We start from the raw sequence: 116,379 nt of genomic DNA, 5'->3' as shown, positions 1-116,379 counted from the left end.
ATGGATACTGGTCCCGCGGATACAAGGGCCATACTGTATATGCAAAATTCATGTGCCACCTTTTGTAGCACATACTGTTAAGACAATTGATGCTTCTTGACAAATGAATTAATGAGGCTGATCCTATTGTAATTTAAGTTTTGTAGAGCAGTGGTTCTAAAACTTTAGTCCTCTGGGTGCTTTGATTTTCATTGCCCAAAAGATCCAGCCAGCTTGACTAATACTCAGGGATTTTTGGAAAATAAAATTCATAACATCTGGAGAGCAAAGTAGAACTCTTCTCAGCCACAGTTGTCAAGAAAAGTTTTACTAGGCCTTCAGCAAGAGACAAGCTTGTTACTGTAGATGCTTAGAATTAGGATGCAAAACATTGCTGTTATGGCAACTAGCTTTACCAATTTTTGGACTTCCACCTAGTCTTAGAATGAGGTTTCTTTGAAGTTACATGATTAAAATCAAGAAAATAGAAATTTTAATCACATTCCCTATTTTGATAGGAACAGAAATGCATAATCACTTGTTGCATGCTAACATATTTGCATGCTAACATGGAAATCATACTGCTTCTTGCTTGCTAACATGGAAATCATATTGGTTTCCAACTATGCTTGTCCCTCCCCATTCATGGACTTGACACTCATGGTTTCGATCATTCCCAAGGTGAAGGCTGAGGCTCCCTCTCTCCCTTCATCTTCCCCCTGGCGCCAGGGCCTATATTCAGCCCCAGCAGTGCTCAGGGCCTGACATGCGCATGCCCCATCCATTGGCTGTGGCAGAAGGGGGCAAGATGTTCACACACCAGGCCCCGAGCACTGCTGGGAAAGCAAGTCCTGATGCCTGCCAGGGCCAATTACAGTCCCCAGTGCTTGGGGGGGATGCCAGTGAGGGAGGGAATTTAGCAAATAGTCAGGTTTGCAAAATTTCGTCTCTGTGGGGGCCCCTGGAACACATCCCCTGCAAATCCGAAGGGAGGAACGTAAATTGAACCTTCATGTAACTTTAGAAGCGTAATATAAAACGTTCAATCCTGCAGCCCATATATTTCATGCTCTTCTGAATTATGTCCACCCAGGCATGAGGCATTTGCAAGGATACAGAACATGGTCACTTAGGTGGAGGCGAAGGTTGTAATTATTACTAGAACTGCCTGTTTACTAGGAATGGAATCATTTTTAGAAAGTGAGTCTTACTTCCAGATAAGGATCAAGTTGTACCAAGTTTCTTTTTTTTAAAATAAAATTTATTTTAAAAATAAAACAATACATAAATCCTTACTTACTTTAATACATACAAAACAAACATACATTCAATTTACACTAAGCTTATATACAACATTAAAAAAAAACTTAAAATGACTTCCTCTCCTGTAATTTGGGGATTAAAATGAAATGCCTTTGACTTTCTGGTATTTATTAAATTCATATTTGTTCACATTTTATAATTTTAACATCCTATCTTAAACTTAATATCCTTGAGTCTTCTTTGTCTTTCCTTTTCCCTTTCCTAGTCTTCATTCCATAAAGGTTATACTAGACAAATATCATTTATATCTCAGACATTATATAAATATTTTGATCTTCTATTTGTACAATTATTAATGTACATTGTCTATTATTATAACACTAATGCTATCACACCATTTTCTCCCCATCTTTGTGAGAGGTAATTAATTATTGGGTTCCAGTCCTTTACAATCTATTCATCAACCATCCCTAATAAAAATGTAGTAGGTTCTTTTTCCAATTTGATTCCTAAACTTTTTTCTATTTCTTTATGAATCTGGGTCTTATTACAGTCCCACCACATGTGCCTTTGCCTTCCAAACAGTTCCAGCATTCAACTTTGCTATTTTTATTTGTCCTTGATAGTTTCTCCGGTGTTAAATACCACCTAAATTGACTTTTGAAATAGTTTTCTTTTAAGTCATAGCTTAATGTTTAATTGAATCTTCTTTTCCAGTCCCCCCCCCCCCAATCGTTTAAAAGTATAGGTTTACCAATATCTTGTGCCCGATTGATCCTACACTGTGTTATTGTTTTCTCTTCCATATCCAAACTTAACAGTAATCTATAAATCTTTGAGTTAAGAGATTGCATATCATAGTACATCAATTTTCCAAATTCCGAATCTTTTTCAATTTGATATAATTTTTTTGTCCATCTTGAATCTTTCTAGTATCTGTCTGTAGAGAAACCAATTGCAATTTAGTCCATCCCATGTTAATTCTTCCATTGTTTTCATTTTGTATTTTCCACTTTCTGTTGTCAATACATCATAATATGTGACCCAGTCTCCTTGTTTCATTCTTGCCTTTCTATAGAAAGCTTCATTTACAGACGTCCATTTTGGAATTTTTGATATTAATCTTGGTTTATATTTTAACCATACTCTCAGAAGGTATTGAATTCATTATTAATTTTAACTTTATCATATATCAGTTACTCATGCCAGCCAAAGGGGACATCTTGACCTTCTTATTTTAATAACTTTTCATCTCTAATTTTAACCCAGTCCTTGATCCAATCCAGACTGCAGGCATGATAATATATTTTTAAAATTGGTAAATCTAGGCTTCCTCTTTCCCGTTTGTCCTGCATTATATTCATTTTTATTCTCAGTTTCCTTTTGTTCCAAATAAATGTTGCCAAATCTTTTTCCCATTCCTTGAAGGTTTGTCGTTGATAAGTATTGGAATAGGAATAACATTTTCAACGTCACGTTCATTTTTATGGTAGAGATTCTTCCTAGCCAAGATAAATTCTTCTTTGACCATCTTTGCAAATCCTTCTTTACTTCCTGCCGAATTTTTGGTTGTGATATATATCCCCAGATATTTCATTTTCTTTTTTATTTCAAATCCTGATAATTGTTGTAACTTCTCTTTTTCAGTCTTAGTTAAATTCATTGTCGACATATTGGTTTTTTTCGTATTTATTTTGAAGCCTGCATAAATACCAAATTCATTAATAGTTTTTAATAATGGTATAATGCAAAGATTGGACAAGATACCATCATATCATCTGCATATGCTTTAACTTTATATTCAAATTGTTTAACCTTTATTCCAAAAATTGCATTTTCTGTTCTAATTTTGTTATTCAATACCTCTAATACATTTATGAATAATAAAGGGGAAAGGGGGCAAACCCTGTCTAGTGCCTTTCTAGATAAGACAAGAGGATCCCAACAATTATCGTCCAGTTAGTCTGACATCAATACAAGGAAAGATTCGAGAGCAGAACATTAAAGAGAGAGTCTGTAAACATTGAGAAGGCAATTCCATAATCACAAAAAGTCAACATGGGTTTCAGAGAAACAAAATGGCAAAACAAAAAAGTCTAGGGAAAAGTGGCAATAGAAAAATGCATACAAATATTATCTAAAGTGTTCATAAGGTAGTATATTACCAATAATTCCCTGACATTCAGGCAAACTGTATTTATTCAAGGTTGTGTGCTTTGCCTGTAGATGAAAACAATCAATCAATGGATATTCCCTTTGCATACAGAATATAAAGTACAGATTTTGTCAGTATATATAAAAGGATGAAAACTATATATCCCAAATGACATACAAAAATGTCAACAATCAAAGTGCATATATTGTCATAAATGTATGTACTTCCAGGGGTCATATGATAAAGGTTCAAGTACAAAACCAATAAAACCAAACACGTTTCGACGACACGTCTTCCTTCGTGGAAACAATGAGCTGTTGTAACAGCACAATGATTTCTCTATTAGCATGGAACCATCCAGTGTAAATAAGGAGTGAGTTAGGCAATCAAAACTAAATCCTGGATGACCCACTGGATGAAGAGTTAAAGATCAAAAATCAACATCAATAAATTCACTTTTCTAATCGATTGTCAGTATTATATAAAACATGAGTTGTTTTTTTCTAAAGTTTAAAGTAATTGACTCAGTTATATTTTATCATAAAATCAATACTTGCTTTATCAAATTGTTTTTAGCTTAGTGTTTTAGTTCATGCAACATATATTAATATATATGTTTACTGTTTACTAGGAATGAAATCATTTTTTAAAAAGTGGGTCTTATTTCCAGATAAGGATCAAGTTGTACAAAGTTTCCAAAACCAAAGGAATAGTGAGTACTAAGCAAAATAGTGTTTCTGACTGAGATGGAAGATAGATGTCCAAGTTGTTTGTCTGCTAAATATAAATATAAAGGTCCTTTTTAAGCCCGGTTGTTTTTAAAAGGTGCTTAGTATAATTGTTTTTAAGTGATACTCTTTTTCCAAGCCCCACACTCTTAGCCATGGTGGCTGTGCTGGTCTTTGACCTCAAACTGTGTTGTGGTCCCTGCTAGTCACCCAAGGCTTTTATTTCAGGTTTTTTAAGCTGCCACCCATGAACACAGTAAATAAAAATATATTTTAAAAAAACTCCCATACGCTACAAGTCTGCATTTGCTTCACTAACCTACTCTAAGCTTTTTTTCTGTGTGGCACAGAAGGAGAAGTCTCTTTCTCCACAGGTGGTATGAAACAAAGACTACTAGGTGTTAACAAAACAACAACAACAACAACAAAATTACGGGTGGAGAGAGTTTCTTCCAAGCAAACTGGAGGGGGAGGGATGAAGTGATTTGTTTTGCCTCTAAGGCTGTCAAACAAGAGTGTAAATACAGGACTGTATATCATGTAAAAAGGTGTGCATGCAAGACAGCTCATACTCCTGTAAAAGAAGTAAAATATTGTCCAGCTATGATATGGAAGATCTTATTCAATAATACTCATGTATTTGAGGTAGGGGAAATAAATCCAGAGTACTTATTTTGCATGAGATTTGTTCATATTTTTCAGCATTTTGCTTTTTGCCTACTTTCTGGCCATAGGATTTGTGCAATGACTTTAGGAAGATTTTTTGAGCAAAAAGTAGTGTTTTGATGTATCTTGTGTTAATAGGAGTCCATGCCTTTGCTGCTCTTAACCAAGTTCATAGTTCACCTTTCTTTCTGATAGGTTCTGTAGTATCCTGTGATTCAGTCAATAATACTGCAGCTGAGAAAAAGCCTGCAAGTGTGGAAGCTAATGGTGAGAGTCAGCAGCCCCTGTCATCCGGATTCACTCAAAGTAAAACATGCAGCTCTGATGTTTATCATAAACAGTTAGCTGCTCTAAATTGTTCTGTGCGTGACTGGATAGTAAAACACGTAAATGCCAATCCACTTTGTGACCTGACACCGATATTCCGAGACTATGAGAAATATTTAGCTGAGATAGAACAGCATGGAATCAGTAGTGACAGCAGCTCTGGAAATGACAGTAACAAAGCAACTGGAACTCAGTCTGGCTCTGCCTTTGGGAATTCACATCTTCAGCAAGGCTCTGGATTTTTATTTAACAACAACAAATCTGAAGATATGGCTGGAAAGAAAACAGAATTGGAAAAGAAAACAGCACCAATCCTAGGGTCTTCATCAGCCGTCTCATTTACATTTAGCAAGAGTGTTGACAACTCTAGTCTGAATTCTGGTCCAGTGTCTAGTTTTTCATTCTCCTCTGGAAGTACAGGCTTATTCGGAAAAGATGCAAACCAGAGCAAGATTCTTCCTTCATTTTCCGGCAGTGCAATAAATACTCAGGCAGAAAGTGGTGGCAATGAAGATAAAGGTAAACATCAATTATTTCAGAAGTTGAAAAAGTGGATACCAATAATCTTGCTCTGAAATCTTCATTGAGAACTATTGGTTATAGCCATTAACAGTTCTTGAACATTTGCTGTCTGCAGTTTATAAGTAGTCTATTGCTGGACAGCAGATGTGGCCATGACAGCCACCTATATCTCTTAGTTACCTGCTTGTGTCTAGATGTTCTGCACATGAGACTCCACTCCTGTGTTGACTACTCTTACATGTGTGGACATTTTACAAGAGGGACCAGCTCTGCATCAAACTTGAGAAGCAGCAAAATCTCTTGCTGCTTTTATGTTTCCAAAGCCTGGCATGAAGTAAGAGAGTGACATGGCCCATTCCTATAATGCTCTTTGCATACTAGAGGCCTTGGATGCCAAAATTGGCTACTAGTGATAACTGCTGCTTTCCTGAGCCAACAAAAACACTGCTGTGATCTAGCTGGCTTTCCGTTTAGCTTACAGTGGTGCCTCGGGTTACGAAATTAATTCGTTCCGCGGCCGCTTTTGTAACCCGAAAAGCCTTCATAAGCTGAATTGCCATAGGCGCTAATGGGGAAAAGCCGCGTTTCGTGCGAAAAAGCCGGAAAAAGCACCAAAAATTTTCTTCGTATCCCGAAAAAACATTCGTAACCCGGAACAATGATTTCCTATGGGATTTTTTCGTATCCCGAAAATTTCGTAACCTGGGTATTTCGTATCCCGAGGTACCACTGTACTTTGTAATATTATACATGGACTCTGTGAAGGGAAGGACAGGCAATCCCTCAATCTGATTTATACTCCTTTAATCTGTGTGGGAACAATCTAGTGTGCATTATTTTACAGAACATCTTAGTTTGATTTAAAATGTCTGTTTTACTTTTGTGTAGTGATAAACCATTAAAACAATTTTTACAGTTGCTGTCAAGTAGAGTGTAGCTAAGTATGTTGGTACTATATTTCAAATTGATTTTTATAAAGTTTTGGGATGGGAAGTACAGAAAAGTTAGCACTGTTAATCAGTGCATATGAAAATAGATCCCAAAATGTTGAATTTTACTTTTACCTCCCTACCCACTACTACTTTCTTTGATGCTTATCTAGAAACCTACATTATCAGACCTTCCTACTAATACCCATATGGTTCACATGAAAATATCTGTGCTATTGAAGTATCTTTCCACATATCTGATATAGTGATGATATATGAAAACAATAAGGTTTCTTGATATGTGTAGCAATTGGTCAAATCTTTCTTCCTCCAGGAGATGAGGAAGATGAGGAGGAGCCACCTAAAGTAGTCGTTAATGAAGTAAAGGAAGAGGGTGCCTTCTATTCAAAGAAGTAAGTTCCATCCTTTAATGTTGAAACTAAGATTATACCCTTTACTGCTAAATAAAGGGTTAGGTGTGGATTTCTATACTTTTGTGTATGCAAGTGAAAATCAGTAATTTGTGATGCATACAGCTTCAGAAGAAGAAAAACTGTTGCCTTAAATATTGTTTCCTCTTTTTTATACTTTGCATAGTTTCACTAATCCATTATCACTGAATGTGTTGGTATTTGCTGTGGAAAGGTGTGACAGGCTGGGCTCAGAAGAATCCTTTAGACTTCCCTGTGGTTTTTAATTTCCTGTATTTTAATTTTATGGTATGTAGCTGGTGTTAGCTCCCCTAGTTACAAAGACATACAACATGGAGGCTGCCTTTCCCCCAAACAGCCCTGAAACCCACTTGTACTAGTTCCATGGCCATTACTTGAATTCTGTTTTGAAACATTTTGACAGGTCCTCTGATCATGGTCAAAGATTATTGATGTTTATCTGGTCTTTTTTATCATGTGCTTAAATGGTGTAAACAGTAGGCAAGCTATTTCGAAGATTTAATTAACCTGTCCCTATGAATGCCCATTCTGTGAATTATACCTTCATCCTATTTGCCTATTCATGTTCTATAATATGCATAATTTCAGATGTAAAATCTTTTACAAGAAAGATAATGAGTTTAAAGAAAAAGGAGTTGGAACACTACACTTAAAAACTGCAGGAAATGAGAAGACTCAGCTCTTAGTACGGGCGGATACTAATTTAGGTATGTAACTTCTTATAAGTAGTTTTAAGAAAAACTGGTCAGCTGGAGACTGCTAAGTATATGGCACAATTCAAATATGTGCTCTCGAATCTGTGGTTAGTTAGCCACCAGAATTATTCCCAATGGAATAATCTTTAAGCATTGATTATAGTTTGTGTCTCCAGTAGGATGGATACATTGGATAGTACATAATTTTTAGAGGATTTCTGTGTCTGTCATCTTGATGAATTGACAAGTGTTCTTGCCATTCTGGCTTTTCTTCCATCTAATACTTGGTCACTACATTTCAAAACTTCATCTTCCTTTGTGTGTTTTAATGAAGAATGGAAACAATATGAACAAAATGCTTTTCAGTGGCAACTTAACCCCTTTTCAGAAATAGTAGCTGATGTAATAAGAGCATTATATTAACGTGAGAAGCTATAAGTGTAGAAGAACATACTCCCATATAAAAGCATTTCTATTGGTTAGTATTGTAATGGAACCTTAGAGTACTACTGTCATATGGAAAGGTATCATCCCTATCCCATGCCACTATACTTCTGTAATACGTGTGTTTTATCATTCAAAGACATTGCGAAACTGGTCTGTATTAGTATGCAGAGGGCTCTTATAGCAACTTTCTGAGAGGAAAGTTGGTAGCATAAGCTTTCATATACTGGACGTTTTTCATCAGCTGTATTATAAGTGTCATTATTTTGCTATACTGAATAGTTGTACAGTGTAACTTGCTGTGTTGTCAATTTCCTTGCAATTCCCTTTCCCTTGCAGGCAATATACTGCTGAACATTTTGGTGCCCCATAAGATGCCATGCTCAAGAACAGGAAAGAACAACGTTCTCATTGTCTGCGTTCCAAATCCTCCCATTGATGAGAAGAATGCCACAATCCCTGTACCTATATTGATAAGAGTGAAAACAAGCGAGGATGCAGATGAGTTGCACAAAATTTTACTGGAGAAAAAAGAGATCTAAAATTTGGCCTGTTGAATGTTACGAGGGAAACTTGCCAAACTGCTGCTGCTCATTTTTTTCCCCTCCTCTTGACTATATTATTAACTTTTAAACTACTTCTTGACATTCTAAGGACTGTTTTAGGAATTCTGAAGGTTTGGCTGAGGGAAAGAAACTAAGATGGCCAATAAAAGCTTTAACTTAAACACAAGTGTCCATCTTTCCTCCCTTTTAATTTGAAATGTCTAATGCATGAATCATATTTGAGTTAGACTTACATATCAGAAAAGAAAACATATATAATAGAAGTTTCTGGAAGCACACAAAAATTTGTAAAATTCTGCATCAGAAATGTGTAGAAGGAAATTGTAAAGGTAGGAAGAAAGGAATGACAGAAGCTCCTGGGACTCATTTCCAAGTCTGAACTAAGATTTCTCTACTCAGGTGAAACTGCTCTTTGGATTTTGTTGAAAGAACAAATATTTCAGATTGAACAGTTATAACTTTGTGGCTGAATAACACAGATGCTGTAGGACACTCGATTTTTATTATTACATTTGGGCTGGGACTTGCCTGTAGAGTTCTTCTGGAAATAATTGTTGCTTCATTGTGCTTATATTCCAATTACACACCTGTTTATGTGACATGTACTGTATGTTGAAGTCCTCTGAGAGGCTAAGAAGCCAAACTTAGAGAGACTCTAATGTGTGTCTTATTCAGTTGATAAGCAGTTGATGGGAGATGAGCGAGACAATATTCTTATTTACATGATTTGGCCTATCTCTTGGATTTTGTCACAACAGAAGCAACTCATGTTGTGACCCTTCAGTGTCTCTTATTCACTGTATCTTTCAGTCAAAATCCTGCTGCAGTGTTCATGTTTGATATCCCACTCCCCATTAACTTCAGGGGGGTTGTGTAGAAGAGCTGTGAATTGTGTCCACACCATTTTTGTGTGTATATGTATTGTTGCATGTACAAATGCACACATTTTGTATTGTACTAATGTAGTAGTAAATAGCATAACCATACATAGTCCAAAAGATACTGATTGCCACATGTTCTGAAATGTCTGCATCTTTAGTGTATCTAGTGCTTTGAACTGGAAGGGATTTGAAATGCTGTAGAAGGAGAACCCATTTTAAATATGAATTGGGGCCTTTCTGCATCAGGTTAAAATATTGAACTTCCTAAGCAGTATGTGCTTGTTTCAAAAGCCCACCAACATATATTGAAATACCTTGGGGGACAGTTCAGTGAATTGTCTTGAATAAGTCTTACAGAAATCAAAATGAGTTCCCATTATATTAATGAGGTTTGTGGTGGTAAACCTGCCACTGGGTTGTAATATTCAACTGGACGAGGGACCAGATGTACAAACATGCATGTTGTTGGCTATAAATGGAAACATGGATATTGACTTCATTTTATAATTAGAAGTGCAGGCTGAATAGCCAAGAACTTCAGTAATGCTGCTTGTTCTTATCTTTGAAAAATAGTGTCTTAAAAACCTCTGGGAGTCTGGGTACGGCAGGTATCTGGAGCAAATTGTTTGTTTAGTAAGCTGATAATGAGTTCTATTCCCACACATATGACACACATTTTTTTATATTGAGACTGTTAGTACTGTGTATTTTGCACTTGTCTGATTCTGAAGTGCAACTGTGTATGTTTAACAATTCTCAAATTACTGAGTGGAATAAGAAACCAGCAATGCAAGATGCAGTTTATTTTCATATCCTTTTCTATGTCATATGTGTGATGCTGTTTCTATAAGAATTCAAGTGTGCACACATGGCTTTTTAAAAGTCTTGCTTTTTGAAGTTTCAAACTGAGTGGATGAGTAAGTCTTAACTTCCATTAAATGTTTGCCAAAGGTGCTCAGAGTTCGAGATGGAGTGTGCTAAAGGTCAGTTAACACTTGACAAGTAAGATTTGATGGAACTACTAAACTGCATCATGCACAGTATAGCAAAACTAATACAGCAGTGGCATTTTGGGAAATTAGTTTCAACCCCAAAGCTATTAAAAATACAGGGTGTCTGAAAATTATACAGGTATTTATAATTTCAGTTGTGCTTTGTGAAAGAGTCTGTTGGGATAAAGGGAGTATCCAATGAGTTCAGTCTGGACACATGCATGCCAAAACATGCATGTTTTCAGCATCCTGGAGATCCCAGAATAGTTTTCTGATGTTGTGTGAATAACTGGTTTATAACATCATAGAATAGAAGAACACCAAAAAGTATACTGTAGATAGAAAAAGAGACGTTTGAATAAGTGCACGCAACAGGTTGGGACTTCTGTATGTTTCTCTTATACTACCTTAGTATCTAAATGGCTTTCCTCTGCTAATCTGTCTGGCTTCTGCAGTGTATAACAATGAAAATCAAACCTCCACATCATATAAGTATGAACTTGGCCAGGTATGGAAATGCAAAGGAGTCGAGCAAATAACAAACTTTTGTGAGCGGCATGGCTATTTTCTCAGAGCAAGCATTAAAAATTATTTTGCGTTGCTTAGGAGGAAGGCACTCTCTTGAAAAAGATTTGGAGCTGTGTGGGACATGTTGAAATTTCCTATACCTTTTGAAATGTATAATAATGTCAGGATTACTGTATAATAATGTCAGGAACACTACTTCCTGTGCCTCAGGCAGCCTATGCTGTGTATGTGGATCATGGCAGGATGCACCAGTTTAAGCAAAAACGTAATAAGCATCCATCCTCTTCCCTCCCCCAGAAGACTGATTTCCTTTACACTTGTGAATTAAATGTATATGGTAATTGATTTTAAAGTATAAATGTAAAATTTAACTTTGTGATTGGCCCTTCAATTTAATTTACGGACATCACAATTTTATTTGCAAACCAAATCACTTGCTATAATTTGTTAAGAAAGGCCACTTTCCTAGACATCAATTGTAAAATTTAGATGTGGGTCAGGCTGGCTTGTTCCCACTAATATGATGATTCACAAGATCTGTTCAGAACAGGTTTAAAAGTCTACAAAACTGGATAAGCATTTTTCTTTCTGCACAGAAATGTAGTTTTAAATTTTTTAATAATCTTGATTGAGATTAACATAAGTGCTACATTATGAAGGGACATTGTCTTAATTTGCAGTCTAACCAATTGTCGCCTTGTAGACAGTGTTTATATTTTTAATTGTATTGCTGTGGGATTAACTTGTTATTTTGTCTGTTTGCAAGATTTCCATCTAAATTTACAAAATGACTTGTTTTGTGATGGTAGTGCACTTAAACGTCATCCTTCAAATTTGCTAAGTGTTGCTCTTTTGTACATGTAATTTGAAACATTCAAATTAAGGTCTGGTTCTCACTCAAGTGTTAAAGTTGTATCTAGGTGCTTTATCACTTGACAAGGGGTGGGCATGCTCTGGAGCAGTGGTTCTCAACATCCTTCAGATGTTTTGGACTTCAGCTTCCAGAAGCTGTAGCTAGCATGACCAATGGTAAGGGGTTCTGAAAGCTGAAAGTTCAAAATATCTGGCAGACCAAAGGTTGAGAATTACTGCTCTAGCAGATCAGAGGTCAATTTCCAGTCCCCATGACCACTGTGTTTCCACCACAAAAACAGAGTTACCGTACATATTCAACTATTAGTTGAGAAATTTATGCCCCATAATTGATCCTAAAGTCCTTGTCAACTTATATACGGGTCAGTACAGTAATACTATTTAGAAAGGTCCTGAAAGAAGCGTTACCCCTGTGCCTTGGCAGTGATTTCTGAAAGAACTGCCAGGCAGGAGTATGTGTGTGAAAGAGGTGATTCCCTTCCCGATCCGATGTTAAAGGCTTCTTCCCCACTAAACCCCACATTTAAATCTGCCTCTTCCCCATCTGATGTTAAAACCTTCTCCTCCATCACCTAGGAAGGGGCGTTAAGTGATTGGGAGAGGTCCAGGGAAGGAAAAGAAGGGATGGAAGTGTTTTCTCCTTTCCACCCTTTGTTATAGCCCCCTAAATTTTACCCTCGATTTATCCATGGGTCATATCAAAATCCATGATTTTGACCTTAAAACCTTTTGACATATACATGAGTATATACGGTAGTCCATGGAGTAAATGGGGCCCAGTCTTGTGTTCTTCAGGAGAGTTGATTAGATCACCATGCTGGCTGGGAATGATGGAAGTTGTTGCCTTTGCTGAACATCTGCTGGGGGAGGCTGATTTTCCAGCAGTGGAGGGAAGGCATCCTGTAATGGGTTGGTCCCTTTGACCTGCTCTGATCAGGCAGGAAGTGAAAACTCTTTACAGGAAACCACCAGTCGAGGGTTGGGGATTTGTCAACGTCAGACAAATGGGTCCTCTCCATCATCAAACATGGTTACTTGATAGACTTTCACCGGATTCCTCATGACCACTCTTTGCCATTACCCAAGTCGCATCGCCAGAAAAAAACACCAGCTGGTGATACAGGCCATAAACCATCTATTGGAAATTGGAGTGATAGAGCCAGTTCCATCTTTAGAGACCTTCAGAGGCTGCTATTCCATCCTTTTCATTGTCCCAAAAAAGGATGGCTCATGCAAGGTGGTACTAGTTCTAAAATGGGTGAACAAGTTTGTCAGAAAGCACCACTTTTGCATGGAAACTCTCAGATCTATTTTGGAAGCCACAAGGCATTCACCCGCTGGTGTAAACTTCACAAAATATCTACACTCAAAACTTTTGTGAGTTCCCTTCTATCTTTAAGACAGATTGGACGAGGGCCTCAAACTCAACACACTTAAAAGACAGGTCTCAGCTATCGCATCTGATCTCCCTCAAAGACAAGCTTAAAAATTCTCTTACAACTATTATGTGAGGAGGTTTTTTAGGGCAGCTACTCTCAGCCCATTGTTATCCCAGCTGGGACCTTCACACCATTCTTTCTGCACTTACCAAAGGGCCCTTTGAACCACTTAAGTCAATAGGCATAAAACACCTCACCTGGAAAGCTCAATTCTTAACTGTAATTACTTCAGCCAAGAGAGCTCTTTCTATCTGTGACAAACTGCGTGTTCAGGGAAAATTCTGTTCTGTTACGATTGGATCTCAATGTTAATTCTACTTTCCATAGAACACAGAATATAATATTTCCTTTGTTCTGCCCTCATCCAAAGAAAGAGAAAAAACCTGGCATACACTAGACGTTCGTCACGCTCTATACACATACATAAAAAGAACTCGACACTTCCGCATATCCAATATCTTTATATCCTTCCATGGGAAAGAAGGTGTCATCATCTATTCCCCTAAAATGGATTAGAGATTGCAGTCTATCTTTTTATTTATTATAAGGATCCTCACCATCTGGTACAGTCTATGTACATTCTATGTGCAGCGCCTCTACTTCAGCAGCGTTATCCACAAACACTTCCTTAGCTGAAATCTGCAGAGTGGCCCCATGATCATTGGTGTCTACTTTTGTTCAACATTACAGATTAGACACTCTCTAATCTTCCGAAGCTGCATTCAGAAGATAGGTACTACAGATCGTAGTACCAAAATAGCTAGACTCTAGATTTCCCACGTATTATGAGAGAGCTTTAACACATCCCACTACAGGATGCTTTCCCTCCAACGCTGGAAAAATGAACATTGGCTTACCTAGTGAGATGTTTGTTTTCAGCAATAGAGGCAAAAGCATCCTCCCCTCCTAGGTGGACATTGATCTCCTAGCATTTGTTAAAGACTTTTTTGTTTCTCTTCTCTTATACAGTGGTGCCTCGGGTTACGAAATTAATTCGTTCCGTGGCTAATTTCGTAACCCGAAAAACCTTCGTAACCTGAATTGCCATAGGCGCTAATGGGGAAAAAGCCGCGGCTCTGCCGCGGCTCCATTTAAAACAGCGCCGGAGTTTTTTCGTAACCCGAAAAAACTTTCGTAACCCGAAACAATAAATCCCTATGGGATTTTTTCGTATCCCGAAAAATTCGTAACCTGGGTATTTCGTATCCCGAGGTACCACTGTAGTTATATACTTAAGAGCTGAGCTGTTTGGGCCAGGTTTGTTGTTGCCCACAATGTTTTTTCCCAAGTTTTCAGACACGTTGGTTTTCCATCATCGGCTGTTTCATCACCTGAAGCTACTAAGAGGGGTTGGCTCCCTTTACTGGTGGCGTCCTGTAAAGAGTTTTCACTTCCAGCCTAATCAGAGCAAGTCAAAGGGACCAACCCAGTACAGGATGCTTTCGCCTCCATCGCTGAAAACAAACATCTCATAAGGTAAGCCAATGTTCATTTTAGACTATAGGTTGAGTGTAAGTTACAGAGGTGAATGATTGATTGCTTAGAATGGTTTTAGCCTAACCTTCCCCGGGGACACAAAATGGGAAGTTTGTAGGGAGCAGCATTCAGTCAATTTAATCCCACACTTGCAGTCTAGCTAGACAGAGGCTTATCACCACAGTGAGAAGTAGGGCAAAACTGCATGTTTCAGAGCAGTACAGTGTGGGCAGAATCCTGTTAGTGCCTCACATTGGAGTAGCAGACAATTACACCTATGTAAGCCACTTACAGCAGTGTGTAGTGGCAGTAGGAGAAAGTTAAGTGTAAAGTCTTGTTTTAACACCCTGTGCAACATCATGTAACCTATTAAAAAAAACATTGAAGACTGTTCTGTTTTAATGCCTTAAGTTATTTTTAGCAGAAGTGGCTGAGTTGTGTACCTTGCCCAAAACATGGGATATACCGCACAGAAATTGCAAACCCTTAAAGAGCAGTTGTCTGAACAATCAGTATGAATTTTTCCTTCCACTTATTGTCAAAATAAGCTTTGTTTTGTGGCAACCATCTTAAGAAATGAACCTGCCTAACATTTTTTTTTCATTTGTTGGTTGTGCTTTCTTAAGAAATGTACAAAAATCCATGGAAATGTGAATAAAAAATGGGAGACATTAATTTTGATCTGTGCATTTTTGCATCCTACCTGCCTTGTTGTGTTTGTAAAGATGGGAAGAAGTTGGGGGCGGTAAGGACAAATGCAGTGGGCTCAAACTCAGTAGCACAATAATACTTGTGTTGCCTGCAGAAGGGCCCACATTCAGTCTGCAGTACTGTCAGTTTAGAAAGGATGTTGAGAATTTATAGAAAGAGTTAACTGATCAAGTCTTAATTCCCTTGGGGCATTCTGATTTGAAAAAGTCTTTTCTCTCTGATCAGGGTAATCTGTTATCAAAATAGGGTGGTATTGCGTTTTAATTTACTGGTTAGATCCATTTACTAGTATGTCGGTATTGATTTCAGTGCCCTTCTAATTTGTAATGTAGTAGTAAAATATTACTTGATATTGTAGCTGTATTCAAGATGTTTAGTGTCCTCCCACTGTCATGTCACAGATGTTAAGGCGACTCTGGCCAGCTAGAGCCTTTCATTAGTCCATGGTCTAACATCCTAACTAAAAAGCAATTAACATAAAGCTTCTGAACAGAAATCATTTCAAAATGGTAGTTCCCACATAAGCATACACAAACAGAACATATAAGACTTAAGATTCCTTTATTGGTAATAGAATCTACTGTCCATCATAACCTTATGAAAGATTAGGGTGTTGTTGTTTTTAAACCATATACAAAATTTTCCCATTATATTTTCCTTGCTCAGTAGGCTCAACTACACACTTGTAAGAAATTCATGGTAATACAAAGAAGGCTGAGGAAAAACCATGCAACACATATCGTATGGAGCACACAGAGGTATGTGTAGCATGAGGACCACAGTGTTTATAATGTCTCTTTATCTTGGCCCCTCAGCATAATAACCTTGCATAAATAATCTTGAAAAGGTTTAGGTACAGGCACCTTCAGTGCACCATACATACATTTCCAGCCACTGGTGCACGTACTAACATACTGCTGGCTTGAGCATAGTAAAATTCAAAGATGAATATTAACTATGGGCAACTATGTTCTAGGATATATACCTGTGGTCCCAAAGTTGCATTCAAACTGAACTTCAAAAGCTTTAATGCATTCTGTTTGGGCAAGGAAAATTAGGTACTTCAGAATACAACTAAGGTTTAAAACAAGCCCCATATTATGTGGTGAGCATTATGGAAAAGCCAGTTCTCATCATATTTCATGGCAATCTGCGTAACTGAGTAAATGTTAGAACTAACTAGATTAAGGCTTATCCTTGCTTAAGTTTGCTGACCCATTTTACAGTCAATAACAAGCAAAAACAAGTACCAGTGGCCCTTCCAACTCATTGTTGTAGTATCTTCAATCAGTCTTGTGCATGGAATATTCTCTGGGTGTTCAATTGGGCTTACTCTCTAGTAGAGTGATGGGAATCATGCAACCATCCAAATAATGTGAAACTTCAGGCTTCCTTACCATTGATTATGCTAGCTAGGACTGATGGGAGTTGCATTCCAACAACATCTGAAGAGCTGCATGATTTCCATCCCTGTGTATGTGTGTGTCTATGACTGCAATCTGAAAGAGATAGCAAGACCTAGTCAAACAAAAACCACCACCAGATGGGTGAAATTTGAAGATCTCAGTGTAATTATGCAGAACTGGGACTGGAAGATACCAAATGTTTGCTGGCAAAGCAGCAGAACAGGTTGTATTTGCTTTGGCTGTTTGTGTAAGACTTAAACGTGCATTTTGTTTTCGATATTGTGAATCATTTTGTGACTTAATTTCTGCCTAGCCATAAACTAAAAAAAAGACAAATTAACAAAATAATATTTAGCTTTCCTGTTTTCCAATGGGAGTGTTTCCGTATTAACCAGCTACTTGAGTATTTCTCTGCATTGATGCCAATTGCGGTGTCCAGCCATTACTAAGACAGGCGATAGCAGTACAAATCACATGGGGAGTTACTGGAACCAGTGGAAAAGAGGAAACTTGCCATAATCCACCACCACCACCACCTTTATAGCAGCCTCAAGTATATCCCTTCACGTTCTCCCAAATAAATAACAGTTGTTTGCTGATATAAAAGAAAAGTAGTGCACATTTGGGGACACTTGTGGTTAAGCCATGATGTATGGCACAGCCTTTATGGAAGAGATAGCACTGCAGTAGACTACACTGGGTCAGTACACAAATACACAATTAGGGTCATGTCTATGATTGACTTCCTAATAACGTTTGGGAAGTGGACCTTTTCAGACATAGTGTTTTTGATCCACTACAATAGCAGTCAAAAATACTTATTGATTCACATACCTATTTCCTTATACAATGAGTAAAGAGGAAAATGGGGATATTGGAATTATGTATGAAGTTTTAATCAGTAAACCACCCTGATTGGTCTTTGACAGAGGGGCGGGGTATAGATGAATAAAGTTTTATTATTTTATTATTATCTTGGGCCTGTTACAGACTGCCAAAATAAAGCTGCTTCGGGTCTCTTTGGAGGTATGCTATTTAAATGATGCATGGGTCCTAAGAGTCCGGAGGTTGCGCCAAAGCCACACTCCATTCCTAAGCACTGGAGTGCAGCTTTGGTGCAGCTTCCGGATGCTTAGGATGCATGCATCACTTAAATAGCATGCCCAAAGAGACCCGAAGCAGCTTTATTTTGCGCAGTCTTAACAGGCCTTAGTGTCTGTATACTTTACATTGCATAAACTTCTATTTTATGAGTTCTCCAATATCTTCCTTCCCTCCCTCCCTTCATCGTATTAATTTTAGAAGGAAAATTAAGTTGAAACTGGGATATATCAACACAGGTATACAAGTCACTACTTGACACTGCAGTTAGCAGGTAAAAATGTGCATGGATGAATCAGTCCCTATATGCAGTGTGAGAGCTAAATACAGGCAAAGATCTTGCATGGGGAGACAGAGTTTAACATTCTGCATGGGCCCTCTCTTCCCTCTCACCTCCATTAGAACTCACCTGTCTCTTGTGGGCCCACAAAAGAAATGGTGGAGAGTAGGGTTGGCCAAGGATCATCTGGCTGTATCCTTGTAATAGGACATACCATGACAAAGGTAGCCTTTGGGACCTCCCACAGGAAAACATGGCTCATGTGTCCAGCTGTACAGACATAGCCACATGCTCCTCTGTTGCCCCCAACTTTCCACTGCCCAAGAAATGACCAGGTCAGGGGAGGCACAAGAGACAAGTGGATTTTGAGGGGCTGCAAGTTATTATGTGATGGAAGTGCTGAATTCCTCCTTCTGAAAGGACAAAAGGAAAACACACTCGCATATGTCATTAACAGGATCCCAACCATAGTTTATCAAACATTTTGTTACTAACGTTAATATTACATTAACCACAGAAACAGTTAAGGCAGAAACCAGCAGACTAGGAGAAGACGAGGATCAAGTACATATGGAGATGGGATGGAGGGAAGGAGAATCTTCGAATTACCCAGAGACCTATTTTGGCAGAAAAAGGGAACTTTTTAATTAAAAGAAAGAAAGAAAGAAAGAAAGAAAGAAAGAAAGAAAGAAAAGGGGGGGGGGAATGATTAAACTGGTCTCCTGTTTATTCTTTCTCCTTTTCAAGTAGGGAAATGCACAGTCATGTCTGCCTCAGTCTTGGGAAAATTCCAGCAAACTTTGTGTGACACTACTTAATGGTGGACTATAGCTGTAGAAACAATTATCCTATTCATTTAATAACAAGAGAGGGAACGCTGGATTACTTGGTGCTGGACTTCAACTCTCATCACTGATTATGCTGATGGGAATTGTAGTGCAACTGTGAAGTCCATAAGATCTCAACCAATGATATTCAGTCAGCCATCTATATCCATGGATTTTTTTTATATAGATTCAACCATCCACAGCTTTAAAGTATTTTTAAAAATAGCAAATCCAAAAAGCAAACCTTGATTTTGCCATGTTAAATAAGGAACACCATATTATTATACCAGTTGTATTTAATGGGACTTGAACAGTCACAGATTGTGTTATCCAGGAGGGTATTGGAACCAAACCCAAAGATACCAAGGGCTTACTGTACTGTATAATAAAATTCCTGAAGAAAGCTAACCTAGTATTTTTGACATCTGGAGGGTAAAACTTTCCACACCCTGACATGACAGAGCTTTTCAAAAAATTCATGTTTAAACAATTAGAAATCCAACTCCTGTTGACTTACTGCCAACCACCCAGAAATTTATTGTAACAGTCAGATTTACAGTACACTGGTACCCCGGGATACGAATGCGCCGCCTTACGAAATTTCCGGGTTACGAAAAAAATCCATTCAAAAAAACTGTTCCGGGTTACGAAGGTTATTTCGGGTTACGAAAATTTTTTTGGTGCTTTTCGGCGCTATTTCACACGAAATCGCGGCTTTTCCCCATTAGCGCCTATGGCTTTTTCGGCTTACGAAGTATTCCGGGTTACGAAAGCGGCGGCGGAACGAATTAATTTCGTAACCCGGGGTACCCCTGTATTTTTCCCCACTGCTCTAAAGAGATCATGAATTGATTTGTAGCTCCAGCTGTGCTCCTAAGTGGAAGTGAGGTTCTCGTTGGCTGGGAAACCAGGTGTAGTTACCCACGGCTGTATCCTGAAAGTAAACTGTTATCTTCTAGGAAAGAGTTAAAGCACTGCTTTCTGGGGATACAACTCCAAGGAAAGGCAAAATTTGCTTCTCAAATCCTGGTCTAGTGACTACACCAGTCCACATGGACACATATTTCTCAGGCGGATTCCTACATCCAGATGTGCTCACAACATTGCAGCCCTTTGCCCACTCAAAACATACAGCTCTCAAACTGACTGCTATGTTTTACCATTAAGAGGCAAGTTTTTAAAAGCACAGAGCTATAGATGATCATACACCCACAAAATGTGTCCCTTTAAAATAAACAGAAGTATTGTTGTTCTATAGCACCTGAGCCACCGAAGGAACTGATCCTACAGGAAAGCTTGTGTGGCAGCCACAGAAGCTCTGTGCATTGCAGAGATTTGAAGGTAACTGTACAGTGCACATTTAGTTCAAAAGAGACTTTGGACAGAACTGTTTCATTCTCTTATTAACCTATCTGAACTGAACATATGACAGATTCTAGAACATCAGCATGTTACACGTCTGCCCATCCTTACTGAGGAATTGTATTAGGCTGACTCAAGCACACAGTGCAAATGATAGCATATGCTCTTCTCAGTAAGATGTTTACTTTTCTACATAACATATCCAACTCAAACTGATGCAGATGTCTTCAGTATGTGAGGGCTATCTTGCCCAGTTTAGATGTCCTGAGGTAGTAGGCAAAACAGAAAATGGAAAATGGCAGAAGAGTAAGTTACCTAAACCCAATGGTTAAATGATGACACTTATTAATATACCAAATTCAGAAAAAGTAAACTGTTGGCTTTAGTAGTGACATTATTTCTCCTCCTTTCATTCTTTAGGTGGCTTAAATTAAAAGTTGTTTGTATTTAAAAAAAAAGATGCTCGTCTTGATGAAAAACACATGAACACTGCCAGCCTCTTAAGAATATGCTGAATTTGTCTGCAATCAATTTAATAAGGAAAACTAATAAAATATTAAGATTTCATTGAAAACACTTTCTCAAGAGTGTGCATTAGTTCCTTCAAATGCATTTATTGGCACTTGCATTGAAATGAATATTGTCTCTAATAATGTCTTTACTAGTCTAAAAGCAGGCCCCACTGAACACAATGGGGCTTATCTTTGGGGTCACACACATAGGACTGCACTGTAAATTTAGCAATAAGTAAGGCGCTAGACCTACTATTTCTCCCTCATATTCCCTGCAGCATTCGTCTGTAGCATGATATAATAAGATTGGCCAATTCATATTGTTTCCTTCAGATATTCAGTTTCACTTGATGAATGGCATGGAAATATACAATATGCAGGGTCACACTAGGGGCAAGTAAAATAAGATGTTGCAAAGAAAATGTGACACTGGGAGGCAAATCCTGGCAGCAGTGCCTCTCTGATCTTACATACAGTTTGCTTTTTAAAAATAAGATAACAACCCCCCCCCCAATATTGCATGTTGGGTCTATACCATTTCAAACAGCAGATGGGAAACTGAATACCACCACAAGAGTGTCAATACCTCTGGATCGTGAAGAGTTTGTTTCCCCTGTATGTACTAAATAAGTATGTCAAAAAGCTAGCCGAGCCTTCTGTAAAACACATTGGCTTTCTCCATAAGGGGAAAGTTTCATTCTCTTTAAAAAAATGAAACAGAGAATTCAGACACCCACTGCTTTACTTACAGTAAACCAGTCTAGTCACTTACACAACTGCCTACAGTTAAAATTACAGTCGGCCCTTATACACAGTTTTTTTATTCACGGATTCAAGCATCCACGGTTTGAAAAGTTTCAAAAAAAGTATAAATTTCAAATATCAAATCTTGATTTTCCATAAGGGACACCATTTTGCTGCGTCATTATATTTAATGGGACTTGAGCATCCATGGATTTTGTTATCCACGGGGGATCTTGGAACCAAACCCCAGTGGACAAGGGACCACTCTAATAGGATTTCAGTTAACTAACAATTTCCATTCATTTCAGAATGACTAACGCTGAATTTAGTCCTATGTGAGGATATTAAAAATGAGCTCCACCTTTATTTCCATTAGGACAAGAATGTGATTAAGAGAAACTATACTTTCTTTAAATAAAAAAGCCAAGGTCTGGGGAGGGAGTGTGAATCGTATGGACCACCAGATGTTGTCTGACTTCAACCTCCAACATTCGTCATTATTGGCTGCACTGGCTAAAATGTGGGACATGTATCCAAGCACATCTGGAGGGCCGTATGACACATAATCCTGGCCTACAGTCTGTTTGCAACCTTGAAAATGAACCCCTAATTATGACTCTGGTTAGAGAAAAGTAAATAATTATTTACACACGATACAAAGAAATCAAATTGCATGGTAGACATTAACAACATCATTTGTAACCGTACAATTTTTAAAAAATTACTCCATTGTTTTAATGGTTGGTTATGATGGCAATCTCAGTGCACAGTGCAATTTCCAAAGAACTGGAGGAGCACTTGCTTGTTTGTGTTCCTGACATGCAATCTTTCTGCCAAGGGATAAGCTTCAGTCATTTTGTTCTAGTGCTCTAGAATAAAAACAATCTACCTCTCTTTGTTTTGTTAAATAAGAAGAACCCACACACAAACATATAACATACTTATTTTCCCCACACATTAAAACTGTCAACAAGATTTGATCAATCAGGTTCTCACAGGATGTGCTGCTAAAAAAGCATGAGATTTATCATTCATGGAGCAGGTTTCAAGAGTAAAGCTATTACTGAAACCACACTTACTGGGGGTTTTCTTCAGTCGTGGAAAGAATCTGGCTTGTCCCCAGCACCACAATCTGCAGGATAACTACAGAGGGCAGGAAACACTGTTGGATCAACCAACACACTCATCTTCCCCCCTTCTCCTTCTGACTCAAGCCAGGACTATCTGCCTTCTCCTTTCTTTTCAAAAATACACATTTGGGCTGGGTGACTCTGAAGAAAGAAACATCCCCAGGCTCTGCGCCTTTGTTGATCCTGCTTTGTGACAAAGCAAAAAACACGGAAATATTTAATGTACAGTTGCAAAACTGCTGGTGGTGGGGAAGAGAATCTGTAACATTGCAAGCACCAATTAGCCACAGGCAAAATTTAAATTGAAATCTTAAAAATCATTTTAAAAAAAAGCTCACCTCCTTAACAGATGTGTTCACAGAACAGTGAAACTATCTCCACTACACTCCAAATTGTATTTTATGCATCCTCTGTTATAAATACAGCAGATCTGATCTACAGTCCACAGGTCACAAACAAATATTACTCATCATCCACCTCCAAGATTTAGTTGCTGTTGTTAATTATCGAGGTACTTCTTTGCAGAACCTAACAATTAGGCTTCTGTATACCAAAGTATGGCAAATCACAGAACTAATACAACCAAGATCTATGGAAACTGGTTGAATTCATAAATTATACACAACTGATTTTTAAAAATGAAGTATAATGCTTTTCAGCAGCCCATGTTAGTTGGTTCCTGTTTCCTGTAAGTAGGATAGAGTGACTATTGGAGGTCTGCTGAGGGTGTGTGTGTGTGTGTGTGTGTTTAGTTTTTTGTTGTTGTTGCTGCTGGCTTGGGTTTTTTCCCCCTGTACTAGTTCTTGTATCAATGTTTTCCTGCTTCTTAGTATTAGAGACACCTACACTACTGGAGACGAATTTACTCACCAAACGGAATTCAAATCAATCATACCCAGCAAGTAAATTTCTTGTACATTGATTCCACTCTTTCAGAAATTCAGCTGGGCTTTTCAATGATCTTTGGTAGATGAAGAAAATATAATTGTAGACTCATGTTTGTGCTGCAATCTTTAAAATTATACCACTCACAGAAGTAGAAAAACCAAGCTACTTAGCTCCAGTTGGACTACGACATGTAGCCAGTTAGCATTCAGTTTAAATCCTTAACTTTCCTTTGCTTTTATACTAGTCTGCTATCCTAATCAAGGTTTTAAACATATACACAGTTATTTTTAATGCAACACAGAGGGTTCTCAACAGTCTATTAAACAAAGTTCATTGGTACATCAGTATGAAATCCTGTGGACTTTTCTTTCAAAGTATATAAAGATTAATACATTCTGTACAGGTTGGTTTCCAGTTATGAAGTAAACACTGTTACAAATTGTTCATAAAGCATTGTTTTTAAACACAGACCCTACTGTTGTGGTGATGCGTCTGTTTATTTGAAGTCTTCTGCCAGTCATCTCTATAAAGAGATGTAGTTTTTATTTTGAAAGTGAGAATACAGTATTCTAGCAGAGGAAGGAAGAGGCACTTTTGATTGGCTGGCTGGTAATCCTAGACATCCCTTTTTCAGTGTAACGTTACGTTCCTGACACTAGATGGTGGTGCTGTGACAGAAGAGCACTGTAGTTAGTTTTTTAGGCACTTGGCTGCAAGTTTTCCAAGGCAGTGCCCAGTTCTCTGCTATGTCATCAAAATCGGTTTCTGCCGCACCTCCAGAATATCTGAAAAACAAAAATGAAGGCAAGTATAATGGTTAAGATTCTAGCTGTCAGTTTCCTCTGCTACCAAGACATGTAAATAAACATTTACACTTAAAAAGGGGGGTGAAGAATATGTAGTCCTCCAGAGGTTTTTCTCCAGTTTCCATCAGACTTTATTAGCCCAGATAGCAAATGGATAATGAGAGCTGCAGCCCATTAATATCTATAGTCCAACTATATATTTCACTTCTCTTTGATGTGCATATTATAAAATATAAATAATACATAACACGAGAAGATATATTATTCATTCACAGATGTATTATTACTGTACTTCCATGTGCACTGAAGCCCTGCGCAACATATAGACTTCAAAATGATTGATTACTCTTTTTAAAAGCCTGCGAATAAAGCATTGGGTGATATCATGAACCAGAGGTCCATGAGCAGCACTCCCAAAATAGCTGAAGTTCAATGATTAACAGTAAAGGTTGGAAATGAGGTAGTCCTACTCTTAATGGTTAAAACATCTAACACTGTGGGTTGTATCCAGACAAAGTTATTTATGCTTAAATCTCTTATTTCAATGGGAACTATATCATGAGTAACTTTTCATATTGATTTCCTAATTGCAGCTAATATGTCCATACAACATGGTATTTCTAAAAACTTGCAATAAGCACAAAGAGTCCCAGACCAGACCACTATGCTTGGGAAAGAGAGGATGCAATGAATACAGGAGGGCATTTATCAAGTAGTGCCTGATGCCTGATCAGAAATCTTATCTAGGTGGGCAGGAATAACTGTGACTCCACTCCTTTCCATCACTGGGTTAATGGAAGAAGCAAGGAGAACCGGCTGCATCATAGGGTATCCAAGAAATGTAAGTCTTCACTGAAGACTTACCTATGCCTCTTTTTTTGTATTTTTTTAAAAATAATAATACTGAAACATTTAAGTTGACTCATTTTTGGATAACTGTAAGTTGCAGACTCCACTGGAAGTTTCCCCTGCACAAACCCCCTTTATACAGAATGGCAGGCATCCTTCCACACCTGCCATCCATTTTACTGAAGTGTGTGCAGGAGAAGTTCCCAATTAACCTTAGGTTTCTCCAGTTAGGTTTCACCTGTTAAGATTCGATGCAATGGCAATGTGACGTAGGTTAAGTGTGCATAGAGTAGGAAGTTTTCATCTGTCCTGTTCAGCTTCAGCCATGAGCCCACAAGAGACCTTCCTGTTCCAGACAGAGACCGTGACCGGAGGTTGCTTGCATTCTGCAAATCTGTCAAAACAGAACAAGGATTTGGGGGGGGGTGGTGGTGGTGATAACATTACTATACATAAGCATGTCCACAGACTCACTGAATGAGATTATGGGGCCTGTTCTGGACTGCACAGTGTTTCCTAATGGCCAGGCAAATGCTTCTGCAAACCACAAGTAAGATATTTATTTATTATTATTTATTTATATGGGAGTCTTCTCCATGCTTTCGGTCACCAGCAAGGGGATATGAACACCTCTTCCCAAGGTGACTATTATCCCACCCCCTTTTTTCTGATTGGGAAGGGGGCTGAGAGAATCTAAGTCCTATTCAAACCACCAGTGTATATTAGCACCTAAGTTATCTCCCAAATTCTTCCACATTCATCCTGCTCAAATATTTAGTTGTCCAGTGGACACCCTTCTACAGTGGGAGAAATGCATTATGCAATTACAACAGCGAGGGCCTTTTTTGTGAGGAATGTCCTGATAATAGAAAACCTTCCTGGAAGAAGTGCAGTGGTGCTGACTTTTTATTTTTTGTTGCAAATTAAAATATTCCTGTTTTTAAACTTATAAATAAGTTATTTTATTTGCTTGATGATTGATAGTTTTTACACTTTGTCATATTATTTTAGTTATTATGAAATCACATAACCTGCCCTTGAGATGAAGTGGTTCAAACCAGTACCACTCAAAGTGATGGTCTATGAGCTGCCAGTCTCCCATAGGATTCCAGAAAAGAAAGAAACATTGTAGCCAATGGACACAAATTTGGTGCTGATCCCAGGTATGGGGGACTAGTCTTCTACATAAGATAACTGAAGACACACTGGCTTAAACATTTTTAAAATAAGATAAATTCAATATATCTCTTCTCTCACCTCCACAATCATCATCCCTGAAGAACTCCTCACTATCATTGGCAGAATGGGATTTCTTCATTTCAGCAATTCGATTCCGGGGTACTTTCCTTTTGAGGGATGGGGAGAAAAAGGAAGGGCGGTTGTTGCGTTCTGGAGTCGGAGGAGTGCTAAAAGATGTCACCTGAAGGCAAAACAAACAAACAAAAAAAGCCCCGTGATAGTGTAAAAGACAGCTAAGGGGTTTACACTGATTGTTCTCTATCACTCACTAGCATCATATTGAATTGCCATCTGATCTGACCTGCAGTCTAATACTGTTTCCTGCCTAGAGGCTATATTTTTAAAAAATCATACGTGTCTGCAGTCAGAACAAACCTGGGCAAGCACATTGTCAGACATTTAAAAGTAAGTAAAACCAGCATTCCAAATTTTAGTGCAGGGATATCTATGAGCCATATCTAGTCTGCTGTTATTTTATCTGGCTGTTGGCAATACTACAGAGTTAAAACAGCAGTGAAGGCAGCATTAAAAGAAGCTGATAGCTTCATTCATTAAATCAAACAATTAATTTCCATAGTTGTTTGGAAGAGCATTCTACTCTTACATTCTCTTTTCTCACTCTTAGCCCCTGCAACTGTTTTGATCTGATACCTTCCATAATGCCCAACAGAGAAGTCAACTAGCTGCAAAAAGGTCAATTTGTACTCTAAAATGCACTTTCATGACCATGGTGCACTGAAGTCTTAGGGACCTTGATTTCAGGGAGCATTCTGGAGGGGAAAAGCCTTGATATATCAGCAAATATTTAAAGATAAGGACAACCAACATTTTATATTTTAATGCAGGAGTGTCTATAAGGCATGTCTAGCAATCCTACAGGATTATAACAGGGGTGAAGGCAGTGTTAAAAGGACACTTTTAATGTAATGTATCATTAACTTACTCTCTCATGCAGAGGGGAATCTGGGTTTGAACCGTCTTCTGTACCATAGGGAGAAGTGTCACCTGTTGAAACACGACTCACAGCCATTTCTGCATGTCCTTTTCCCTGTGGCCCCTTCATTCGCACAAATTCCATATTATTGTATTTATAAAATCCAAAGGACATCCTCTGTGCCATTTTTGCTGCAACACTGACCTATGGCAGAAAAAAACTGTAAGCAACTTATAATTTTGACACACTCCTACTGGACCATTTTCAGTGCTGCATCTATCCTACTTTGGTTATCACTATAGATTATGTAAAATAGGAGACAGATTAAGAGTAGGAGTGCAACCTCAGGGGCATAACTACAGGTGTGTGTGGAGTGTGGATTGCACTTGTTGACACCATGGGGGGGGGGTTGAACACCTATGGGGTGGTTGCTTGTCTGTCCCAAAAGCCTCCTGGCCACCACTCCCCTCCACCAGCCATGACACCTCTGCTGTCCATCGGCTGCAGCCATTGGTGGGGACAGGTTACTGCTGCTGCCCAGGAGCTCCTTCTGGGTCTTGTGGGGCTGCTGGGAAAATGGTGGTCAAGCAGAAAAAAGGCTGCCAGGCAGAAGCAGCACCCCATGCCCAGCATCAACTGCTGGTGAGAAGCAGCTGTCTTCTGGGTCTGGGGAGTCTTCTGATCAGGCAGGAGAGTAAGGTGCCTCCCATTCCTGCTTGGCCAACAGGTCCACCAGACCTGGAAAAGGCTGTTGAAGAAAGGAGGGGGGTATATTAAAAATGCACTGCCTCATTGTCAAATGTACTAGGTATGCCATTGTGCAACCCTATGGATTTTTCTAGACCGTGCAGCAGCTTTTGATACCATGAACCACTGTATATTTGTAGACTGTGTAGTTTGGGATTTAGAGGCACTACATTCTGATGGTTTTACACTTACAGATTCCAGAAAGTGGTGCTAAGGGGTTTTTAATTCAGTATCTTGGTTTTTACGATATAGAATTCCACAGTAGTTTTGTTCCCTATAATTTAAATACAGCAAAAGAACTTTTCACTAGTTTAAGTCAGTGCACCAAGTTCAGTATTCTTCTTTGGACAGAGAGAACCTTGCTTTCATCATCCATGGTCTGGTAGTCACTAACAAATTGAACATAGGCTGGCTCTGAAAAAACTCAAGTGATTCAGAATAGCGATAGGACGTTTCTATACAGCTTACTGATGTACTTAGCAGTTTACAAAGTATAAGCTAATTGCCCCCAACAAGCTGGGTACTCATTTTAGCAACCTACAGAAGGATGCCAGGCTGAGTTGACCCAGAGCCCCTGGCTGGTATTCAATTTACAACCTTGTGGTTTGTGAGTGAGTGGCTGCAGTATAGGCATTTAACCACTGTGCCACCAGGGCTCCATACTGCAGGATTTGACTACCTAAACACCCTTAACTATTGTTAGAAAATCTGAACAATATGGAACCAGTATAGAATGGATGTAAAGTGCACCCGTGTCATAGGCAGGCGCACCATACGTGGCTTTCAGCATATGTTGAAAGCCACCAGGGAGCGTGCGGGGTGCAAGCAGCAGCGCGTCCCATTAAGAGTATTGGGGTGTGTGCCCATGGCGCATGCGGGGCCGCCGCACACCGTACCATGCACGAGCCCCATTATTTTCAATAGGACTCAAGCATACACTTTTTTTACATGGGGGGGGGCGGAACAGATGCCCCGCATAAAAAAGGGGTGCACTGTAGTAGCAAAAACAGATGCTCTAACAATTAAATTGTCTTGAGTGTGTATAGGTGTAGAAAGAGACTACTACTCATTCCTAAGTTTCCCTAGTATTTTCATATTATATTATAAAACATTCATGAAGCAGATAACAAAATATGTTACAGTATAATTTTTAGATATATGATAGTAATAATACAGAATAATAAGATCTTTTGCACTTTGTCTCTGGACACAATTCAGAATGTGGATTTTGATCCATAAAACCCAAAGCTGAATTTTAATTATCCTATCTCCTGAAGGGCCCATCTTCAGAAGTCAGGTCGAAAGCAACTAATAGTACAGCTCTAAACAGATAAAACCCTCCAAAGACACATGAGTGTGACCAACTCTGTTGGGATTTTTTTTGTATCAAGTTTTATTCTTATTGGCTTCCAATGATTAAATGATACTTTTTTTGCTGCTGTTATTTTAATCATTGTTGACCAATGTGTGACCACAGTAAATCTGTATGGATCACATCTAGGCTCAAATTCTCTTTTAGTCCTGATTAGCTTAAATTCATTGAATCCATTAGATTTATCTATTCACCATTCAACAATTGATTGAATGGGCCTGCGCTATCTGGGATAAACCAACTGGATGTCAACCCTAGTATGTTATTTTAAACTGATGTTTAGACATTTTGAATATTATTTTCCAGTAGCTGAGGAGTAACCATGTTTGGCTGTTGAAGCAAGAACAACTACGTCTGTAGCATGTTAAAAATTACTATGTTTTATTGGGCATAAACTCTTTATGAACTGCATCTCATTCCATCTTAATTTTTCACTTACGTGCCACATTCTTTACTGTTTTATTGTTCTTAATGCTTTCATTATCAAGCTACCTACCAATACATGGGACAAAGTATTTTAAGACACATCAATAACTCTGAATGGAAGGGGTTTTGCAAGGAAAAAGATGCTAAAAGTTCAACCTGACAGATCAGATTTGAAGGAAGAATACACAAAATATCTGTGGCTTATGCCAAAACAAATAGGCATTTTACTGCAATAGGCACCTGATATGGGAGCCTCAATGGGCAGGAAAATGTCAGTCATGTTTGTTAGAGGAAAATCTTTTGAAGCAGAAGAATATCTACAGTTACAGGAAAAAGATACTATCTAGTGTAGGGACTGTCTAATATACAGACAGCTGGTGTAAAGGATGGTGCTGAGTTTGGCTATAAGAAGTGCTCAATCATCCTGTTCAATCTCACTGTGAGACTTCAGGCAAATATATATTCTCCCAGTTTAACCTCTCTCAGACAGCTATTGTTGAAGGTAACTTTGATAACTGCATGACTCTGAGCTCTTTGGAGGAATGCACAATGTAACAAACCTAGATAGTTTGTGTTGTTCATTTAAGAATATGGTGAAACACTAAAAATTATCCTCACTGTTTTTGAAGTGGACAGAATCCAGCTTTTTACTTTTTGCAAGGTAAGAGTAAGGATATGGTCTCCTTACTGATACCATTTGGTTGTAAAAATAGATTCCCCCATCTCCTCTTCTGTCCAGGAATTAAGCAGATACATGAACAACAAATGCTGCTTCTTCCCCCATAACTGCATCACATGTTGTATGTCTTGGGGACACCAAGGACAGATAACTACAGCTAAGGGAACTCTTACTCTATTATCATAGACCTTCTTCAAGGCCTCATAGCGGATGGATCCCTGAAAGATGACACCTTGGAAGGTGTTACTCTTGTCACTGGCCACCAGCTCCACACAGACCATCTCGCCTTCCCCCACAGTCATGTCACTGAATACCTAAAATGACAACAAATCAAACTGAATATTTACAAGAAGAAAAAAGGAGTAATCATAGACCTCAACCCCATTTGCCACTGCACACTGTGAGTCACACACTGCCAGATACAAATTGAGTTTTCAAGGCAAATTATACAAGATTTTGTTCCAGAAAAATTAGTTCCCTACAATACAGTAGTCCTTAACCTTTGGCCCTCTGTATATGATACAATTCAATTTCCAAAAAGTGCAGCCAGCATGGATAGTGGTAACAGCACCAATACATCTGAAGAGCCAAAAGTTTGGGTTAAAAAGTTATTTAAGAAAGAAAAGAGCATTCAAGATAAACTTGTCTCAAAATGCCCTACACATGTGTAGCCCTCGGGGTCATTTTTGTGTTTCAGAGAAGTCATTTTTTCTCCTTCCTAAAATGATTCCAAATGCTCCTTAGGGGACATGGTAGAAATTTTTGTGTTTTTGCTCTCCTCAGACCAACTAAAGCCCAGGAAACAAACAAACAAATAAAAATGAGCATGAAGTGTCTACGGTTCATGTTGTTAAAAAAGACCCAGGAGGCCCTAAAACATGGTGAAAATGGCCCCATGCCCTCTAAGAGGGCATTTAGGGGCAAACATTAGTACCTTTCGGCAGGGGTGTGGTCCCCTAACATTCGGCAGCTCTGCACAATAAAGCTTACTAAAACATGAACTAACCATGAAGGCCATTTGAGAAACAGAAAAGCAAGTTCAGACAATCAAAACAGGTACCAGGAATGGGAAGTGTACTTAACATAGATTGAATAATAACTATCCTAACCAATGCTTTTTGATGTCATACAACATAATTTAAGGTATGCAGTTTATTTAGCCAAGTGAAGAAGAATTAGATCTTTCTAGTCACACCTTCTCTTCAAGTGCTGAGTCTGCTTTCCAGCACTCTGTATGTATTAGTGTCCCAGAAATTAACACACATAAGCAAAGCTTCCAGTACAGGCCCTGTGGCAGAAACATGGCTATTGTGGCTGGAAACCTACAGGGAGCCCTGCATGAACTACTCTTTCCAAAGAAAGGTAGATTATAAGCATTTAACACACAAAGAAACATTTCCAGAGGCTGGGATGGTACCAGATTGCACCATTTAAAGATGCAAGGGTGTTTGCTGGAATCCGATTTGATGAATGAGCTCCAAACCAATGGGAATTAAAGAGATACACAAGAAGTGACACCCACCACTCTGATGAAGGACTTACCTCTTCAAAGTTGTCAATCATAAAAAATATGTTTGGATAGCTGATCTTTGATTCCTCCCCTTTGCTGTCCATAGGATGTTTACTCGGAGAGGCAAAGACTTGCTGGAAGAAATCATTTGAAAGATATTAAGTACCTTTCAGCTTCTAATGCTCTGAATACCAGCAGGAAAGAGAGACTTTAAGATGCCTGGTCAGTCATGGGGGGAAGAGTTTTCCTATTCCTCCACTGGTGGAGGAGCAAAGAAGCAAGTGTGTGGATGTTGGGAAGCAAGAGCACAGTGAAGGCTTGCACTCCCCTTTGGGCCAGATTTTAATCCAAGCTGAACTTCTGGAAATGTAGCATGAGCTTTATATTGGGGCAAGCCCTACAAATCCACCTGATTCCATTCATCTTTCAAGTAATGTTTGCATATCTTTAAGCCATCACCAGTTGCAAATGATTTAAGGTCTAGATTTCCCTGATGAAATGAAAGTGACAAGGAACTCTTCTTAGTCCTTCTAATTTTATTTTGAGTGTAAAGAGAAGGGGGAGGGTCTGAAGCAAAGGAGCTTGCCATTCAAGCCTCCCTATGTGTGGCATGCATCTCACCTGGGATTTCTTTTTGTGAATATGGATATCCCCTCCATCGGAACGGGTACACACTGCACATGTCACTATGTAATCCAGCTGAAACAAAACCAGGCATTTTGAGAAAGAAGCATTATTCATCACTGTCACAATGAGACTCACCCACCCAACTATTTCCTTGAATGGTAGCCCAATGGGTCTTTTTGATCCCACCACTGCCACCATTTATGTGAAGGTAGGTGATGGCCACTATCCCTCCAATTCTTCACTATGAGATTCAAACCTGGGACCCTCTGAAGTGTCTCCTGCACTATAACTCTCTTTAGATTCCAGCACTCTGGGTGTCAAATTTTTCTCCAGACTGGAACAACTATTCTTTGACAACCACACACCTACTATCTAATGTGTCCCAAACCTGAAAGACTTTTCTCAATGTTGGTAAGGTTAATAATAATAATAATAATAATAATAATAATAATAATAATAATGTGTTTCTGAAATCACTTCAGACAGCTGCTTCTTGAAACAAAGTAATAAACTTATTTACAATTCAGGCTGAATACAGTATCTCTTTTAGTGGATGGTGCTCACATGGATACAGTGTATAAATGCTTCATTAGTTACATAGTTTAACAGTTTCTTTAGCTTGTCTTTGTACTTGTTTCTTTATAGCTTTATATATCTTTCCTTACCAACTAAGTTCTCACAGAACCTTTATTCAACTTTTGTATCATATAACCCTTCTGGTTACCTGTGAATCTAAAACGCTTTCTAACTGGCCTCATAGCATGGGTTTGAAGCAAAAATCATCCCAAATGAGACCTATTTTTTTAAATATTAGGAATCTAAAGATTCTGGGAACTGGTATGTGGTTTTGGAGTACAGAAAAGTGGGGTCTGGGAGCTGCACTTTCCTCAATCCTGCCTTCGTGTACTATAATATTGCTAACTAATGAAAGTACAGCCAAAAGTAAGGAGTTGCACAATGTGGCTCCTTTTAAAAAACACAAACACAAGGGAAACAAAATCACGTCCACATGGAAGAAGACAATCTGCCAAAATAAAGCTGCTTTGGGTCTCTTTGGAGGTATGCTATTTAAATGATGCATGGGTCCTAAGAGTCCGGAGGTCGCGCCAAAGCCACACTCCATTCCTAAGCACTGGAGGGCAGCTTTGGTGCAGCTTCCGGATTCTTAGGATGCATGCATCATTTAAACAGCATACCTCCAAAGAGACCCCAAGCAGCTTTATTTGGGCAGTCTGTAACAGGCCATTGTCATTTTAAAATGCGCAAATTCAAGGCTTCTTAGCTGAATGATAACCTGTTTTTAACAGATAAACTGACATTCTACCAAACTCTCAGTATAGAAACCCTTCTGAGATGACCCTTTTGTGATATAGATAGAAAGATAAGAAAACCTGTATCAATGAAACCATAAAATCATATTTAACTTATTTAGTACAATACTATAGTAGCATATCAGAAGAAAAACCTTCACAAACAAACAAGTGCTGGTCCTTAACTTTCAAGCCTTACCAGTTAACATTTATTTTCACATATTACAGCTTGGACATTACTGGTTTAGGTACTTTGTCTTCATAACTAAAGACTATTGGCCTAGCATACCTCACAAGATATTCCTGAAACTCTTTTATAACAACTAGTCATGCATTTATTTTACTTACTTATTTTCACATTTGAAATCTGCTTTTCCACTACAACTGTGTAATGCTCAAGTTAGCTAAAACATAAATGAAGCCAGAATCTAAATCAATGATATAACTGCTTCAATAACAAAAGCACACTATTCACTAAAATATCATTTTAGCAACTGAGACCATCCCCCTTTTTAAAAGGTCAAGAATCACACCTCTAGAAAGAAAAACAAAGCCCCAAAGCAATACGTGATGTCTGGCACCTGAAACCTGTAAGACTATGGATATGTCTAGACTGACAATTAGAAGGAAGGAAAAAAACAATCTTCCTGCACTCTAGCCTAAGGAGCAAAAACTATGGCAATGTTTGCACAGGCAGAAGCTGTTAGTCTGACACAACAGGAAACTCAGAGACACTTAGCAATTAGCTTCTAGATCAGATATGGAAGGTGGTGGTGCAACTTAGGAACATGAATATTCTGACAGAGCAATATCACCAACAACTATCCTCATCCACAAGTATGCATACAGCATGAATGTTCTGTAGTGCAAAGCCAATGCGTCAGCAAGTTAATACAGCCTGAGCAGACTGCTTGAACATGAGTATTTAAAGGGGGAAGGAGGTATGAGGACCATTCCCACTTGTAAAACTGTGAGACTTCACATTTATTAATGCTGCAGAATGAAACCAGAGACAAACACTTCCTGCAAAGTTAGCCATGAAATAGTGTAGCATAATGATTTCAGTGTAGTACTAGAACTTTGAGAGACAATGGTTCAAATCCACACTCAGCCACAGAAATCCACTAGGTGACCTTGGGCAAGTCATACTTTCTCAGCCTCAGGGGAATCAATGGCAAACCTCATCGGAATAAACTGTATATAGTCAGGGCTTCCTGGTGTGGGTAGGAAGTTGGAGACTACAGGACCAATTTGCTGTGGGGCTGAAAATCAACCCCCACCTCTGTCCTCCACTCCCATGCAGACCATTGTCTAGAGACTGAAAACTCTCAATAGGTCTTTCTCAGCATAGCCAGTTATGGGAACTGTAGTCTAGTTTGGGAATTGTGATCCAAAAAATAATTTTTCCAAACTTTGTCAGTGTGTCCCTGCTCTGGTTCTGCTGTATCAACTGCCTTATTACTGGGTAGCAGAGTAAAAGCCTTCCTTTTCCATTTCAGTCTCTGGCATACAATGGAGTTGGGCCTTCTTCCCTACTTAGAAAAAGAATTTTCACATCCAAAATTAAATTCTGAAACACAACCACTTTCCTCTTCAAAATGGAGTGGAATTCTGCACATTACAAGGTGCACTATTCAAGCATTTACCGTAAGAGTTAAATCCATTCACAAGGAGGGTAAGCAAAGTAGCTCCAACCTTTGATCATCAATCAGCCCATGTGAAAAGCAGCAGCTCTAAAGAGAAGGCTCCTCATAGGTAAAGGAGGTAAGAACTGTTGAGTTTCTTGCTCTTCACACATGAGGAGCAACAAGTGGGGTTGTGTGTTTTCCTCCTAAGGTGTTTATTCTAACTACATTACAGAATGCCTGAAAAGTGCTTAAGTTGTCCTCCCAATTGTGCTCAGTGGCTAGCTTGAGATACAATACACAAACTCTGGCTTGCTGAATATCAGGCTAGGTTGTAACTGGGAATGCCTGGGCACTATTGGCTTTTGCCTGATCCCTCAAACTCCACTCCAGTACAACAAGTCACCAGAGCATTCAGTGAGCCTCAACAGGAGAAACAGTGAATGCACAAGTGATTGCCAGGTAAACTGACAAGCAGATAATGTGGCAGCCAAATACAGGACACCCAAAACTAGATTTTTTTTTAGAACTACAGCTTTCAGGCCCCACTGCCCACCAGCATGGTATGCCACCTTCCCTTTCCTGAGTGTCCAACTAATGTCCAGGACCCATTCTATCAATGAAAGAAAACAATGAAAGATCAAAATGTTTTATGTCACCTTTTGAAGAATGAGATTCAAGCAGACACTCTCCTCCCAGTCAATATCTGGATCTCCCAGGCCAGGCAGCTTCTTGGAATCCCTGCGGTACACTTCAACCTCAACCTGCTAAGAGAAAACCCAAGAGATAAATGCTGAGCAATGACAGGGAAGGAATTACTTTAGGGCCTCCATGTTTACTAACATGAGAACAGCAGACACAACCCATTCATCCACAGACACACGGTGTAGTTAGGCTAGAAACAGTAGAGTTAAAGAAGGAGATCAGTTGGAGAAACAAGCATTCAAGGCGCTCACATTCAAGCATTAGTTTGAGTCTCAGCTAATAAACAGACCTTTTGCAGGCATACAGTTCTCCTATGACTGGAAGGAAAGGGTTTGGGAAGAGTGATACCACCAAACACAAAAGTACTGTCACTGGATCAGAGAGTACTAGCCATACTTGCTGCTACCACCAGCATTGCAACTCAGATTGCGGAATGGAAGGGAAGAGGGTTCAGTGCTTAAGGAGAGGATGGGATAACTCGGGGGGGGGGGGGGGGGATATCTAAGCAATCATTAGGGACATCAACATATGTCTCCCATCTCCTATCTGTTGTTCAGTGCACACTAAGCCAGGAAACAACACTTTCAAGTAGCCCTTATTGAAAGTGGAGAATGACATTGAAAGTAACTTTTCCTAAAGGCTACCTACAGGCCTGGGATGGGACCCTTTCTCTTTCCCGGAACAGCTGATTTGTAGTAGAAGGGAAGGGAGAAGTGGGTTTGAGATCTGATCAGATTAAAATCTGAGGGGAGAACCTGGGCATTATAGTGTTCCCCTTGTGTTTGGTGGCCTCACTGCTACTGATCAATTGTTTTGGATTATAGTTCAATTTATTTCTGAGCCAAGCCAATGCAAGAGATTCATCCATCACTTCAGGAGAGAGCTCAAAGTTAATTGTAACTGACAAGATTGCCAACACATTGCTATGTGTAAAACCATTTTTAACACACTGTTTATCTCAAAGACGAAAAAATCCAAAACAAAATTTGTAAAGGTGGCAAAAACCTCCCTGCTTTATTATTTGTCACAGCTACTAAGATGGTGTTTACAAGTTTGAATTAAGAATGCCTGTCAAGTTGAACTGACGTCAAATCTTCACAACAGGCTTCCAACACAAGCCAAAGCCTGGACAGATGGAGAGAACATACGTGGCTGGCATGGATCAGTGCAAGATACTGAAGCAGCAACAGTTTCTAACATGATGAGTGCTGGGTTTCTCATATGGCAAGAACTCTCACACACCTCTGCAACCTTTTCTTCTAACTGGAGACACAAGGTGACCCATTGTTTAGTAATCATGAACACAAGACTCCCTCCTTTACTATTACAGATGGTTTTTAACTGTCCTGACAAAGGGCGAGGAATATTTTAAAACCATTCACAGGGTCAGCCCAAGACATTTTGCTCAGAGAGACAAAACAGCAAATGTTGTCACTACCATGACCTTGGAAGTTAACATGGTATACTGGTATACAAGAACTCTGCAAGGTTCAAATCCCTTGTCAGACATAGAAACCCACTCCATGACATTAGGCATGTCATACCTTCAGCATCAGAAGAAGGAAATGGCAAACCTTCTCTGAATAACTCTTACCAATACCCTTTGATAGAGACTCCATAAGTTGGAGTCAATCTGAAGGCACATAATAACAACAACAAACCATCATGTCAAAACACACAGTGAGACCTGGGGCAGAAAATCCCACAAAAAGAGATTCAGTTGTCTGAAGCAAAAGATGCTGGATACTGTGAAAAGGTAAGGAATTGTTAATTTATTATTGTTATTGTGTTTTTACTGTCATTTATTATGGTTCTGTTTTTACCAATAGGGAGATGTAGTGCTTATGGAATTTTCTATCTCAAGTGCCTTAGCAACTAGGTATTGTGACTTCAAGGGGAGGGGTGCCATTTTCTACTCCATCACAGGCAGCATAATCTCTTACAACAGCCCTACACAAGCACCTCTCCTGTACAGTACTAAATTTGGTAGTGGAATATGGTGTCATCAAGTGGTGGTGTCATCAAGAAAAGGCCATATAAAATTATGAGGAGTGAGCAGATAATGAGAAACGTTTTTCCTTCTCTTGTGAACTCAGGGCATGCTATGAAACTGAATGCCAGGAGGAAGGAAACTGAATAGAATCCAGATAAAAGGAAATACTTCTCTGCACAGTACATAGTTATACTGTGCAATGTGCTACCACAAAACATAGTGATGGGCTGCAACTTGGGTGGCTTTCAAAGGGGGTTCAGACAAATTCCGGTGTCAAGGCTATGATAGCCATGTTACCATCAATATCAGAGACAGCGTGCTTCTCAATACCAGTTGCTATGGAATACAAACAGAACAGTACTACTGTGTTTATGCCGTATTTGTGGGCATCATCACATAGACCTCTGATTGGCTACTATGGGAACAGATGGCTGAGACAGGTCTTTGAACCAATCCTGCATAACTCTACTTTATGTTCTTTATCAATCTTCCTGAATTTAGGCCTTAAGTGTTTTGGAATAACTCCCATTATTACTTACCATTGACCATATTGGCTATGACTGTTAAAAATTGTCATGCAAAACACATGGAGGGTATCAGGGTGGGAAAAGCTGTTCTAGCTACTAACATGAGGATTGCCATGTTACACAGCACTTCTCCTCCAAGTTACACATACAGACAATTGCTGAGTGCCTGGTGCCCTGGCACCTCTTTGTCTATAAACTGAAGAAAAGCAAGTGATTCTGTATTATTCGAAGTGAAATATGACACCATATTTCTGATTCTTCAACCATGTTAGTGGCACTACAACTGCCATCCTTGTTATAACAAAAATAAAGGCAAAAACCCATGAGAACACAAACTACACAAGTGCGTGGCCCCACAACACAGATTTGCATGTATTTTTAGTTATTACTGTACCACCACAAGTGCACAGGGCATTTTACAGACCAACAAGACAAGTTCCTACCATAAGAGGATGGCAATCTAGAACAGGGGAAGGTCTACCAGCTGTTGAACTACAGCTTCCATAAGCCCTCCCCAATGACTTATGCTGCTTAATGTCACTGTGAGCTGGAGTCCAATAAAAGCAAAGGTTGCCCACCCCTGATTGTGGCTTTGGTAGAAGTGTGTGAATGAGGAAGTCCCACAAGTTGAATCTAATCTGTGAAAGGAATTGATAATTGATGCTAGGAGCTGCAATTGAACAGATGGCTGCACATTCTGCCAACGTAATGTAGGGAGACTGAGGAAAACCCATCAAGTGTTGATGAGATGTATGAATTGAGGGTGACAAGCGAACAGCCTACACAGTAAACAGGCCACTGGACCAATGGACTGGAAGCCATAGAAGAAACAGGAGGCAGAGCGCAGGAGGGTGGACGATACACAATGTCAACAGTGATCAGGATGATGATCAGAAAGAATGAATTTCCCTTAAGAACACTGAGGAAGAGAATATTTCTTCCTGAAAGCAAACTAAGAGAGTGCCCCAGGCAGTGTGTGGGAGGGCCAGTACAAAGGCAAAGAGTGAATGCAGGGGAAAGAAGCATCTGGGCCAGAGGAGGGATTATCAACTGGAATATTGACATCTCCAACTTTATGAGGTGGGGGGCACTGCAGGAGAGAAAGCATGGCAGCCAGGCAGCAAAGTCTGGGAGTACAGCAGCTGCCTGGTGGATGACACTGAAAGGCAACAAAGAGAAGAGAGTGTCACACAATTTATTTAAGCAAGAAAGCAATGGGATAGGACATTCCAGAAGTGGAAACGAGGCCAGCATCATCATCACAATCAGGGCAAGGAGAGGGAAACAACAGTGGCAGCACCACCAGGGATAGGTGAATTTTGAGAAAGGCAAGAGCATCTGTCAAGATCAAGAACCTTTCAGATGGAGAAGCAGTCACAGATGGAATGTCAGAGTAGAAATAGGCAATTTAGTACACAAAAAATGGAATCAGGCAGAAGGTGGGTGTGTGCCACAATGGTGAAAAGGAGGTACAAGAAAGACGTGGAAAAGTATAGAACAGGATAGAGCACTGGAAAAGATGGACACAATTGTCTGAAAAGAAAGATAATTATGGCCAAGGAAAATTCTCCTATGTACCCATATCTTACACAGACTGCAATTTCTTGTTCTCTGTCCCAACTCTGAAAACATAAATTGAGAATACATCATCTTATATACAAAACCTTTTAAAAAATAGTTCACATAGTTGGGTTAATGCTTGTGCCTCTCACCTCACGTTCTTTGCACACAAAATAGTTACTCCTATGTATGCAAAAGTTAGCATGCACAGACACATCCAGATTTGCACCACAACAGAGGAAACACTGACTTTGTGTCTCCCTAACAGAACCATCTCTGCGTAAGATTTTTTAAAAACCTACTGTATATTGATAAAGTACTTCCAGCTTTGGGGTCACATTCATGTCAAATCAATAGACATATGGAAGCATTTGGTCTTCAGAGACACTCATAAAAAGGAAGAGACATTTCATCAACCTGTAATCCATCACTGTCAAGGTTTTAAATGAGAAATAAAAGGAAACATGGCTGTGGGAGGTGGCTGTAGTGATGATACCTTCATGGCCCAAATGGCTGGGCCTTGCACATAAGTTAAAAGTGGATTTTCCATGTTGACTCATTTGCCATCATCCCAACATTTTATCTTCCCAGCCCACTCCAACAGTGCTTCTGTCTACCCCGTCCCCCTACTCTTACTATCACATTTATTTTATCACTCTTACTATCCCATTTATTTGATCACTTATTTTATCTGTGATTGTTACAATAACACTGCCACAGGAACCTAACTTCCCCTTCATCTGGGTGGAAGGGACAGATGCCCAGTTCTGCTTCCTGCAGTGCAGTTTTATAGAAGCCAAAGCAATGCAATAATGATATCTCAGCATATAATTGAGGAAGAGTGTTGTTTTAGAACAGAGAAGCCTATAATAATATGGAAATTTTTCAAACTTTCTACCTTCAGCAAACTCTCTTCACATAGAGAGTTGAGTCCTGGTTTTGAGGAAAGAATATAAATAAAGGTAAGAGAAGGAAGAGGAGAAGGAGCAGGAAAATGAAGAAGAAAAAGACCACAAAGACAACAGCAACAAGAGAAGATGCACCTGCAGAGGAAGCTCTGGGCACTTACTCACTTCTTATACATCCTTGTCCTAGCTAGAACTTGGACAAGTTATTTTTATAGGCTACTACTCTCAGAATCATCCATTATTAGCTGTACTGGCTGGGGGATGGTGAGAAATATAGTCCAACCCTCCCCTCCCAAAAAACCCCCCACCTTTTCCAAATTCAAATCCTACCCCCACACAAACATTCATGGCAGCTGCACACTACAGAGGAAGATGGGTAGTGTTGAGCAATAACTTTGCCAGAGTACCTTGCCCACACTTAGCAAACTCTTCATGAGAGACACCCCCAAAACATTCCAAGAAACCAAAATTGATTCCTGGAACATGGCTTTAAAGCCACTGCTGCATATTGGTTTGTGTAGGCAGGTTCTCTAGTGCCTAAACACTGGGGAAACAATTCACTGGAGAACAGATTATTTTTTAATAATGTGCCCTATTATAATTGGGATGATTTATAAGACGGTTTGCAGTCACACGACTAAAAAGGCAGCAGCCTGGTACAGTTATTAGCCTCAATATTGGAAAAAATATATGAAGTGATGGTTATGATTTCAGATAAGATAGTGAGGAAAATGGGGGGCAAGAGTGAAATGTTAGGCAACATTTATAGCATAGAAGGAGCTAAAAGCTACATTGTAAAGTTTTCAATGGACATCTTGCTTCAAACTGAGAAACAGATGGACAGATGTTGTGAGAGGGGAGTATTATGAACAGGTTCCCAAACAATTTGTTTTTGAAGGCTAACAGTTTAATTCATTCTCATTCTCTCACTCACTTGCTCTCTTTTTCCATATAAAGACAGACAGACAGAGGCATGATCTGTTTCAATTTATACCTTGGCTATTAACTCACTAGATAACTTCTTCACAGGCCAGTGATCCTTCAGGGTGATGACAAACTACAAAGAGATTGCCCACTATTCTCTGAGCCCACCTGCCTACCCAACTGTGTCACACTGGCATCCCTCCTCCACAGTACTTGCTCAAGCCTCATATCATTTTTCAACTCTTTGTGACAAATTCCACATTTTTTTCTCTCCATTCCTTTCCCTTCACTGCTATTCAGATGATCTCTTGCTGTGTAAGAATCACAGAATCACAAAGTTGGAGGAGACCACAAGAGCCATCCAGTCCAATCTCTTCCATGCAGGAACACACCATCAAAACAATAGTGTTCATGTCAGAATTCCTTGGCACTCTATACCTTCTTTTTTAGTGTAATGATCTAGGAGCAAATGGCCTCCTTAGAAGGCTGAATGGGTTGGCCGCCAGTTTTTTTGTGGAGGGAGGGGGAGATTTGCTTGGCTGGTACTGTTAATCTAGAATCATAGAATTGTAGAGTTGGAAGAGACCACAAGGGCCATCCAGTCCAACCTCCTGCCACGCAGGAAATCACAATCAAAGCATCCCCGACAGATGGCCATCCAGCCTCTGTTTGAGGACCTCTAAGGAAGGAGACTCCACTACACTTCGAGGGAGTTATTCCACTGTCGAACAGCCCTTACTGTCAGGAAGTTCCTCCTAATGTTGAGGTGGAATCTCTTTTCCTGCAGCTTGCATCCATTGCTCCAGGTCCTAGTCTCTGGAGCAGCAGAAAACAAGCTTGCTCCCTCCTCAATATGACATCCCTTCAAATACTGTATTTAAACAGGGCTATCATATCACCTCTTAACCTTCTCTTCTCCAGGCTAAACATCCCCAGCTCCCTAAGTCGTTCCTCACAGGGCATGGTTTCCAGATCTAAGTAAGAATTAGCCCCGACACCCAAACATCATTGGTGGTGTCACCGCACTGGTAGTTACAAAAGGGTTATATATAGAAACACCATAAGAGAAAGGTTCACTTTCACAGAGTTTCTAGACCTTAATGAATCTATGTAGAACTTTCAGCATATTGCGATTACCATACTTTTAAAGACATCATTCTCTATTTCTAGAAAAATTGGGAGGGAGAGGCACAAGCATTAACCCAACTATGTGAACTATTTTTTAAAAGGTTTTGTATATAAATCAATGTTGTCAACTTGTGGCTTTAAAAAAAAAGAGTACTCTCTTTTTAAGAGCACTGTCTTCTTTTTGTAAAAAGAAAAAAGCCCCAAATGCGATGTGCGATATTTAAACTTCTCTTTTAAAATGCTTAGTGAAGTGTTAATTAGCTGATTGATGCAAGTAATGCTTTGAGCAGTAAAGTTTTAGGATTCTTGGATTTTAAAGAATATCTCGGTCTGAGGCTGGTTCTTATTCTATTCAGATGGCTAGGAAGGATGCACTTAGGCACAGAATGAAAAAGTGCTGTACACCCTGGATGCAGAAAGATGCAAACAGTGTGAAACCTCTGGATTAGCCAAGCCTATAATAAATATCCTACCCCTGCTCTTGCCTGGTCAGTCTACTGCTGGCTGCACTTTCAACCTCCTAAACAGCTGAAGCGGCTGACCTCAAGAACTCTGCTATGGAGAATTCACGCTGCAGGTCTGTACATATCAAACAGTCACTTCCTTCTTTCCTTCCTTCTTCTTTATATCATATGCACATTGCAAGTTTTGAAGACATGTTCATATATTACAAAATAGCTGTCCCCTTCAATCAAATCAGCATATGAACTTTTGCAGCTAACAATGTTTATATTCAGAAAAGATGATGATCCGTTGAGAAGTGGGTAGTTCCTAGGAATGTAAATCTGGACTATTTTGCTCTTGCATGAGATAATGAAAAATTTAAAATGTTTTCTTCCCCTCTTAGTGAGCTTGTGACAATGTTTGTGTATTATGCACTTTTCAATTATATTTCCAAAAAGATTTGGCTTGCATTTGGGGCCTTTTCCCTACACCCATCGGCTTTCAAAAAATTATGCCACTGTTTCCTTTTCTGCAATACTCAAAACAGGGATGGCGGCAGAGGAATAAAATTATGGATACTGTTTTTAACCTTTATTGAGATAAAGCTTTTAACACTGAAATGTAATATAAACATATATGTTACTGTATGTTGAAGTGCCTTATGCTGAAATACTTGGAGCTTTAACATAAACATAACTTTAAAATGTTAATGTTAATTAAAAATAAGTTAATTGTTAAAAATATCTCTCTAGTAATGTAAACGCAATTGAATTAGATTTTTTAGCTTAATGATTAGTTCAGCATGCTAACCCTTTCCCACTAATGTCCTCATCTCTGTACCCAACATACCTTCTTCCCATCTGTATTATCTCCGCCAACATAGGAGAGTTTCCTCCGGACATAGAAAAGCATGTCATCCTGCCGCGAGGCCAATTTCTCCATAAAATAGGTGGAAAACATCCACGTCCAAAATACAATGCGGTCATCTTTGAAACACCCTAAAAGAAAAAAAGGAAGCAAATTAGGGAGAATGCATTTGTTGTTTCAGTGCCAATACATTAAATTGCAGCCTTTGCCAATTTATTTCCTAATCTGAACCTGTTTGGCCAAGTTGGATTAACACTACTGTTATTCAGCTGCTTCCTATGATGTAACTGAAAGATGAAAAACTTATACTTAACATGGGACAGAACCATAACTCATAAAAGGTCTGTGCTGTATGTGGCAGTGGAGCAAGCCATTACAGACAAGTAAAATCCACGGAAAACACACACTGCTTTCCAATTACACCTTTGAGAACTAGTACACAAAGGGTGTCATGTACCAGAGCTGATCCATATACTATCAGCTATCAGTTCACAACAAGCTTCCAGGAAAATAAGAACAAAAGTTGTAGCCAATGGATACAAATATGCTACCAGCCCCTGGCACATAACAACAGATAGCCTGAGAAACAGCGATTTAGAAGAATCTAATTCCATTTCACATAAGAGAAAAACAGTGATGGATGGCAGTTACTGACTAAACCAAAATCATTCAGTGAACCCAAAGAAGGGAATTCACGAGCAAAGATGAATAAAGAACAACTCTAAGTATATACAGACTACTACTACTTCAACACTGAACAACTGCCGAGCCCATGCAACCTCAACGTGTGCATGTATAATAGTTAAGGAAATTATATGCTAGTCCTTATTTGTAATTTGTAGGCACTGAAGATAGGGAACACATACATTCCACTCCCCTTAAGAATCCATTTGTGGCTCCTCACTTCACCCCCATTCTACACGAAACAGAGTTCTTTTGGGACCTGTCCTAGTTCCTTTCTCATTAATCTCTTCTGGCCTCCTTCCCTCTCAACTTAATGAATGCCAAGACCTTACCAGATCCCAGTCCATGCATCTGTTCCTAATACCAGGAAAGGGAAATATCCCAAATTCAGAACACAAGAAAAATGTCTGAGCATACACACATCACTTTGCTCTTACACTAGAGCACAGAAGTCCACTTCATCACATGCTTAGCATTCAGGACCATGGCTAGACCCTCTCTGCAATGCAGTGGGGTCCGAGTTTAATCCCCAGGCCCACCAAGCCAGGCTAGGTAAATCCTAACCCATGGAATTTGCATGCTTTCAAACTGCTAGGTTGGCAGAAACTGCAACTAGTGACAGGAGCTCACCCCACCATGCAGCACTCAGGCCTTGAACTGACAACCTTCTGATTTTCCGATCATCAGAACTGGCACCTTAACCACTAAGCTACGCATCCCTAAATATACATTCACTGTAAATGCAGGAAAAGGGAGTTATCAAAGTTCAAATCCAATTTAAATGCAACACTAAACCATTGTTTGGAATTATGGGAATAAACCATGTCAAGTCACAAAAGAGTTGGCAAAGCAGGATCTGAAACCACATCTTGACAGTAAGAAACTATTGTTTCTCCCAGGTTTTGTTCACAATAGAAAATTATAGTTTATTGAAAGACTCACGTGGAAGTTTTTCTTTCTTTCCCCTTGCTCCTTTATACAAAGGAGGTGGTGCTGAGCACACAATCTTAGGGATGACCATACCTTACTTCCATAATGCTAAACAAAAGAACAAGCTGCTTATCTGTAACTATAGTACTTCCAGTGGTCATCTGTAAGCAAACACATATGGGTTGCCCAGCACAGCTGCAGAATATTACATATATGTGAGACACAGAGGCCATGAAGAAGAACCATACTTTAGGATTTCCAGCTCAACCAAACCAATCGTATATGCAGTTTAAAATGGCTAGCAGTTTCTTGGATGTCCCACCATACCTCCCACCTCCCTTCCTGTAGTATATGCTTCCAGATCACAGAGAAATAATACTAGAGTGAGGGAATCAATAGTTGGAGCCAAAGTGCTATAAATAACAGATCACTGAAGTTAGATCATGTCAATTTAGCAACAAATCCCAGCTCAGCCAGGACCCTTGTTGTCTGACCTTGGCCTAGTCTAGTTCACTTTCTATCATTCTCTCTATCTGCCTTACCTACCACACAGGATTACTGTGAAGATTATACCAGGGAAAAGAGAAACCAAACCAGATACAAGTCTCAATGGTCTTGATATTACACTTCACTTGTGTCTCTATTTCTGTTAGAGGGGAGGGGGGGTTAAAGGGTTCAAAATATTTGCCCCTGATTAAGAAATTAAATCTACATCACCTAAACAAAACAATTTTGTCTAAATAAACTGCACAAAGAAAAAAATTACCAGAAGAGCAGCTTTATTTATCCAGGTTGTCAATCTATTTTAAAATGAGGAAGCAAAGATACTATAAATGGACAGACTCAGGCATGGAAAGAATCAATAGCAATTATTACTTTGGGTTTAGCATCTCAATTGAATTAACCCCTGAGGGCATTACTGTGATATTTCATGAACCATGGCAAGCAATTATTCTGTACATTCGTATCAGCTTCAAGGCAGTATTAGACCAGCTCAGTAAACTTCAGCATAGCAAGTAGAACTACTGAGACGTATGTCAGAAAAGACAAGAGTTAAATACCAACCACTTTGTATCATGCCTTTCAACATTATGCACACAAAAAACAGGTGACTCTTGTGTACATAACACCATTTCTTTTCTAACACCAGAGATCTATCTAAACACATATGCATACCGCACTCGCTGAACAGACTACTAAAGGGAATTTTCTGCTAGTCAGGTTATTCAGCAGCTCAGCCAAGATATCCCATAAATGTCTCTCCCTCAGACTCTGGCTGTAAAAATACAACAATAATAAATAGCATAATTAACAACTTGCTGCTTTGCACGTTAGTCAAAATTATTTGCTATGAATACTGTACCTGCAGTGAGCTGGACTACAAGCCCCAGTGGGCTTTGCGGCCAGACGTCCACCCTTTCCTGGCCTCCCAACCAATTAGGGAGGCTGCTGGGGGAGAAGGGATGGGACTTTCGGCCTCAAAGGCTGCTGGGGCTTGCAGTCCCCTCCCTGTCCCCGTGGTTGTCTGGTAGCCACGGAGAGAAAGGGGAGCCCCGTGGCTTGCAGTCCCATCCCTGCCCCCCCCCAGGTGCCTGGCAGCCGTGGAGAGAAGGGGAGGAGGAAGGAGCCCCATCCCCTTCTCTCCGCAGTCGTCTGGCAGCCACGGAGAGAAGGGGAGGAGGAAGGAGCCCCAACCACGCCCCCTTCTCCCCACGGATGCCTGGCAGCCACGGAGAGAAGGGGAGAAGGAGGGAGGCCCGACCCCGTCCCCTTCTCCCAACGGCTGTCTGGCAGCCGCGGAGAGAAGGGGAGAAGGAGGGAGGCCCGACCCTGTCCCCTTCTCCCAACGGCTGTCTGGCAGCCGCGGAAAGAAGGGGAGAAGGAGGGAGGCCCGACCTTGTCCCCTTCTCCCAACAGTTGTCTGGCAGCTGTGGAGAGAAGGGGAGAAGTAAGGAGCCCCGACCTGTCCCCTTCTCCCCGCGGGTGCCTGGCAGCCGCGGAGAGAAAGGGGGAACCCGTGGGTTTATACCCCCCATAAAAGCTCGTGCAAAAATAAAAATCAGTTAGTCTTAAAGGTCCTCCCACTTCCTTCCTCCTTTTTATAATCTTGCAACATAACTGAGCTGAAACCACTCTTTGTATTTTGAGATCAAAAGTTAGTTCTACTCTTCCAACATTGCTTAACAGTGCCTACCAAATCTAAGTGCATTTACATCTCCTCATGATTCCCACCCCCCATTGGTTTCAGCAACATCATCATGTCTACACATTGTCGTATCACTCACTATATCATCCCTAAATGGCTGGAATCACTTATGTAATTGATCAGAATAAGAGGAGGGGAAGAACTAAGTTATTAGAAAGAAAGATGAGAAGAAAAGCTGATAAAGCAACAAAACGAAAAAGAAGACTGTAATAGTCTCAAATAAATGGAGAAGGGGAGGCTTGTGACTTTGTCATCACCACCGGTTCCTCAAAGAACACTTCAGCCAGAATAACACAGAATGCCAATTCACAGTATTTTAGCTAAACATTTACGCCTGCTGAAAGTGACACATTAAAAAAGCCCTCAAAAACTTTAAATTACTACTAAACGCAATTTAAAACGCACATGTATTTTCGAAAGAATAGCAGTTCAACAGATTCCAGCTCCAAACAGAGCTGTGTCTGTCATTTGATTTGGAAGAGGTTCTCACACTGCTTGTATCTGAAAAGCTTGCCCATTTGACAGCATGCCAACTCATCATTCCAATGCCCTTTAATAGCGTGTCCTGCTCTACTTCTTCAATTCTTAGTATGCCAACCCAGTTTTCACCCGTCTGTAATATATGAGTCACTGGCAAACACACTCCCACACCTCCCTCCAAGCTTGTTACTCATAAACTAGGAAGTCTTAAAGCAAAAAATGGAAAGTTGAAGTCAGAAATTATGATTCCAAATACCCCAAAATTGGATTATAGAACTAAATCTCAAAGTACCCATGATTCTTGGGGCTCTTTGCTTAGGGATTGGTTCAGCAGGAGTAACAGCAAACAAGAATTAAAACCAAACAGTGACAAACATGTTGGCATAGGCACAATAAACCCAAATGTTTATATCCCTATACACACACATACATACATAGGATTTCATGCTCCCTTTCCTCTGAAAGACAGTTGTACGACTAACAGTATTCCCTACATAAGCAGGACAGGATCCGATGAGCTTTAGCAAACCAACACTGTTACCAGTATCTGCCTTTACTTCCAGTAAGAAACATCCGAACAAGAATTCTTCAGTTGTGTCTTCTGTGGCTTGAAGAGTGGTAAAAGCTTTTCAACTCACTGCATGTGTTAATCTGCTCAGCTATTCAGGGATAACATACGATTTTTTCTTTATTAAATGATCACAGTTAGGCAACTCTTTCTGCTTGTAGTTTTCCCCCTTCATTATGTTTCCACCTTCAAAAATTCATTCAGAAGCTAAATCCTATCTCTTGTACTCAGATTGGACAAAGACTTTTCAGAGCTGTAAATCAGTTAATCTCTTTATGTATGCTAGGATCCCCTTCTCACCTACTGTTGGTTAAACCAAAATTGTCATGATAATCATGAATGTGGGCTGGAATCCACATACAAGTAAAATGTTAATGACTTTTGCATTTCTGTTCACCCTAATTCCCCTCCCATACAAGCAAACAATGCAACTGTCCATGCAGTCTGATGAAATCAGCTGACATTCACAAAAGTTTATGCCAAATAAAAAAGATTGCAGATAGCAAAAACCTCTGACAAAGAAGCTCCTTTTTACAAAGTCTTTATTCAACTACCCAACCCCACATTTTTCTTGTTTTCTATCTAGCTGCATAGGATGGTATAGGAGGGCTAGAGAAACACAAATTTTCAGTGTCAGGCTGCAATAAAACAATGCAATAAAGGTTCAGCTGGCAAAGAAAGAGATTATGCTCTAGCTGATCCTACTATAGCTTTGTGTGCCTGCCTACAACATGCAAGTTAAACAGCACCTGCTCCTTACAGAGCATGTGTGAGCCACAAATCAGAGGGAAATGGGGAAAGCAGATAAATTTGTCTTATCAGGCCCCGTCCCTAATATGTTTTTAAAAAGGTATAAATCTGTGAGTTTGGCCACCAATATGGAAATCATGAGAAGAACAGAGCCTGGGGAAAGAAAAAGACATCCTTTGGATGCTTTAAGAAAGAAATATTCAAATAGGCTCTAGAATATTCAAAATATTTTGTTTACATATGCAAGACTTACCTTATCAGATAGTTTCATTTAACGTGTATATATTGTTAGTATGGAGGGAAAGGGTATGTTGAAACATGTTAATCAGTTTTGTTTTGTTTTTTGGTGGTATAGGAACCTTATTCTAAACATTCTATTCTAAAAAAACTTTGTCTTTGAACAGACAAAGCCTGGGGGCCAGTTACAGTTACATTTTTTGCACAGAGAGATTTACATCTGTGAATCAATTCAAAATTGATTCACCGTTCCCACTATGTTTTAATGCAGTGAATCTCTTCATGGCATTTAAATTTGGTCTCAAGTTCCCATTCCCCACCGTTCCAGATCAAAACAGAGGTGCCTCCATTTCTTGAACAGTGGCTGTGCAATCCAAACTGTTCCAACAGTTTACTCACATTATGAGAGATGCAGATCACTGCAATTCTTTAAAAAAAGAACCACTAAGGGATCTGGTGCCAAATGCACTGGTTTAAATGGGCCTTTGGGGCGCTCCCCCGCAAACTGCACCGAGTACAATCAATGCAGGTCTGAACGACAGGGAAATAACCCTGTTTCCAAACCAGGTTATTTCGTAGTGTGAATGGGGCCCTGAAATCTCCTTGGAAACCAAGACGGACAAATTAAAGCTGTTGTCCTATGGTCACATCATAAGACGGCACGCCTCATTAGATAAGACAATAATACTAGGCAAGGTAGAGGGTGGTAAAAAGAGACCAGATCGATAGACTCAATCAGGGAGGTTACTGGCCTAAATTTGCAGGACTTAAAGCAGTTGAGGACAGTGAGTCTTGGAGATGTCTCATCCACAGGGTCACCATGAGTCATGGTTGACTAGAGAGCAGTTAACAAGGAGGTGGAGGAGGAACCCTATGTCTAGTGTTTCCTCTTAATTCCGTCTCTGGTACCAAATTTTCTATTTACCAAATAAAGCCTCAAAACACATTTACTTTGCTAACTGTAACACTGTCACAAGACACTAAGTTTTATTATTGCCATTGTTCTCTTAGTCAAGCTAGAAGGAATCACACAATTCTGTGGTGCAATCTACATCTCTTAAATGAATTAATTTCTGTGCCAGTCCATATATCTGATGGTGTATGGATCATTTCCTTCCTGTTCACATCTTCCTATTCACATCTTAGACACACAGCACAGTCCAATTATTTAAACAGATGACATATTTCATAGAATATCTATCTTCTTTGTTTAAAGAAAAACACTGTTTGTATCAGGGCAGCATTTGATTCCTTGCTGTCTTGACTATCCACCACCTTCTCTGTTGACTTCCTAGGGATTATTTTTTAAAAACTCTTTCCACTTTTCCAAAACCCAGCACAGTATCTTCAGCTTTGTGTTCAGCCAGAAGAAAACAGTTGTGTCTCTTTGTGTTATGGATGGTCACCACCTGTGACCAACTAACGGCTTTACTCCATTGTTACTCCTTCTGTAGAATCTGAAAAAAATTATGTAAGATCTCCTGAAATGTTACAAGAAAACCGAATACTGACTGTTCAGTATTACTCCAATTAAAGTAAATCGTCATTAAGTGAGAAAATAACGAGATATGTCATCAATCACTGAGCCATAACACGGTTCAGTCCTGATGAATCAGACCATGTATTCCATCATCCTGTATTCCACTGTATAATGAATTAGATGGTCAAACTCATCAGGGTGGTGGCCAACCGGATGCCTCTCAACAACCTCAGCATCAAACATGAAATCAACAGGCCTGCTCCACTGTTGTTCTCTATACCCCTGAACCTAATGGATCTAATAACAACGGATTTGTCTAACATTTGAGATGTTCCTTTTTAAAAACTACAGTTCTCAAAATCACACAGGCTAATGGCCATGCAGGCTTGGGCACTTTCAGTGCTCTAGTCTAATCATTGCATCTTGGGGCAGCCAATCCCATACATGACATATTCTATTACATAGCTGGATTCTTCCCTTAATTCTACTTCCAACCAATGCTAGCTAGTACTCTGGATAAGAGGTGAAAAGGGGGATATCTCTTTTCTCTCTTCCTACAGCATATATAATTTTATAAACTTGTGTTACCTTCCCCAATCATTTTCCCCACCTTCCCTCTCCCACCGTGCACATAATATGCATACTGCATCCTTTCTCTGCAGAGAAAGCGTGACCATCCCCTGATTACTTTAGTAATCTTTTTGTGCAAGGTTTCCAGTTCTAAAACATGGTCTTTCAAGTGTGATGACTAGAACTGCAGACAGTGGTGAGACATTCAGCTTTTTCTCTTTCTTTCCCTCTAATCTAACACCAATTTTGTTATGTCAGGTTTTGAGTCACCATATGTATCCTGCCTCTCTTCCAATGATTTAGGATGATCCCTAATTTTACCCTCAGAGCTATTCTGTGAGGTCTGTCACATAGGGAAGGAGGGAGGAAGGCTAGCCAAAGAGGCGAGCTTCACAACTGAGCAGGAATCTGTCTCCAGGCTCCCCTTGTTCATTTTGTCTCGCTAGCACAGAGCTTCCTGTGCTCATACTTTGCCTTCCACTTCTATAAAAACAGAGATGCTGATGCTGCTCTACTCCTGCAGCTTTGCTTCAACATCACTTCAGATGTTTAGTGTGGCAAGAATTAAAATAACAAAATCCAAGTCAGCCTGGGGGGATATTAAGAGATGTGCAAGACTTCTCCAAATAGTCTGAAGTTCATAACAAACAAAGAGCTCATATCTCAAGAAGTGGCCAAGAAACATAACCATGAGTTAAGCATCTCAGACATTCCAGCAGCAAGAGGGACAAATAACCTGATCTATAGGTCAGCTTAATCTGCTATTCAGGACCATCATTTGCAAAACACTGTAGCAGCAGAACAGCTGTAGGTCCTGATTGTATTGAATACCCTGGTCTAGATATACACGCTGAAAAGACAGACAACGCAATGTCTGTTGCACAAATTCAGTCTTGTTTAATCCACTGCAGCTGCTATGTACATTACATCTAAGATTTTGTCTGGACTAGTGGTTTGCAAACTGAAGAACTCTGTGGTTCCTTAACCTGAAGGTCAACAATGTCAAGAGGGCAGTATGCCCAGGACTACCAGTGCCAAATTTTGTAACTTTCCCAAGTGTCCTCCAATTCTCACTCGGCCAACTCGAATCCATCCTCCCATAACTTGGGACCAAATATCACTGTCCTCTGCCCATTCTGTCAAGGGAACCAAAAAAAGGAAGAGTATGTAGGTACTCTCCGGCCTGAGAGTGGGATACAAAGTCAATCCAATTAGGTAAGTGAAAAACTGAATTGTATGCAGGCAAATATGTACTTATTTCTAAGAATTATTATTATTGTTATTATTATTATTATCGACACTTAAACCACAATAATGGCATTTCTAGACAGTGTTCTTCATACTACAGTGCGCCCGCATCATACGCGGGGCGCATTATACGCTGCTTTCAGCATACGCTGAAAGCAGTACCAGAAGAAGCGGCGCCATGCACTGGAAGAAACAATGGCTCGCACCGCTGCGAGCATGAGCCCCATTACTTGTAATGGGGCTTGAGCATACACACTATTTCTTATACATGGGGGAGGGGGTCCGGAACAGATCCCCTGTGTAAAAGAAGGGCGCACTGTATTAGTCAGAAAGCATGCATGAACCTATATTCTTTTTATTATTTATAGAGTTTTCAGCAGCATGGATAGAAACAAAAGAAACAGTGGAAAAACAAGGAGAGTTATGAGTAGGGAATAAGGTTATGCAAAGCTCTTGTAATATTCAGTGAATAAGGCAAGGCAATGGCATGACAAACATGTTTCTGTTTAAAAACTGTCCATTTTCTTTACTAATTATGTCAAAGATCTAGTTAGGACAGTGGAAAATGTTCTGGAAGGCAGATCCATATCACTGTTTAAGAGGAACAAATTCCCCAAAACAGGGGCAATTAGAGAGTATGTCTTGACACATGGGAAAACCTTAAAAAGCCAAGACAGAGCAAGCTTTGGGCTACTCACATACCCCTTTAACACTTCAGTTCACAAAGGGAGAAAAGGTTCATGAAATGTTCAGATTAACTTACAATGGCCCATTTCATGTAAACTAGGAAAATACAGTTGTCCCTCCATATTTGCTAGGGTTAGGGGAACAAGACCCCCGTGAATATGGAAAAACCGCAAATAACAAAAACACTGTTTTTACCTGAGAGGACACCTCTCTAGGAATCTCTAGGTCCTCCAGTGCAACTCTGTGGTCAATGTCCAACATACACTGGCCATAGAATGGCACTGGAGTAGCTATAAATGGTCTTTCGGTGCAACTTTTAAAGTTGACCACAGAGTTGCACTTGAGGACCTTGACAGTCCTAGAGAGAACATATTAATGAAATCCGTGAATAGTCAAATTCACAAATATCAAAGCCGCAAATATGGAGGGATGACTGTTAGGGAATTAAGTCATGGTTTAAAGTTGACAACATATCCTGCCTTTTCCAAAGCCATTAACCACCATTCTCTAGGGTGCATGTGTTCATCCACAAGACACATGTATATCTTGGCTAAATAAGCCAAGAGAAGGATATAGATGAGTTGGAGGAGGTACAGAGGAGAGTGTCAAGGATGATAAGAGGTATGGAAAATAAAACATATGACAAGAGGCTGAAGGAACTGGGCACGTTTAGTATGATAAAAAAAAAGACTGAGGAGTGATATGATCACACTCTTTAAATACCCCAAGAGCTGCCAAAAGGTGGGGGGTGGCAGGCTTGTTCTCTGTTGCCTCAGAGGACAGAATTAGATCTATCGGTTTTAAATTTAGGAAGGTAGATTTTGACTGAACATCAGAAGGAACTGTTTGACAGTGAGAGCAGTTTGGCAATGGAGCCAACTGACTAAGAGGTGTTGGAACCTCCTTCTCTGGAAGTCTTCAGAAAGAGACTGAACAGCTACTTGCTGGGGATGCATTAACTGGAGATCCTGCACTCAACATGGGGAAGGGGCTGGATTCAATGGCCCATGAGGTCCCTTCTAGCTCTATGACTCTATGATTGATTCATTCCAGTCTTGTGATTCTGTCCTCCAAATAAACATTATGCTGACATGTAAACAATGAAGGAGAAAAGCCTCACCTACAACACTCTAAGCAGCTATATCCCATCACAACATATTCTTACGAAGTATTTATAAGAATATTTTTTTATAAATGATCCTGTGCACGTCAATCTCTAGATTCCTTATTGATTTTCAGAGCTGCTGAACACCCAAAGCTGTCACCACTTCAACTGGACGCATAAATGATCTGTCCCCTTAAATCCATTTCTCTAAAGCTGACTTGGCTTCAAGATTGCCAACTCAATGTAGACTTGCTAATTTTACAAGAAGGCACCCCTGAAAATCCAACTCAGCACTTTGGTAATACTAATAATAGAAACAAAATCTAAATGATGATGATTTAAATTCTGGACATGCTCCAAATGCAGCCCAGGGAGTTCTGCCATAGAATAGACTGCATTTTTCATTTAAAAAATTACAGAAGAACAGCCAAAAGTATATGTGGGGTTTTATTTTGGATCTACAGCATCCTACATTAATAGATGAGCAAATGCCATTTCCTGCCGGGAAGGAAGTAAACTCACTGAGTTAAAAAAAAGGCTTTGTCACAAAACTTGTCCCGGAAATGGAGCAGAACAAGAATGCCATAGCTCTGTAGCAGAACGCATTTTAGCACATAGAGTGTTTCTGGTTTAATCCCTGGAATCTTCAACTACATGGATATTAGGTAACAATACTGAGAAAGGTACCGGTTTCAGATGTTGGTCTGCTACTGGGCATACATTGTACTGAACATTTTCAATTTTCTTCAGTGTTTTCAATGCAAAGGCAGGTTTACAGCTGAACATTAAGAAAACAAAAACCACAGATGATTTAAAGCAAAGACTACGAAGCCATTGAAACAGTTCAACTGTCATTAAACATAATAGAGACAGCCTTCAAGATGTCCGAAGAAGACTAGGACTTGGAAAGGCAGTTATGAAGAAACTGGACAAGATCTTGAAGTATAAAGATATATCACTGAATACTACTTAGGATTGTCCATGCCATTATATTACCCATTTCTAGATATGGTTAAGAAAGCTGGATAGTGAAAAAAAGCTGACAGGAAGAAAGCCAACTCATTCAAAACGTGGTAGTGGTGAAGAGTTTTACGTCATCTGCTAAAAAGACAAATAAATGGGTCCTAGCACAAATCAAGCCTGAACTCTCCACAGCAGCGAAGATGACTAAACTGAGGCTCTCTTACTTCAGGAGGTCTCTTACTCATAGGGTCATTGTAGGTTGAAGGAGACTTGACAGCAGTTAACAACAAACTCAAATAGTATATAGTCTTATTTGTGTAACCAAGAAAAACCATGTATTCATTTTAGGTTTTGTTTTTTTTACAGATACAGGACCCAATTCCAACAATGCTAATACTTAGCATTTCTATCTTTAAGATCCTAAATTTGGCAGCCCATAGCAAAACTGTATGCACCCAGGTTTTCCTCTACATGTACTAAAACTGCAGCACACACAAATACACATCTGACAACATATTTTATAGTCCACTTCATACTGTATTATAATACTATCACACCATCTTGAACTCACTCAAACCCACCTGTTGTTGCTGTTGTTGTTTTTAAACTACGAAGTGTAGCTGTATAGCTAGTACTTGGATGGGAAAGCACAAGCGATTATCAGGCAACTCCAGGATTATGTAAAAATCATGTCTGAAACCCTGGAGAGTCACTGCCAGACAGAGTTAGCAATAAGGGGCTAGGAGAACCAATGGTTTGTCTCAGTATAAAGCATCTTGCTATGTTTACAGAGAATGCATACAGTATATGCATAAAGAACAACAGAGTCCTTACATGGTGGGGAAACAATCTCAGACCATCCCTTTAATTCTCATCCCTAGGCAAATAATAGCTGCACAAGGCTCAATTTAGTTGTTTGAACTTAAAAAAACAATAATGCACAAGAGAGCTTTCATAAAGATATGCATTCATGGAGAATGGCTGCCTCACATGAGAAGGCCTGCAAGGAAGAAAGGAGATAATCACTCCCAACCAAGCTAAAACACTGCCTGCTACATTTGAGCATAACAGTCCACAGTCAGGTTATATTAATGCTGAAGGAACTTCACAAGAAATCATTGCAACCGTCTCCGAGTTAGACAACAAGATACCAAATTAATTGTGAAGCACATTTTGTTCCTTTGTAGCGGGAGAAACAAAAAATGGCTTGTTTGGAGTAGAAAACAGAATAATCCCATGAAGAGATCTGTCACATCTTGGCTCAATTACATAGCTCTTTTCTCTCAAAAACATCCCTTTTCAAGGTGTTTTCTTAATTCCTTTCACTGCACAATTATTCTAGAATGAAAATTTTAACCTATGCATGTAATGCTATTGCAAGGAAAACCATTAGAGCAAGACTGGAGATTCCTTGAAACCTCCATATACAGCTACGGAAGGATCCCTCTTCTCTTTGAAACCCTTCCTACTCTACATCCTTGGGGAAAAGGCAAGGCAAGCTCTGTTAGGAGCCACCACCTCAATGCGCCTGCAGCACTGTGAAGCGCAAGCTCTGCATGCCTCTTGTCTTTCTTGTATGGAATTATCAAGGGGTCAAAGAGCCATCTCCATTTGGGGCTGCTGACTCAAAATTTCGGAAGCAACTTGAAGGAGCAGCTCCTGAAGAAAAAAAATCTCCCTCTTCTTCAGCAGCGAAGTGGTAACTGCTCTAACAGGGTGTACAAGAAACCAAAATGGCTTTTGCAATTCCCTATAACAAATGAGAAGAATAAGGACATTATGATCAACTACCAGCAGCAAAACAAGTCATATATATTCAAGGTTTCCTAATCGCTGTTTATTTAATAAGAAAAATGCAGGCAAATCCAAAGCCTAGTAAAACCTCATAATATAGATGTGGGCCCAGATCTAGAGTAGGAAGAGAGAAGCATTTTTGGCCCAGGGTCAAATTCTAATTTGGGAAAAGTCTCCAGGACCATATTGATCCACTTACAACACTGCTTGCATTTGGAATAAGAAACAGTTCAGAGAAACTTGTACATTGTAATTATTACTTTAATTGAACTGATAACTTCATTTACTGGTAGGACTTAGGCAAAATAATCTACCTGAGCCTCAGTGCTCTGATCCCAAGATATATAGGTAATTGTTAATGTTGTTAATTGCCTTTCAATCAGCTTTGACTTATGTTGACCCTATAAATGACAGACCTCCAGTGAGGTACAGTGAGTGGTTTGAGTGCTGACTAGGATATTGGGAGACCAAAGTTCAAACCCTTGCTTAGCCATGTAAAACCACTGGTGAGTAACATTCTCATCTTAGAGGAAAGCAAAGGCAAACCTGCTCTGAACAAGTTCTGCCCAGAAAATCCTGTGATAGGTTCACCTTAGGGTAGGCATAAGACAGACATGACTTGATGGCACACAACAACGATTTACAGTGAACCCTTGGTATATGCTGGAGTTTGGCTCCAGGATTCCCCATGGATACCAAAAACGGTGTATGCTCAAGTCCAGTTAAATACAGTGGCATAGTAAAATGTCCCTTGTATAAAATGGCAAAATTAAGGTTTGCCTTTTGGAATTTATATATATTTTTTGAATATTTTCAAGCTGTAGATGGTTGAATCCATGGATAAATAATCGTTGGATATGGAGGTCCGACTCTATATATGTATGTATTTAAATGAGCCAGTAAAAATGACTGCACTCACAGGATCACTTAAAGTAGGATGAGGGTTGCAGCCCACCCCCCAATTCCCCCTTGAGACCCCAAGCTGTCGCCTCAGCTGCATGCTTACTTGAGAAATTTTTTAAGAAGTATTTATTTCTGTGTCTTGCAATGAAGGGGAAATGAACATTTACAATAAGACTGTAAACTCGATATAAGCATATGGTTTGGTGTTTTTTTTTTAAATAACCTTATATTTGATTGTTATATTTCTATTCTGAAATTTTAGTAACTTGGTAAAGAAGAACTTTGAGTGACTCTATCGTAACTTTGTAAGAAGCAGATCCACGGAAGACATCTTGAAAAAGTAAAGATTGCTGTTGATAGTGTGATTTTAAATAAAGTTAAGTGTTAAAAGGAATAAATTGGTTTTCAGCCACTATGAATTTGAAAGTTTTTATTCCATTATGAAAGTTTTTAATCCCACAAATGTAACTAATTACTAGAAAGGACTAGTATATAAATAATATCATTAGCTATGTTTTATTTGTATGTTATAAATGTTACAAAACATGAAAAAAGCATTTATTTCTGATCATTTTTATTTTTTAAAGTAACTTAGGGCACTTCCTCAATATCAAAAGTGTAACTTTCAGTTATTTTGCAGTGTTAGTTTTTAACAGTTACTATACAAAATGTCTAAAAATCCAGATGATCAAATACAGCTAAAAACCCAAATGACCTGTCAAAACCAACATGTGAGGATCAACCACCACATACTGTACTACCTGCTACACAAATGGAGGGTGGGGTAATGCTGTAATTGTGTCATGTAAATAGTCGTGTTTTTGTTACCTCAAATAGCAATGCATTACAGGCTATGTCATTTTTTTGTATTATGTTGCTTCCTCACTCCCTTCATCACATGGTCCTGGATAAACCGCCATCATCAACAAGGGGATTATGCATTTTCTGGCCTCCTCCCGCTTCCCCATGTTACCCAAACTCTCTTTAAACAAGCTTCATTTATATACCGCTTCATACCGCCTAAGCAGTGTCTAAGTGGTTTACAACTGTAAGCTAATTTGCCCCCAACAATCTGGGTACTCATTTTAGCGACTTCGGAAGGATGCAAGCCTGAATCAGGCTTGAGCCCTTTTGCTGGTCTTGAACTCGCAACCTTATGGTTTTGAGTGAGTGGCTGCAGTACAGGCATTTAACCACTGTGCCACCAGGGCTCACCTCCACACATATGAGGTCACAGTCCTTTTTTGCCTTTGTTGATTTTCAGCAGCAGAAACACATGCATACACACATGCACAAACATAGAGGAAACTTCAATTGGTGCAAACATTAGTGAGCAAATTGTATTTGATATGTATTACTTGCACCATATTATTCCAATGCTATTTTGTCACTTATCAGAGGCGGGTTATAAACCGCCGCTGCAGCCAAACTGCGCGGCTCCATTACGGAGCAAAAAAGAAGCTCCAAAATGGAGCTTCTTTCCGTGGCGCAGCTATGACGCCGCGAGGCGCCGCTGGCGCACTCGCGACGTCATAGGCACCGTGACACGTCTGGACACTATGCGTCCAAGATGTAAACATGGCGGCGACCGTCTGGAACGGCCGTCGCCAAAAAATACGAAGCACCACACCTTCCTAACCCTAATACGTAGTCACTATGTATTTTTTGGAGGTCTGTAACCCGCCAGAGTTTCAAGGCAATCTGTTACAAATAATTAATTACTTGCAATTAACTGCTACTTTAAATTTTCCTTTATTACCACCTGTCCCTCCTATACCAAACACAGGGCTCCCAACTAACTAAAATCTGACAGTTACACAGCCTCTCTTTTTATATTCCTCCCCTTCCTGTGAGGGCTGTGATTGGCTGCCTCGACATAGGATTGGCAACCTTCTGCCCTGTTTTCCATCACCAACCACAATTTCCAGCATTCTTGCCACTAGTTATGCTGCTGGGATCTGTAGTGAAACAAAAGCAGGAGAACCACACAGGAGCCACACACATTTCTCACCTCCCTCCATTTCACTACTTCAAATAAACCCTTCCACTTCCCTGCATGGGATGCACATAACTGGACTTTTATCAGTTTTCCTGCCTATCTTGTGGAACTTCATATTTTGTTTTCCAATTGAGCCCTTGCTACTTCAGCAGACATTTAGGTTGGGGAGTAATATCCGGTTATGCTTTTGCTTCACTTATTTATTTCTGCAGAATTCTTTTTCATTGTTGCTATTAACAATTGAACATTAACGAAAATAACAAGTAACTTGCATAAACTTTGGCCCCATACAGACAGGCCAAAATGAAGATGCTTCGGGTCACTTTGGAGGTATGCTGTTTAAATGATACATGCGTTCTAAGATTCAAGAAGCCACATCAAAGCCACATTCCAGTCCTTAGGACTGAAGCATGCCTTTGGCATGGCTTCCGGACTCTTAGGACGCATACATCATTTAAACAGCATACCTCCAAAGTGACCCGAATAAGCTTTATTTTGGCCTGTCTGTATGGGGCCTTTGAAACAGTTGAAGATTTTCCATGCCTTGCCTCAATCATTAAGCATAATGGAGACTGCAGTCAAGAAACCAGAAGACTAAGACTTGAAAGGGCAGCTATGAAAGAATTCAACAAGATCTTGAATTGTAAAGATGTATCACTGAATACTGAAATTAAGATTGTCCATGCCATTGTATTGCCCATTTCTATGCCTGATTGTGAAAGCTGGAAGTGAAGAAACTGGGAGGAAGAAAACCAGCTCATTTGAAATGTGGTACATAGACTGCTAAAAAGACAAGGAAATGTATCCCAGCGCAAATAAGACCTGAACTCTCCCTAGAAGCCAAGATGACTAAACTGAGGCTGTCCTACTTTGGGCATATCATGAGAAGAAAAGACTCACTATAAAAGATGATAATACTGTAAAGCAGAATGCAGCAGGGAAAGAGGAAGATCACATTCCAGATGCATAGACTCAATCAAGACTCTGAGTGTGCAAGACCTGAACAGGATGGCTGATGATAGGAGGACTTGGAGGTCTCTCATTCATGGGGTCTCCGCAAGTTGAATTTGACTTGACGTCAGTTATCAACAAATACAACTGCAAGCCATCTTGGGAGTCTTTGAACTAAAAGGCAGGATATGAATTACTTTTTTAAAAAACAGAAATCACACACACATACTTTGATGAAAAGTGGATAGTCTAAGGTGCATACCTAGTTTACTTTTAGCCCACAACCAAGTATATGCCTGACAATGAAATCAGATAGAAGAAAGCAGGCTGAGGGGGGATTCAAACACAAGGAATGATGAGCAAGGAGGACAGACTATGCTGCCCATGCCCCCACAAACAACTTGGTTTCAGTTGACATAAGGGTCTTCACTGAAATCACTGAGATAAGATCCTTATTTCCAACAGTAGGCAGCCTACAGAAAAAGGACAGCAAAGCGATGGCCATCCGCTATAATATGTCACCAGCTTCTGGAATGTAGAGGTAACCCATGATACTGTTTCTGAACATAGAATTTCCATTCAGCTCTTGGTAGAATTTCCTCTATGAAACTCCATAACCCTTTTTAAGGCTAGTGGCCATCATATTTTGTAGCACTGATTTCTATATCATCATTTATGCATTTTGTGAAGTAATTTCTTTTCCATATCCTGAACCTATTTGTCAATCATTTTAACTGGGTGACCTCACATTCCATGGTTACAAATACCCATGTCATATGGACAGTGATCCCAGTGTGCCTTGTAGACAGAGGATAAGGGCTTTGACTAAAAAGACACAGGACTCATTCTCACTGCACAGTCCTAGCACTCTGACTCTGATTCCACTTGAACTGCTATGGCTGCAAGCCTATGTTTGCAGCCTGATGAGGTGGTAGACCTCTCTGGCTGCGATTTCTAAATGCCCATCTAAACTGTCAATCCCATGATGCCATAGCAACCATGACAGTTCAAGTGGAAACATAGTGTTGTAACTGTTCAATGGGAAAGGGCCAATGGGTTTGAATTTCTGCCCATCCATGGAGTTCATAAGCTGATCCCATGAGATATGTTGGGCTAGTCAGACCTTGTGGGGTGATTGTGAAGATGAAAAAACTTGACATTAATAAACGTTCTAGAGAAATGGAGAGGAGGGAAGATAATATAAATGATTAAATAAATAAAGCACACTTATTATATTTGCTTCAAGTGACATATGTCTTTTTGAAATCAGCAGAAAGAGAAGACAGTTATCTTTGAAGGCTGATCACACGACTGGCAGAAACGATAGTTGGCAGGCTTCCTTTTTTCATAGATTCCAGAGGACAAAAAGACTAACCGTGCATATTACTAAGGTTTGATTTAAATCAAACAGAACCTATCACCAATGGCTCTGGCATTATCTAAGCAAACAACAAAAGGGTGAAAAAACTGGTATCTGGAAATGTCTAATTACATTTCTGAGAAGGAGCAGAATGTACACTACAAAGCCAGCACCCAGCGTGCAGCCAAGACCCCTAGTGACATCATCTTGTCTGCAAAGCAACATGATTTAAAAGCATGCCATTCAGTCAGGAATGTGGAAGGAGACATGGCCTGCTTTTATGCCACCATTCTGACACCAGGGGCTTTCAGACAGAAACTTATCAATATGCTAGGAGAAACCATTATTAACATCCTGCTCACATTCCTCTTTAAAAGACTGAAAGCCACTAGAGGCAAAGCAAGGGAATCTTTTCTTTTCTTCCCCACCCAAATCCCTCATTTTGCAGGCAGCTCACCACCAACAAATGTATAAAAACCTTTTGATCCCTATCTCTTCTTTAAGTGAGACCCAAAGTCCCTTTGTACAGTTTAGAATTCACACACTGTTGTAATGAATGAAACAGCAGTTTTGCATTGAATTATACATCTGCATGTAACATGAATTAAAATCCCAAATAAATATTTTCACTCATCTGCTCTTTAAACAATTATAGTCTAGTACATTTAAACAAAGACGTATAATAAATGAATGAATATATTATCAAAATCTCAAATATTAATGAAAAAAATGCTTGCTTCCCTTTTGCTGTCAATGTAATATTAAGGAATATAACTTTGTTCTCTGTTTTAAAAAATGTTTTTATCAGAGTACAGCTTAGAGGATAAAAAATCAACTAGTACCATCCCTTTGTTCCACACTGTTTCTGGATTCATCCATTACCACTGCAACACTGCTTAATGTAATCAAATCCCAAAGGAGATGAGAATGTGGCCCTAGCTACATTTCATGTTGGGGGAAAGCTAGATCTCTAAGAGAGAAGTGAAGCTGGCTAATCAGTTATAAACACTTGAAAAGGTTACTTTTTTGGACTACAGCTCCCCAAATCGCCCAGAAAGCATGGGCCCTGCAATCTATTTTTTTTAAATATATTTATTGAGCACATATATAAATCAGGAAAAAATAAAAAATAAATAACGAACAATAACCTCACAAGAGCTCACCAGCTATCTAATACATGATCTCCAACCCCTATCTTACAACTTAAAGCATAACCTGTACACATTCAAACATCTCAACATTAAGCATTAATATTGTTTGACTCTACTGATTAGCTGGTCTCCCTTCCAATCTGCCTTCCATTTACCTGATCATACTTTCATTACCCTTCCTTTCTATCTACTCCTATTCATCAAACTCTTTTTTTTCTCTTACTCTTACCTTTTATCTATTTACATTGCTTTCTCCCGCTTCTTCACTTCATTCTATCTTCAGCAGTACTATCTATTAGCTTATCTTCTAGGTTTTTCAAATATCTTAAAATCAATTGAGCATTTTCTTATCATTCAACAAAGTATTCTCCAAACATCCTTCTACTTCCTTTCTTACAGTCTTGGTTATCATCATCTAGTCATAGGTCATTCTCTCATTATGCATTCTGAATCGTAAACAAAATCTATTCTAACTATATAAGTATTTGTTTGTTTTATTTTTACTTTATTGTTGAATCTCATATCACCTATTTCTTCACTATTAGTGGTGGCGCAGTGGTTAAATGCCTGTACTGCAGCCATACACTCAAAACCACAAGGTTGCAAGGTCAAGACCAGCAAAAGGGCCCAAGCTCAACTCAGGCTTGCATACTTCCGAGGTCGCTAAAATGAGTACCCAGACTGTTGGGGACAAATTAGCTTACTTGCTAATTAGCTTACTTGCTGTTCACCGCTATGATCTTTGGAATAGCGGTATATAAATAAAACAAATTATTATTATTATTATTATTATTATTATTATTATTATTGTCTTATATCACTAATTATTCTTTAAATCCTTCCATTGCTAAAGGACCCCATTTTTGATTCCAATATGAAATCACACAATCCCAATATTTCTTGAATGTCTTCAAATTCCCATCAACTAATAGTCTTGTCAGTTTGTCAGTCTCTGCAGTGTCGTAGATTTTCATTATCATTGACGCTGTAATTAAATGAAATAGTACCCTACCATGTCATTTTTCAACCTCTGATTCCACAATATTTAACAAATATAATTCTGCTAGTCTAAAACAGAAGCTTTTCCTATAGTTTTGCTATTAATTCACCTTCACTGAAGTTGGGAAACTAGAGTGGCAATAAGTAAACATTTAGGATTTGGTTTTGGTTTTTTAAAAAAGACCACTCTGTACCTTTCTTCTTCCATCTCACTGTTTCTTCCTTCAGCCTATAAATTAAGTAAACCTATTTGTAGGTTCCAGGATATTTATATGAAACTTTTGTGTATTTACTTCTTTGGGGATGCACCTCCTAAATCAGCCTTCTATAATAATAATTACAGATGATTGGATATTAAAGGGATTCCTGGGACCCTATCACACTACACAGTTATAGCACTGTGATACCAATTTAATTGCCATGACAACATCTGATGACATCTTGGGATTTGCAGTTTAGAGAGGAGTATTTAGAATTTTCAAGACAGGGAACTCTACTGCCTCAACAAACTACAAAGCCCAAGATTCCTCGGTACATTGACATGGCAGTTAATGCAGCATCATAATGCTATAGCGGTATAGTAAGAACCCTTATAGCCAGGCCAAAATAAAGCTGCTTCGGGTTACTTTGGAAATATGCTGTTTAAATGATGCATGCGTCCTAAGAGGCCAGAAGCTGCACCAAAGCCACGCTCCAGTCACCAGGAAATACAGTAGTTGCTTTTTAATTAAGTGTTAAAGTACAGTACTTACCCATGGATACATCAACTCATGTTTTTGGGGTCAATTTTTTGACTAAAATTTGTAGACTTATAAATGAGTATATGCTTTACTTGACTGGAACTGGTTTAGCACTGAACACAATGATGGTGAGTCCCCACAGGTAAAGGGAAACACAAAAGGACTGACCCTTATCAGAAGGTAGAAGACCTAAAAAAAGTGGTTCTCTGAATCATAAAGGACTTTAACCTGCCCAAACAAGCTCTCAAATAATCCAGTTTAATCATGTGGCACTGAGCTGACAAAAGAATGATACCAGTTTGTAGCAGTCAAAGTAGTGCTGAATATGAAAGCTCCAGACGTTAAAATAATATTACTCAGATGGAACAAAATAATGTTCCTTGAAAAGCCCATACTTTCCAATTCTAAAATTAAATATTTGTTCAGGCTTGATTAGACATTAAGATCCCACAACCTAGAAGTTCTCATTGAGGAAGATATGATTCACAACAATGATCAGTCAGCACTGGAAAAACAACCACCTCCCAGCTTGCTGCCACTCTATACAGTCCGTGTATTCTAAGACTGAGCCTTGGCAACCAGAACTAGGGGTTAGTGTTTGGACAATAACACCCACATTCCTCTGCCAACATGGCCACTGGCCTGATTAGTAGAGGGTTATGGGAACTATAATCCAAAAAGTAACTTTGCCAAACTCTGGTAGCAACAAAATTGGGCAGTGCAACTTGGGCTTGTCTCTTTGTGAGACCCTGATAACTTTTCAAAAACACACAAACAAAATGCCCCCACCAGGTGCAGGCAGGACTAAGAAAATGCACACGTGGTAAAAAGGATGAAATTGTAAAAGCAAAGAAAATGGTGACTATGTTAGCAGTGATTATAGCCTTTAACTTTGATGTGATAACTTTGCCTGGTTTTAACGCAGAACAGCTGACAAACATACATAATCTCTTATTCAGATCCTTCAAAGCCTGAATTCTCTTGATGCTCCTTTGAGGGGAAGCATCAAAGAGCTACCATCGCCTCTATTTTCCCATCCAGACATTCAAAAAGGTCAAAATCAGCACCACAGTGGAGAGAGTATAAAGAGGTCAAAGCCTCTTTTAGGTACTCCCAGGACAGACTAAGCTCTTGCCTTTCGCCACTCTACTCAGAGAAGGGGATGGTTCCTTTTTTTGAAAAGAGTTAAAGTACAAATTTCTGCCAACCTAGCCATTCGAAAGCATACAAATGTAAGTAAATAAACAGGTAACCACTCTGGTGGGAAGGTAAACAACGTTCTCTACAATCATGCTGCCCACATGATCACAGAGTAGTCTCTGACAATGCTAGCTCTTCGGCTTAGTAATGGAGATGAACACCACCCCTTATGGTCGGACATGACTTGACAACTTTGTCAACGGGGAATACCTTTACCTACCTTAAAGTACAAATACTTACATTGACCTGTTGATAAGTCAACCCAGATTTTTTTTGGGGGGGGGGGCATTTGTGAACTTAAATTTCTAGACTTATACATTAGTATATACCGTATTTACAAACTGCTGAGAATATAGAGAACATGTAGGGAGAGAGAGGTCTTTTGTTTTCTCCCTATCCATTAATATTAGAGTGTGGGGTTTTCAATGAACCAGTGTATTTAGGACTGCCCAAAAGGATCAGCTGTGTAAGACATTACACAACTGACTTACCCAATTTAAAGCCACACAATGCAGCCATAGGCCTAGGTCAGTGATGGTGAACCTTTTACAGACCGAGTGCCCAAACTGCAACCCAGACCTCACTTATTTATTGCAAAGTGCCTCGTCCCTCTGGCTTTCTAGTAAGAAACTCTGGCAAACTCTGTGCTAGGGTGACAGCATGAGTGCCCACAGAGAGGGCTCTGAGTGCTACCTCTGGCACGCGTGCCATAGGTTCGCCATCACTGGCTGAGGTAATGCTTTTTTAAGGGCTTAACAAGTTTTAAAATACAAATCTGCAAGCTAACTTGTTTGTATTTTGTTTCCAGGCTCAATTTTAGGCACTGGTTTTGATTTATAACATCTAAAAACATCTGAAAGCCCATCCCTTCCCATATGCACCTGGCTGGGATTTGAGATCTTCAGTGGAGGCCCTCAGCCCCAAGAAACTAGACTGTAGAGTACACAAGAAAGGTGATTCTCCTTCCCAGCACTTTGAATGTGGAATGCCCTCTCAAGAGAAGTCAATGTGGCTCTATCCTTTGCTGCGCTTCCAACAGACAGTTGAAAGTATATTATTTGGGTTGCCTTCTAAAATAGTGTTCAACTGTTTTTTAAAAAATGTTTTGTTCCTATCATGTTTTTTATATTTTACTGTACAACACTTTTGGGGACCTAGGTGGGCAAGAGAAAAAAATATCCTACTGTAATAAAAGAAATAGCATGGCTATCAGCAATGACGAAAGAGAACAGGCCTCTTGTGTACTTCCAAAAAAACATCTGGTTATAGCCATTGAGGGAGACAGAATACTGGACTAGATAGACACCTTGTCTGACCCAGCAAGGTTCTTCTGACATTTCTACCAAGTCATGGTGTAGCACACGCACTGCTTTATTGTACATAGGCATGCATGTACCATAGTGGCACCAACTCATACTAGATATTTTACAGCTAATGCCTCTGTACAAATAGCTGAATGATTCTGGCAGTAGACTAATTTGTCAAAAAAGTATTTTTTTTCCTCACATGGGTGTCAGATCATCTTTTTTTGCTGCTGTGCGCAATTAATTTTTTAACTTTTTTTTCTTTTGGCATGGAACCAGCAACAGTAATTAGTGATAAATGTAAGACTGAGACCTGAAACATATGGGCCAAAGGGATAGCACCAAGACCGCGCCAGCCCCGATCGCGCTGGGACTGTGGCGACCACACAGGCCCGGTCCTGATCCAGTGTGGCAAAGGGTTTGAGTGCTGGATTATGACTCTAGAGACCAGGGTTTGATTCCCTGCTCAGCCATGAAAACACTCTGTCAGTCTCAAGGGAAGGCAATGGCAACCCTTCGCTGAACAAATCTTGCCAAGAAAGCCCATGACAGGGTCGCCCCACAGTCACTATAAGTCAGAAACAACTTGAAGGCAAACAATAACAATGGCAACATAGTGCCCTCCAAATGCTTTTGACCACAGCTCCCATAAACCCATAAATGACACCACAGTCATTTGGAAAGCACTGAGTTTCCTACATCTATGCTGTTGTATATGACCTCTGTTTTTCAGCATCTTCAAATCAACAGTACCCTTTCCTCTGTCATTTTCAGATTCAGACTAAAAGAAAACTTGAAGCATATTAGGTCAGTATCTTAGAACAAAACCAACCCCTCCTCCAATTTTAAGGATCTAAAATGTTTTCAAAATATATGTAGCTATGTGAAAATGTACAATAGTCACAACCTTATTGGTGCTTGAATGGAAGATCACCCCAGGAGCCAACCATCAAGGAAAAAATGGAGGGTGATGTCCATACCTCAGTTACCAAAGCTTCTAACAAAGAAGTGACTTCTTTTTTACAAAGTCTGCTCACGCCTGCTCAGTGCTCACTTCGCTCCTTCTCCTCTATCTAGCAAAATTTTGTAGCAGTATCAAAATTGAAAGGATGGTGAAACGTGGTTGGAGAAACACAGACTTTCAGTATTCGTTTGTAGCAGCATGGCTACAGTAAAGAATGCAATGAATCTTGAGCTGAGAAAGAGTGGGATTCTTCTCTAACTGAGCCTACTGTAGTTATGCGTGGCTGCCTAGAGCAGGCAAGATAAACAGCAGCTGCCTCCAGAATCCCTTACTGAGCATGGATAAAGAGCAAAACAGAAAGGGAAGTAGATCAGCATGCTACCCCTCAGCTTGTGTTTTTTAAAGAGCTTTCTAGGTTTAGCCACCAAAATAGACGTCATATGAAAAGTGGAAGATGGGTATAGAAAAAAAATCATTCCTGGATACATTTTGGAAGATGCTTTCAAGTGGTCTTTAGAAGGCTCAAATGTTTGCTTCCATTGCAAAGCTTATCTGCCGTGGTTTTGTCATTTCACTTGTCCATATTGTTAGTTTTGGGTAAAATGTTTGCTGAAACATGTTCCACCATGCTTCTTTTTTGTAATCTAGGAACTCATCCCTATTCTTTCCATGTTATTTCTGCCTCTTGTACCAAACTTTCTATTAAAGAAGTAACTTCATTAATTGAGGTATTTGTTGTTGCTGTGTGCTTTCAAGTCATTTCTGACTAATGGCAACCCTAAGGGGAACCTATCACAGGTTTGCTTAGCAGAATTTGTTTTTAGAGGGGGCTTGCCCTTGCCTTCCTCTGAGGTTGAGAGATGTGATTTGTCCAAAGTCACCTGATGAGTTTCCCAGGCCAAGCAGGGATTCAAACCCTCATCTCCCAGTGTCTTAGTCCAGCACTCAAATCACGGCATCTGAGCTACACATGTACTGAAAGGATGTGCTGTATACCTGAATCAAAGAGGATTACCCAAAGTGATTGACCCAGAAGTTTACATAATTAAAATGGACATCTGACAGTGCAGGTAGATCATCAGACTGGAGGTGAAGAACCTGCTGTGATTGCCTTTAAATATTAAATCTGTTCTCCTTTTTACTTCAAGAGTCAAAGCAACATCCCCAAACAACATCTTGTATAATGTGTATATCCTTAATAAACAAATTCAGTGAGGAGAAGCTACTGAGCAGCAGGCAGTGAGGGGGGTGACACTGTCAGAGGAGCTCTCTGAGGTAACAGCAGTGGCACTTTAAATCTTCTTAGTGCTGTGCAGGTGGCAACACTGATAAATTACTTCTGTATTTTTTTACTTTGAAAACCCTATTATGAAACAGTAAGATGTAAACTGGAGAAACTGTACTTTGGACATATCGTGAGGTGACAACTCACTGAAAAGACAGTAACATTCAGTTAAATGAAAAGCAGTAAGAAAAGATGAAGACTGTATTATACATACAGTGGGTCTCTGGTATTGACTGAGGTTTGATTCCAGGACCTCTCATGAATGACAAAAGTCATGGATGCTCAGGTCATTAACTACAATGATGTCCCTTGTACAAAATGGCAAATTCAAGGTTTGCTTTTTGGAATGTATATTTTTTTTTTAATATTTTCTAACCATGGATGGTTGAACCCATGGATAAAGAATCCATGGCTATGAAGGTACATGGACTGATTCAATAAATCAAGGCTTGAGCCTGCCTGTTAATAACAGGGTCTCGTGGAGAGCTCTCATTCAGAGGGTTGCATAAGACAAAGCCGCCTTTAACAGCAGATACTGTAAAACCTATCCAATTTAAAACATAGCTTTGTTGTTTACCGTAGGTCACTGTAATTTAACATAATGTATTTATTAAGAAAATTAAGGTTTAAATTTAAGTTGCCAGTAATTATTTCATGTTGAATTGTACGGTTAGTAACACAGGAACAGTAAACTTAAAAGGCAGCAAAGAATATATTAAGTAAATTAAACAAAGAGCCAGTATAGTGTAGTGGTTTGAACATTGGACTACAACTCTGGAGAGCAGGGTTCAAATTCCTGCTTGGCCATGGAAATCCGCATGATAGGTTCACCTTAGGATCACCGCAAGGCAGAAACAACTTGAAGACACACAACAACAGATTAAAAAATGTCTACGAACATTTTACAGAAGTGATCACATGCAGGTTCATACATACTTGCCCTAGGAAACCACCACCTTAAACTACAGGAAAAAACAGTATACCCTGAGTCATTTTGACAGAGACTAATACTGCATTTAGAATCCCACTTATTCTTGCTGGTTTGCTTGGCAGTTATTTCACAATATTTTCCTAAAGAAATGGATGAAGACATATATATTTTCTCAAGCTTACGTTTTTTACTGTTTTCTAAAGGTGTTCCTAGAATGAGTAACAGTTGGGAAAGGACAAGAGAATCTTGAGTATCCATTTAATAAAGACAATTCCACAATGCACTTAGCAGGCCTTAACAGATACTATGAAGTCGCTGATTCAAAGCAGGGAGGGTCTGATTCAGATGTGAGTATGCTTAATGTAATAACCATGTCATTTCAAATTATAACGGAAAAGTCTATAAAACTGCTATTAACCTTGTTGTTAAAAGTTAAATAAAAACTTAATTTTAAAAAAGAATGTAAAAGATATTACTGTGAGTACAGATAAACAATCAAACATTTCCTACAGTAGGAGGAAAGTCTCAGTCGCAGCGGCACATAATAGAGCAGTGATGGTGAACCTTTTAGAGGCCGAGTGCCCAAAGTGCAACCCCAAACCCACTTATTTATTGCAAAGTGCCATGTCCCTATGGCTTTCTAGTAACAAACTCTGGCAAATTCTCTCCTGGGGCAACAGCACATGTGCCCACAGAGAAAGCTCTGAGTGCCATCTCTGGCACGTGTGCCATAGGTTCGCCATCACTGTAATAGAGAAATGGCCAAGAGAAGCCAGAGGCAAGACTCAGCCCAACCAAAGCCTGCTTTGAGCTGGGGATTCTTCTGAATACTCTTTTGCAATAACTTAGGAGTTTACAATGGGGTTGCAATAAATAGGCAGGATTGCAAAACAAATAAAAGGATGTTCAAAGAACAGCAGCACAAGATGCTTTTCCATATCAATGGTTTTCAAACTTCCAAGCTTCAGGGAGTGATTTCCACATCTATTCTACTCCTATGCCATAGGAGCCCTATCCTGGTGAATGCTGGCAAGTGTTATAGAGTGAATACTCTTTGAAGTTGGGAGTTTGGCCTCGCCACTACTTTCTATGAACTTTGAGGTAAACATGGTCCATTTTCTAGAACCAGCTATGGCCAGAAAGCGCTTGTCCAGAATTGCTCATCTCTTCACTGAGAAACAACCCTGCCCCCAATATCCCTCGGGATCATTGGAGTGAAGATAAAACAGTTTTTAAAAGCAATTTACAGGATTTGGGGAAGTATGTCTGTATGAGATTATGATTAACTTCTTCAAAAGGAGGAGGAACAGAAAGGAGATTACGATTTTCAATTCTAATTACCTTGAAATTAGAGCCATGTTTGATGAAGATGAGCAACAGGTCTTGAATCAGAATCATGGAAAAAACAACAGAGTCCCGTTTGGCAAAACAAAGGCCTGGTTTCTTCTTGAGGTGGAAATGGGATGGAGGAAAGCTGCTCTTTGTTTACACTGCATTCTTGACTCTAAAATACATACCAGGTTTCACTGTTCATTCTGCATCAAGATACGGCTTTATTTCTGTTTTCCCCAGAGGCAGGAAGTCAATGCTGCTTTATCAGATTCCTTCACAGCTGGCAATGCATTGCTCCAATGTGGCATGAGGTCTTCAGCTGTTACGCAGGCCACACATACAAAATGCCCCTGCGCTGGGGTGAGGCTAACAATAGGATCCATGCACCATACATTACGGGCCTCGGTCAAAACAAAACAGATGGACAATGAAGGGAAATAACTGAACAGAGGACATCGTGGCCATTTGGGTCAATGTAGCTAAAAGCAGTAAAGAAGACTATAATCCAATCCACATGGATTTCAACTTAAACACAATGCTGCATCTTTTAAACAAGTCATCAGAAAGAGCCCTTCCTATCTCCTGCGTCTCTTTATAGTTATGACCCCAATAAAGTGTCGAGCGGATCAGACATACCTATATTAACAACTCCTGAGACAAAGGCAGAGACTGAAAGAAGAAGAACAAAACCGCTGCCACACCTTTAGTTTTCAAAGGCATTAGAAGTGATTGCGTTCTGTCTTTCTCCAACAAACAGCTGCCAGATTAATATGACCACAAGCAAAGTTCGCTTCTTGCTCAGGTCTGTCAAAGCAAACCCCAAGACTATGAGTCATTCACATGCTGCTGTAGATCACAGTATCCCCTTTTTATATAAGGGACACCATTTTACTATGCCATTATAAGTAATGGGACTTGAGTATCCACTGATTTTGGTACCCATGATGCGGGGTCCTGGATCCAAACCCTAATAGATACCAAGGGCGAACTTTATCTCAGGATAAAGAGAACCACTCATCATCACCTCGCATGCCCAAAAGTATGGCACCTGATTTGAGCTAGCCCTGAAGCATAATCAATGCCAGCGTTGCATTTAGGGTTATCACACACTGGGGGCTCATTCCAGCATTAAAGGGAGATTAAAGCGCATTTAAAGCATCCCGCAAATGAAGATGACCATAGAGTTGGGATTTAAACCCCATCCACACTGGAGAGATAACCCAGTTTGGTACCGCTTTAACTCTCTCTGTGGCTCAAGGCTATGGAATTCTGGGAGTTGGAGTTTGTTGTGGGCCCAGAGCGGAGCAATAAACTACAACTCCCAGAATTCCATAGCACTTGAACCAGACAAAGAGTTAAAGCGCTCTCAAACCGGGTTATTTCCCCAGTGTGGATTCAGCCTTAGCAAACCAAGCTCACCGAGGCCGCTGATCTCGTGGCGGATGCTGATGCGGTTCCTCTCCTCGACTATGGCCCGGAGCATCTGCTGGAGAGAGCGGTCCAGCTCGCCCCCGTCCTCCGCCTCTTCCCTCTGCCCAGCCGGGCCCAGACTCCGCAAGGATGCCATGACGACGACGCCCCCGAAAAGGGTGGCATCGCAGGCGGCGACGGAGGCACCACCTCCCTCGGGCTCCCTGGGCTGCAAAGCCTTGCCTTCCTCCCTTGGATAAGAGAGCGAGGAGGAGCGCAGTCCCTCGGAGGCTCCAAGAGGAGCCACTTCCGCCTCCCGCCCTTCAGCTGAGAAAGAGCCTCCTTTTGCTCCTCCTCTTTTTTGAGTTAACCTCAGACACTTCCTGCAACAGAGTCGCGCGGCCCCGCCCCCCGGCTCTGCGGGCCAATCAGGAAGCGGCGCCCGGCACCCACGAGGCGGAGGGGCGTGGCTTGGGATGCCGTTGACGTCGCCCATGCAGAGGCCGCCTCGCGCCACACCGGCCCTCTTAGCCCCGCCCCCCTTCCCCACCCTCCAAGTCTATTCTGTCAGTGGTTGCAATCATAAGACAAAGGCCAGGAGGGACTGAGGGGAATGCCTTATCTTATTGTCTGGCTCTAGCACCATAATACTATAATACTATGTACACATATATATATATATATAATTATAAATATTATATAATATATTATATATTGTATAATGTATACTATGTATATGATATAATATATATATAAGTATATCATATTATAGTATTATGCTATAGTATATTATATTTAACATACTATATTATATTAAATTATATTATATTGTATATTATATTTATAGTATATTATATTTATAATATTATTATATTATATTTATTGTAATATATTATAATATAATATAATATTTAATATAATATAATTTATTATATAATTTATTATAGTATAATATAATATTATATAATATATATAATTTATTATATATATTATATAATTTATTATAGTATAATATTATATTATTATATTATAATAAATATATAATATATATTATTATATATACTATATATAATATAGTATGTTGTGGGCCCACAATATATTATGCTATATTATATCATATATATATATAATATATATACAGAGAGAGAGAGAGAGAGAGAGTATATAATACTATATACACTCATCCCTCCATATTTGAGGCTTTGATATTTGCAGCTTTGATTATTCACAGATTTGATCAATATGTTCTCTCTAGGAATATCTAGGTCCTCCAGTGCAACTCTATGGTCAACTGTAAAAGTTGCGCTGGAGGACCCAGAGATTCCTAGAGAGAATACTCTACTAGCTACAAAGGCACTTTCCAATGCAACACATTCTTAGTGCCCTTTCTTTGAAAACACTCAGTTCCTGAAAGGTTTTTGGCATAAAAACCCTGCCTGGAACAAAAGGAAGAAAAAGAATGTTGTGGGGTTTTACTTTTTAAAAGGAATCCGTTATGGTATTCTGATCACCTAGCAATTTACTTGTCACTGCAGTCCAAAACATACCTCTTTGGGTTATTCATAACTAACAAGTTCCAATTACTGTTCCTCTTGTGCCATTGAAGAACACAGGAAAATGCTTTCTGGTTCCTCTCATCAAACCACACAGATATCATGTGCCCTGCACACGGATGCTGTGTGTCAGCAGGCAGAAGCATTTAGTAATCTCTTTTCCTTCCCCATTCCTGTCCCTGCTAAATCCCTGCTGTCTACTGCTGTATCTACACTGCAGATTTAATTCATTTTGACACACATTGAGCCATGGCTCAGTGCTATGGAATTCTAGAATTTGTAGTTTCGTGTGATCTTTATCCTTCTCTGTCAGAGAGCTCTGGTGACACAACAAACTACAAACCCCAGGATTCCCGTAGGATGGAGCCATGACAGTTAAAGCAGTATCAAACGGCATTCATTTTGCAGTGTGGCAACAGCCTATGGTGGCCACTGCACCATGAACATGGCATCACCCTAGCAATCTCTTATTTGGGAAGCAAGGAAGAAATCAGAAAAGATGTGCTAACCTTTTTAAAAAATTGCAACTAACTTGTATCTCTAGGCAGCTGATGTTATTAGTGCAATTCTTGCACCCTCCCACCTTCTTTGTGTTTGGTCCTCATTAGCTGTATCCCACACCACAAAGAAGGGCCACATGGGTAACTATTCCTATGATGACCCTTCCACCTCCCATTGCTCAGGTTCAATCAGAAGATACCCAGTAAATGGATAAGAAGCAGAAATCCTATTATGTTGCACTGAAACATTTTACAGTGGGCCCTTGTTATCCGCTGGGGTTTGGTTCCAGGACCCACCATCGATAACAAAACCCACAGATGTTCAAGTCTCAGTCAATCCAATGGCATAACAAGATGGTGTTTCTTATATAAAATGGAAAATCAAGGTTTGCTCTTTGGGATGTATGCTTTTTCTGAATATTTTCAAACCATGGATGTTTGAATCCATGGATAAAAAATCCATGGATAAGGTGGGCTGACTGTAGTGAAAAGTAGTGTCATCTTCTGGCCTAGGGAGTGAAAGGACAGGCCCAACGCCATCGGGCCCGGCCTCGATTAAGAAGCAGAGCCCTTCCTCCAGTCCATCTGCCTTGGTCCAGGCCTCAGAGGGAGAGAAGAACTGCTGGACCTGATCCCTTCCCCCCCACCATTCCCTTCTCCTTTTGTGTCGTGTCTTTTTAGATTGTAAGCCTGAGGGCAGGGAACCGTCTATTATCCCCCCTGTTGTAAGCCGCCTGGATTCCCAGTGATTGGGCGGCATATAAATAAATCCTATTATTATTATTATTATTATTATTATTATTATTATTATTATTATTATTATTATTAGTGAAGTATAGCCCTCACCATTGCAGGTACGCAACCCCATTCTAGCTTGCTACTGCAAAAAGGCATACTTCAGTTCATGATGTAGATGTGTTAGTGGTGTCACTAGGGATTGTGGGGATGCAGCGTGCACATGGTGACATCCCAGAAGAGGAGTGACATCTGGTCAGGCCTCCTTCCACTGCGTTCCTCCAGGCTTTGCCTCCTCATGAGAAGGCCTCCACCAAGATGGTAAAGGAGCAGCCCAAGCACACCTCTTCTGGCTTTGCCACAGCGGTAAATGCCGCCATGAGGAGACCTCCACTACATTGACCAAGGAGAGGCCTGAGCACACCTCTTCCAACTTGGCGGCGGAGGCCTCATGAGGACATCTCAGCTGCACTGGTAGCGGAGAGGGATGAATGCAGGTCAGCTTTGCCATTGTAGTGAAGATCACAACCTTTTGGTGTCACCAGGGATGGGGATGCCATTGGGCATACCAGAGGTAGAAATAACACTGAAATAATAGAAATAGGTTCCTACATCGCAAAAAAAAAAAAACATTCAATATGTTTCAACACATTTTTCATTTTAAAAAAAACCAATATGCACATGTGAAATGGAACAAACAGGTCATGTGAGCCTTGTATAAGTAGACAAAAGCAGTTTGAACATTCTAGAGACCTGCTCCTGAAGTGCATTCAGGAATTGCTTTTTCTTGCACCACCCCACTTATGATTTCCATTTCAGTGTCCAATATTTTTACATGCTGATGAGGCAGGATTATGCAATCTCCCCTTTTCTCTGTTTTGCTGTTCGTGCATGCTAAATAAGAGATGCTGGTGGCGGCTGCTGTTTACCTTGCCTGTTCTAGGCAGGTGCACACATACACAGTGGAATCACTTAGAGCAGAATCCCATTCTCTCCCAGTTCAAGCTTTATTGCACTGATAACTGTAGACATTCTGGGGCAACCTGACACCAAAAGCCTGTGTTTCTCCAGCCCTCCATGATCCAGTGATGCTGCTGCTGCTGAAAAACAACAACTTGCAGCTAAACAGAGGAAGAGAACAAAAGGGGGCCAGGGCAGGTATAAAAAGAAATGTAACCTTTTTGTTATCTGAGCTATGCCTCTGGTTACCAAAGTAACACACATTATTTCAGAGCTCTGCAATGTAGGGTCCATTTTAGCCTCTATAGAGAGGCTAATTTCCCAATCTTTAGTCAAGTTTTATGTCACCTCAACAATCATAAACTCTCCCACACACCCTCAAAGTGAAATTTGAAGTGGTGAGGTGACGTGATGAGAGTTTTCTGTTACAGGTTGTAGTTACCACTTTCTTTCAGAATGCTGGTTCCCTAAACTCATTGAAAAAGATGCTTCCTGTTTCTAGGGTTTGTTGGGCAGATATGCTGAGGGCCAGGAGTTAGAATCTTGTGGCTCTGCAGATGTTGCTGGAATTCAGCTCCCATCTTGTCTTCACCATTGACTATGCTGACTACAATGTCGGACAATGTTATTCTTGCCGAAGGAGACAGAAGTAGAGATAATTAAAGATGTAAATCCTTGATTATGTAATTCTTATATGCAGGGATGAAATGACTATTGTAATTTTCTACCTAAAGCCGTCGACAATATTATTGTACAATATTCTCATGTCCCAAAGGGTTGCAAAGGATTTTTTCTGCACGGAAAAATACATGTTGGGTTGTTGTTATTTTTTCAGTTTGGTTTGGTTCAGTTTGGTTTGGTGCACGAAACCCATGTCGTCCTATGTTTCTTTCACAAACATGCCAGGTGTTTCTCTGCACAGAAAAATAATCCAGAACACTTTAGGAGTTCAAATATTGTGGGGAAACTGTCCAAAATACTTGCTGCTCTATTATTCTGTCAGGAAGCCCATTTTTTAAAACCAAGAAATAAATAGCAGAGATATTTTTTCCATCTCAGGAGAAGATATAATGCAAAGAAGAGTACTCCATTTTCCTTCTTTTTCTGTGTGAGAAAGACTCTTTTATAGCCTTTAGGGCTTAAGGGTGGGGTATAAATACCATAAACAAACAAACAAATAAATAATCATTCATTCAACCTTCATTAGGCATACAACAACATATATTTACAATAAAACTTCGGGATCGTTATTACAAAATTTAAGCCATAATCTTTTAATCAATAAACCTGTGCTGAATCAAATTAAAGAAAAACATGCTACACCGACAGAAAGGTACAGTACAGTCGGCCCTTCTTATACACGGATTTTTTATACACGGATTTAAGCATACACGGTTTGAAAATGTTCCAAAAAAGTATAAATGTACCTTGATGTTCCATTTTTTATTAGGGACACCATTTTGTTATGTCATTATACTTAATGGGACTTGAGCATACACGGATTTTGTTATACACGGGGGATCTTGGAACCAAACCCCAGCGTATAACAAGGGTCCACTGTATATGGAAACATAGAATTTAATTATAAAACAAAACAAATAAGCTTAAAAATAATTACCATAATTAAATTATTTGTTTGTGGTATAGTTAAACAGAATATTTGAAAATGATTTTTATGAACAGTGGATTCCATGTGCTCAATATGCTATTGATTTAGTAAGCTGACCGTTTCCGGAAATGCTTTCTATGACATAACAGTTAAAAAAAAATTGCTGGAAACCTTGTCAATGTAAAAACCTGTGAAATTTCATAACTTGTTTGTCACAATTATCTATTTTCTCTTAAGAACTGTTAAGTACACATAGTACATAGGATTTTAGAATTTCAAAGTGGTTCACAACCATTGCCTTGCTGATCCTTTCAGCAACACAGAAAAGAACATTAGCATTGTTGTGTGGAAGAGAGTGGCTGATATGCTTTTTCAAATACTATTCTAAGCAAGCTCATTATAGAAGTGAGATATTAACTAGGGATTTCCTGGTTCTTAGCTAAATCTCTTTGGCTGTGTTCCATGCACCATGTCTCTCTAACACAGAGAAGTAAAAAAGGGTTATAGCCTGGTGGTAGCATTGTCTCAATTGCAGTCCTCTAGCATCAAAGAATTCCAAGCTATGATCTAATAGTAACAAATAAGGAGACCTCAGCAGCCTGAAGTGATTGGTTTTCCACTTCAGATAGACCATGTTGGACTGCAGCTCCAATAACTCCTTGCTAGCAAGATACTAGAAATTCTCTGATAACATTTTGGGACGTAAAATTGGGCACCAATGGAATGACAGATCAGCATCAGGCAGCTTCTTATTACTCTCTTTCTAGCCATCTATTTCATGGGTGAGATGATAGAATCATAGAGTTGGAAGAAACCACAAGGGCCATCCAGGAAATCTCAATCAAAGCATCCCCAACAGATGGCCATCCAGCCTCTGTTTAAAGACCTCTAAGGAAGGAGACTCCACTACACTCCGAGGGAGTTTGTTCCACTGTTGAACAGCCCTTACTGTCGGGAAGCTCCTTCTAATGTTGAGGTGGAATCTCTTTTCCTGAAGTTTGCATCCATTGTTCTGAGTCCTGTTCTCTGGATCAGCAGAAAACAAGCTTGCTCCCTCCTCAATAAGACAACCCTTCAAATATTTAAACAGAGCTATCATATCACCTCTTAACCTTCTTTTTTACAAGCTAAACATCCCCAGCTCCCTAAGGTCTTCCTCATAGGGCATGGTTTCCGGACCCTTCGCCATTTTGGTTGCCCTCCTTTGGACATGCTCCAGTTTCTCAATGTCCTTTTTGAATTGTGGTGCCCAGGACTGAACACAGTATTCCAGGTGGGGCCTGACCAGAGCAGAATATAGTGGCACTATTACTTCCCTTGCTCTAGACACTATACTTCTATTGATGCAGCCTAAAATCGTATTTGCCTTGTTAGCTGCCGCATCGCACTGTTGACTCATGTTCAACTCGTGGTCTCCTTGAACTCCCAGATCCCTTTCACATGTAGTATCGTTCAGCCAGGTTTCCCCCGTCCTATATCTGTGCATTTCATTTTTCCGTCCTAAGTGCAGTACCTTACATTTCTCCATGTTTAAATTCATTTTGTTAGCTTTGGCCCAGCTTTCTAAGTTAGTAAGGTCATTTTGAATTTTGATCCTGTCCTCAGAGGTATTAGCTACTCCTCCTAGTTTGGTGTCATCTTCAGATTTGATAAGTATGCCCCCAATTCTGTCATCCAAGTCGCTGATAAAGATGTTGAATAGCACTGGGCCCAGGACGGACCCCTGTGGGACCCCACTGGTCACTTCTCTCCAGGATGAAAAAGAGCCATTGTTGAGCACCCTTTGGGTTCAGCCAGTCAACCAATTCCAAATCTATGTAACAGTTAATTTGTCTAGCCCACATTTCACTAGCTTGTTTGCAAGAATGTCATGGGGAACCCTGTCAAAGGCCTTACTGAAATCAAGATATACTATATCCACAGCATTCCCTTCATTTACCAAGCTGGTAATTTTATCAAAAGAGAGAGAGAGAGAGAGAGATTGAGATTAGCTCATTCACCAACATCTCTGCAAATGGGCCAGCTTGGCTGGAAAAAAAGAAGCCAAAAATAATGCAACATCACTCATGGAGGCAGGTGCCCTGTCCAATATTGGGCATGTTTGCACATTCCTTCTTTAGAGGCTGGGGTCCTCACAAAAGCATGTACAGATAACAGGAAAGGCAAGAACCAAAACATATAACTGCTACATTAAGAAAGAGATTAAGTAGTGGGACTCAGCTGGTGTAATGGACACAACCAATGGCACAGAGAATTGTTCCAAGTGAGACGCCAGATTCATATAACAATTACTGGTACCAATAGTTTCTCTCCTTCAGTACCCATTTTCTCCTGCAAGTATGATTTGCTGCCTTATACCAATCCTTTCTGCCAGGACTATACATCTGGAGCCTTCTTGCATGCCAGTTGTTGTTCTTGAACACTCACTGTCTCTGCTAATCCCCATTACGCTTGCCCATTTGACATTCCTCCATTTTCTCTGCCCAAGCACTTTGTTGCCTTCATATCCCTTCTGACTTATGGAGATTCTCTGGTGAACCTATCACAGGGTTTTCTTAGCAAGATTTGTTCGGGGGTAGGTTGCCCTTGTCTTCCTCTGAGGCATAATATTCAGCTGGTGCAATATTCCAAGGCTACTGAGCATCCTCAGTCTTCACTGTTCCATATTGTAGGTCAACTCTGCCTTGACAAACCTGGCCACAGAATGATCAGTGTAGTTTAACTGTTTGCAAGACAAAAAAAAGTGTTAGTGCAACTTCCTAAAAAGGCATGAAAAGAAGAGAAAATTTTCCCATTTTTTTCAGAGCCCTTTCCACAAAGCCCTAGACAACCAAGCAACAACTGTCAAAGACACAAGATTGCACATTCTATTCTTTTGAAACTTCTGCAACTGAACTCTTCATTCAAGGAGTAGTATACCTAACAGAAGGACAAAATATCACTTGCTCAATGACTCAAGTAACTCTGGCCCACAACCTGCTTTTGTCCAAACCCAAATACTTCACAGGCAGCAACCATGTTTTGCAAAATAAACACAGAACAATTTATATTAGTTCTTCCTTTGAACTTCAGCCTTCAGCCAGCATTATAATAATGTTACTTCATCACAGAGCTACACTTCACTCTGCTCTTTTACAATGAGGATAGTGTACAAATTGTGGTGCATTACTTCCATGTGTTCCAGATGCATAGTTTTACTATAATGTAAACACTCAGTGGAATTGCAATTAATGCAGATAAGTGTGCATCCTTCTTTGTCACACTCACACATTCCATTTTATAGATATGCATTTAAATACCTCAGGTGTACATACTAAAAATAGGATAGCAATCTCATATAGTCTTCCTCTGGATTAGCAATACAGATAAGAATAAGGAATGGATTTGTCACGAGGATTACATTTGGTGCCAGTGCCTCTAGCTGTTCATCTGTAGATTGTGGGTTTTCCCAGAGCTGCAGTTCAACCATACCTGTTTTAAATAATTGTAGCAAATGTAACACATTATGACTTAGATGCAAATAAGTAAATTATTTAATAAGGTGACACTTTCACCCTATTGTTTATTAATATTAATGAACATATAAGAGAATGAATGGGAAAATGTTTCTGAGAAATGAGAGGATGTAAAAGCAAAGCAACAAAGAAATCTGTTTGGAGAAGCATTCATTAAATATTGAACTCCTTATGTAATTTTATATATCTTTATTTAGTAAAATATTTATATCTGCTGCAAAAGAACTCAGGGCAGTGTACAACCAGCAAAAGAAGAAATTAAAAATTGTAAATGAAGAAGGCTGCTGCCACACTTCAAATATAAAGTAATTTGACACTACTTTAACTGCCATGACTCAATGCTATAGAATTCTGGGATTTGTAGTTTTGTGAACTACTTAACCTTCCCTGGCAGAGAGTTCTGGTGCCTCACCAAACTGCAAATCCCAGATCTCTATAGCACTGGGTCATGGTATTAAAGTGGTATCAAACTGCTTTATTTCTACAATGTGGCAGCAGCAGATAGTCTAAAACTGTTTAAAGCAACCTTAAATTATTTAAAACATCCCAGACCACAAGGGTTGCATCCACATTGCAGCAATAATCCAGTTTAACACCACTTTAACTGCCTCAATGGCTCGATGCTATGGAATTCTGGGATCTGTAGTTTTTTGTGGCACCAGAGCACTCTGACAGAGAAGGCTAAATATCTCACAAAATTACAATTCCCAGAATTCCATAGCATTGAGCCATGGTAGTTAAAGTGCTGTCAAACTAGATTATATCTGCAGTGCAAATGTAGCCAAGCTTACCATGAAAGTTGTATAAATAAAGGACTCATCTCTCGGATATTTCTGCAGGGAATTTAACCAGAAAAAATTCAGAATGGGGAATAATGCCGTCTGTTCTGTGATCAGTCTCTTATTTTCTTTCTGAATGTTCTGGAAATACACTACAGCAAGGCAGAGCTTAGAAACTGTATCTTGGGCTGCAAGTTCCTGAATTATCTAGTTTACTTGGCTGCTGGAGCATGGTTGGCGAACCTTTGGCTCTCCTGACATTTTGAATTAAATTAAAATCCTGACATTAAAATTCTGTAATCCCTGACCATTGACCATGGTAGTTGGAGCTTTGAGAAGTCATAGCAATAGTTAGAAAACTAAAGTTTCTCCACCTCTGTGTTTTTCTCTCTAGCGGACATCCGTGAAAATATTGGCCTATACATTGTTTTAACTCTGCCTAACTGTTGGGGCAGTTATGAGGTCCCAGATCACACAGGTATCCAGCCAGCATACTGCACACTAGATGAGGCTGGGTTACAGGAGAATTTCACCCCATCCATGAACACATTGTCAGGAAAAATGAGCTGAACACTTCTGTCAGTCTGCTTTGTTGATTAATGAGCTAAAGCCTTAGTCTGTTCATTAGTGAAGTTTTTATTAACTGGTAAAGGCAAATTTTGAATAGGAGATGGTGTTAAGAATATGTTGGTTTATTGCTGCGGTGATTTTCGATTTAGGCCGAAAAAAACACTGGATTCTACAAGTTGTCAGGGTGACATGGTAAAATAAGATGGATGGCAACAATGCAAAAATTGGGCTTTGTAGCAGCTCTTTGGAAATTTTTCTAAATCGATACCAGCCAACCTTGTTATTTGGACTGATAAGAACAAAGAAAACAGTGTAGCAACTACAATGCAAAAGGAGCAGCAACAGATATCAACTGTGGGTGATGAAACACTTGAGCTGTTTTGGGAGAAGACACTGATAAGAAATGTGCTTATCAAACAATAAAAAGTCAATAAAAGAAGTACTAGTGCCTTTTTCCCTCAAAGGATTTTGGGCACTTGTAGTCCTAGCTGGAATAACCTGTACGTCCAGTCTAGGATTGTCACCAATATCCCATTCGTTGAGGTTTCTGGGCCAAATCGTGAAGCATTTATTCACAGTGTCATGGGGAAAGCCTTGTGATGCCACAGAGGCAAAGCTAGACATGAAATGAAAGGCAGGAACTGGGTCAGCTGGTTGCAAAACCACATGTGAAAGGACACAGTTCAAATGGGTTGAGGAATGAAATAAATTACAGCTCACATTTGTTTCCTGCCCCAGTGGTTCCCTCTATTGAGTACCTACACAGTGATTACCATCATTCCCTCTAGAGCTTTCATCTCATATGGCCTTATTTGTAGCACACATGATGTGGAGAGTTTTTCTAGACCTTGTACTGCTGGGGTTTGTGAAATCCTTTTCACCAGCCCTCAGGTTTTTCTTCCCTATACTGCACACCAAGGCCTCCAGAGCTTGTACGAGAAGCCTCTTCATTGCATCCCTTGCCTTCAGTGATGACTGGCAACTTCCATGTCAGGGGGACGGCAAATCCATTCCAGGTTTAATTCAAGCTTTAAAGGAGCTTTCTAAATAGGTTCAGAATTTTGGAGATCTCATTTAAAGCTAAGCAAAGCCTGGAATGGATCCACCACCTTTCTTGTCACCAGCAGCTACTACTTGCCTTGCTCCAAGTGACACTGTAGGGACAGCTTCATTCATCCAACATCTCCCTCCCCATCTGCTACCAGCCATTGTACCACTGGCCTTCAAGCTAAGCCAGATAACTCTGTTTTCACCTTGAAATGAGTTGGTAGGGGGACTATCAAGGTTATAAAGGAGTGGGAATAATATGGCCTACAGTCTACACGAGGCCTCAAAGGGTCTTGTGTAGTGCCTGAATGTCCCAGGCCCCCCAAATCAGCTTTGAAATCCTTGTTTGGGTTTCTAAAAAGACTACAGAAACACAATTTTGTCCATTGGTGCTGTTTTGGGCTCCTGCCATCCACAGAACAGCCAAACATGGCATTAAAAAGGGACTGTCTGGACATGGCTCTAGTTGCCTGAAAAATCACTTCTGTTTGCTTCCAACTCCACCATTGTGGACTCCCAAGGGTCGAGAGGTACTAAACAATAGTCCTATGATCCATGCCATGTGCCTGCTCCTCTTTAGAGTCATTCCACATTTTAAAAATTTCCCTGTGCCTAGTGAAATGTAGCAATTCCCTGAAATGTCCCTGGAAGCTCCTCTCAGACTCAGTGGCATCACTAGGGTTGGCAACACTCAGTGCGGTGACTAATGGTGTCACCCCTGCACTGACCTCCTCCCATATCAAACCTTACAGAATCCTTAGTAATGTTTTTTGTACTAATGTTATTCATAAATTGTAATTCCTGTATGTCATGATGTTGTGACATAAACAACTAGCAAAATTAAAATTATACCATTAAATTATAATACCATATACACAGCCTAAATTTATTTAAGTATATGTGGTTAAAGCAACCATCAAACAACAGGTGATAGATACAGAGCGACAGCTTTACCTAGCTAGTGCCCCAACATTTATTGTTAGTGACCCCCAACAGATACTTGGCATCACCTATGGCATATTTAGCAAAATTGAAAGTACCTGTACATCAGAGAGCTTTTACTTTGGCACAATGCCATGCCCTTCCCTCAGTCCTCCTTGAAAGCTGATACAAGAAGATCCCCTTCTCAGATAGATTATGCCCCTGTGATGCTGGCCAAATAGAGACAACAGAGCATGTGTTACTCCAGTGCTCATACTACAGGGACATCCACCTCAACCTTATTTCACCTTTATTGTATAAACATCAAGGAAACACTGGCCAGTTGTGCACTTCTTTGTTGCTTTTGGACACCAACCCTGATATAACATATAATGTTTACAGATTTTGTGCAGCTATGGTTCAAATCTGTCAGGCAATGACCTCCACAGTAGGCTATTACCATTCATGCCCTACCACACAAGATTTTAAAATGTTATTTTAATTATCAATTTTAATGTGGTGTTTTTACCTTGCTTTTACACTCTTTTATTCTGTATTCCCTTTTTAACTGTGTTGGTCAATGGACCTTATCACACGGAGAAAACTGGGGGGAAACTGGAGGCTTAAACAGCAATAATCCCATGCAAAACACAATATCACAATTAAGATTTTCACACACATCACTATTAAACAGGCAATAAACAGGCAATGAGCAGGCAATAAACAGCAACAAATCATTTTCAGGATTTCCCCATGAATGATATGTTGCTGATTATTGCCTATTTATTGCCTGTTTAATAATGACATCATGTGAAAATCTTAATTGTGATATCGCATTTTGCATGGAATAAGTGCTGTTTAAACCCCTGATTTTGCCTGATTTCCCCCTTGTGATAGGATCCTTTGACCGTAAAAAAGATGAACTGAACTGAATTGACCTGAACTCTGTTTGCATGGTCAAAAAATGTTTATTTATCCTAACAAAGCCATGCTGTTTAACTGAAATATTCTTACCAACTGGTACATTTCCAATTTACATTATTTGGACAGGAGGATGAGTTTGCAGCATCTCCATGTTCTACCTGAGAGCCTAAGTGGTCTGGATGGTTTGTTCAGTCTGTCTAAAAAAAAAAATCTAAAGATGCCAAATCCCATTTCATTTTGGAAGCTAAGCAGGGTGAGGCCTGCTTGGAAGAGAGATTCAAAGGGAATATCAGATACTGTGGGCCATATTGAGAGACTATATTGAAGAACAGGAAATCACAAACTTCCTCTGACTAAATCTTGCCAAGAATAAACTATGGTAGGGCTTCCAAAAGTTGAGGTTGACTTGAAAGCAAACAGATAACAACAACAATTTGTCAAAGTGAGGGGCTAAACAGACTGGCACTAAACGCTGCATCGGGCTGGATTGCGGGCGTGGCAACCACACACTGGATGCCCTGACTCCTCCCCAATGCCAGTGTCTTGCCGCCCACCCACCCACATGGCGGGCGGTGTCTCGCCCCTTCTTTGGTGCAGTGTTTAGATGCAAATCAGGTAAAAGCCACTGCCACCATGGGAAAGGCTGCTTTTTGCCACTTTAAGAAAGTGTTCTTGCTTAGCTCTTGTTAATTTCATTTGGCTTTGCTAAGAATAATTTCCCCATGGATGGTGTTCCATGGGTCAGATTCCACTGTCTCCTGCTCTGCTGAACTGAACAGTGGCTGGAATCTCCAGCCGGAGATGCTGATTCATATCCCAACGTGGTCGCCTGGAAACACAGTCAGGTAGCTCAGTGAAAACCCCACAAAGTGCTTTTATCAACAGCCCTGCAGCAAGATATTAATATCATTCCATTTTGTCCTGTCCCTTTTAGAGGTGACCTTGCATTCTATAGCCACATGATGATCTCATCACTCATTCTTAAAGAAGTGTAATTCTTTTTATTGAACACACATTTCAATCCATAACACTAAAGGATGACTACAAACTAAACAACTAGAAGCTGTTGGAATTATCTCTTTGTCTGCTACATGGTAGTACATGTCCAAAGTATATCATCATTCTTTAAGACAAGTGAGTGGGTTGAGTTGTGGCCTGCCATATTTTATTGGACTGCATCTTCCGTCCTTGCCAACACAACTAGTAATGAAAAGTAATCAAAGACAAAATCTCACAACATTTGGAGAGCCACGCACTGCTCATTTTGCTTTTTAATAAATGCATTTTAAACTTCCCACATAAGGTGTATTTTTAATATCTACTATTTCATCACACTTGATCACTGGCAATATTGTCTGGTTGTTTTTCACTGACTGTTTTTCACCAGTTCTCTTTGGGGAATAAAACCTTTGATTCTCCAGTTGTTTTGGACCTCAATGTGAAATTGCCTTACACCAAGAAACGTTACCCACAAACATCACTACAAGCATGCACTATGCATGTATTATCTACAACCATAAATATAAAAATTACATTGCTACTATTGATATTGATTTTATTATAAAGGCTACCCTCTCCTGGTTCTATTCCAGATGAAGGAATAGCTTGATAGTGGAACGACATGAGAGTAACTAAAAGCTCACATTCTAGTTTCACTTTTGGGTGGGAAAATCCTAGCATGATCATGCTTATGATGAGGCTTTCTTCCCCTCTGTGTTACTTGAAAACCTCCCCCAAAACGTTTCTCAGCTCTCTCAAGCAATAAGTGAACATGATGGGTCTACAAACAGAAGGAGAGGGAATTGTCCCAGACCTGATTCTGCTGATAGTTTTTTTTCCCATTAGTGGAAGAAGAGCAGCTAGTGTGCTGCTCCATTTCTCTTTTCATATCACTTAGCAGAATCATGGTTTTTACATGTGGTTTTACAAAATAATCCCTAGAATTTCTTGGCAAAAATTTCAGAGATCTCAAAATTATACTGCAAATAATTTTATTCTGAATGCAGATTGCATCATGTTGTCTACCATATATTAGCACACAGTGATGGCATATGATTATAAGAGCAATGAAACTGTTCTGGGTTTTAGTCCAAACTTTAAAGGACATGTCAAGGTATTGGTCCTGCTTTGGTGATAATGCTCAACACCTTACATAGCTCCTTTAAAGTTCAGAATAAAAGATGGAGGGGATACACCATACTGTCATAGAAGCCACCAGCCTCCACTGACACAGAGTTCTCAAATTGTTGCAGGGCTAAGCATTACTTCTTCATGTTTTCATAATGATGCCACTTTTTTTTTCTATGTCTCCAACACAATTATATACACGTCCATCTTTGTGTTTGCCACATCCAGGATCCCCTTCTGTATTTTTGTGGCAGCTACCTCAGCAGATTCCTATATGGCTTCATGATTTAAAAAAAAACATCACTCTCATCACCATCAGGATGCAATGAATCATGTTTGGTAGTTTTCCTCGGTAACAAGATGAAGTCACAGGGTGAAGACTGACTCTATTGCGGAAGTATCTGTAATTTTCTTCCAAAAACTGTGTCATCCATTTTTGCTTCTCCTTCATTCTTTAGATCTCAATTCGTTTTTAGTCTAACATAGCAGCAGGCAACTGTAGTGGGTCCAGGGGGACAGTTTTCTGCCTCTGGGGTTCTCTAGAGGTATCAAAGGCCCAGTACAGACAGGCCTCTGATGCCCCATAACCCTAGCACATATTCCATATGTCAAAATGGTGGCGCCCTGTACAGATGGGCACCGCCATTTTGACGTGATAGACGCTCAGCATCCGCACGTCGCGGTATGATACTGACGTTGGGAGTGCGCCATTGGTGCACTGCGGCATCAGTATCATGCTGCAAAAAGAACCCACAAAAAGCGGGTTCTTTTTGCTCTGCGAGGAAGCTGCGCAGTTTGTCCTCTGCAGCTTCCTTGCAGAACAAAACAAGGTGCTGGCAGACTGCCCTTTTTGCACGGTCTGTACCAGGCCTATGGGCCCAAACAGATTGGCCAAAATAAAGCTGCTTCTGGTAACTTTGGAGGTATGCTGTTTAAATTTTGCATGTGTCTAAGAGGTCAGAAGCCATGCCAAACCCATGCTCCAGTCCTAAGGACTGGAGTGCAGCTTTGGTGCAGCTTCTGGCCTCTTAAGAAGTGTGTCGTTTAAACAGCATGCCTCCAAAGTGACCCGAAGCAGCTTTATTTTGGCCTGTCTGCTCAGGCCCAAAGACTGAAAAAAAATGCCAATAAATAAAATGTGGAAGTTGCTGGAAGTCATGCAAAATATTTAAAAGATGATTTGCCACTCCTATTTAAAATATGATTTGCCATTGTTAAAGACTGCCAGGAGATGCAGTTTTCTCTCTTTGTGTCAGAAAAAAAAGGATGGACCGGGGACTCTGGAGTTGCTGAGGACCTTAAAACATTTTTATTTTAATACCGGTCAAAATCTGAGCAGGCAAAGTAAATAATAATAATAATAATAATAATAATTTGTTTTATTTATATACTGCTATTCCAAAGATCATAGTGGTGAACAGCAAGTAAGCTAATTATTATTATTATTATTATTATTAACCTTTATTTATAAAGCGCTGTAAGTTTACACAGCGCTGTACATCAATTTTTTAGTCAGACGGTTCCCTGCCCTCAGGCTTACAATCTAAGAAGACACGACACAAAAGGAGAAGGGAGTGGTGGTGGGGAATAGAATAATTAGCAAGTAAGCTACCTTGCCAGAATTGCCTGTCTGAGTCAAGATCACCTCAGCAGTGAATTTCCCTTTAGTTCCCTGTCCAAAGGAAAACTTGACATTATAATTCCCTCTCTGTTACCTTTAAACCCATAATCTGATCCTGCAGGGATTATAGGAATACTGATCAGCTCCTCCTGATTGTGGAAATATTGCTGGAGCTTACAGTATTCATTACTGTAGCTTGGGGAGGTCTTGTAATATCCACACACTGTGTCTAGTGTCCTGGACTAATATCTGACAATCAATGGCACAAACAGTAACATTTTATTCCCATCCTGAGACAGGTTTCTTTTTAATTCTGAGATTGGAACAAAAAGTTATTGTCATTGTCTTCTTTTTCTATCTCTCTTAAAAATGTAGTTTGGAGTCACTGTTGCACTACAGCACTATAACTTGGGGGGGGGGGGTTCAGAAAAAAGAACGCTTCCCCTTCAAACCATAGGATCATCTCAGCAAACCAGGATCTGATTTTTAAAAAGTTTGAAGAAGCCCTTGTGTAGACCCAAGAAATTCTTCCAAACAGCTGGTCAAAAACATGGAATGAATGAACATGGAGGTGATCATAACTGGCACAGCCCAAGAAACTATACTGTGAGAGGTCACATTTCTTTGCACTAATGTAGAAGAGCCCCTTCTTATTCAGAAATATCAGGGCTACTTCTGACAGGTGACAGAATCACATAATAATATCTCTCTGATCACAGGAATGGTTAACAAGTATTCACTAAGATTTTATCTGAAGATAGAACAGAATAAAGAGTGGTAATGATTTTCCTGCTGTTTTGGAAAACCGTTCCTGTTACTACTCAAATGGCAAATCCCATGGTTTTTAAATAAGCAGAACATAGGAGCATTGTCAAGGCTACCCTACTTCCAAAGGCTGAACATGAACTCCAAGGATAACAATGTGAACCCTAAATAACAAGAATTATGAATCATATATCTATGAAATGCCCTTTGTCCTGTCTTCCAAGCAACCCCTTTCAACGTTAAAGGGACTCTCAAAAACTCTCGTACAATGCTTTCATGAAACAGGCAAATGAATCAAAAGCTCCACAGCTTTCAAGAGCTGCCACCCACTGGGTAGCCACCTGTGGTAACAAGCAAGAGACTGAGAACAGTTGGTGCCACAAGGGGAGCTGCTTCCAAGACACCAATTCATGTGCCTAAGGAGATTTGAACGTTCAGTCTCTCAGACACTTCAAAACAGGAGATAATTGAAAATATAGGTTGGCACCCTGTCAGTGCAAATGCAGACATAACTCCCCAGGAGGACCCAGAGGATGACTGTTGCAGTGTCTCCAGTTATAAAAGCATAGCCAGGCACTGCTCAGTCACCATTCAGTGAGGTCCATGTCAGGTGAAGGGTTCTTTTTAAGCAGTAGCTTAAAAGATGGTTTCAGAGTGAGGTGGAGACATGTCATAATTTTACCTGTGCTTAACTTTACAATATGTCTTCTGATCCAGGATCATGGCCTTACTCTTACATGAGTGGGAAGCCATTCATACAGTTGGCTGTGATCAAGACTCCTTGGGCCAAGTAAAGATACAGCTAAGGATCTCATGAACTGCTATACGTATCTGTGGACAGTCCCCCTTGCACCCCTCTTAGCATTGGTGCCACTTGTCTTCTGCATTTCCCTCTTCTGTCTGCCTTGGTTTCTTCCCTACCTCCTCCCTGGAGGGTTTCTGGTTCAGAAAGCAAAAAGGAAGCTGTTTATTTCTGCCAAGTCTTCTCTGCTTCCTCAACCCAAGTGGGGAGATGGGGAGAAACAATGACCACAGGTGAACTATTAGGAACACCACTGCAACAGCAGTGCTTAAGGACACTGGGAAGGGAAATTGGACAAAGCTTAAAAGCCCTGGCATCTACTGTCACCTGGCTGTTTCTTTAAAATGAAGCCTGGCTCATGGGCTCCTGTGTATACTGTGACAAATAGATTGGCATTAGCAATGCTTATAGAAGTAGCTTGTTCTCCATAAGTGAGGGTATAACAGTATGGCACTGGAGTGACACCAAGCCTAGTGATGCCACTGTCTCCATCTCTGCTGGATTGACCCAGATTTTGAGATTCTGCTGCAGCAGAACTATTGAAACTGATATCATAAGGTCAGAATCTATAATCCTAGTGTCAGCCTATCCTAGCCATACATTCTTAGTTCTTTTTCTCTTAAGCTAATTTTTTAAAAATGCCCAAATGAGATTTCTCTTTCATGTACTCCCATTTCTGCCTGCAGATGAATTGCTCATTCAGAAAACCATTCACAACCATCAAGAAAACATTAGTGCTCTTTTGATAGGCCCCCAGCTACTCATTCAGACCATCCCACCTCACAACAATACAAAGCAACATAATGGAAATGTGATCTTTTTATAAAGACTCTGCTCAGTCCACCTTCATGTGGAGAAATGGCCTGAGTAGGATATAAAACCTTTATATACCCACCATCCTTCTACAGCCTACACATCACTGTGTATATGAAGAGAAGGCAAATCAATTCTTTACAGTAAATAGATGGTTAGATGCTGTTAAACCTAATAGAGAAGCTGCTGGCAAGACTTTTCTTAGAATGAACTTTTTGAACAACTATTCCATCATCCCACCACATCAGAGAAAAATTGCTGGCATAATGAGAAGTGAAAGGCCTGAGATGTTCCATTACAGAGATGCCATTAGACAAGACAAGAATGAAATTGGTTAATTCTTAAAAGCAGATTCAATGAGCCCTTCAAAAATTTTAAAGGCCAGAGGAAGTAATGATTTCAAGCATATGTGCTCACAGTACCTGTTAACAATAGCCTAGCTTCCCAACACTGTTGAACCAATACCAAAGTTTGTCCAATTGGGACTAATCTGTTAGTTGACAATATTTGAATCAATGTCTTGGTTTCTACCTTTTCAGTGAGTAAACTATGTGGAGAAGCTTTGGATATTACTGCAGGAGTTGCTGTTCTTGTGTTGTATGCTTTCTAGTCACTTTTGACTTATGGTGACCCAGCCTAAAGCGATTCTATAATGGAGTTTTCTTGGCAGAATTTGTTCACAGAGGTTTGCCCTTGCCTTCCTCTAAGTCTGAGAGAGTGCAACTTGCCCAAGATCACTCAGTGGGTTTTCACTGTTGTGAGGGGATTCAAACCCTGGTCTCCCAGTGTCCTAGTTCAACACTCAAATCACTACACCATTCTGGCTTTCAGAGATATTACTACTCACTTGTACATTGGCTGATGATGCCTCTTATAATATTCACTAAAAGAGCTACAATTTAGGCACCAGTATTACACCTACCTTACAAGGCTGCTATACGTGTAAAATCGCACAGTGCCACATGCACTGCCCTGTACTCCTTGAAGAAAAGGTAAGATAAAAATGGAGCTAGTGTGATGTAGTGATCTGAGTGTTGGACTAGGATCTGAGGGATCAGGGTTCAAATTGACAGGTCATCCACAAAAACCCACTGGGTTACCTAGGGTAAATCACACTATCTTAGCCTCAGAGTTAGGCAATGGCGTAGAATCCTAGAGTTGGAAGAGACCACAAGGGCCATCCAGGCCAATCCCCCTGCCATGCAGGAAATCTCAATTAAAGTTTCCCTGACAGATGGCCATCCAGCCTCTGTTTAAAGATCTCCAAGGATGGAGACTCCTCCACTCTCCGAGGAAGTGTGTTCCACTGTTGAACAGCCCTTACTGTCAGGAAGTTCCTCCTAGTGTTGAGGTGGAATCTCTTTTCCTAGAGCTTGCATCCATTGTTCCAAGTCCTATTCTCTGGAGCAGCAGAAAACAAGCTTGCTCCCTCCTCAATATGACATCCCTTCAAATATTTAAACATCATATTTTATCATAGTATATTATATTATATTACCTCTTAACCTTCTCTTCTCCAGGCTAAACATCCCCAGTTCCCTAAGCTATTCCTCATAGGGCATGGTTTCAAGACCCTTCACCATTTTAGTCCCCCTCTTTTGGACACATTCCAGTTTCTCAACATCTTTTTTGAATTGTGGGGCCCAGAACTGGACACTGTACTCCAGGTGGGGCCTGACCTGGCAAACTTCCTCTGAATCAATCTTGCCAAGAGAACCCTATGAGATAGTTGCTGTTGCTGTTAAGTCAGAGTAGACTTGAAGGCACATAGCAACAACAGTGATGTAGCTATGATGAATCATTTTGTAAATCTACAGAGATGCTATAAGAATTGCCATCAATTAAACATGACATTGAGTTGAGTACTTGCTTGGTGGAGCTTTGTATATATATTGAAATCAGCTCTGTTTTACAGAAAGCTGATTCCATTCTCTGCTTAGCCATGAACATTTACTGGGTTTCCTTAGGGGAAATCACACACTCTCAGCCCCAGAAAACCCTGTGATAGGTTTTTAGAATCATAGAGTTGGAAGAGACCACAAGGGCCATCCCGTCCAACCCCCTGACATGCAGGAAATCTCAGTCAAAGCATCCCTGACAGATGGCCATCCAGCCTCTACTTAAAGACCTCTAAGGAAGGAGACTCCACTACACTCTGAGGGAATCTGTTCCACTGTCGAACAGCCCTTACTGTCAGGAAGTTCCTCCAAATGTTGAGGTGGAATCTCTTTTCCTGCAGTTTGCATCCATTGCTCCAGGTCTTAGTCTCTGCAGCAGCAGAAAACAAGCTTGCTCCCTCTTCAATATGACATCCCTTCAAGTATTTAAACAGGGCTATCATCACCTCTTAACCTTCTCTTCTCCAGGCTAAACATCCCTAGTTCCCTAAGTCATTCTTCACAGGGCATGGTTTCCAGGCCCTAGACCATTTTAGTTCCCATCCTTTGGACACGCTCCAGTTCCTCATTGTCCTTTTTGAATTGTGGTGCCCAGTATTCCAGGTGGGACCTGACCAAAGCAGAATAGATTGGCACTATTACTTCCCTTGATCTAGACAGTATACTTTTATTGATGCAGCCTAAAATTGCATTGGCCTTTTTAGCTGCCACATCGCACTGTTGACTCATGTTCAATATGTGGTCTACTTGGACTCCCAGATCCCTTTCACACGTAGTTTCATTCACCCAGGTGTCGCCCATTCTATATATGTGTGCATTTCATTTTTCCGCCCTAAGTGCAGTACTTACATTTCTCTGTGCTGAAATTCATTTTGTTAGCTTTGGCCCAGCTTTCTAGTCTATTCAAGACGTTTTGAATTTTGATCCTGTCCTCTGGGGTATTAGCTACTCCTCCTAATTTGGTATCATTTTCAAATGTGATAAGTATGCCCCCAATTCTGTCTTCCAAGTCATTGATAAAGATGTTGAATAGCACTGGGCCCAAGCCAGAACTTCATCTGCTTTATCTCTTTGTGCAGCACACTCAACTTGGTCACTGGTGAAGGTAAAACAATGTCCCCCCAGGAAAGGACCATGATAACTGTTTTGGCCTCCAGGTGGCAACAGTTAGTTGGATGACAAGATACCAAGTCAGCTGGAAGGATGGGCTGCAGACACAAGTGTTTCCCAAGGTATCTCATGGGGCAGACTGACAATTGTTCCTCAGGGGCTGAAACTATATTCATGCCCTATTATTACTATATGTGCACAGCTTGCTGGAGACTTGCAGTGATCCAGCAGCCCATGGGTCACAGACCAGCACCTGTCCAAGGACTGCCACTTTGCATAGCACTGTTTTTGGAGTTTATCACACAAAGGAGATTGGGAGTTTATCCCATGAATATCCCAAGAAAATTGCGTAATTACGTAAAATGATTTCACATGACGTTGCATAAAACCCACCCTTAAAGTGGTCGCCAAGAAGCATTAAGGCACCTCTTTTTACTTTCAGGATTTTAGCTTCTGACAGCTTCCAATGTCGCTTTATTTGTGCATTTGCACATGATGATCATTTGTGCAATGTCTTGCCATTTTTGCTTTATTTATGGGATGCTTTACATGTGCTTTAATCTCTCTTTAATGCCGAAATTAGCTCCACTGTGATAAACTCCTTAAACAGACTCCCAGCTAACAACCTGTTCCAACAATGATCAGGGCCAGAGCCTTGAAATTGAAGCCTGGCTGTTCCCTCCCTGGTTGATTCTCAAAGGGTGCTTGCTTGAATCTGGACTGTTCCTGCAGCTCTAGGTGATATCTTCTGGTGATATCTAGGTGATATCACCTTTGCAAGGAATCTGGGGGGGGGGATTAAGAGACATAACAACAGTCTTTGTGCAGAACACTCTATCATCCCTTGTCCTATATGTTGGCCATGCCTTTACAGTACTAGAAATTGAATATAATCCTCCTTGGAGTCTGTGTAGATCATGACAGGAGATCATGCTTTCTAGGAGCAGGGGCAAGTATTTAAAGGTTGGCAACCTTATTGGTGGTGATTAGTAAATAGGCAGATATGTGACTGAGAAAATATAATGGCTTAAAGAAATTATAGAGGGACTGAGAGATGGCTGGAATACAGAGACTGAAAAAATGTATTTTTGCTGTAAACAGGAATGCTGCATAACCGGAGCATGGCCTAAAGGTAAGTGGAGGCTTAGACAAATGATACAGCAAACATCCTGGTACATAATGTATCAGGTCAGTTTATTCAGATGATTCCAAAAGCAAGAGATCTAAATTATTTCCCATACTGATATGGATTCCCTATTCTTGCTCCATCGGTTCTCACAGCTCTTTATTACTTATCAGTTCATGAAAGTTTCTCTAGATGACACAATCAACATGTAGCTTTTGACATGGCAATCACATATGCTGCTGCACTCAGGCTGTGAAGAAATCTTGCCTTTCACAACACTCACAGTTTCAGAAGTAAAAAATATGCTTCCCATCATTGTGTGCTAGAATGTGTCTGTATTCCTGAGAGACGACGCCTAATTTCCAAGAAAATAATTTGAAGAAATAGCAAATCATTCTTCTCAGGTTTTTGTATTATATCATCTCTGCCTTTTCTTTAGCCTTCAAATTGGGTTTAGGCTTCCATTCATTTCATTAATTATTTAGACATGGGTTGTCATGGCCCACAATGCAAATGCAAATATCCTTTGGAGACTCCAGATATGGAGAATGAGGACACACTGTGACAGTTTTGTAGATTAAAAGCCTGTTGCTTAGTGTGTGCGTGCATGTGTGTGTATAAATCTATGTCAAAGCTATGATACAGAGAACCTCATAAATGTATTTGGCCAAGGCAAATTTCTAGCCAGTCATCAATGAGAGGAATGGAAGAAAAAATGTTATATTCCATAAATAGCCTCAGGTAACCAATATAATGCAGTTTACAGTTATTGCAAAGGCATCTGCTACAGTTAACTACAGCAACATAGGATTTAATAAATCCATTATGAAATTAGCGGACATTAAGAACTTTAACATAATTACATTAATTCAATTAGATACCTGCTTAACCTGCTTGTAAAAGATAATGAACAAGGAGTAGTTTTTGGTGGGGTCTGGGGGCTATATGGTTGTGTTTTGGAAGAAATTATTCTTGATGTTTCACCTGCATCTGTGGCTGGCATCTCTAAAGAATGGTGGCATAGAGGTTTGTGGGGTATATATATACTGTGTGACCCTTGGTTGAGAAGAAGTGATTTACATGTTAATCTGTGTGTTGGTCTGTTAGCACTGTTAGTGGCATTTTGAATGGAAGAGTGGTATGCTATCTGTTATCAACCCTGGAACAGGGACATAGCCAAGGGGGGGGGTTTCTTGGGGTCCGGACCCCCCCTTCCATTAGAAAAATGAATGGTGTGTGCTGCTGCGCCGTCGCACCCAAGCCCCATTATAATGGTGGCACTTAGTCTGGACCCCCCCTTCCTAAAATCCTAGCTACATCCCTGCCTGGAATTGTTGTTTTTAAAGTAACAAACAATAATGAATCGCATAAGTAGTAATATTGCAGTGTTGCTGGTTTTTTTAATAAAAAGTAATCCATGAGTAACAATTCTCTGAAGATGCCAGCCACAGATGCTGGTGATATGTCAGGAATAAACTCTTCTAGAACATGGCGACATGCCCGAAAAACCCACAAAAAACCTATGGATGCCAGCCATGAAAGCCTTCAACTTCACAGTAACAACTAATTTTTATTAGTTCCCCTTTTCTCTCCAGAAGTCTTGGGATAAGGCTTTCATAAACTGCCAAGCATGATAATGACATCATATAGAAAAACAAACAAATAAACAAACAATAATAAAAAGAGAATTGTCAGACAGAATAGCCCCCATCCCCTGTAACTGCTTCAAATATACAGGTATCATTAGATCTCTCAGTGCTGCAGGGAAAGAGTATTATTATTATTATTATTATTATTATTATTATTATTAACCTTTATTTATAAAGCGCTGTAAATTTACACATTTAATTTGTAATTTGATTTCTTTCAGCAAATTCCTTCCACAGTCTTGTTAATCCCCACAACTGAGAATCCTGGACTGAAAGCCCCACCCAAAGTATGCAATAGTTTTTAATATGTCGTAAGACACCCTGAGTCCCGTTATTGGGGGGAAAGGCAGGATATAATAAATAAAACAATTATAATCGTAAACAGGAGGAGGGATGCTGGGAGTTGCAGTTCAACAATATCTAGCAGATCGTACCATTTCCACTCCTGGTGTATACAATACAATACAATACAATGCAGTACAAGAAAGGCAAGAACCCCTGCTGAAAGAGCAGGTGTTAACACTGTCCAATATTTAACAGATGAAATAAAGGACTGCCTACTGTACTTGTAAGAGCCCGTGTGTTGTAGTGGTTTGAGCATTGGACTACGACTCTGGAGACCAAAGTTAAAATCCCCAATCAGACATGGAAACCCACTGAGTGACCATGGTTTGATTACAGCTTGGCCAAGAAACCCACTGGGTGACCTTGGGCAAGTCACATACTCTCAGCATCAAAGGAAGTCAAAGGCAAATACGATCAAAACAAATCTTGCTCTGAGAACCTTAGGATTGCCCTAAACTGCAAATTACTTGGAGGCGCACAACAGCAACAACTGTTCTTTTAGCACCCTTTCGCAGGCCCACCCTGTCACTAGACAGAGATTGGAATCTTACCATTAGTCTCAAGCAGAGTAAACCAACTGAATAAATGGGATTTGTGTAAGTGTTGACTGACCATTCATCAGGTCTACTTGGGACTACCAATAAGATTGGGACTAGCAAATGCTGGGATATTTTGAAAGGGCAGCAATTTTTAAAATTATTTAATTTGCTGTTTTACTTCTAGGGCTAGGAAATGTGCTTGGTCTCATGTACCAAAATAACCTGTCTTGTTTTGCGTTCTGTGCACATTGAGTGACATATATAATTTGCTGTTCTGTCTCAGCCATCAAAATATTTTGGGCCTGCTTGTATTATTTATTCATTTATGTTCCACTTCCCCCCCCCCCAAAACTAGGGGGGGGGGGAGAGGCAAGGTACTGTACTAGAAAAAGTTTTTGTCAAGATGCATTTAAACTATCCATAGAATTAAAAGCATTGAAAACAAATCCGTAAAATCTAAAGCTGCTACCATTGTCCCGGACAGAGAAACGGGGTATAAATAAAGCTTTTATTTTATTTTTTATTATAAAAGGTTAAACTCACTAAAAGAGCACAAGTTCATACACACTAAAAAGGTAGGAACCCACTCCCTAGTTTATTCAGTTTCAGGTACTTAGCTAACACAGGACTGCCGAATGCCAACCCATTAACATGGTGATGTTCAACATGACCATGAATTCTTCTTCCACGTGGCAATTATTAATGGCACTGTCACCATGAAAGAAACTCAAATGGGCCTAAACTGTGATGTGTGATTGCATGTCAGTCAACAACGATCTGGTTCTTTTCTTTTAGGTAGCCATTCTCTTTTTTCCAAGCTGACAAGAAGTTGGGTCCAGGGGTGCAAAATGTGCTTGTCAGAAAGTGTGACAAAGTTGTAAGCCTTTTCTTCTAGTACCAGTACTGTGTGTTATTTTCCTCTGGGAAATTTACAGAGCGGTTTTCTTTTCTGATTTATTATGTATGTTTTCATTGCATAACATTTTTTATAAGTGGATTTGGTTTTTAACTCAATAATAAGCTGCCTCTCCCTATGGGAAAAGCAACAGCCCTACATATGAGCAAATTTCACTCAGCAGCCTTTGAAAGTAATGATTACTTGCCACAAGTGTGGGAAAGAAAGGCTGGAATTGGATTGTGTTGGGTGGGGAAAACTATTGCCTCTTCCTCCCCTTCAGACAAACTGGAAGCAGGTGATAAGGGAGGGAGCAGAAATAGAGAGAAGAAAGGCAACATGCAAGGAGATTAAAAAAGGGAGCAAAATATTAATAGCTAAGTGATGACTTAGGGAACAAAGCAAATGTTGCAGCAGGTGATGTAGATAGGACTAGCTGGGAGTAGAAGGTGACAGCTGCAATCCTATCATGTTGAAGTTTGGGATAACCTCAGTGGGAGTTTTCTGTTTTGGCTGATGATGGCAGGTCTTTGGATCATACTGTCTTTTTGCTACTTTTGCCAACTATGCATGGGTAAGTCGTTGCTCTTGATTTTGTTTGCCCTAGCTGGTAATGCTTTTTGACTATACAGTGGCCGTCTTGAAAACTTTGTCTCTGTATGGGACATCTACCTTTTCCAGAATTGAAAATAGATACTATTTTCTTCCTGAAAGAACCAGTTTTATAGTTGGCACTTCTTTGGCGCAGTCTAAACTGTGTGTGTTTTAAGAAGCTAACCTCACTTAATTCTATGAGACTTTTCACATAAATAAACTTGGAAGTGGTCATTTCTCTACAGCCCAGAGAACTAACTTAGGTGGTTGGCTTAGATTGTAAACCACTTTAAAAATGCAAAGTCGAAGGCTTTCATGGCCAGCATCCATAGTTTTTTGTGGGGTTTTCAGGCTATGTGGCCATGTTCTAGAAGAGCTTATTTTTGACGTTTCACCAGCATCTGTGGCTGGCATCTTCAGAGAATGCTGACATGGAAGAGTGGGGTCTGTGTGACCTTGTGTAGGGAGGAGTGATTTCCATGTTATCTGTGTATTGTTCTGTTGTTGAATGGCAAGGCCTCAGGTTGGGAGGATATGCAAAGAGGATTAGTGTCTGTTTAATTAGTGATCATTGACTGCTGGGAAAATCCCTGACCCTAGGTGGTTTATTTCATTTGCATTTTGCAAATCTCTTCCATTTTGTTAATCTCTTCCATGCTCGCATTCTCTGAAGATGCCAGCAAATCTCTTCCATGCCAGCATTCTCTGAAGATGCCAGCCACAGCTGCTGGCGAAACGTGGTCATATAGCCCAAAAAACCTACAAAAAACCTATGCTTAGAGACTGCTGACTTCACTGATAAGCAGTATAGAAATGTAAATGTTATTGCTATTGCTTGGCTTCCCCCTCCTGCAGAAGCATTTGCTATATGCTCCAAGATTATCAAGTACTGACTGATGGGATGTAAGAGGGTGACTTGGTTAGTGTTAACCTAGTCAGTGCTCTAACTAACATTCTGTTCTCTTCTGGCAGCATGCTCTCCTTTTTCACTGCATTTATTTTCTGTTGGGCCATAATATGTTTCACTTAGTAGGACATACTTCAAGTACGTGCGCTTGCACATTTTCATCTTACTAGTCTTTTGGGCCCATCCAGACAAACTGGAAAAACCAGAAAGTCCCAGGTTTTGTTCCCATTCTTTCTGTTTGCTTGCTTAGATCTACATGACATTTTCCACAACCCAAATTATTTCCAAGGAGCTCCCAGCATTACTTTCCCACTCCCCAATATTTCTCGAAATGTACCTCTCCATGGCTATACCAAACTAACTAATACGGCTGCTGCCAATAAACATAGCAATTTTTGTTATGACCCAGATTCAACTCAAGTGAGAGAAAGAACAATGCTAATAATAGAAGAATGTGATCATAAGGTTGAGAGCCACTGTTGCACTCTGGAGACTAAGCTTTGATTCCCAGCTCAGCCATGAAACCTACAGGGTGACCTTGGGCATGTCACACTCTCTCAGCCTCAGAGGAAGGCAATGGCAAACATCTTCTGAACAATCTTGCCAAGAAGACCCTATGATAGGTTCACCTTAGGATCGCCATAAGTTGGAAGTGACTTGAAAGCACCCAACAGCAAACAACAAGCTTAACTACTGTAAAGCACTTTAATAATTTGACTAAACTCTTGAATAACAAATAAAAAGGGCTCAGTGGAAATTGGTGAAAGTCAATTTCTGAAACATTGCCTTAGTCTAGATGTGATGTGTGATCAGTGGGAGGGTGAGGAGGAAGAACACAGAAAAGGGAAACAGGGTATTTCAAGGAAGAATTTGGGTGCAAAACCATTAATATGCAGGTAAAATTAAATCAAAAAGAGCTGGAAAGTCTTGATACTTCCAGGGACTTTTTTTTCCTTTCTGGATAAGCTCTTTGATGCTTTACATAGTGATATTCCTACATGTTTGATAAACTTGGATAAACAAAATCTGTTCGGTACTGTAGCTAGGGTTTTTTTTTTTTGCAAGATAGTAATATTTGCTAGTGATTTCTAACACCATAACAATAATTGTAATAATGCTTGCCTTGAGGCCTTGTGCAATTGTCCACAGGAGCGATAAGTAGCATAAGCTGCTATTGGTTGGTTATGATGCCGTAGTTTAGTACCAGTCTTCTCTTCTGTGGTGGCCAAAGTTGTGTGTCTATAATAGTTATGTAGAAGAGCTGTAATGGTGAGAAAAATGATCTCCTTCGTACACAATGGGCAGCCGCTACTGTTCTGCTGGATTCCTAGGTTTGTTCAGCATCCCTCTAATCTGGTGAAACCTATCAACCATCATAGGACTGAGCTACAGCTTGTGTCAGCAGCTATAATCTGATGACCAAACCATATTGCACACAGTAGCTCCTAAAACAACAGCGCCATGTGCTATAAACTAATGTGAATTTGGATGTTCTAACATCGTGATAGAAGTAAATTTAAGGAGCAACAAAGAATGAGAAAAAGAACTTCACATTGATACGGTGCACTTGAATATTCAAAGTGGTTCACATATATTTTATTATCCTCCAAAACAGATCATTATTACTATTCTAATAATTGCAGGGGCAGAGCTGAGAGACATGACTGGTCCCGGCAGAGAGGATTTATAACTGGGGGTTTCCTTGTCTCTTGGGGTCTAGTAAAATATACTACAAGTATCATATCTGGAGATAGAAATGTAGATGGTCAGAGCTCTGCTGGGTGATAATTTTGGTAGCAAAATTATCTAACACACTTTAGGGCAGCTGGATCATCATAGTACATGTATATGGCAAAAAGTAAGTCACAAGTTTCCAAATGCATGTTTGGATTAAAGGGGGGTGAGGTCAGAAAAGGCTGGTAATTGCTAGCTAGAGGTAGTGGTTGTAAGTTTTTATTTAAACTTTGATTGGCAATAACTGCTACTGTAGTTCCAATATATGGGAGAACTGTTAACTGCTAAAATTTGATTGTGTAAATGCTGGTTAACGATAAGTGCTGCAGACATATTCTCATGTTCTTTGATTTTAAAAAACCCTCTGCTTTGGTGCTTCTCTGTAAGGCTATTTTCTTTCTATAAAGTGTGATGGATGCATTTCAGAATGCACATGTACTTTTCCTTTACTACCTATGAACAGGTGTGGCTTCTGTCACAGAAGCTGAGAAAAACTCCACGTACCAAAGTTATCATTTCTAGCTAGCTGTTGAGGATACAGGAATCTTATCCTTAGCTTCATCTGGCTAGTCTAATGTGTGTTTTTTAAAAAATATTCAAGATACCCCACAATCCTACTTAAAATGTTAAAGGTAGTTTGGGGAGGTTGGTTTTACTTCTCAGCTATGGAGCAGGAAGAAGATCAGCAATATTGGTAGTCCTTCTCTAAATCAGTTCTTGTATCAAATGTATCAAACTACTTTTTAAGAAACCTTTGAGCTTTTAAGAACCTTTTGGGGGAATCTGTGGTGACAGAGGATACCTATGCAGGGGATCTGGAGAGAAACATAGCGAGTTTTGATGTATCTGTTTAAAATGGAGTAAAAATCATGACAAATGGAGATTTTAAAATGTATTTTAAAACTCACCAGAAAGTGTTCTCTGCCATATATAGATAGACACACACACACACACACAGAGAGAGAGAGAGAGAGAGAGAGAGAGAGAGAGGAATGTTGTCTCCCATAATGTATGAAATAATTCAGCGAAAGCATTTCTATAAGACTAGTTATGTGTACTGCCCTTCCATCCTGACCTTATATTGTCTCCATAAATTAAGAAAACCCATTTCATCTTGCTTGTGTGGTTGAGTCTCTCTTGTTTGTTTTAAAATTGTGATCAAATTATCGTAAAGATCTGTTTTTTCCTCCACTAGCCCAAACTGTAAGACCACAAATTGCAAACCCAAAATTTGCCACAAACAATCCCACCCTGTCAACAGTGGCTTTAGAGAAACCTTTCTGTGTATTTGATGACTTGATGTCAAAAGGAGCATCCTATGAAGTCTACCTCTATGTCACAGTTGTTTCTGGTGAGTGGCTGTTCTTTCCATTGCTCATCCTGTCTTTCATGTCTATGAACTGTTTCCAGATAACATATATCCATATACTCAGAGGTTCAGAGATAAATGTGTGATGTGTGTTTACAGATGCACAAGGTGCTACTGATGATACAATCATAGTGACAAATATGCACTCCCAAACTCTCCTTGAATTAAATCCTAAGCATATGCTGCATTTGCTTATTCAGTCCTCTGTCTGGACATGTTTGCTCCCCTAGAGTCACATTTTATTTCGGAATTCATGTAGCCCTAAACTGACAAGGTAACCATTTTATATCAGTGTCCCCAAGTTTCATGCAAAAGCCAAGTACAGATTTTGTTTGATAGATAATTTTTTTATACTGATTTGGGTTATATTTTTGCAAACAAGAAGATCTGACAGCTTCTCAGAAAACAATCTTTTTACCACATGTGAACATGCCAGGTTTGTGGTCTTACCCTTGATGCTGTGCCCACAAACACTCCTGTGGAAATGTTTTTTTTTTAAATAATCTGCAATATATAAGAATTACCATGTGGTCACAAAACACCCCAGATTAATTCTTATCCAGACAGATTGAATGTTTTGAGATATTGCTGGTAAACAGGCTTGAGGACTTAAGGATTTTCTCTTGCTTCCACTCATGTCCTTCTATAATGCTTCCTCCCAACCTCCAGGACATCAGAAGAGATTCCCACTGAGACCATACATGTGTCCCAAACTACCCAACAAGCTATCCCAAGGCCACAAGAGACTATTGAACTAGAAATAGCTCCTGGGTTTTACTGGTTCTTATTGTTTCCGCATTGACTCATTCCACAGGGAAGGAGGGCTGTTTGTAGTGATTTCTTTGATCTGCAGTAGGGCTTTTTCAAGAGTTGTTTTTAAAAACTGGGATGTGATTTGCTGTGTTCCTATGATTTAAAGGGCAAATTTTCCCCTCTGGATTAAAAAAAATGGTTACAGTGCAAACATGATGTTTTACTGATGCAGTGAAACACTATAGCTTTATAACTCTTTCGTTTATCTGTGAGTCTCCTTGAGTCCCTTTCTGAGAGAAAGGGGGCATATACATTAATTAAATAAAAATAAACTCTTCAAATATTTTAAGAGATAAGATAGGAGAAGAGGAGGGAACATACAGCTTCAATATATCTTGGAATAAAAAAGGTACCTATGCCAGAAAATAGTCTTAAGAGTACATCTATGCTGTAGAAATGATGCATTTTGACACCACCTGAAGTGCTGTAGCTCCAATCTATGGAATCCTTCCATTCCCTTGTAAGAAGTCCAAGCACACATTTTACTATTGGAGTTGGTTTGGCTTATGATATTCCCCTCCGGTATATCAGCAGCATCAGAGGTCAACAGTCAGCTCATTTCCCAGTGGAACAAGCCTCTCTGTCAGATGGCTATGGCAGTCAAGGCTAGATTAATGGGGTTGGTACCCCAGCTAGTGTGACCAAGAAGTGGAATCTCAGAAGCAGCAATCCACTGCTTCACTTTCTCTAGAGCTGGAAAATGGGACCAGAGAGGTGCTAAGTACTACCAAAGCTTTTTTGGGGGAAAAGATCTTTAGTCGTCCCCCTAGATGCATTTCTCTTCAATAGATTCACAATAAGATTGTGTTTGTGTGGCTCCAGCAGCCGCCTTGGGTCCCTTGCCACCTCAAAGATCTGCTCTAGTTACAGAACTAATAATCCAGTCTTGGTGAAAGTATTTTTTTTAAATGACCCAAATGGTACAATCGGTAACTGTTTACAAACCTGGTAAATGTCTCTTGCTAGCAATAAGCAAGTCATATTGGTGAGTGACCCAGGGTAAACACTGTCATGTAAACATGTGTTAATTTCTGTTGCAGCAAGAACTTCAAGACCCTATGTCACAGACAATAGTAGTAAACCTCTAAATGCTACTTTCCAACAAACCAATGGAGGACAAAGTGGGTCTTACAGAGCTGCTGTATTTAATGTTCCCAACTGTGCATCTCTTCCCAATTTATCTGATGCTGCTGATCCAATCAAGGCACCTGCTGTCTTGACCCAGTATTTAATCCGAGTTGGTGATAATACAGCTTGTCTATATGACCCAAATTACCTAGAAGCCTGCAATCCTCCTCTTTCTGAAGATACAGCCTACAGGTATGAATTTATTGGAACACTTTCTAAGTCCACCTTTAAACATGCAGGTACTGAGGACTTATACATATACCAGCCTAATTTCAGATGGATAAGGACCTCTAATATGCATCTAATTTTAGGCAAATTTATTCTCTTGCCACTATTAAATTGGAGGGTGTCCTGTCTTATATGTGTATGTATAAGACAGGACAGTCTCCATTTTAATAGTGGTAGGAGAATAAACCTGCCTAAAATTGGATGCATATCAGAGGTCTTTATCCATGTGAAATTAGGCTGGTAGTGTCGAAGGGCAGAGGGACCTTAGTGGTGATAATGCCACATGTGGAATATATGTTATTTTAGCTAGAGAAGAAGGGATCAAGATTTCTACAATTCAGAAAACAGGTTAAAACTTATTTGCCTTATTTACCAAAGCAATGAATAGTTCTTCTTACTGTGACCTTGTAAAACTATATTTTCTTAAATTGAGATTTGGTATCTCTTGGCTCTCCAAACATTATTTAACTGCAGCTTCCAGCATTCCTCAATATTTAGGGTTGCCAAGGTTGGACCATCCCATCCTCAAAATTTCCAGGCCGAAACCTGAGACCTAAGAACAGCCCATTCTTTTCCCATGCAATCCGCTGACTCTTGCTACTGCTGCTCAAAGCCTGTTGAAAAGCATGATTGTAGGGAAGAAAGGAGCTGGTGGGAGAGACTGCTTAAGCATCCTCCTTCTTGCCTTCTGCTTCATCCTCTTCCATGTTTGCTTTATCTCCAGTTGTAGAGGAGCTGTCCAGATTCTTCTTCCTGGATATAACTTGACAAAAATAAACAAAGCAATAAAATAAAACAGGAACCCTCTCCTTTCTGTAGCAGGCAGCGTTCTTAATCCAGTCAGCATGATTTGGAGTCATTGTTCAAATACAGGAAAACAAGAGGTTTTCACAAGAAATTCAATAGCTTGTTGAGAGACCATTTTAAAGCTCCAGGATAGTCAGGAAGAAACACAGGCCTCTTGAGCTGAATTAGAAGTAGCATGGGCCAAGCATTCGTTTTTAGTCAGAACTAGTTAGCTCAGCTGTTCCTTTGGACTTGCTACAGTCAGAGCTAAGCTGCACTGCAGCTGAAATCTTATAGAAAACTATATACAAGGTCTGATTAACTATTCAAAGCAAGATAGCAACAGGGACAATAATTAAGATTAAAACAGAATAACATGCTGTAGCACAAGGATGAGAATCGTGTGTTCCTCCAGATGTTGTGTAAATACAACAGCCAGTAACCCTAGCCAACATAGCCAATGCAGAAAGGGTCATGAGACCTCAAGTTCTGGCTGTGGGGCTCATGTTCTGGTTTCTCTCCTGTAGGCACCAAGGTGAAGGGCAAAATCTTAGGGTGAGAGCACTGTCTTGAAAATTAAAAAATAAACTATATATTGTCCCTTCTCTCAAGTCATTATATTTCCTACTTGCACTCATCTTCTTCGTTCTGTAGGCCACTCCTTCTTATCTTCTTTCTCCTTCTCTATCCAGCTATATTTTGTCTCCATCCCTCTATTCCTCTTTCTTATCCTCCTCTGAGCTACATCTATCATCTTCCAATCCTTCCATTTCATCTCTCTCTCTAGCTCTTTGGCCCATTTTGAAAGAAAACATTGAACCCATGACTAGAATATGTTAGATTCTCAGCTTTGTAAACTTGTAAGCAACATTAAACTCAGTAGGGCTTGTTTCTACACAGACATTCATATTCTGTTCCAGTTGAAGTTTCCAAACTTGACACCATGGTAGCCCTATGTAGAGCGCATTACAAAAAATCAAGCCGAGAGGTTACCATTCACAGAAGTTGGAAAATATTTTCTCATTTGTGAAACTCCTGATCTAGCAATTATTTAATTCCTTCTTTCAGGTTTAAATATGTCCTGGTTGACCAAACAACAGGTGTTGTAAAAGATCAAACTCTTTGGTCTCACCCAATCAAAACCAGAAAGTGTAAGTATCTTAGAGTGGCTGCAAAAATTTGTAGCTTTTACAGATCCGCATTCTGTGTCCTCTAGTTCAAAAAGGAATCTTCCTGCAGTAATGTCTTCCTTCCCTGAGCCACTGAGATAGCTGGAAGGAACATAAGACTCACATTGCTCTACATCTTTCCCCAGTGAAGCAGCCCTCCACCATTGATACCTGGCCAGGTCGGAGAAGTGGCGGAATGATAGTCATCACCACCATCCTGAGTGTGCTGATGTTTGTCCTAGTGATTGGATTTCTTGCTGCTGTGCTTTTGGCTGCTGCAATGTGAGTTTCTTCTGTTGTCTTTGTCTCCTTTCAGCATCAATAAACACATCTTATGATTAAAATATCCAAAGTGGGGTTGCAAACTGTGCAATTGGCCCTTGGGATCCCCTGTGTCCCTTGAACCACCAACATCCCCTAAAAAATAGCCAAAGGGATTTTTTTTTTAAGAAGGGTTGAAAATACTCTTTAGGGGCTTGCTTAGCATGTGAATGCTGTTTTGGAGACATCCATCCTGAAACAGTAAAACATGAGCCACAGGTGAAACATCATTTCTGATTGCTGTTAACTCTGCCAGTGAGGCCCACCGCTATTTGGGAGGTGCCAAATTATCTCTCTGCTCCTTGGCATGTGTTGGCCCCTGACCTAAAAGATGTTTTTACCCATTTCATGGAGTCATGAGACTTGATCTAAGTCTTGATTTGTTCTGAAAGAGAGGTCTTGATAAAATAGAAATAGTATAGTTGACATGGCAAAAATGACTGTTATCTTTTAACTCCTTGAATACAACTTTCTGTGCTGGATAGTTACAGTACTTGATGTGCTAAACAGAAGCTGAATAGTTCACCAGCCCACTCCATCCCCCACACAGGTTGTAGCAGAGAAAGAAATTAAACTTAGTCATTATTATAAGGTATATAAAAATAGTTTTACTTATGAATAGTTGTGCATAATCAACACAGCTCCATCTTCTTGAAGAAAGATAAGAAAAGAAAATAAGTGCATGGAATCAGGAAAACTGGAGTATCTCACCTAGAGATTACTTTATTGCACATGGAATAGAAGAGAGACAGAAAGAGGGAGAGGTGAGGGCAGGTGAAACCCCAAATAACAAAGGAAGGCTATGTGGTGCAGGGAGACCGCAGGTGCTGTAGCTACAAATATGTCATGCCTACTCTCAAGACCGACATGCAATCTAGCTTCCAGTGAGTATAAGCAAACAAATCTAGCTAACACTAACATTCTGGAAGTGACTGTAAGAACATAGACATTCTCCTATCACTTATTTGTGCCCTGCCTCTGACCTCCCTCATAGTCCTCTTCTGAACAGCATCCGCTAGGGGCTTACAAATAAATAACAGGCTGATTTTCATGCAATGTTTGCCCACTTCACTTGTTCCCCATCTGCTGGGATAGCAGACCACTGCAAGGAAGGGGGCCCTTTGGTCCTGCAGTGTTCACAAGTTTCATAATCCCTTACTGTCACTCATGTTGATTAGGGCTTCTGGAAGTAGAAATTCAAAATATCTGCAGGGCCATCATGAGTGCCCTCTCCCTCTAGTTTACTCTGTCTACCTGTAGCACTGAACTCCATGTGATTTTTGTTTCAGCGTGTTGCAATTTGTAAATAGAGGGCTCTGTATAATGTAAGTGTAATACTAAAGTCTAATAACATCTAAAATCCACCAAACAGGCATAACTTTATTGGATCAACCAAAATGCACAATATATATGTTGCAAGCTTTTGGAGACCCACTGGCATCTTGATCAGGCAAGGTATTAAAAACCATGCAGGAGGGGGAAAATGATTGAATATGTTTAGTCATAGGCCTGCATTTTGTTGTTGTTGTTCTCAGTTCAAAAGGCATGGAGGGATTATTAATACTTTAATTCAGATGGTATGGAGGGGTTATTAAAAAGCCTGCATCAACAAAATCCCTCCATACCATCTGAACTGAGAAGAACAAAATGCAGGCCTATGACTAACACCTTGAAACATTTTTTCTCTTGTATGGTTTTTAACACCTTGCCTGATGAAGAAACCAGTGAGGCTTCAAAAATTTGCAACATGCATATTGTGCATTTTGGTTCGTCTGATAAAGGTATATCTGGTATTTTGGATGTTATTGAACTTTGCAATATGACTAACATGGCTACCCCTGGATAAGTGTAATAGCTTACACAGTTGAGAACACTTTGAAATGTGAGTCTGTGGAACATATCTTCATTTTTTCTTCTAGTAACCCATATATCTAGTCATCCTCTATACCCCTTTAAGCAGATGTTATGTGTAACATAAGTTTTTGCTGTTAATTGCCTTGGAGTCAGCCCCAATTCATGGTGACCCTATGGATGAGACATCCCCAAAACTCCCATTCTCCATTGCTCTGCTCAGGTCCTGCAGATTCAGGCCCGTGACCTCGCTGTTTGGGTCTAACCATCTGGCATGTGGTCTTCCTCTCTTTCTACTGCTTTCTACCTTCCTTAACATTATCATCTTTTTTAGAGAGCCATGCCTTCTCATGATGTGGTCAAAGTATGATAGCCACAGTTTCGTCACCTTGCCTTCCACAGGAGAGTTCAGGCTTAATATGTTCAAGGACCCATTTGTTTGTCTTTTTGGCTGTCCAAGGTATCCTTAGCATTTTTCTCAAGCACCACGCCTCAAATTAGTTTATTTTCTTTCTGTTGGCTGTCTTCACTGTCCAGCTCTTTCATCCGTACATGGTGATGGGGAATATAATGGCTTGGACAATTCTAACTTTAGTGCTCACTTTAGTGCTCATTCTTCCAGCAGAGCTATTCAGAGTGGTTAGGAATTTAACTCATTTACCCCCCACCCTGAATCCTTTGTTAGAATCTACAACGGCCTGCTGTGATGCTTTTAATAATCACTTCACAGACAAAATCTCCCAGATAAGAGCCAACTTGGATGCCGGCTTTAAAACTGAGTTGTTAGGAGAGGTATCCAGCGTCTCCACCTATACTGTTATTCTGGATCAATTTGAGTTCGTCAGTACCAAGGATGTGGACAAGTTTCTTGGCTGCATGAAAAAGACGACTTGCTCTCTCGATCCTTGCCCGTCTTGGCTGGCTGTCCAGGGGAATGATACCATCAGGTTACTATTGAAGAACATAATCAATGCATCTTTTAGGGAAGGCTACCTCCCATCCTGCCTTAAGGAGGTACTGGTTAAACCATCTCTAAAGAAACCTTCCCTTGACCCCCTGGACAGAAACAACTATAGGCCTGTTTCATTGTTACCATTTTTGGGCAAAGTAATTGAGAGAGCAGTCGCCATTCAACTCCAAGCAGTCTTGGAAGAAATGGATTTTCTAGATCCATTTCAAACTGGATTTAGGACGGGCTACGGAGTTAAGACAGCCTTGGTCGCATTAGTCAATGATCTCCGTCTGGGCACCGACAGGGGAAGTGTGATCCTGCTGGTGCCCTTGGACCTCTCAGCGGTCTTCGATACCATTGACCACAGTATCCCTTCTGGAATACATGGGAGAGTTGGGTATTGGGGGCACTGCTTTGCAGTGGTTCCGGTCCTACCTCTCGGGTAGATTCCAGATGGTGTCGCTTGGGGACAGTTATTCAACCAAGAGGAAGCTTAGGTCAGGCATCCCTCAAGTTGTGATTCTGTCCCCAATGCTGTTCAACGTTTACATGAAGCCACTGGGGCGGGGTGTTATCAGTACATTGATGACACCCAAATATATTTCTCTATGTCTTAGACTGACGCAGTGACTAAGGATGGCATCTCTCCTCTAAATGCCTGTCTTAATGCGGTAATGGACTGAATGAGGGGAAACAAATTCAAGTTGAATCCAGGTAAGACAGAGGTACTTGTAATAAGGATCCCCAATCCAGGAATGGAGTTATGCCAGCCAGTTCTGGATGGGGTCACACTTCTGCTGAAGGACACTTGTTCATAGTCTGGGGGTGCCCCTAGACTCGTCCCTTCATCTGACGGCTCAGGTGGATGTGATGGTCAGGAGCACTTGCTATCAGCTTTGGCTGATATGCCAGCTGTGCCCTTTCCTGGAGAAGGGAGACCTTGAAACAGTGGTACATGCACTGGTAACCTCTCGGCTTGATTTTTGTAATGTGCTCTACATAGGGCTACCCTTGTGTCAAGTTCGGAAACTTCAACTGGGACAGAATATGGCAGCCAGGTTGGTTACTGGCACACCGAGATCTGCCCACATCACACCAGTTTTAAAATCCCTTCGCTGGATGCCTATTAGCTTCCGGGCAAGATACAAGGTGTTGGTTTTAACATTTAAAGCCCTACATGGCTTGGGTCCTGACTTCTTGTGGGAGCACCTTCTCCCATATGATCCACCCCACACTCTTCGTTCCACTGGGAAGAATCTGCTCCAGCCTAAGAGGACTAGACTTACTGCAGTGACCCAGAGATCCTTTTCATCAGCCGCTCCTAGACTCTGGAATGACCTGCCGGATGAGATCTGTCAGATTACCACTTTGGAAACCTTCAAGAAAGCTATTAAGATGGATCTCTTCCAGCAGGCCTTTCCAGACTAGAATACCCTTGCTGACCTGCCTCTCCCCCCTACTTCATCCTCCATCTTTTATCTTTTACCCTACCCGGACTCCGACTGAAAATTTTTATTTCATTTTAATGTATTGTATACTAATGTTTTAACTCTTTTTTCAGTTTAATCTCTTTTTAAGACTTGATTATATTTTTATGTGAGGGTGGAGGATTTTGGGGGATTTGGGGGATTTTTAATATATCTCTTTTAATTGTACCTTATTTTCCTGCTGTAATCTGCTTGGATTCCCTGAGATTAAGCGGAATATAAATTATTATTATTATTATTATTATTATTATTATTATTATTATTATTATTTCTTTTATGGCTGCCCTTCCCATTTCTAGTCTTCTTCTAGTTTCTTGATTGCAGTTCTCATCAATGTCTGATCCAAGGAAATCTTTAATTATTTTAATTTCCCACTTGTCTAGGTTAAGTTTATTTACATTCTCCTTGGTCATTATTTTTGTTTTCTTTATGTTCCGCAGTAAACATGCCTTTGCACTTTCTTCAGACCTTATCACACTAGACAAATTCCGGGCAGAAATGGGATTTAAAAGTAGAAAAAACCCTGCAAATACGGGATGTTTTTCAGACTACGTCTCTTCCAAAGGGCAATAACACAAAAATAAGGTGAATGGAAAGTCAACAAAAATGGTACCTTTTTACTTTCGGGAACTTCTGAAAATAAAAAGGTGCCGTTTTTGTTGACTTTCCTTTCATTTTATTTTCACATTGTTGCTCATTGGTGCAAACACATCTGAAAAACTTCCCACATCTGCCTTGCAGGTTGAACAGATAAGGTGTTAAAATGCCGCCTTGCCTGGCCCCTTTGCCAATCAGGAACCATTCTATTTCTCCATATTCTGTTCCAATTATAGCCTCTTATTCTAAGTACAGATTTCTCACCCTCATGTCTTTAAGAGCATCCCATAGCTTTTCATGATCTATGTCAGGGGTCGGCAACCTCCGGCCCGCGGGCCGGATGCGGCCCGCGA

At 40.0% G+C, this 116,379-nt stretch overlaps 3 protein-coding genes across 5 annotated transcripts in view; 2 read left to right on the top strand and 1 right to left on the bottom strand.

Moving 5' to 3' along the window:
* Positions 1-4,910: 4,910 nt before the first annotated feature.
* On the top strand, positions 4,911-8,887 carry NUP50 (nucleoporin 50). The gene is made up of 4 exons (XM_042469658.1): positions 4,911-5,637; positions 6,904-6,982; positions 7,610-7,728; positions 8,500-8,887. Exons 1-4 carry the CDS (start codon positions 4,911-4,913, stop codon positions 8,700-8,702), a joined length of 1,128 nt encoding a protein of 375 aa, XP_042325592.1. The 3' UTR covers positions 8,703-8,887.
* A 12,309-nt stretch (positions 8,888-21,196) lies between these two features.
* Positions 21,197-75,631, bottom strand: KIAA0930 (KIAA0930 ortholog). Of its 3 annotated transcripts, none has more exons than XM_042470809.1 (10): positions 75,297-75,631; positions 45,039-45,187; positions 36,660-36,767; positions 33,060-33,137; positions 32,471-32,572; positions 31,102-31,242; positions 27,714-27,908; positions 26,789-26,951; positions 25,770-25,925; positions 21,197-24,661 (listed from the first exon to the last, which is right to left on the bottom strand). In XM_042470809.1, the coding sequence occupies exons 1-10, from the start codon at positions 75,442-75,444 to the stop codon at positions 24,621-24,623; spliced, it is 1,281 nt and encodes a 426-aa protein (XP_042326743.1). In that variant the 5' UTR covers positions 75,445-75,631; the 3' UTR covers positions 21,197-24,620. The 3 variants fall into 3 exon arrangements, with proteins under 3 accessions (XP_042326743.1, XP_042326744.1, XP_042326745.1); XM_042470810.1 differs by having other exon boundaries at positions 36,660-36,764; XM_042470811.1 differs by lacking the exon at positions 32,471-32,572.
* A 26,952-nt stretch (positions 75,632-102,583) lies between these two features.
* Positions 102,584-116,379, top strand: part of UPK3A (uroplakin 3A) — a 79,618-nt gene continuing 65,822 nt past the window's right edge. Inside the window, exons 1-5 of the mRNA XM_042469475.1 lie at positions 102,584-102,664; positions 106,521-106,676; positions 108,548-108,827; positions 110,718-110,800; positions 110,965-111,100. Of these exons, the coding sequence (XP_042325409.1) occupies positions 102,607-102,664; positions 106,521-106,676; positions 108,548-108,827; positions 110,718-110,800; positions 110,965-111,100 (713 nt within the window). The 5' untranslated portion in view covers positions 102,584-102,606. The remainder of the gene's footprint in view (positions 102,665-106,520; positions 106,677-108,547; positions 108,828-110,717; positions 110,801-110,964; positions 111,101-116,379) is intronic.

Source organism: Sceloporus undulatus, chromosome 5, assembly GCF_019175285.1.
Source record: "Sceloporus undulatus isolate JIND9_A2432 ecotype Alabama chromosome 5, SceUnd_v1.1, whole genome shotgun sequence".
Lineage (NCBI taxonomy): Eukaryota > Metazoa > Chordata > Lepidosauria > Squamata > Phrynosomatidae > Sceloporus > Sceloporus undulatus.
The sequence above is the reverse complement of the archived record's forward strand: the minus strand, read 5'-3'. Positions and strand labels throughout refer to the sequence as shown.

What these genes read in the sequence shown, in the direction of transcription:
- NUP50 (XM_042469658.1), top strand. Translation starts at nt 4,911, where the DNA reads ATGTATCTTGTGTTAATAGGAGTCCATGCCTTTGCTGCTCTTAACCAA. An exon ending in TGGTGGCAATGAAGATAAAG is followed by an intron (nt 5,638 to 6,903) that starts GTAAACATCAAT and finishes TTCTTCCTCCAG; the next exon opens with GAGATGAGGAAGATGAGGAG. An exon ending in ACGGGCGGATACTAATTTAG is followed by an intron (nt 7,729 to 8,499) that starts GTATGTAACTTC and finishes TTTCCCTTGCAG; the next exon opens with GCAATATACTGCTGAACATT.
- KIAA0930 (XM_042470809.1), bottom strand. Translation starts at nt 75,444, where the DNA reads ATGGCATCCTTGCGGAGTCTGGGCCCGGCTGGGCAGAGGGAAGAGGCG. An exon ending in ATAATACAGATGGGAAGAAG is followed by an intron (nt 36,768 to 45,038) that starts GTATGTTGGGTA and finishes GTTTTCTCTTAG; the next exon opens with CAGGTTGAGGTTGAAGTGTA. An exon ending in TTCACAAAAAGAAATCCCAG is followed by an intron (nt 32,573 to 33,059) that starts GTGAGATGCATG and finishes GATTTCTTCCAG; the next exon opens with CAAGTCTTTGCCTCTCCGAG.